Source organism: Salvelinus alpinus, chromosome 4 (assembly GCF_045679555.1).
Source record: "Salvelinus alpinus chromosome 4, SLU_Salpinus.1, whole genome shotgun sequence".
Taxonomy (NCBI): domain Eukaryota; kingdom Metazoa; phylum Chordata; class Actinopteri; order Salmoniformes; family Salmonidae; genus Salvelinus; species Salvelinus alpinus.
In genome coordinates, this window is record NC_092089.1 from 29,534,265 (window position 1) to 29,678,443 (window position 144,179).

The following is a 144,179-nucleotide window of genomic DNA, read 5'->3' on the forward strand; positions in this document are numbered from 1 at the left end:
ACGGTCACTAGTGTGGGCTGACGGTCACTAGTGTGGGTTGATGGTCACTAGTGTGGGTTGACGGTCACTAGTGTGGGTTGACGGTCGCTAGTGTGGGTTGATGGTCACTAGTGTGGGTTGACGGTCACTAGTGTGGGTTGACGGTCACTAGTGTGGGTTGACGGTCACTAGTGTGGGTTGATGGTCACTAGTGTGGGTTGACGGTCACTAGTGTGGGTTGATGGTCACTAGTGTGGGTTGACGGTAACTAGTGTGGGTTGATGGTCACTAGTGTGGGTTGACGGTCATTAGTGTGGGTTGACGGTCACTAGTGCGGGTTGACGTCACTAGTGTGGGTTGACGGTAACTAGTGTGGGTTGATGGTCACTAGTGTGGGTTGACGGTCATTAGTGTGGGTTGACGGTAACTAGTGTGGGTTGACGGTCACTAGTGTGGGTTGACGGTAACTAGTGTGGGTTGATGGTCACTAGTGTGGGTTGACGGTCATTAGTGTGGGTTGACGGTCACTAGTGCGGGTTGACGGTCACTAGTGCGGGTTGACGGTCACTAGTGTGGGTTGACGGTCATTAGTGTGGGTTGACGGTCACTAGTGCGGGTTGACGGTCACTAGTGCGGGTTGACGGTCACTAGTGTGGGTTGACGGTCATAAGTGTGGGTTGACGGTCACTAGTGCGGGTTGACGGTCATTAGTGTGGGTTGACGGTCACTAGTGTGGGTTGACGGTCATTAGTGTGGGTTGACGGTCACTAGTGCGGGTTGACGTCATTAGTGTGGGTTGACGGTCACTAGTGTGGGTTGACGGTCATTAGTGTGGGTTGACGGTCACTAGTGCGGGTTGACGGTCATTAGTGTGGGTTGACGGTCACTAGTGTGGGTTGACGGTCATTAGTGTGGGTTGACGGTCACTAGTGCGGGTTGACGTCATTAGTGTGGGTTGACGGTCACTAGTGTGGGTTGACGGTCATTAGTGTGGGTTGACGGTCACTAGTGCGGGTTGACGGTCATTAGTGTGGGTTGACGGTCACTAGTGCGGGTTGACGTCATTAGTGCGGGTTGACGGTCACTAGTGCGGGTTGACGGTCATTAGTGTGGGTTGACGGTCATTAGTGTGGGTTGACGGTCACTAGTGTGGGTTGATGGTCACTAGTGTGGGTTGACGGTCACTAGTGTGGGTTGATGGTCACTAGTGTGGGTTGACGGTAACTAGTGTGGGTTGACGGTCATTAGTGTGGGTTGACGGTCACTAGTGTGGGTTGATGGTCACTAGTGTGGGTTGACGGTCATTAGTGTGGGTTGACGGTCACTAGTGCGGGTTGACGGTCATTAGTGTGGGTTGACGGTCACTAGTGTGGGTTGACGGTCATTAGTGTGGGTTGACGGTCACTAGTGCGGGTTGACGTCATTAGTGTGGGTTGACGGTCACTAGTGTGGGTTGACGGTCATTAGTGTGGGTTGACGGTAACTAGTGTGGGTTGACGGTCACTAGTGTGGGTTGACGGTCACTAGTGTGGGTTGATGGTCACTAGTGTGGGTTGACGGTCACTAGTGTGGGTTGATGGTCACTAGTGTGGGTTGACGGTAACTAGTGTGGGTTGATGGTCACTAGTGTGGGTTGACGGTCATTAGTGTGGGTTGACGGTCACTAGTGCGGGTTGACGTCACTAGTGTGGGTTGACGGTAACTAGTGTGGGTTGATGGTCACTAGTGTGGGTTGACGGTCATTAGTGTGGGTTGACGGTAACTAGTGTGGGTTGACGGTCACTAGTGTGGGTTGACGGTCACTAGTGTGGGTTGATGGTCACTAGTGTGGGTTGACGGTCATTAGTGTGGGTTGACGGTCACTAGTGCGGGTTGACGGTCACTAGTGCGGGTTGACGGTCACTAGTGTGGGTTGACGGTCATTAGTGTGGGTTGACGGTCACTAGTGCGGGTTGACGGTCACTAGTGCGGGTTGACGGTCACTAGTGTGGGTTGACGGTCATTAGTGTGGGTTGACGGTCACTAGTGCGGGTTGACGGTCATTAGTGTGGGTTGACGGTCACTAGTGTGGGTTGACGGTCATTAGTGTGGGTTGACGGTCACTAGTGCGGGTTGACGTCATTAGTGTGGGTTGACGGTCACTAGTGTGGGTTGACGGTCATTAGTGTGGGTTGACGGTCACTAGTGCGGGTTGACGGTCATTAGTGTGGGTTGACGGTCACTAGTGTGGGTTGACGGTCATTAGTGTGGGTTGACGGTCACTAGTGCGGGTTGACGTCATTAGTGTGGGTTGACGGTCACTAGTGTGGGTTGACGGTCATTAGTGTGGGTTGACGGTCACTAGTGCGGGTTGACGGTCATTAGTGTGGGTTGACGGTCACTAGTGCGGGTTGACGTCATTAGTGCGGGTTGACGGTCACTAGTGTGGGTTGACGGTCATTAGTGTGGGTTGACGGTCACTAGTGCGGGTTGACGGTCACTAGTGCGGGTTGACGTCATTAGTGTGAGTTGATCAAATCAAATTGTATTGGTCACGTACACATATTTAGCAGATGTTTTTGCAGGTGTAGCGGAATGCTGTGTGGGTTGATGGTCATTAGACCTGATAATGAATGTTATGGATTATTCCCATATCAGTTGACAGTGATTGACGAAAGAATGGAGGTCCAAGTACAAGGACTGAGGACACGCTGATTATTCACTGTTGTATTGTATTGATGACGTTCTGAACACTGTGTGATTCTGTAGCAGCTGACAAGGTCGTTGCCTTTTTGTTTTGACTTCCTACAAGCCTCTCAGGCTGCTGTTTCCAGAACATTTGGTGCTGTCTGATTAAGATATAAAGGTTCTGTCTCCAAGAGGCCAGTTAGACATTTTCTCTGCTTCAATGCTGGGTGGTGTCTCCCTCTTGCAACGTGTAATTAACAGGGTTGATTTTTGATTGACTTCATCTACAACTGCTCTCCTTTTTGTTCACCTGGAAATGTTTATTACACAGGCAAAACGTGAATTAGGAGCAATTCCACTTCACACTGTAGTGACTGAGATGAGTTCCCCCTCACAATGTACAAAACCCTATTGCTCATTATTATCCTACATAACATAAAGGTGCATATTGTGAAGAGGGTGTATGTGGTATAAAGTTACACTGTTTACAACATTCCAGGCTATATTTGGGTATTTGTATTAGATCTCAGTGATGATACAGAAGAGGATGTCATTCATTCCAACCCAGCATGTCTCTGGGTTGGAAACTTCATGCTGTGTGATGCCCAGACTACACTACTAGACAGCCCAGTATTCTGACTGTCGTCTTGTTGTCTGTCCCATAGAGGAATATGTCATTAGGATATTATTTGCTAAGGATGGGAGTTATATACAGCTATTATGGAGCACAGATACAGAATCCGAGCTGACAAGGTAAAAATCTGTCATTCTGCCCTTGAACAAGGCAGTTAACCCAGTGTTCCTAGGCCGTCAATGTAAATAAGAATTTGTTCTTAACTGAATTGCCTAGTTAAATAAAGGTTAAATAAAAAATAAATAAACATTTGACAGGTAACTGCTGTTGTAAAATGGACTTTATCAAATACATTTGATTAATTGATTGTTTGAGCCATATATTTCTAAATACTCCGATGGCAGGTAATCAAACAAAAGTAGCAAATGGACCATCTTCTTTGGGGGGGTACCTGTACCTAAAGTCCTTGCTGGATTACGAGCGAAATCATCCATCGTCATATTGACCATCATATCATTGGTGGAAACCTATCCATCCTCTCATCCTTATCTGCCAATCAGAGTGCAGAATTCTTTCAGCATACTGTGGCGTATTCATTAAGGAAACCGTGTACCGTTAAAGAACCAAACAAAAGCAAACAGAGCAAAACGAGAGTTTCTATTGGACACATGAAGTTAGGTCTCTCCCCGTTTCGTTCTGCTTGCTTCCATAAAAGAAACGTTTTGCAACAGAATTGGCGTAATGAATACGCCCCTGATTACAAACACGGACATACTGTGTAGTTAGAACGACGTCAACGTTGAGTCGTTGATGCAGATGTCAACAATTTGCACGATAGCTGATTTGATATTCATAGCGAAATTACTCACAATTTAGACACATACCTAGCTATCTAGGTAGTGCATCACATATTCCGTTTTCCGATCTATGGAGTTTTTGCAGTTTCTATCATGGGCGTGCATCGTATTTACAGTCGGGATGTTCTCGACTGGACTGTAAGTTTGACAGCTTTCTGCTTTTCAGAGAAACTATCTGGCTAAGTAGCTAACGTTAGCTATATAACTGTTCTTTATTGCCAACATCGCAAACTTGGGCAGAGACCAAATTCAGTTCTAATTTGCTTGTTTGTATTGCATTAAACTGCGGAAACATAGCTAGCTAGGTGTTGGTTAGCTAGCTAGGTGTTGGTCCACCCTTATCTCACAGATATGAGTTAATCAAATATTTGCTTAGTTATTCGTTCAATGCCCGAGGCTTGTGTAAATAGAATACTCAGGACAGGTGATAATAAAATCATGTTTTAGTTCAGTTCCTTCCTTTTTCTTATGCTAGATTTGTGTGTGTGTGTGTGTGTGTGTGTGTGTGTGTGTGTGTGTGTGTGTGTGTGTGTGTGTGTGTGTGTGTGTGTGTGTGTGTGATCCTCTGTCAGGACGGACCTGAAGAAGATGAGAGCTTCCAAAAGTGCAGATAACGTCCAGTTCCTCCCCTTCCTCACCACATGCCTCAAGTAAGCTGTGTGTGTGGTGCCTAGGCAACGTGCCAGTGACCACTGATCAAACCCGGGTCATCTGCACAAGTCATACTGTGTTAGCCCACTGAGCTAATGTCTTGTCTGTCTCTATAGTAACCTGGGCTGGCTGTATTATGGGATACTGAAGACGGATGGGACTCTGGTCCTGGTTAACACCATAGGAGCCTGTCTACAGTCCCTCTACATCCTCTCCTACTGCCATTACACCAATGACAAGGTGAGCTGACCACCGTGTTTTATAGTCTCTCCTACTGCCACTACACTAATGACAAGGTGAGCTGACCACAGTGTTTTATAGTCTCTCCTACTGCCACTACACCAATGACAAGGTGAGCTGACCACAGTGTTTTATAGTCTCTCCTAATGCCACTACACCAATGACAAGGTGAGCTGACCACAGTGTTTTATAGTCTCTCCTACTGCCACTACACCAATGACAAGGTGAGCTGACCACAGTGTTTTATAGTCTCTCCTACTGCCATCACACCAATGACAAGGTTAGCTGACCACAGTGTTTTATAGTCTCTCCTAATGCCACTACACCAATGACAAGGTGAGCTGACCACAGTGTTTTATAGTCTCTCCTAATGCCACTACACCAATGACAAGGTGAGCTGACCACAGTGTTTTATAGTCTCTCCTACTGCCACTACACCAATGACAAGGTGAGCTGACCACAGTGTTTTATAGTCTCTCCTACTGCCACTACACCAATGACAAGGTGAGCTGACCACAGTGTTTTATAGTCTCTCCTAATGCCACTACACCAATGACAAGGTGAGCTGACCACAGTGTTTTATAGTCTCTCCTACTGCCACTACACCAATGACAAGGTGAGCTGACCACAGTGTTTTATAGTCTCTCCTACTGCCACTACACCAATGACAAGGTGAGCTGACCACAGTGTTTTATAGTCTTTCCTACTGCCACTACACCAATGACAAGGTGAGCTGACCACTGTGTTTTATAGTCTCTTCTACTGCCACTACACCAATGACAAGGTGAGCTGACCACAGTGTTTTATAGTCTCTCCTACTGCCATTACACCAATGACAAGGTGAGCTGACCACAGTGTTTTATAGTTACTTATCGCATAGATACGGCCAGACCTGAATCCCCCAGGAGTGCATTCGTTTGTCTTCGAGATGGTCTGGTAGATATCATAATGATGTTTTTCTGTAGATATTCCAGGTTTGTTTGCTTTAGTTCATTGTTTGTATTTTTCCGTTAGGGTTTGAAGTACACTTTTAGTATATCTGCCCACTGGTTCACTGCTTGAAGCCTAGTTTTAGGGTGTGTGCCAAAATGTTTAAAACTAGTAAACTTGTGTGTGTGTGTTCGTTCCAGAGGCGAGTGACCTCTCAGACGTTACTAGCAGGAGGAGTGGTCTGTGGAGGCTGGCTGTACTTCAGTGTTCTCCTGCCTCAGGGAGAGTCTCAGCTGGCCCAGCTAGGTCTCACCTGCAGCCTGTTCACTATCAGCATGTACCTGAGTCCACTCGCTGACCTGGTAAATATGCAAACCTTTTCTGACACAGTGTTTATACAATATGTCCACGCATTGGACACATTCTTCCACGCACTGGTGAAAACTTTTATACAACTTTAATACAACGTTCAGATAACATACACTCACTAGCCTGGCAAACAGACCTATTTTTCCAATGTTCTGATACCTACCACCCTGATACCCACTATACTCAGATTCCTCACATACTCTCATAAATATGTAAGGTAGACCAACAACAGGCCAATAAGATTCCATCTTCAGAACATGACCACCTCTAATCACTCTCTCTCCCCTTGCCCTTTGACTCCTCTCTTTCCCTCTGTTGCCTCTGTTCCTGTTTATTTCTCCGCCCGGGCTGCATGATATGGGCAAAAAGTCGAATTGTGCTTATTTTTTGGGGGGTGCAAATTAGAGGTCGACCGATTCATCGGAATGGCCGATTAATTAGGGCCGATTTCAAGTTTTCATAACAATCGGAAATCGGTAATTTTGGATGCCGATTTTGGCGATTAAAGAAAAAATATATATATATATATATTTTTATTTTTTACACCTTTATTTAACTAGGCAAGTCAGTTAAGAACACATTCTTATATTCAATGACGGCCTAGGAACGGTGGGTTAACTGCCTTATTCAGGGGAAGAACGACAGACTTTTACCTTGTCAGCTCAGCGATTCAATCTTGCAACCTTACGGTTAACTAGTCCAACGCTCTAACCACCTGCCTCACGAGGAGCACGCCTGTTACGCGAATGCAGTAAGAAGCCAAGGTAAGTTGCTAGCTAGCATTAAACTTATCTTATAAAAAACTATTAATCAATCAATCATAATCACTAGTTATATCTACACATGGTTGATGATACTACTAGTTTATCTAGCGTGTCTTGCGTTGCATATAATCGATGCAGTGCGCATTCGCGAAAAAGGACTGTCGTTGCTCCAACGTGTACCTAACCATAAACATCAATGCCTTTCTTAAAATCAATACACAAGTATATATTTTTAAACCTGCATATTTAGCTAAAAGAAATCCAGGTTAACAGGCAATATTAACCAGGTGAAATTGTGTCACTTCTCTTGCGTTCATTGCACGCAGAGTCAGAGTATATGCAACAGTTTGGGCCGCCTGGCTTATTGCGAACTAATTTGCCAGAATTTTACGTAATTATGTAACATTGAAGGTTGTGCAATGTAACAGGAATATTTAGACTTATGGATGCCACCCGTTAGATAAAATACGGAACGGTTCCGTACTTCACTGAAATAATAAACTTTTTGTTTTCGAGATGATAGTTTCCGGATTCGACCATATTAATGACCTAAGGCTCGTATTTCTGTTATTATGTTATAATTAAGTCTATGATTTGATAGAGCAGTCTGACTGAGCGATGGTAGACAGCAGCAGGCTCGTAAGCATTCATTCAAACAGCACTTTCGTGCGTTTTGCCAGCAGCTCTGCTGTTTATGACTTCAAGCCTATCAACTCTTGAGATTAGGCTGGTGTAACCGATGTGAAATGGCTAGCTAGTTAGCGCGGTGCGCGCTAATAGCGTTTCAAACATCATTCGCTCTGAGACTTGGAGTAGTTGTTCCCCTTGCTCTGCATGGGTAACGCTGCTTCGAGGGTGGCTGTTGTCGATGTGTTCCTGGTTCGAGCCCAGGTAGGAGCGAGGAGAGAGACGGAAGCTATACTGTTACACTGGCAATACTAAAGTGCCTATAAGAACATCCAATAGTCAAAGGTATATGAAATACAAATCGTATAGAGAGAAATAGTCCTATAATAACTACAACCTAAAACTTCTTACCTGGGAATATTGAAGACTCATGTTAAAAGGAACCACCAGCTTTCATATGTTCTCATGTTCTGAGCAAGGAACTTAAACGTTAGCTTTTTTACATGGCACATATTGCACTTTTACTTTCTTCTCCAACACTTTGTTTTTGCATTATTTAAACCAAATTGAACATGTTTCATAATTTATTTGAGGCTAAATTGATTTTATTGATGTAATATATTAAGTTAAAGTAAGTCTTCATTCAGTATTGTTGTAATTGTCATTATTACAAATAAATAAATAAAAATCGTCTGATTAATCGATATCGGCTTTTTTGGTCCTCCAATAAACGGTATCGGCGTTGAAAAATCATAATCGGCCGACCTCTAGTGCAAATATTGCGATATATACTGAACAAAAATCTAAACTCAATATGCAACAACTGAGTTACAGTTCATATAAGGAAATCAGCGAATTGAAATAAATTCATTAGGCCCTAATCTGGATTTCACATGACTGGGCAGGGGCTCAGCCATGGGTGGGCCTGGGAGGGAATAGGAAGTGTGCTGCTTGAGTGACGGGGCAGGGCTTGGTGTGTGGGAAGCAGCTGCAAGAAGGGAGAGGAAGAGAGACAAACTGAGTGAACTATAAAAACGGATGTTACACGTGGCGTTTCTAAATATTGCAATATGGATGTCTTCCTATATGGATATTGCACATGTCAATATTGCGATTTTGATGTGAATTGGATGAATTGTACAGCCCTGCCCTCCACCTTCCTGTTTGTCTCATTCTCCCTCTGTCTGTCTCCTCATATCATCCTGTGTCTATTTCCTGCCTTTCTCTCATCTTTTCTTCCTGTTGTTCAGGGTTTGTGTTTTATCCCTTCTACTCTTTCTGGATATGTTGGAACTGTGTCAATTCATCACCCCCTCTCCTCTCTCTCTCCCCCTCCTCTCCCTCTCTCCCCCTCTCCCTCTCTCCCTCTCTCTCTCTCTCTCTCCCCCTCTCCCTCTCTCTCTACCCCTTTCCCTCTCTCGCCCCTCTCCTCTCTCCTCTCTCGCCCCCTCTCGTCTCTGTCAGATGGAGATCGTGCGTACTGGTAGTGTGGAGCGTTTGTCCTTCTCTTTGACTGTAGCTACCTTCCTCACCTCAACATCCTGGACGCTCTATGGACTACAGCTGCAAGACTACTATATCATGGTGTGTGTGTGTATACAGTACATTCGGAAACTATTCAGACCCCTTGACTTTTTCCACGTTACAGCCTTATTTTGAAATGTATAAAATTATTTTTTCCCCTCATCAATCTACATAGAATACCCCATAATGACAAAGCAAAAACAAGTTTTATAGACATTTTTGCAACTGTATTAATTTATAAAAAATACACAACTAAAATATCACATTTACATAAGTATTCAGACCCTTTACTCTGTACTTTGGCAGCGATTACAGCCTCGGGTCTTCTTGGGTATAACACTACAAGCTTGGCACACCTGTATCTGAGGAGTTTCTCTCATTCTTCTCTGCAGATCAGCTCTGTCAGGTTGGATGGGGAATGTCGCTGCACAGCTATTTTCAGGTCTCTCCAGAGATGTTTGATCGGGTTCAAGTCTGGGCTCAGGCTGGGCCACTCAAGGACATTCAGTGACTTGTCCCGAAGCCACTTCTGCATTGTCTTGGCAGGGTTGTTGTCCTTAGAAGGTCCTGAGCGCTCTGGAGCAGATTTTTATCAAGGATCTCTCTGTACTTTGCTACGTTCATCTTTCCCTCGAACCTGACTAGTCTCCCAGTCCCTGCCGCTGAAAACATCCTCACAGCATGATGCTGCCACCACAATGTTTCACCATAGGGATGGTGCTAGGTTTCCACCAGACGTGACGCTTGGCATTCAGGCCAAATAGTTAAATCTTGGTTTCATCTGAGTAGAGAATCTTGTTTCTCATGGTCTGAGTCTTTAGGTGCATTTTGGCAAACTCCAAGCAGGCTGTCATGTGCCTTTTACTGAGGAGTGGCTTCCATCTGGCCACGATACCATAAAACCCTGATTTGGTGGAGTGCTGCAGAGATGGTTATCCTTCTGGAAGATTCTCCCATCTCCACAGAGGTACTCTGGAGCTATGTCAGAGTGTTCTTGGTCACCTCCCTGACCAAGGCTCTTCTCCCCCGATTGCTCAGTTTGGCCGGGTGGCCAACTCTAGGAAGAGTCTTGGTGGTTCCAAAATTCTTCCATTTAAGAATGATGGAGGCCACTGTGTTCTTGGGGACCTTCAATGCTGCATAAATGTTTTGGTACCCTTCCCAGATTTGTGCCTCGACACAATCCTGTCTCTGAGCTCTATGGACAATTCCTTCAACCCCATGGCTTGGTTTTTGCACTGACATGCACTGTCAACTGTGGGACCTTATATAGACAGGTGTGTGCCTTTCCAAATCATGTCCAATCAATTGAATTTACCACAGGTTGACAACAATCAAGTTGTAGAAACATCTCAAGGATGATCAATGGAAACAGGATGCACCTGAGCTTAATTTCTTTCTGTCTCATAGCAAAGGGTCTGAATACTTACGTAAGTAAGGTATTTGTTTTTTTGTTTTTTTAATCTAGTTCTTGCTTTGTCATTATGGGGTATTGTGTGTAGATTGAAGAGAAAAAAATGTATTTAATCAATTTTAGAATGAGGCTGTAAAGTAACAAAATGTGGAAAAAGTCAAGGGGTCTGAATAGACTGTATGTGAGACATGGTAGGGACTGTTAAATGATTGTAAATTACCTTTAGGGAAAGGGGGATACCTATTCAGTTGTACAACTGAAATGTGTCTTCCGCATTTAAGCCAACCCCTCTGAATCAGAGAGGTGCGGAGAACTGCCTTAATCGACATCCAGGTCTTCGGCGCCCGGGGAACAGGGGGTTAACTGCCTTGCTTAGGGGCAGAATGACAGATTTTTACCTTGTCAGCTCGGGGATTCGAACCAGCAACCTTTCAGTTACTGGCCCAACGCTCCTACCCGCCAGGCTTTAACCTCTGTGTGTTTGTTTGTGTGTTCCAGGTTCCAAACACGCCAGGCATTGTGACCAGTCTCATCCGGTTTTTCCTGTTCTGGAGATTTGCATCTGTCAATCAAGGCGTGCAATCCTATAAGCTCATCGAAATCTAAGTGGCTGGAGACTCGCACACCAATGGTTACAAGGGAGAGAGATAACAGGCTTCTTGACCCTATCATGGTCAGGCTGTCAATCACTGATATTGTTACTCATATTGTAAATGATTCATGATCACTCCTAACCACCAAGGGTTTAAGAAGACTTTCTCCTCTCAAGGCAGAAGCTGTCCCTAATCACAGATCTAGGATCAGAGTACCCTAGCAATGGGGGATGAATAAATATCTGACCCTGTATCAGTGGTTAGGGGCATCTTCCTCATCTTTCTCCCTCCACCACTTCCTTTTAGTGCCTTCTGTCCTAGTCTGGGACATCATTAGTGCCACCTGAGAACTCAACCATGTGCGGGACAGTCCTGCCCTGTCAATCACAGTAGTCTCTTTTACCCAGTGGGAGGTTTTTTGCTCAGCATCAATGCGCTGCTATTGGTTGAATCGCTCTAACTAACAGGGCAGGATGATCCCGCCTCTAGTGGGGTTTGAGACCCCCTCACCTTTATAGTTGACTTGTCTGTCCTCATCACTATGGTACCCTGTGAACTAGGGGTGAACAACTGTTCCTGGTAGCCACAGTATCTGCTGGGTTGTTATCCTTCTCTTTTAACTAGACTGATGTACAGTGCATTTGGAAAGTTTTCAGACCCCTTGAGTTTTTCCACATTTTGTTACGTTACAGCCTTACACTAAAATGTATTAAATTGTTTATTTTCCTCATCAATCTACACACAATACCCCAGAATGACAAAGCAAAGAGAGGTTTATTTTTTAATTTTTTTGTACATTTATAAAATTAAAATAAATGGAAATATCACATTTCAGGTATTCAGACCCTTTACTCAGTACTTTGTTGAAGCACCTTTGGCAGCGATTACAGCCTCGAGTCTTCTTGGGTAGGACGCTACAAGCTTGTCACACCTGTATTTGGGGAGTTTCTCCCATTCTTCTCTGCAGATCTTCTCAAACTCTGTCAGGTTGGATGGGAACGTTGCCGCACAGCTATCTCCCATCTCCACAGAGGTACTCTGGAGCTATGTCAGAGTGTTCTTGGTCACCTCCCTGACCAAGGCTCTTCTACTTCCGGCGCCGAAAAGAGATGGCCGCCTCGCTTCGTGTTCCTTGGAAAATATGCAGTATTTTGTTTTTTTACGTGTTATTTCTTACATCGGTACCCCGGGTAATCTTAGGTTTCATTACATACAGTCGGGAGGAACTACTGAATATACGATTAACGTCAACTCATCATCGTTCCTACCAGGAATATGACTTTCCCGAAACGGATCCAGTGTTTTGCCTTCCACCCAATACAATGGATCTGATCCCAGCCGGCGACCCTGTGCGACGCCGAAAAAGGGGAAAACGAGGCGGTCTCGTGGTCAGGCTTCGGAGACGGGCACATCGCGCTCCACTCCCTAGCATACTACTCGCCAATGTCCAGTCTCTTGACAATAAGGTTGATGAAATCCGAGCACGGGTAGCATTCCAGAGAGACATCAGGGATTGCAACGTGCTCTGCTTCACGGAAACATGGCTAACTCAAGGGACGCTAACGGAGTCGGTGCAGCCAGCTGGTTTCTTCATGCATCGCGCCGACAGAAACAAACATCTTTCCGGTAAGAAGAGGGGCGGGGGGGTATGCCTTATGATTAACGAGAAGTGGTGTGATCATCATAACAACACACAAGAACTCAAGTCGTTCTGTTCACCTGATCTAGAACTCCTCACAATCAAATGTCGACCGCATTATCTACCAAGGGAATTCTCGTCAATCATAATCACAGCCGTATACATTCCCCCCCAAGCAGACACATCGATGGCCCTGAACGAACTTTATCTGACTCTTTGTAAACTGGAAACCACACACCCTGAGGCTGCATTCATCGTAGCTGGGGATTTTAACAAGGCTAATCTAAAAACAAAACTCCCTAAATTCTATCAGCATATCGATTGTGCTACCAGGGCTGGAAAAACACTAGACCATTGTTATACTAATTTCCGCGACGCTTATAAGGCCCTCCCCCGCCCCCCTTTCGGAAAAGCTGACCACGACTCCATTTTGTTGATTCCACCCTACAAACAGAAACTCAAACAACAAGCTCCCGCGCTCAGGTCTGTTCAACGCTGGTCCGACCAATCTGAATCCACGCTTCAAGACTGCTTCGATCACGCGGATTGGAATATGTTCCGCATCGCGTCCAACAACAATATTGACGAATATGCTGATTCGGTGAGCGAGTTCATTAGGAAGTGCATTGACGATGTCGTACCCACAGCAACGATAAAAACATTCCCAAACCAGAAACCGTGGATTGACGGCAGCATTCGCGTGAAACTGAAAGCGCGAACCACTGCTTTTAACCAGGGCAAGGTGACCGGAAGCATGACCGAATACAAACAGTGTAGCTATTCTCTCCGCAAGGCAATCAAACAGGCTAAGTCTCAGTACAGAGACAAAATCGAGTCGCAATTCAACAGCTCAGACACAAGAGGTATGTGGCAGGGTCTACAGTCAATCACGGATTACAAAAAGAAAACCAGCCCCGTCGAGGACCAGGATGTCTTGCTCCCAGACAGGCTAAACAACTTTTTTGCCCGCTTTGAGGACAATACAGTGCCACTGACACGGCCCCCTACCAAAACCTGCGGGCTCTCCTTCACTGCAGCCGAGGTGAGTAAAACATTTAAACGTGTTAACCCTCGCAAGGCTGCAGGCCCAGACGGCATTCCCAGCCGCGTCCTCAGAGCATGCGCAGACCAGCTGGCTGGTGTGTTTACGGACATATTCAATCAATCCTTATCCCAGTCTGCTGTTCCCACATGCTTCAAGAGGGCCACCATTGTTCCTGTTCCCAAGAAAGCTAAGGTAACTGAGCTAAACGACTACCGCCCCGTAGCACTCACTTCCGTCATCATGAAGTGCTTTGAGAGACTAGTCAAGGACCATATCACCTCCACCCTACCGGACACCCTAGACCCACTCCAATTTGCTTACCGACCCAATAGGTCCACAGACGACGCAATCGCAACCACACTGCACACTGCCCTAACCCATCTGGACAAGAGGAATACCCATGTGAGAATGCTGTTCATCGATTACAGCTCAGCATTTAACACCATAGTACCCTCCAAACTCGTCATCAAGCTCGAGACCCTGGGTCTCGACCCCGCCCTGTGCAACTGGGTCCTGGACTTCCTGACGGGCCGCCCCCAGGTGGTGAGGGTAGGTAACAACATCTCCACCCCGCTGATCCTCAACACTGGGGCCCCACAAGGGTGCGTTCTGAGCCCTCTCCTGTACTCCCTGTTCACCCACGACTGCGTGGCCATGCACGCCTCCAACTCAATCATCAAGTTTGCGGATGACACTACAGTGGTAGGCTTGATTACCAACAACGACGAGACGGCCTACAGGGAGGAGGTGAGGGCCCTCGGAGTGTGGTGTCAGGAAAATAACCTCACACTCAACGTCAACAAAACAAAGGAGATGATTGTGGACTTCAGGAAACAGCAGAGGGAGCACCCCCCTATCCACATCGACGGGTCAGTAGTGGAGAAGGTGGAAAGTTTTAAGTTCCTCGGTGTACACATCACGGACAAACTGAATTGGTCCACCCACACAGACAGCGTTGTGAAGAAGGCGCAGCAGCGCCTCTTCAACCTCAGGAGGCTGAAGAAATTCGGCTTGTCACCAAAAGCACTCACAAACTTCTACAGATGCACAATCGAGAGCATCCTGTCGGGCTGTATCACCGCCTGGTACGGCAACTGCTCCGCCCACAACCGTAAGGCTCTCCAGAGGGTAGTGAGGTCTGCAGAACGCATCACCAGGGGCAAACTACCTGCCCTCCAGGACACCTACACCACCCGATGTCACAGGAAGGCCATAAAGATCATCAAGGACAACAACCACCCAAGCCACTGCCTGTTCACCCCGCTATCATCCAGAAGGCGAGGTCAGTACAGGTGCATCAAAGCAGGGACCGAGAGACTGAAAAACAGCTTCTATCTCAAGGCCATCAGACTGTTAAACAGCCACCACTAACATTTAGCGGCCGCTGCCAACATACTGACTCAACTCCAGCCACTTTAAAAATGGGAATTGATGGAAATTATGTAAAAATGTACCACTAGCCACTTTAAGCAATGCCACTTAATACAATGTTTACATACCCTACATTACCCATCTCATATGTATATACTGTACTCTATATCATCTACTGCATCTTGCCATCTTTATGCAATACATGTACCACTAGCCACTTTAAACTATGCCACTTTATGTTTACATACCCTACAGTACTCATCTCATACGTATATACCGTACTCTATACCATCTACTGCATCTGCCATGCCGTTCTGTACCACCACTCATTCATATATCTTTATGTACATATTCTTTATCCCTTTACACTTGTGTGTGTGTGTAAGGTAGTAGTGTGGAATTGTTAGGTTAGATTACTGTTGGTTATTACTGCATTGTCGGAACTAGAAGCACAAGCATTTCGCTACACTCGCATTAACATCTGCTAACCATGTGTATGTGACTAATAAAATTTGATTTGATTTGATTTGATTTGATTTTTAAGGTCTCTCCGGAGATGTTAGATCGGGTTCAAGTCCAGAGACTTCTCCCGAAGCCACTCCTGCATTGTCTTGGCTGTGTGCTTAGGGTCATTATCCTGTTGGAAGGTGAACCTTTGCCTCAGACTGAGAACCTGCACCAGAGCGCTCAGGACTTCATCAAGGATCTCTCTGTACTTTGCTCAGTTCATCTTACCCTCAATCCTGACTAGTCTCCCAGTCCCTGCCGCTGAAAAACATCCCCACAGCATGATGCTGCCACCACCATGCTTCACCGTAGGGATGGTGTCAGGTTTCATCCAGACATGATGCTTGGCATTCAGGCCAAAGAGTTCAGTCTTGGTTTTATCAGAACAGAGAATCTTGTTTCTCATGATCTGATAGTCCTTTGGGTGCCTTTTGGCAAACTCCAAGCGGGCTGTCATGTACCTTTTACTGAGGAGTGGCTTCCGTCTAGCTACTCTACCATAAAGGCCTGATAGGTGGAGTTCTGAAAAAAGGTTGTTCTTCTGGAAGGTTCTCCCATCTTCACAGAGGAACTCTGTCAGTGTTCTTGGTCACCTCCCTGACCAAGGCCCTTCTCTCCAGATTGCTCAGTTTGGCCGGGTGGCCAGCTCTAGGAAGAGTCTTGGTGGTTCCAAACTTCTTCAATTTAAGAATGATGGAGGTCACTGTGTTATTGGGGACCTTCAACACTACAGAAATGTTTTGGTACCCTTCCCCATATCTTTTCCTCGACACAATCCTGTCTCGGAGCTCTACGGACAATTCCTTCGACCTCATGGCTTGGTTTTTGCTCTGACATGCACTGTCAACTGTGGGACCTTATATAGACAGGTGTGTGCCTTTCCAAATCATGTCCAATCAATTGAATTTACCGTAGGTGGACTTCAGTCAAGTTGTAGAAACATCTCAAGAATGATCATTGGAAACAGGATGCACCTGAGCTCAATTTCGAGTCTCATCGCAAAGGGTCTGAATACTTATGTATATAAGGTATTTCTGTTTTTTTATAGATTTGCAAAAATGTATATAAACCTGTTTTCACTCTGACATCATGGGATATTGTGTAAGCTTGATGAGGATTTTTATTTAATTAATCCATTTTAGAATAAGGCTGATAATACTTTCTGAAAGCACTGAATACCTGGATAACCAGACGTCTACGGTCTAGACTCGCTAGTCAATCACTTATATGAATGGGTCAGTTAAGTACCACGGAGAGATGAAGCAGGACTGTGTGGTCCTAGTAGTACTAGTTGTAGCTGGGGTGTAGAGCCCTCAGTTGTACATCCCTACTAGGGTTGCAAAACTCCAGACATCCCGGTTGGCGGATTCACAGAATCTGAAGGGAATAAGAAGGAAATCTGGAGCCCTCCAACCAGGATTTCTGGAGAACCAGGGAATGTATTGAAAGTTCCTGTAATTTTGCAGCCCTTACCCTACTCTAACCCTAACCCTAACCCTTACCCTAACCCTAACCCTTACCCTAACCCTAACCCTAACCCTTACCCTATTCTAACCCTAACTCTAACCCTTACCCTACTCTAACCCTAACCCTAACCCTTACCCTACTCTAAGCAGACCTGACATGTACTCTACATAATCGGTACTTGGTCTCTAAATCCATGAACTGAGGGAAGACTATGAATTCCATTCTTATTGTGTTTCATACAATGTTTTTATTGGTTGTATTTGGGTCGTATGTCTTTGTGTGCAAAATGTTTTTTTGTTGTTTTTATTGGTTTACGTTTGTCCAAACTAAATATACTGTAAGTATATTGTCTGTGCTCTTTTTGTTGTTGTTGATGCATTGGATTGGGTATAGGGAATTCTACATATGCTATTTTAATGGGATATTATCACTCTGGAAATAAGGGAGTTGGGGCTTTGCTGGTTCTTCAGACTGATTGAATAAATGTTTTATACTGTCTAACATCCAGTGTTTTTCCTTGTGTGGAAAAGGAGTATCCACATAGGCCTACTGCTAACATGAATAGGTACAATTTGATTGGCTGAATATGCAGACATATTGAACGAGGTGAGAGCACTGCACTTGACCATGTGGAACACCAGTGGTGTATTCCTTAGTCAGTTGCAAAGCGTTTAGCAACAGAAACCATTTACTCTAAAAGTAAGTTTCTATTGGACAAATTCAGGTAGGTCCCTCCTCGTTTGCTTCCTAGAGTAAACGGTAAACAGTTTCGCAACGGAATCCGACTAATAAATACACCCCTGCTCTTGTAGTTATGTGGGGTTTGTTTGTGTTTTAGGGTTAATGAGGTTACCCTTAGGTTTGTTTGTGTGGAAAGCAGTGTGTGAGACCTTGCGTGATTGGGCGATACTGGGAATGAGTTTGTGTGAGTGAGACAAGGCAGTGTGATTGTTCTGCAATGAGAATGTGTTGATGTGTGTGCGCATGAGTAAGTGTGTTTTCCTAGCCAACACTGCCTGATTGGGCAGCTGTGGGAACGGCTGTGTTTTGGGTTTCTCAGCGTGTGTGTATGTGTGTGCCAGCTTCTCTTCCTGTACTCAAAAGATCCAGCCTCCCTACTGAGAACACACAGACACAACACCAAGAGAGTGGGAGTGGGGGGAAAAGAGGGGGGGGGGGGGGGGATGTGAGGAAAGAGGGAGGAATAGGGTCAAGGGAACAGCAGAGATTGACAGAGTGTAACAGAAGATGTAAGAGAGAATGGAAGGATCAAGGAAAGGGATAGAGAGACATAGCTATGCCACAGGGAGAGAGAGATAGCTATGCCACAGGGACAGAGACCTAGCTATGCCACAGGGAGAGAGACATAGCTATGCCACAGGGAGAGAGAGATAGCTATGCCACAGGGAGATAGCTATGCCACAGGGACAGAGACCTAGCTATGCCACAGGGAGAGAGACCTAGCTATGCCACAGGGAGAGAGACCTAGCTATGCCTCAGGGAGAGAGACATAGCTATGCCACATGGAGAGAGACCTACCTATGCCACAGGGAGAGTGACCTAGCTATGCCACAGGGGAAAGACATAGCTATGCCTCAGGGAGAGAGACATAGCTATGCCACAGGGAGAGAGAGATAGCTATGCCACAGGGACAGACACCTAGCTATGCCACAGGGAGAGAGACCTAGCTATGCCACAGGGGAAAGACATAGCTATGCCACAGGGAGAGAGACCTAGCTATGCCACAGGGAGAGAGACCTAGCTATAACACAGGGAGAGAGACCTAGCTATGCCACAGGGAGAGAGAGATATCTATGCCACAGGGTGAGAGACATTGCTATGCCACAGGGACAAAGATGTACCTATGCCACAGGGAGAGAGAGATAGCTATGCCACAGGGAGAGAGAGATATATATGCTACAGGGAGAGAGATAGCTATGCCACAGGGAGAGAGACCTAGCTATGCCACAGGGAGAGAGATAGCTATGCCACAGGGAGAGAGACCTAGCTATGCCACAGGGAGAGAGAGATAGCTATGCCACAGGGAGAGAGATAGCTATGCCACAGGGAGAGAGATAGCTATGCCACAGGGAGAGAGATAGCTATGCCACAGGGATAGAGACCTAGCTATGCCACAGGGAGAGAGAGATAGCTATGCCACAGGGAGAGAGACCTAGCTATGTCACAGGGAGAGAGACATAGCTATGCCACAGGGAGACAGACATAGCTTTGCCACAGGGAGAGAGACCTAGCTATGCCACAGGGAGAGAGATAGCTATGCCACAGGGAAAGAGACCTAGCTATGCCACAGGGAGAGAGAGATAGCTATGCCACAGGGAGAGAGAGATAGCTATGCCACAGGGAGAGAGATAGCTATGCCACAGGGAGAGAGACCTAGCTATGTCACAGGGAGAGAGACATAGCTATGCCACAGGGAGACAGACATAGCTTTGCCACAGGGAGAGAGATCTAGCTATGCCACAGGGAGAGAGATAGCTATGCCACAGGGAGAGAGACCTAGCTATGCCACAGGGAGAGAGAGATAGCTATGCCACAGGGAGAGAGAGATAGCTATGCCACAGGGAGAGAGAGATAGCTATGCCACAGGGAGAGAGATAGCTATGCCACAGGGAGAGAGACCTAGCTATGCCACAGGGAGAGAGAGACAGCTATGCCACAGGGAGAGAGACATAGCTATGCCACAGGGAGAGAGAGATAGCTATGCCACAGGGAGAGAGAGATAGCTATGCCACAGGGAGACAGACATAGCTTTGCCACAGGGAGTGAGAGGCAGCCTACAGGTGTGACTACTAGATGGTCTGGTTTTGATTCAACGGGAAATAGAAGAGGACATCTCAGTATAAACACTAGGGCTCTACTCTGGGAGGGAGGGAGGAAGAGATGAGGGATCTGAAGGCTTCTTGTGCGGAACAGTTTGTTCATATATTATGTCTTTCTTCCTTTTGGTCTTCGCTAAGGTTTTTTTGGGCTGTTTGCGCACACATTTTTTTCTCTCGGCAAACTGAAGATCTGGAGCCGAAGTCTGCACCCCTTCCTCATCATTGGTCAACAGTAGGGATTCTTCAACGATGTGTTGTCATTCAACGATAGACGACTCGTTTTTATGCACATTTCTTCACTTGAGAAATACTGCACCAAACATCTTAGTTAGATGTCAAAATGCTCAACTAAAGTGAAAAACTCACCAGAAGTGGGCGGGCAGAAAGGACGGGCAGAGCAGTGACTTTATTCTAGCAAGATAGTCCATGTCTCCGATCATCTTTGCTGATAGCAATGTTGTGTTTCCATAAGTGGATGAATTGGTCTAATGTAGCATGTATGGTAAAGCCTCAACCCTTAGCTATCTCTTCCAATTCAAATGAGCTAAAAAAAAGTGAATAATGACAAAATATGTGTTGTTTTGTGTGACTACAGCACCAGTGATAGAAGGCAGAAATAGAGACACGTTCTTATTGAGCGAGGCACTGGCTTCCGTTGGGTCATTATAATTCAAAACAATACATTCTAAAATAAATCACACACACGCCTCGCACGATCGCCTTTGGTGAGTTTAGGCCATTAGATCTCTGCAAAAACGTCTAAATTAATGACAGATTTCTTGAGTTATCTTCATTTAATTCTGACAATTTTGAGGGAGTGTATATTATTGTGGGTGTAGTGAAATGCTTGTGTTCCTAGCTCCAACAGTGAAGTAGTGTCTAACAATTCACTACAATACACACATCTGAAAGTAAAAGAATGGAATTAATAAATGTATAAATATTAGAATGAGTGGCACTGACTAAAATACAGTAGAATAGAATACAGTATATACATATGAGATGGGTAAAGCATTACTTTTAAGGGAGTATGACTAAAATACAGTAGAATAGAATACAGTATATACATATGAGATGGGTAAAGCATTACTTTTAAGGGAGTATGACTATAATACAGTAGAATAGAATACAGTATATACATATGAGATGAGCATTACTTTTAAGGGAGTATGACTAAAATACAGTAGAATAGAATACAGTATATACATATGAGATGAGTAAAGCATTACTTTTAGGGGAGTCTGACTAAAATACAGTAGAATAGAATACAGTATATACATATGAGATGAGTAAAGCATTACTTTTAAGGGAGTCTGACTAAAATACAGTAGAATAGAATACAGTATATACATATGAGATGAGTAAAGCATTACTTTTAGGTGAGTATGACTAAAATACAGTAGAATAGAATACAGTATATACATATGAGATGAGTAAAGCATTACTTTTAAGGGAGTCTGACTACAATACAGTAGAATATAATACAGTATATACATATGAGATGATTAAAGCATTACTTTTAAGGGAGTATGACTAAAATACAGTAGAATAGAATACAGTATATACATATGAGATGGGTAAAGCATTACTTTTAGGGGAGTATGACTAAAATACGGTAGAATAGAATACAGTATATACATATGAGATGAGTAAAGCATTACTTTTAGGGGAGTATGACTAAAATACAGTAGAATAGAATACAGTATATACATATGAGATGAGTAAAGCATTACTTTTAAGGGAGTATGACTAAAATACAGTAGAATAGAATACAGTATATACATATGAGATGAGTAAAGCATTACTTTTAAGGGAGTATGACTAAAATACGGTAGAATAGAATACAGTATATACATATGAGATGAGGAAAGCATTACTTTTAAGGGAGTATGACTAAAATACAGTAGAATAGAATACAGTATATACATATGAGATGAGTAAAGCATTACTTTTAAGGGAGTATGACTAAAATACAGTAGAATAGAATACAGTATATACATATGAGATGAGTAAAGCATTACTTTTAAGGGAGTATGACTAAAATACAGTAGAATAGAATACAGTATATACATATGAGATGAGTAAAGCATTACTTTTAGGTGAGTATGCGAGTGCACTTGTTTGGCTTGGTGCCTTTAGGGGGGAGGGTGTAAGGAAAGGGTGTAAGGAGCGCAGGGCGGTTCTCTCTGATAAATACAGAGAGATGAAGGGAATAGTTGAGGAGAGAAGGAGGGGCTGATTGGAGGGGTGTAGTCCCAATGTAAGGAGAGAGATGGGGACAATAGAAGGATCTACTGTATGGAGACACACAGACTAGACAAAGCTACAACAATGGGTTAATACACACCCATGTGATCATTGTGATTGTGTACGTGTCTTGGGGAGAGAGAGTTAGGGTATGGTTGTCTGGGGCGTACGGGCAAGAGGGGGACAAGATGTTGTGTGTGTTTAATCAGTGGAACAATGGCAGTCTGCTCACAAACAGGATCCCTCTGTTTCCTGAGTCTCTCTCTACTCTCCCTCTCTCTCTCTCTCTCTCTCTCTCTCACACAGACATGTACGCATGCACTCACAAACAACCACCCGAGCCACTGCCTGTTCACCCCACTACCATCCTGAAGGTGAAGTCAGTACAGGTGCATCAAAGCAGGGACCGAGAGACTGAAAAACAGCTTCTAGCTCGAGGCCATCAGACTGTTAAACAGCCATCACTAACTCAGAGAGGCTGCTGTCTACAATGAGACCCAATCACTGGCTACTTTAATAAATGGATCACTAGTCACTTTAATAATAATGTTTACATATCTTGTATTACTCATATCATATGTATATACTCTATTTTATACCATCTACTGCATCTTGCCTATGCCACTCTGTCGTTGCTTATCCATATATTTATATGTATATATTCTTATTCCTTTACTTAGATTTGTGTGAATAAGGTAATTGTTAGATTACTTGTTAGATATTGCTGCACTGTCGGAACTAGAAGCACAAGTATTTCGCAACACTTGCATTAACATCTGCTAACCATGTGTATGTGACCAATAACATCTGCTAACCATGTGTATGTGACCAATAACATCTGCTAACCATGTGTATGTGACCAATAACATTTGATTTGATTTGATGAAGCCTTCACTTCACTGGTAATGTGAAATTGAGATTGATTAATCTGAAGGATCAAATTATTCTCAGCAGAAACAGATTTAACAAGAACAGCAGGGGCTGAAGAGTGAAACATGGTGCAGACTCAGCATAAGCATAAGCAGACACACACACACACACACACACACACACACACACACACACACACACACACACACACACACACACACACACACACACACACACACACACACACACACACACACACACACACACACACACACACACACACACACACACACACACACACACACACACACACATACATTGACACAGTCAGCATGTGCACTCTCTACAATCAGTAAAAACACACCTGTCCCAGCTGTTGTTTTGAAGAGAGAAAGAGGGCGAAAGAAGGAGGGAGGAATGTGCTTCTCTCTCATTTTTTCCTGTCACCCCCTCCTCTCTGTTTCTCTCTCCTCACCCCCTCCTCTCTGTCTCTCTCTCCTCAACCCCCCTCTCTGTCTCTCTCTCCTCACCCCTCACCCCCTCCTCTCTGTTTCTCTCTCCTCACCCCCTCCTCTCTGTTTCTCTCTCCTCACCCCCCTCCTCTCTGTCTCTCTCTCCTCACCCCTCACCCCCTCCTCTCTGTTTCTCTCTCCTCACCCCCTCCTCTCTGTTTCTCTCTCCTCACCCCCCTCCTCTCTGTTTCTCTCTCCTCACCCCGTCCTCTCTGTTTCTCTCTCCTCACCCCCCTCCTCTCTGTTTCTCTCTCCTCACCCCCTCCTCTCTGTTTCTCTCTCCTCACCCCCTCCTCTCTGTTTCTCTCTCCTCACCCCCTCCTCTCTGTTTCTCTCTCCTCACCCCGTCCTCTCTGTTTCTCTCTCCTCACCCCCCTCCTCTCTGTTTCTCTCTCCTCACCCCCCTCCTCTCTGTTTCTCTCTCCTCACCCCCCTCCTCTCTGTTTCTCTCTCCTCACCCCCCTCCTCTCTGTTTCTCTCTCCTCACCCCCCTCCTCTCTCTCTCTCTCCTCACTCCCTCCTCTCTGTTTCTCTCTCCTCACCCCCTCCTCTCTGTTTCTCTCTCCTCACCCCCCTCCTCTCTGTTTCTCTCTCCTCACCCCCCTCCTCTCTGTTTCTCTCTCCTCACCCCCCTCCTCTCTGTTTCTCTCTCCTCACCCCCCTCCTCTCTCTCTCTCTCCTCACTCCCTCCTCTCTGTTTCTCTCTCCTCACCCCCTCCTCTCTGTTTCTCTCTCCTCACCCCCCTCCTCTCTGTTTCTCTCTCCTCACTCCCTCCTCTCTGTTTCTCTCTCCTCACCCCCTCCTCTCTGTTTCTCTCTCCTCACCCCCCTCCTCTCTCTCTCTCCTCAGTTTCCTTTTTTATGTTTTTACTTCTCAGATGTTAGTTGTGTCTCCCTCTTCCTTGTTGTTACCCCTGACTTTCCCTTATCTTGATCATCTCTGTGTGCGTGCATGTCTGTCTGTGTGTGTGTGCATATGTGTGTGCGTGTGTGCATGCGTGCCTGCCTGTCTGCATGCCTGCATGTGTTCCTGCAGGTAAAAGAGAGAGATAACAGAGGGGTGCTGTGATTGACTTATACAACACACACACACACACACACACACACACACACACACACAGAGATAAGAGCAGTGGTGGAAAAATATCCCAATTTCCATACTTGAGTAAAAGTAAAGATACTTTGAAAGAAAATTACTCAAGTAAAAGTGAAAGTCACTCAGTAAAAAGTGAAAGTCACCCAGTAAAATACATAAACATACAAGTCTAGAAGTATTTGGTTTTAAATGTACTGAAGTATCAAAAGTAAAAGTATAAATCGATGTTATTCTTTTTTTTTCATTTAGTGACAGCTAGGGGCACAGTTCAGTACTCAGACATAATTTACAAGCATTTGTGTTTAGTGAGTCTGCCAGATGAGAGGCAGTAGGGATGACCAGGGATGTTCTCTTGATGAGTGTGTGAAATAGACAATTTTCCTGTCCTGAAAAGCATTCAAAATGTAACGAGTGCCTTTGGGTGAATAGTAAACGTTTTGTTTTTATAACCCATTTGTTTGTGAGAAATATAAATGGGATCAAATGTGGTTTATATTGAACCTTTGGGCGAACTAGACTACCTAGACTTTTTCAATTCAAAATGATTAACTGGAATGAGTCAATAACACAGTATCTGACGTAGACTGTGAGAACTTGTTTAATTAGGCCTACAGTTGCATAGGGCAGGACTACACAATGCAAACCTGCATAAAGCAAGCTAAACCCAGTGTGTTTTATTGTCTGCTTTCTCTGTGTCTGTGTGTAGGAACCCCCCCTAGTCCTTCTTTAAAATATAATTCATATGAACAACTACACTGTTGGTGCAGTTTGACAGGGGTTTCATCCTCTACAAGGCCAGGAGTTTTTCCAGGAGTTTTTTAACACCATGTGACTATTAGAAAAACTCTGGTCCCATCATAGCCCATATTAAACAAATGAATCATGTCATACCATATAAGGTCTGGAGTTTCACCTGGTTAGGTTACCAGATCAGGAAAAACTACGGGCCCCAGAATGCATTTTTCACCACACTACTCTGGGACCTGAGGTGCCACCTCTGGATAGGAGATTGACAAGTCACACAGACTGAGAAACAGATAGTTAAAGCTGCACTATGTATATTTTTGGGCGACCCGACCAAATTCACATGCGTTATAGATCTGTCATTCTCATTGAAAGCAAGTCTAAGAAGCTGTAGATCTGTTCTATCTGCTCTATTTCTATGCTTCCCGTTCTTAAGTGTAGTATTTGCATCTTTAACTTTCAGTTTTGTACAGCAGCTTCAAACAGATGAAAATACAATATGTTTGGTTATTTATCTATATTTCACAGCGGTTTAGATGATACAATGATTCTCTACACTCCGAGTGCTTGTTTTGTCAATAACTGAAATGAGGTGAACTATCAGTATTTTAGCAACCAGGAAATGGTGGAGCGAGTTCTGCGTATTGTACCTTTAGTTAAATCATGTTGTTGTCGTAGATCACATTCAACCAATTATGATCCACTTGGTCTGTCTTCAACAGTACTGATGATTGTGTCTGTGGACATTTGGCAAATTTTGATTGATTACTCATTCTGGGTGGGAATCTGACTGATACCTAGTTTTTGATAGAGATTTTTGTGAGATTTCAGATTCTGTTAATGTATTTATAGGCTAATGTCTTCTCTTACAGTTTTTTACAGTCACTTTGGCACTAATTTCGGGACCTTGATGTCATTTTTCAAAACTCTAGACACAAAACTCACAACCAATGATCAAAATGCACATTTTTTAAAACTCTATTACCATTTCAAAAAGCAATTCACACATTACATCTGAGATGACTGTCTATTAATTTCATTACAATGATCTAACTATCAATTGATACAACTGCTCAAAATGATAAGTAACTGTTGCATTACTCTTAATGCATAGTTTGTATGGAAACTGACAAACAATATTCCATGTTTAGCTCATGAAAGTTTCATGATAATGAGATCCATTGACACCAATTACCGTGGAACATGAACCAATTGGACTACATTATCTATGGATGTAATATTTCAACAGCATTCTTTATCAGACACTGTTTCTATGGTCCCATGTACCACTTTTCCAGACCATGTTTTCAGATTTGACATTACTGTACACTCACCGGCCACTTTATTAGGTACACCTATCTAGTACTGGGTAGGACACCCTTTTGCCTCCACAACAGCCTGCATTATTCACAGTGTTTTACATTAAGAGATGCCCTTCTGCACACCACTGTTTTAAACAGCTGTAATTTGAGCATTTTTGGCCTTTCTGTCTTGAATGAGTCTGGACATTCTCCTCTGACCTCTCTCATTAACAAGGTGTTTTGCCCACAGAACTGCCGCTCACTGAATTTGTTTATCGCACCATTCTCTGTAAACTCTATAGACTGTAGTGCGTAAAAATCCCAGGAAGGCAGCTGTTTCTGAGGTGCTGGAATCACCATGTGTGGCATCAGCAATCATACCACGGTCAAAGTTGCTTAGATTACTCATCTTGCCTGTTCTAATGTTTGGTCGAACAAAATCTAAAGCTCTCTACTCTATATACTCTATATATTGAGTTGCAGGCAGCCACATGATTCGCTGTTCGAATGTAACCTTCCTTGATGAGCTAAATCAGGTCTGTAGAGCTGATGGCATGACCTATGTCATTGTGTGGGATAACGTCAGGTTCCACCATGCTCAAATGGTGCAAGCATGGTTTCAGGCCCATCCACAATTTACCACCCTGTACTTACCCCCATACTCTCCTTTCCTTAACCCGATTGAGGAATTTTTCTCCACATGGAGGTGGAAGGTATATGATAGGCGCCCTCACGAACAAGCCACCCTTCTCCAGGCCATGGATGACGCGTGCAATGACATCACGGCAGACCAGTGTCAGGCCTAGATTCGCCCGAAGATTCTTCCCAAGATGTTTGACTAATGAAAACATCCATTGTGATGTGGATGAGAACCTGTGGCCAAATCCACAAGACAGGGTTGAGGGAAATATAGAAGTACAGTAATCAATCCTTTGTTTAGCCTTTTACAGTAAGCCAGGTGAGGAACACTGCAGTTGACGTTTTACTGTAGTTTTTTACTTTTTTTGTAGCTAATTATTTTTGCTTTAATTCAAAGAAACCTATGTTGTGATTTTATTGAATTTCATCAATAAATGTCATATTTTGTTCAATGATTCCACTGTCTCTGTAGTATTCTCTCTACTAGTCCTTTTACAGTGATGTATTTACATGTAGTAGCATAATGAAACATTTATCACATATTTTGTACTACAATATTTAATGATTGTACGAACAACTACACAGTGAAACTATCGGTATCTTGTGTGTGGGTGATCTAAATGAATGTTCCTATGGTATTTCATGATAAATGAGTTATTTGAACCAATGATTCTGCAAGTGCAAGGTTTCTTTAAAGATATGAATGCACAATGCAATGTTTTGAACATTGGACAGCCTGTGTTACAAGTGATGACCGTTTTGAGTTTTGTGTCCAGAGTTTTGAAAAATGACCACAAGGTTCTGAAATTAGTGTCAAAGGGATTGTTAAAAACTGTAATTAGACAGCTAATAGTCTTGTCTTGTCCTCCCTCTGTTGTCTGTTGGTAGTGATGGACCAGGCTAGCTGTGCTCCCCTCTTTGCACATCAGATATTTAATAGGTCATTTAAAGCTGGGATGGACACCTGCCAGCCTATGACCTCAGGGAGAGGGGTAGGGGTCAGACCGTTGCTCCTGTAACAGTGGAGGTCAGACTTCACAGAGTCTAAAGAGGCAGACATGTTGTTTTTCTGCTGTCAGTGTCCAACTGTCTCGTCACACACACGCACACGCACACACTAAACACTACACACTACACACACGCACGCACGCACGCACGCACACGCTACACGCTACACACTACACACTACACACACACACACACACACACACACACACACACACACACACACACACACACACACACACACACACACACACACACACACACTCTGACCTTCACTTTTCTGACATTCCTGTTCCTCCTCTTGTCCATGTAAGTACATGTGCAGTTGCTGCAGGAGGGATTTATGGTCAACAATGCACAGACAGCAGCAGCCAGTGTGTTTCTTATCCCAGTTCAACCAGGGTTCTGTCACTTGAATGCCCCTCTCTTTCTGTTGACTTTCATCAGCATTCTTCACTCAGGTCAGACAGGTTACACAGCTGAAGGCCTCTCTGTCTCTCTCTCTCTCTCTATGTCTGTCTCTCTCTCTGTCTCTCTCTTTGTCTCTCTCTCTGTCTCTCTGTCTGTCTCTATCTCTCTCTGTCTCTATCTCTCTGTCTGTCTCTATCTTTCTCTCTCTGTCTCTCTGTCTGTCTGTCTCTCTGTCTGTCTCTATCTATCTCTCTCTCTCTCTCTGTCTGTCTGTCTGTCTGTCTGTCTGTCTGTCTGTCTGTCTGTCTGTCTGTCTGTCTGTCTGTCTGTCTGTCTGTCTGTCTGTCTGTCTGTCTGTCTGTCTGTCTGTCTGTCTGTCTGTCTGTCTGTCTCTCTCTCTCTCTCTCTCTCTCTCTCTCTCTCTCTCTCTCTCTCTCTCTCTCTCTCTCTCTCTCTCTCTCTCTCTCTCTCTCTCTCTCTCTCTCTCTCTCTCTCTCTCTCTCTCTCTCTCTCTCTCTCTCTCTCTCTCTCTCTCTCTCTCTCTCTCTCTCTCTATGTCTCTATGTCTTTCTCTCTCTGTCTCCATGTCTCTATGTCTTTCTCTCTCTCTCTCTCTCTCTCTCTCTCTCTCTCTCTCTCTCTATGTCTTTCTCTCTCTCTCAATTCAATTCAATTCAATTCAAGGGGCTTTATTGGCATGGGAAACATGTGTTAACATTGCCAAAGCAAGTGAGGTAGATATTATACAAAAGTGAAATAAACAATACAAATTAACAGTAAACATTACACATACAGAAGTTTCAAAACAATAAAGACATTACAAATGTTATATTATATATACACACTCTCTCTCTCTCTCTCTCTCTCTCTCTCTCTCTCTCTCTCTCTCTCTCTCTCTCTCTCTCTCTCTCTCTCTCTCTCTCTCTCTCTCTCTCTCTCTCTCTCTCTCTCTCTCTCTCTCTCTCTCTCTCTCTCTCTCTCTCTCTCTCTCTCTCTCTCTCTCTCTCTCTCTCTTACTGATATTGTACCTACACAGTATGCCTTCAGGGCTTTACGTCCCAGGTCTGACTGTCCTGTTTCACCTCTACTCCTCTCCTGTCCTCTCCTCTCCTCTAATGGTGTACAGGAATTCTGTGTGACAGACAGACACCTCCGTCTCTAGTGGCCAACAGAGAGAGGAGAGACATTGTGAAATGTAGTTAGTAAACTGACAGAGACCAGGAAACAGTGGAAACCTTGTAAACCACGGTGACTTGAATTAAACCACCACTTTATTGGCAGAACAAATCAGTGTGGATGTTCTTTCTGCTGATTCATATTTTATTACCCATCACCCCCCTGAAAGATAATGGATGTGTGATGATTATGATGATCATTAAACTGCAACATTTTGTTCAACAATAGATAGTAGATAGATTTCCTTCTAGAGCCAGTTCTACTATAGACTCCAGTAGCCTCTTCCCTCTCCGAGGCCTGGTCTGGTAAAGGAGTTATATACCGAATCCCACTGAATTCTCTTATCTGCTCAGACAAACAGGTGGTGGATTTAACAGCCAGGTCACCCGTGATACAAGTCAGTATTCAACGTCCATCCATGTCTGAGGACATTGGGAGATGACGTGGAAACTGGACACCAGGGGCAACAGTGAGCGCTGTTACCTTCAAATAGGTTTCAGTTTGCTAGACGTTGTGTAGCATCTGCCTCTATTTGAAAAGGTTGCAAGTTTGAATCCAGCGATAGAAAGTTATTTACAATTGTTGTTGTTTTAAGCCTATACCAAACCTTAAACCTTACCTTAACCATTCAGAGTTAATACCTTAACCATTCATTAATGCCTAACCTTAACCCTTACGTTAACCCTTACCTTAACCATTCAGAGTTAATACCTTAACCATTCATTAATGCCTAACCTTAACCCTTACGTTAACCCTTACCTTAACCATTCAGAGTTAATACCTTAACCATTCATTAATGCCTAACCTTAACCCTTACGTTAACCATTCAGAGTTAATACCGTAACCATTCATTAATGCCTAACCTTAACCCTTACGTTAACCATTCAGAGTTAATACCTTAACCATTCATTAATGCCTAACCTTAAACACTCTGAGTTAATACCTTAACTTAACCCTAACCTTAAACACTCTGAGTTAATGCCTTAACTTAACCCTAACCTTAAACACTCTGAGTTAATGCCTTAACTTAACCCTAACCTTAAACACTCTGAGTTAATACCTTAACTTAACCCTAACCTTAAACACTCTGAGTTAATGCCTTAACTTAACCCTAACCTTAAACACTCTGAGTTAATGCCTTAACTTAACCCTAACCTTAAACACTCTGAGTTAATACCTTAACTTAACCCTAACCTTAAACATTCTGAGTTAATACCTTAACTTAACCCTAACCTTAAACACTCTGAGTTAATACCTTAACTTAACCCTAACCTTAAACACTCTGAGTTAATGCCTTAACTTAACCCTAACCTTAAACACTCTGAGTTAATACCTTAACTTAACCCTAACCTTAAACATTCTGAGTTAATACCTTAACTTAACCCTAACCTTAAACACTCTGAGTTAATACCTTAACTTAACCCTAACCTTAAACACTCTGAGTTAATACCTTAACTTAACCCTAACCTTAAACACTCTGAGTTAATGCCTTAACTTAACCCTAACCTTAAACACTCTGAGTTAATGCCTTAACTTAACCCTAACCTTAAACACTCTGAGTTAATACCTTAACTTAACCCTAACCTTAAACACTCTGAGTTAATACCTTAACTTAACCCTAACCTTAAACACTCTGAGTTAATACCTTAACTTAACCCTAACCTTAAACACTCTGAGTTAATACCTTAACTTAACCCTAACCTTAAACACTCTGAGTTAATACCTTAACTTAACCCTAACCTTAAACACTCTGAGTTAATGCCTTAACTTAACCCTAACCTTAAACACTCTGAGTTAATGCCTTAACTTAACCCTAACCTTAAACACTCTGAGTTAATACCTTAACTTAACCCTAACCTTAAACATTCTGAGTTAATACCTTAACCCAACCCTAACCTTAAACACTCTGAGTTAATACCTTAACTTAACCCTAACCTTAAACACTCTGAGTTAATACCTTAACTTAACCCTAACCTTAAACACTCTGAGTTAATACCTTAACTTAACCCTAACCTTAAACACTCTGAGTTAATACCTTAACTTAACCCTAACCTTAAACACTCTGAGTTAATGCCTTAACTTAACCCTAACCTTAAACACTCTGAGTTAATGCCTTAACTTAACCCTAACCTTAAACACTCTGAGTTAATACCTTAACTTAACCCTAACCTTAAACACTCTGAGTTAATACCTTAACTTAACCCTAACCTTAAACACTCTGAGTTAATACCTTAACTTAACCCTAACCTTAAACACTCTGAGTTAATACCTTAACTTAACCCTAACCTTAAACACTCTGAGTTAATACCTTAACTTAACCCTAACCTTAAACACTCTGAGTTAATACCTTAACTTAACCCTAACCTTAAACACTCTGAGTTAATACCTTAACTTAACCCTAACCTTAAACACTCTGAGTTAATACCTTAACTTAACCCTAACCTTAAACACTCTGAGTTAATACCTTAACTTAACCCTAACCTTAAACACTCTGAGTTAATACCTTAACTTAACCCTAACCTTAAACACTCTGAGTTAATACCTTAACTTAACCCTAACCTTAAACACTCTGAGTTAATACCTTAACTTAACCCTAACCTTAAACACTCTGAGTTAATACCTTAACTTAACCCTAACCTTAAACACTCTGAGTTAATACCTTAACTTAACCCTAACCTTAAACACTCTGAGTTAATACCTTAACTTAACCCTAACCTTAAACACTCTGAGTTAATACCTTAACTTAACCCTAACCTTAAACACTCTGAGTTAATACCTTAACTTAACCCTAACCTTAAACACTCTGAGTTAATACCTTAACTTAACCCTAACCTTAAACACTCTGAGTTAATGCCTTAACTTAACCCTAACCTTAAACACTCTGAGTTAATGCCTTAACTTAACCCTAACCTTAAAAACTCTGAGTTAATGTCTAAACTTAACCTTAAACACATCGAAATTTGACATTTGGAAGAACTTCAACATTTGACCTTTGAGAAACATGGATGAACAACATATTCTGAGCTGCTGTGAGAGCTGACAGACACAGAGGATCTAAAGCAGTTGTTACTGCAGTGGGATAAATCAGGGTCACACAGAGGGTTTCTATGTAGTCTTAAACACATCTACTGTGAAACAAAAGTATATACCTCACACACATGGTTATGGGCTTAAAAAGAAGACCCTGTACCATGTCAGGTATAGAGTTCAAATGTATATAATTTTGAGTTTGCATCCCAATATTACACTTTATATACATCACAGAAGACTGAAATATAACAAAACTGTTTGACATAGAAACACCAGATTTTGTTAATTAATTATGAAATGATGAAAAATATGAATAACATTCCACCCATGAGGCCACTAGGTCATTTAACTGCAGGAAAGGGCTACGTCTTTGTGGAGAACAAATAATGTTTTTCTAGTCAGAGTAAGACACACACACACCCTGAGGAAGTGCTCCTGTCTGAAAATCTAGATCACCTCTCTCTCTGTGTCTGTGTGTGTGTGTGTGTGTGTGTGTGTGTGTGTGTGTGTGTGTGTGTGTGTGTGTGTGTGTGTGTGTGTGTGTGTGTGTGTGTGTGTGTGTGTGTGTGTGTGTGTGTGTGTGTGTGTGTGTGTGTGTGTGTGTGTGTGTGTGTGTGTGTGTTAGACATACAGATGTGCTGACGACAGAAAACAGGAGGCACAGCTGTTGAGGGAACTGTGGTGTTTTGCTTGGAATAGCATACTGATGCTATTGCACAGGGAGCTGGTGGCACCTTAATTGGGGAGGATGGGCTCATAGTTATGGCTGGAACGGAATCAGTGGTATGGTATCAAATACATCAAACACGTGGTTTCCTTGTTATGAGCCATCCTCCCCTCGCCAGCCTCCTAATATTCTGCACTGTAGGCACTTCAAGTAAGCCACTACTCATCTGTAAGTAATCCTACATGGATACAAGAGGCATATCTCATACTTCGTTGTTATATAATTAGTTATTCACTTGAAGTAAAGTGGGATGTGAGTTTAAATGACTACAAGCAGTAGACAGATTTATTCATCAGGAATGTGTGTATGTTTCAGGTTTTGTGATCTATGTTACATTTTCTATGTGTCAGATATTGTTAGGCCCATCATAAGCCCAGGATTAATATATATTTCCAGTGTTGTCTAGTGGCCGTCTTTGGTGATGAATTTGACCAGATCTGCAAACTCCATCATATCGAGCTTGTGATCTCCATTTCCATCATAAGCCACAATGAACTCCTCCAGCAGCTGTTCATTCAGCGCCTACAGAGAGAGAGAGAGAGAGAGAGAGAGAGAGAGAGAGAGAGAGACAGAGAGAGAGAGAGACAGAGAGAGACAGAGAGAGAGAGAGACAGAGAGAGACAGAGAGAGAGAGACAGAGAGAGAGACAGAGAGAGAGAGAGAGAGAGAGACAGAGAGAGAGAGAGAGACAGAGAGAGAGACAGAGAGAGAGAGAGAGAGAGAGAGAGAGAGAGAGAGAGAGAGAGAGAGAGAGAGAGAGAGAGAGAGAGAGAGAGAGAGAGAGAGAGAGAGAGAGAGAGAGAGAGAGAGAGATACAGAGAGACAGAGAGAGAGAGCGAGAGAGAGAGACTCAGTTTAGTATTCTGCCCTTTCAGCTCAGTACACACACACACACACACACACACACACACACACACACACACACACACACACACACACACACACACACACACACACACACACACACACACACACACACACACACACACACACACACACACACACACACACACACACAACACAAGCACAAGCGCACACACACACACCTGGACCTGGCTGAACTCATTGGAGAGGAGGCTGCGGAGCTGCTCGGTGGTGAGGGATTCTCCGTCTGAGCTGTAGCTGAGGAACAGAGCTCTCGTCATGGGCCTGCTGGAGCCCTGCGGAGTGGCTGGAGGGAGAGGGAGATAGAAGAGGGAAGGGGGTGAGACACTTATTGCTCTTAGGAATGTCCATCCTCCCATCCAGCAAAGACAAATACACGAGGAGAGAAAATTGTGTCAAATAAGGATACTATTTTGATTGCTCACTTTTGTCAGTTTGGGCCATGGAGACAAGACAAGAAAGAGCCAGCACTGTCCCCAAGTGGCGGAGAAACGTCATTGCAGTAACCTGCAGAAGGCAATAAAAGATATTCAAAATGGGTCTGAAGTTGGGCATGGTTGTCTATGAAACTTCATTGTTAGAAATGTGTGCAAAGATGGACATGAAAGCCCAAGATAGTTGATGAAAAGATAGACTGAGATCACACCACCCAATAACACTCAATCAGACTCACAGGTACCAACATACAACATACATGAGGACAATACAGTGCCACTGACACGGCCCGCTACCAAAACCTGCGGGCTCTCCTTCACTGCAGCCGAGGTGAGTAAAACATTTAAACGTGTTAACCCTCGCAAGGCTGCAGGCCCAGACGGCATTCCCAGCCGCGTCCTCAGAGCATGCGCAGACCAGCTGGCTGGTGTGTTTACGGACATATTCAATCAATCCTTATCCCAGTCTGCTGTTCCCACATGCTTCAAGAGGGCCACCATTGTTCCTGTTCCCAAGAAAGCTAAGGTAACTGAGCTAAACGACTACCGCCCCGTAGCACTCACTTCCGTCATCATGAAGTGCTTTGAGAGACTAGTCAAGGACCATATCACCTCCACCCTACCGGACACCCTAGACCCACTCCAATTTGCTTACCGACCTAATAGGTCCACAGACGACGCAATCGCAACCACACTGCACACTGCCCTAACCCATCTGGACAAGAGGAATACCTATGTGAGAATGCTGTTCATCGATTACAGCTCAGCATTTAACACCATAGTACCCTCCAAACTCGTCATCAAGCTCGAGACCCTGGGTCTCGACCCCGCCCTGTGCAACTGGGTCCTGGACTTCCTGACGGGCCGCCCCCAGGTGGTGAGGGTAGGTAACAACATCTCCACCCCGCTGATCCTCAACACTGGGGCCCCACAAGGGTGCGTTCTGAGCCCTCTCCTGTACTCCCTGTTCACCCACGACTGCGTGGCCATGCACGCCTCCAAATCAATCATCAAGTTTGCGGATGACAGTACAGTGGTAGGCTTGATTACCAACAACGACGAGACGGCCTACAGGGAGGAGGTGAGGGCCCTCGGAGTGTGGTGTCAGGAAAATAACCTCACACTCAACGTCAACAAAACAAAGGAGATGATTGTGGACTTCAGGAAACAGCAGAGGGAGCACCCCCCTATCCACATCGACGGGTCAGTAGTGGAGAAGGTGGAAAGTTTTAAGTTCCTCGGTGTACACATCACGGACAAACTGAATTGGTCCACCCACACAGACAGCGTCGTGAAGAAGGCGCAGCAGCGCCTCTTCAACCTCAGGAGGCTGAAGAAATTCGGCTTGTCACCAAAAGCACTCACAAACTTCTACAGATGCACAATCGAGAGCATCCTGTCGGGCTGTATCACCGCCTGGTACGGCAACTGCTCCGCCCACAACCGTAAGGCTCTCCAGAGGGTAGTGAGGTCTGCAGAACGCATCACCGGGGGCAAACTACCTGCCCTCCAGGACACCTACACCACCCGATGTCACAGGAAGGCCATAAAGATCATCAAGGACAACAACCACCCAAGCCACTGCCTGTTCACCCCGCTATCATCCAGAAGGCGAGGTCAGTACAGGTGCATCAAAGCAGGGACCGAGAGACTGAAAAACAGCTTCTATCTCAAGGCCATCAGACTGTTAAACAGCCACCACTAACATTTAGCGGCCGCTGCCAACATACTGACTCAACTCCAGCCACTTTAAAAATGGGAATTGATGGAAATTATGTAAAAATGTACCACTAGCCACTTTAAACTATGCCACTTTATGTTTACATACCCTACAGTACTCATCTCATATGTATATACCGTACTCTATACCATCTACTGCATCTTGCCTATGCCGTTCTGTACCATCACTCATTCATATATCTTTATGTACATATTCTTTATCCCTTTACACTTGTGTGTATAAGGTAGTAGTTGTGGAATTGTTAGGTTAGATTACTTGTTGTTATTACTGCATTGTCGGAACTAGAAGCAAAAGCATTTCGCTACACTCGCATTAACATCTGCTAACCATGTGTATGTGACTAATAAAATTTGATTTGATTTGATTTGATTTGATTTGATACCTAAAATATTTGTAAAACCTCACATAAGATATATAGCTCTTTGACAGAGAGAAATACTTTCGCTTGTTTCACTGTTCCTCTTTTTCCTCCTCTGTCTGTTTTACAGATTAAAACCTGTTCGGTCACTTCAAAGCAAAGTGTTAGTATTCACCTGGCTGGTGTTCACCTGGCTGGTATTCACCTGGCTGGTATTCACCTGGCTGGTGTTCACCTGGCTGGTATTCACCTGGCTGGTATTCACCTGGCTGGTGTTCACCTGGCTGGTATTCACCTGGCTGGTATTCACCTGGCTGGTGTTCACCTGGCTGGTATTCACCTGGCTGGTGTTCACCTGGCTGGTGTTCACCTGGACCTGGCTGGTATTCACCAGGCTGGTATTCACCTGACTGGTATTCACCTGGCTGGTGTTCACCTGGCCCTGGCTGGTGTTCACCTGGCTGGTGTTCACCTGGACCTGGCTGGTGTTCACCTGGCTGGTGTTCCCCTGGCTGGTATTCAGCTGGCTGGTATTCACCTGGCTGGTATTCACCTGGTTGGTGTTCACCTGGCTGGTATTCACCTGGCTGGTGTTCACCTGGCTGGTATTCACCTGGCTGGTGTTCACCTGGCTGGTATTCACCTGGCTGGTGTTCACCTGGCTGGTATTCACCTGGCTGGTATTCACCTGGCTGGTGTTCACCTGGCTGGTATTCACCTGGCTGGTATTCACCTGGCTGGTGTTCACCTGGCTGGTATTCACCTGGCTGGTATTCACCTGGCTGGTGTTCACCTGGACCTGGCTGGTGTTCACCTGGCTGGTGTTCCCCTGGCTGGTATCCAGCTGGCTGGTATTCACCTGGCTGGTATTCACCTGGCTGGTGTTCACCTGGCTGGTATTCACCTGGACCTTGCTGGTGTTCACCTGGACCTTGCTGGTGTTCACCTGGCTGGTGTTCACCTGGACCTGGCTGGTGTTCACTTGGACCTGGCTGGTGTTCACCTGGCTGGTGTTCACCTGGACCTTGCTGGTGTTCACCTGGCTGGTGTTCACCTGGACCTGGCTGATGTTCACCTGGCTGGTGTTCACCTGGACCTGGCTGGTGTTCACCTGGACCTGGCTGGTGTTCACCTGGCTGGTGTTCACCTGGACCTTGCTGGTGTTCACCTGGCTGGTGTTCACCTGGACCTGGCTGGTGTTCACCTGGACCTGGCTGGTGTTCACCTGGCTGGTGTTCACCTGGACCTTGCTGGTGTTTATGTTCCCCTGGCTGGTATCCAGCTGGCTGGTATTCACCTGGCTGGTATTCACCTGGCTGGTGTTCACCTGGCTGGTATTCACCTGGCTGGTGTTCACCTGGACCTTGCTGGTGTTCACCTGGACCTTGCTGGTGTTCACCTGGCTGGTGTTCACCTGGACCTGGCTGGTGTTCACTTGGACCTGGCTGGTGTTCACCTGGCTGGTGTTCACCTGGACCTTGCTGGTGTTCACCTGGCTGGTGTTCACCTGGACCTGGCTGGTGTTCACCTGGCTGGTGTTCACCTGGACCTGGCTGGTGTTCACCTGGACCTGGCTGGTGTTCACCTGGCTGGTGTTCACCTGGACCTTGCTGGTGTTCACCTGGCTGGTGTTCACCTGGACCTGGCTGGTGTTCACCTGGACCTGGCTGGTGTTCACCTGGCTGGTGTTCACCTGGACCTTGCTGGTGTTCACCTGGCTGGTGTTCACCTGGACCTGGCTGGTGTTCACCTGGCTGGTGTTCACCTGGACCTTGCTGGTGTTCACCTGGCTGGTGTTCACCTGGACCTGGGTGGTGTTCACCTGGACCTGGCTGGTGTTCACCTGGCTGGTGTTCACCTGGACCTTGCTGGTGTTCACCTGGCTGGTGTTCACCTGGACTTTGCTGGTGTTCACCTGGCTGGTGTTCACCTGGACCTTGCTGGTGTTCACCTGGCTGGTGTTCACCTGGACCTTGCTGGTGTTCACCTGGCTGGTGTTCACCTGGACCTGGCTGGTGTTCACCTGGCTGGTGTTCACCTGGCTGCCGCTGTGCTGATAAATTCCTATCACAAACCACCTCTTCCTCTTCCTCCTTCTCCTCCATTTAAATTATAATTCAATTCAACTTTAATTATCATCTCAGGGGCCATCAAGAAAGGCAATTTACACTTTAACTATTCACTAACCATGCAAACTGTATGCTTAAATAAACCTTTCTCTGTTAATGAGATAGTTTTTGTGATGTTTAATTCTTTTGAATAATAATCGCTCTGTCAGACTGAGTGATTATTATGGTGTTACTCAGTATTTATTATGATGTTACTCAGTGATTATTATGGTGTTACTCAGTGATTATTATGGTGTTACTCAGTGATTATTATGGTGTTACGCAGTGATTATTATGGTGTTACTCAGTATTTATTATGATGTTACTCAGTGATTATTATGGTGTTACTCAGTATTTATTATGATGTTACTCAGTGATTATTATGGTGTTAGTCAGTGATTATTATGGTGTTACTCAGTATTTATTATGATGTTACTCAGTGATTATTATGGTGTTACTCAGTGATTATTATGGTGTTACTCAGTGATTATTATGGTGTTACTCAGTATTTATTATGCTGTTACTCAGTGATTATTAGGGTGTTACTCAGTATTTATTATGATGTTACTCAGTATTTATTATGATGTTACTCAGTGATTATTAAGGTGTTACTCAGTATTTATTATGATGTTACTCAGTGATTATTATGGTGTTACTCAGTATTTATTATGATGTTACTCAGTGATTATTATGGTGTTACTCAGTGATTATTATGGTGTTACTCAGTGATTATTAGGATGTTACTCAGTGATTATTATGATGTTACTCAGTGATTATTATGATGTTACTCAGTATTTATTATGATGTTACTCAGTGATTATTAAGGTGTTACTCAGTATTTATTATGATGTTACTCAGTGATTATTATGATGTTACTCAGTGATTATTATGGTGTTACTCAGTGATTATTATGGTGTTACTCAGTGATTATTATGGTGTTACTCAGTGATTATTATGGTGTTACTCAGTGATTATTATGGTGTTACTCAGTGATTATTATGGTGTTACTCAGTGATTATTATGTTGTTACTCAGTGATTATTATGGTGTTACTCAGTGATTATTATGATGTTACTCAGTGATTATTATGGTGTTACTCAGTGATTATTATGGTGTTACTCAGTGATTATTATGGTGTTACTCAGTGATTATTATGTTGTTACTCAGTGATTATTATGGTGTTACTCAGTGATTATTATGGTGTTACTCAGTATTTATTATGATGTTACTCAGTGATTATTATGATGTTACTCAGTGATTATTATGGTGTTACTCAGTGATTATTATATTGTTACATGCTACAGTCAGGTGTGTCTTGAGCTATTCTGGTGGCTCATTATGAGACTGTGGAACAATGATTGTCAGAACAATGGCTGCCTGGGCGGATACACTGCCAATCCAGTTCTGGCAGTTTGGCGCTTGGCAGCATTTTCACACGCTGACATGCGCAAATAATACCACTCCTGTTTACCTGGCATTTAAACTGGGCAAAGCCAAGTGCTGAGAGCCATTCCCCACACATATTGTCCCATTAGTCTATCAAAATATGACAACTTTATAATATAGCCCATGCCAGGCCCATCTGGAACATTCTTATATGACAGACATACTATTGGCATTGTTTGGTCACAGGGAGAGAACACATGAAAACGGAAACAGATGTGTGAGATAGAGAGGAGAGGGAAAGAGAGAACACATGAAAACGGAGACAGATGTGTGAGATAGAGAGGAGAGGGAAAGAGAGAACACATGAAAACGGAGACAGATGTGTGAGATAGAGAGGAGAGGGAAAGAGAGAACACATGAAAACGGAAACAGATGTGTGAGATAGAGAGGAGAGGGAAAGAGAGAACACATGAAAACGGAGACAGATGTGTGAGATAGAGAGGAGAGGGAAAGAGAGAACACACATGCCCAGGTTCATGTATTTTCTCAGAGAAGGAGGAGATCAGGTGTAGCTAGCAGCAGGTGTCTCTTACCTGTATGAGGCTGGTCAGGTGGCGCAGTGGCTGTTCAGTGTGTGAGGACCGGAGGTTACCAGAGGGAGTGTGTGTGTTCTATTTAACTACCTGGATACTTCCTGCTCCTTCTCTGTTGCTTTGACAACAGCCACAGAGGCAAGGCTTTGTTTTAAACCCTCACTCCCTTCTCCCTCCCCTTCAAGTTAACTCCACCTTGTGGATCTAGGTGAACAGACTATGGGGATGACTGTACCTAGACCTCCAATAGGCTTAGTGGAGCTTCGATAATAATAATAGCTCCAGCAGCTAGCCCTTCGGTAACTATGGTGATATTTCTGACACATTGCTGCTTTATATTTACTTACCTTTGAGTCATTTAGCAGACGGTCTTATCCAGAGTGACTTACATGAGCAATTAGGGTTAAGTGCCTTGCTCAAGGGCAATCTATAGATTTTTCACCTAATTGGCTCGGGGATTCAAACCAGAGAGTAGAGGGGTTAGAGAGAATGACATCACTCTACAGGGTCACAGCGAAGGGGGAGAGAGCAGGGAGAGTGTTTCTGAACCGTTGACCACCCAGCCTGACATCTGGACTGAACTGAAGGAGCTGAGAGACATGGTGGTGGAACAGAGAGAGGAGCTGAGAGACATGGTGGTGGAACAGAGAGTGGAGCTGAGGAACATGGTGGAGGAACAGAGAGTGGAGCTGAGGAACATGGTGGAGGAACAGAGAGAGGAGCTGAGAGACATGGTGGAGGAACAGAGAGTGGAGCTGAGGAACATGGTGGTGGAACAGAGAGTGGAGCTGAGGAACATGGTGGTGGAACAGAGAGAGGAGCTGAGGAACATGGTGGTGGAACAGAGAGTGGAGCTGGGGAACATGGTGGAGGAACAGAGAGAGGAGCTGAGAGACATGGTGGAGGAACAGAGAGTGGAGCTGAGGAACATGGTGGTGGAACAGAGAGTGGAGCTGAGGAACATGGTGGTGGAACAGAGAGAGGAGCTGAGGAACATGGTGGTGGAACAGAGAGTGGAGCTGAGGAACATGGTGGTGGAACAGAGAGTGGAACTGAGGAACATGGTGGTGGAACAGAGAGTGGAGGTGAGGAACATGGTGGTGGAACAGAGAGAGGAGCTGAGGAACATGGTGGTGGAACAGAGAGTGGAGCTGAGGAACATGGTGGTGGAACAGAGAGTGGAGGTGAGGAACATGGTGGTGGAACAGAGAGAGGAGCTGAGGAACATGGTGGTGGAACAGAGAGTGGAGCTGAGGAACATGGTGGTGGAACAGAGAGTGGAGCTGAGGAACATGGTGGTGGAACAGAGAGTGGAGCTGAGGAACATGGTGGTGGAACAGAGAGAAGAGCTGAGAAACATGGTGGTGGAACAGAGAGTGGAGCTGAGGAACATGGTGGTGGAACAGAGAGTGGAGCTGAGGAACATGGTGGTGGAACAGAGAGTGGAGCTGACGAACATGGTGGTGGAACAGAGAGTGGAGGTGAGGAACATGGTGGTGGAACAGAGAGAAGAGCTGAGGAACATGGTGGTGGAACAGAGAGTGGAACTGAGGAACATTGTGGTGGAACAGAGAGTGGAGCTGAGGAACATGGTGGTGGAACAGAGAGAGGAGCTGAGGAACATGGTGGTGGAACAGAGAGTGGAGCTGAGGAACATGGTGGTGGAACAGAGAGCGGAGCTGAGGAACATGGTGGTGGAACAGAGAGTGGAGCTGAGGAACATGGTGGTGGAACAGAGAGTGGAGCTGAGGAACATGGTGGAGGAACAGAGAGAGGAGCTGAGAGACATGGTGGTGGAACAGAGAGTGGAGCTGAGAGACATGGTGGAGGTGGAGGAGCTGAAAGGAGAGGTGGAGGAGCTGAAAGGAGAGGTGGAGGAGCTGAAAGGAGAGCTGGAGGAGCTGAAAGGAGAGATGGAGGAGCTGAAAGGAGAGGTGGAGGAGCTGAAAGGAGAGGTGGAGGAGCAGAAAGGAGAGGTGGAGGAGCTGAAAGGAGAGGTGGAGGAGCTGAAAGGAGAGGTGGAGGAGCAGAAAGGAGAGGTGGAGGAGCTGAAAGGAGAGATGGAGGAGCTGAAAGGAGAGGTGGAGGAGCTGAAAGGAGAGGTGGAGGAGCTGAAAGGAGAGGTGGAGGAGCAGAAAGGATAGATGGAAGAGCTGATAGGAGAGGTGGAGGAGCAGAAAGGAGAGGTGGAGGAGCTGCAGAAGGAGAGAATGCAGCTAACATGAGGCAGCTTCCTTTCATTTGACTATTGTAGTCGGGAAGAGTGTGTTGAATTCATCATTAGTTTATTTGAGCTCTTGACATCAGATCAAGAGCTCTAGATATTATTCCCATAATTCTGTCCCAAGCAGCTGAACTGTCAGCCATGGGGACCAGAGTGACAGCCAGCGAGAGAGAGGTGGAGGAACTGAAAGGGGAAGTGGAGGGGCTGAAGAGAGAGAACACAGGTAAGACAAACACAGACTTTCAGAAACTCATTGTATCTAATGTGGTGTGGGAATATGTTCATTTTATGAATTTATCTTACTCAACATACAGTAACTTATTGAACTATGTTGTGCTCAGAGACAGACCAAAGCTGGCCTTCTCTGCTGGTTTGACGAACTCAAGAAAAGAAGGACCTTTCAATACTGAGACCCAACTGATCTACACCAAGGTCTTCAAACATCGGCAACACCTATAACCCACATACAGGTACTGCTGCTACGTATATGACATTAGTAACAGACACCTACAGCCCAGTGACAGGTACTGCTGCTACGTATATGACATTAGTAACAGACACCTACATCACTAACAGGTACTGCTGCTACGTATATGACATTAGTAACAGACACCTACAGTCCAGTGACAGGTACTGCTGCTACGTATATGACATTAGTAACAGACACCTACAGTCCAGTGACAGGTACTGCTACTACGTATATGACATTAGTAACAGACACCTACTGCCCAGTTACAGGTACTGCTGCTACGTATATGACATTAGTAACAGACACCTACAGTCCAGTGACAGGTACTGCTGCTACGTATATGACATTAGTAACAGACACCTACATCACTAACAGGTACTGCTGCTACGTATATGACATTAGTAACAGACACCTACAGCCCAGTGACAGGTACTGCTGCTACGTATATGACATTAGTAACAGACACCTACAGCCCAGTGACAGGTACTGCTGCTACGTATATGACATTAGTAACAGACACCTACAGTCCAGTGACAGGTACTGCTGCTACGTATATGACATTAGTTACAGACACCTACAGTCCAGGGACAGGTACTGCTGCTACGTATATGACATTAGTTACAGACACCTACAGTCCAGTGACAGGTACTGCTGCTACGTATATGACATTAGTAACAGACACCTACAGTCCAGTGACAGGTACTGCTACTACGTATATGACATTAGTAACAGACACCTACAGTCCAGTGACAGGTACTGCTGCTACGTATATGACATTAGTAACAGACACCTACATCACTAACAGGTACTGCTGCTACGTATATGACATTAGTAACAGACACCTACATCACTAACAGGTACGGCTGCTACGTATATGACATTAGTAACAGACACCTACAGTCCAGTGACAGGTACTGCTGCTACGTATATGACATTAGTAACAGACACCTACAGTCCAGTGACAGGTACTGCTGCTACGTATATGACATTAGTAACAGACACCTACAGTCCAGTGACAGGTACTGCTGCTACATATATGACATTAGTAACAGACACCTACAGTCCAGTGACAGGTACTGCTACTACGTATATGACATTAGTAACAGACACCTACAGTCCAGTGACAGGTACTGCTGCTACGTATATGACATTAGTAACAGACACCTACAGTCCAGTGACAGGTACTGCTGCTACGTATATGACATTAGTTACAGACACCTACAGCCCAGTGACAGGTACTGCTGCTACGTATATGACATTAGTAACAGACACCTACAGTCGAGTGACAGGTACTGCTGCTACGTATATGACATTAGTTACAGACACCTACAGCCCAGTGACAGGTACTGCTGCTACATATATGACATTAGTAACAGACACCTACAGCCCAGTGACAGGTACTGCTGCTACATATATGACATTAGTAACAGACACCTACAGCCCAGTGACAGGTACTGCTGCTACATATATGACATTAGTAACAGACACCTACAGTCCAGTGACAGGTACTGCTGCTACGTATATGACATTAGTAACAGACACCTACAGTCCAGTGACAGGTACTGCTGCTACGTATATGACATTAGTAACAGACACCTACAGCCCAGTGACAGGTACTGCTGCTACGTATATGACATTAGTAACAGACACCTACAGTCCAGGGACAGGTACTGCTACTACGTATATGACATTAGTAACAGACACCTACAGTCCAGTGACAGGTACTGCTGCTACGTATATGACATTAGTAACAGACACCTACAGCCCAGTGACAGGTACTGCTGCTACGTATATGACATTAGTAACAGACACCTACAGTCCAGGGACAGGTACTGCTACTACGTATATGACATTAGTTACAGACACCTACAGTCCAGTGACAGGTACTGCTGCTACGTATATGACATTAGTAACAGACACCTACATCACTAACAGGTACTGCTGCTACGTATATGACATTAGTTACAGACACCTACAGTCCAGTGACAGGTACTGCTGCTACATATATGACATTAGTTACAGACACCTACAGTCCAGTGACAGGTACTGCTACTACGTATATGACATTAGTAACAGACACCTACATCACTAACAGGTACTGCTGCTACATATATGACATTAGTAACAGACACCTACAGTCCAGTGACAGGTACTGCTGCTACGTATATGACATTAGTAACAGACACCTACAGCCCAGTGACAGGTACTGCTGCTACGTATATGACATTAGTAACAGACACCTACATCACTAACAGGTACTGCTGCTACGTATATGACATTAGTAACAGACACCTACAGTCCAGTGACAAGTACTGCTGCTACGTATATGACATTAGTAACAGACACGTACAGTCCAGGTACAGGTACTGCTGCTACGTATATGACATTAGTAACAGACACCTACAGTCCAGTGACAGGTACTGCTGCTACGTATATGACATTAGTAACAGACACCTACATCACTAACAGGTACTGCTGCTACGTATATGACATTAGTAACAGACACCTACAGTCCAGTGACAGGTACTGCTGCTACGTATATGACATTAGTAACAGACACCTACAGTCCAGTGACAGGTACTGCTGCTACGTATATGACATTAGTAACAGACACCTACAGTCCAGTGACAGGTACTGCTGCTACGTATATGACATTAGTAACAGACACCTACAGTCCAGTGACAGGTACTGCTGCTACGTATATGACATTAGTAACAGACACCTACAGTCCAGTGACAGGTACTGCTGCTACGTATATGACATTAGTAACAGACACCTACAGTCCAGTGACAGGTACTGCTACTACGTATATGACATTAGTAACAGACACCTACAGTCCAGTGACAGGTACTGCTACTACGTATATGACATTAGTAACAGACACCTACAGTCCAGTGACAGGTACTGCTGCTACGTATATGACATTAGTAACAGACACCTACAGTCCAGTGACAGGTACTGCTGCTACATATATGACATTAGTAACAGACACCTACAGTCCAGTGACAGGTACTGCTGCTACGTATATGACATTAGTTACAGACACCTACAGCCCAGTGACAGGTACTGCTGCTACGTATATGACATTAGTAACAGACACCTACAGTCCAGTGACAGGTACTGCTGCTACGTATATGACATTAGTTACAGACACCTACAGTCCAGTGACAGGTACTGCTGCTACGTATATGACATTAGTAACAGACACCTACAGCCCAGTGACAGGTACTGCTGCTACGTATATGACATTAGTAACAGACACCTACAGTCCAGTGACAGGTACTGCTGCTACGTATATGACATTAGTAACAGACACCTACAGCCCAGTGACAGGTACTGCTGCTACATATATGACATTAGTAACAGACACCTACAGTCCAGTGACAGGTACTGCTGCTACGTATATGACATTAGTAACAGACACCTACAGTCCAGTGACAGGTACTGCTGCTACGTATATGACATTAGTAACAGACACCTACAGCCCAGTGACAGGTACTGCTGCTACGTATATGACATTAGTTACAGACACCTACAGTCCAGTGACAGGTACTGCTGCTACATATATGACATTAGTTACAGACACCTACAGTCCAGTGACAGGTACTGCTACTACGTATATGACATTAGTAACAGACACCTACATCACTAACAGGTACTGCTGCTACATATATGACATTAGTAACAGACACCTACAGTCCAGTGACAGGTACTGCTGCTACGTATATGACATTAGTAACAGACACCTACAGCCCAGTGACAGGTACTGCTGCTACGTATATGACATTAGTAACAGACACCTACATCACTAACAGGTACTGCTGCTACGTATATGACATTAGTAACAGACACCTACAGTCCAGTGACAGGTACTGCTGCTACGTATATGACATTAGTAACAGACACGTACAGTCCAGGTACAGGTACTGCTGCTACGTATATGACATAAGTAACAGACACCTACAGTCCAGTGACAGGTACTGCTGCTACGTATATGACATTAGTAACAGACACCTACATCACTAACAGGTACTGCTGCTACGTATATGACATTAGTAACAGACACCTACAGTCCAGTGACAGGTACTGCTGCTACGTATATGACATTAGTAACAGACACCTACAGTCCAGTGACAGGTACTGCTGCTACGTATATGACATTAGTAACAGACACCTACAGTCCAGTGACAGGTACTGCTGCTACGTATATGACATTAGTAACAGACACCTACAGTCCAGTGACAGGTACTGCTGCTACGTATATGACATTAGTAACAGACACCTACAGTCCAGTGACAGGTACTGCTGCTACGTATATGACATTAGTAACAGACACCTACAGTCCAGTGACAGGTACTGCTACTACGTATATGACATTAGTAACAGACACCTACAGTCCAGTGACAGGTACTGCTACTACGTATATGACATTAGTAACAGACACCTACAGTCCAGTGACAGGTACTGCTGCTACGTATATGACATTAGTTACAGACACCTACAGTCCAGTGACAGGTACTGCTGCTACGTATATGACATTAGTAACAGACACCTACAGTCCAGTGACAAGTACTGCTACTACGTATATGACATTAGTTACAGACACCTACATCACTAACAGGTACTGCTGCTACGTATATGACATTAGTAACAGACACCTACAGTCCAGTGACAGGTACTGCTGCTACGTATATGACATTAGTAACAGACACCTACAGTCCAGTGACAGGTACTGCTACTACGTATATGACATTAGTAACAGACACCTACAGCCCAGTGACAGGTACTGCTGCTACGTATATGACATTAGTAACAGACACCTACAGTCCAGTGACAGGTACTGCTGCTACGTATATGACATTAGTAACAGACACCTACAGTCCAGTGACAGGTACTGCTGCTACGTATATGACATTAGGAACAGACACCTACAGTCCAGTGACAGGTACTGCTGCTACGTATATGACATTAGTAACAGACACCTACAGTCCAGTGACAGGTACTGCTGCTACGTATCTGACATTAGTAACAGACACCTACAGCCCAGTGACAGGTACTGCTGCTACGTATCTGACATTAGTAACAGACACCTACAGTCCAGTGACAGGTACTGCTGCTACGTATCTGACATTAGTAACAGACACCTACAGTCCAGTGACAGGTACTGCTGCTACGTATATGACATTAGTAACAGACACCTACAGTCCAGTGACAGGTACTGCTGCTACGTATATGACATTAGTTACAGACACCTACATCACTAACAGGTACGGCTGCTACGTATATGACATTAGTAACAGACACCTACAGTCCAGTGACAGGTACTGCTACTACATATATGACATTAGTAACAGACACCTACAGTCCAGTGACAGGTACTGCTACTACGTAAATGACATTAGTAACAGACACCTACAGTCCAGTGACAGGTACTGCTACTACGTATATGACATTAGTAACAGACACCTACAGCCCAGTGACAGGTACTGCTGCTACGTATATGACATTAGTAACAGACACCTACAGTCCAGTGACAGGTACTGCTGCTACGTATATGACATTAGTAACAGACACCTACAGTCCAGTGACAGGTACTGCTGCTACGTATATGACATTAGTAACAGACACCTACAGTCCAGGGACAGTTACTGCTGCTACGTATATGACATTAGTTACAGACACCTACAGTCCAGTGACAGGTACTGCTACTACGTATATGACATTAGTTACAGACACCTACAGCCCAGTGACAGGTACTGCTGCTACGTATATGACATTAGTAAGAGACACCTACAGTCCAGGGACAGGTACTGCTACTACGTATATGACATTAGTAACAGACACCTACAGTCCAGTGACAGGTACTGCTACTACGTATATGACATTAGTAACAGACACCTACTGCCCAGTTACAGGTACTGCTGCTACGTATATGACATTAGTAACAGACACCTACAGTCCAGTGACAGGTACTGCTGCTACGTATATGACATTAGTAACAGACACCTACATCACTAACAGGCTGCTCCAGTGTTCATGAGAGACCGTGTTGATCTCTCCCTGCAGATGTCTTCACAGTCCCATTGAGAGGAGTTCACTACTTCAGATTCTCTGGCATGGACGTCTGCACATCGGCATATATGGGTGTATCCTTATTTAAGAATAAGTAGCATGAAATATTGTCAAATCAGTAGAATAGCCAGGAAGGGCATCAGTATGTATCTAATGCAGTGACTCTGCAGGAGGGGGACTTCATCTACATGTACCTTCCCTCAGGCTATGGTCTCTATGAAGATTCAAATAAACGTTGCCCCTTCAGTGGCTTCCTGCTCTTCCCTATGTGAGGCCAGAGAGAACCAAAACAAAAGCTGTGATGAAATCAGACGCTGAATCAGAGTTCAAAGAGACATGAATTTTCTCATAACGACCCGTCCATTCAACGTGATGTAATAACTAATGACCAGTGTCTTCTGTTCTATGTTCTAAATTTGACTTCATTTTCCAGATGACGACAAAAGTATGCAGGGTTCTTGAATGGCCCAGTGAATCCTCTCCCTGGCTGGTCCTCAATACTGATATGTGCTAGTTCCTGAAATAGAACATCATCCACATAACACCTCAATGGAACTGTTGAATTGTTTATTCCTTTTTCTCATGACGTTTACAAACATTCTGCCAGCATGGCAAAGTCTAAATGAGGGAGATGCTACAGTCTAAAGTCATTCAAGTGCTGTAAGGTATAAGACAACTGTATTTTACAACCAGATCATTCAGGACAGACAGAACAGAAAGCATGGTTGTTACAGCCAGACCTCCGAGCAACAGATTGGACTGGACTGGACTCTCTCTAGATATATATCAGTGGAGGCTGCTGAGGGGAGGACGGCTCATAATAGCCACTGGAATGGAGTGGTATCAAACACATGAAACCATGTTCTTGATACCATTCCATTCACTCCATTCCAGTCATTATTATGAGCCGTTCTCCCCTCAGCAGGCTCTACTGATATATATACAGTACCAGTCAAAAGTCTGGACACACCTACTCATTCAAGGGTTTTTCTTTATTTTTACTATTTTTTACATTGTAGAATAATAGTGAAGATATCACAACTATGAAATAACACATATGGAATCATGTAGTAACCAAAAAAGTGTTAAACAAATCAAAATATATTTTATATTTGAGATTCTTCCAAGTAGCCACCCTTTGCCTTGATGGCAGCTTTGCACACTCTTGGCATTCTCTCAACCAGCATCATGAGGTAGTCACCTGGAATGCATTTCAATTAAGGTGTGCCTTGTTCAAAGTTAATTTGTGGAATTTATTTCCTTCTTAATGCGTTTGAGCCAATCAGTTGTATTGTGACAAGGTTGGTGGGGGTATACAGAAGATAGTCCTATTTGGTAAAAGACCAAGTCCATATTATGGCAAGAACAGCTCAAATAAGCAAAGAGAAACGACAGTCCATCATGACTTTAAGACATGGCTCTCATGAGGACCGCCACAGGAAAGGAAGACCCAGAGTTATCTCTGCTACAGAGGATAAGTTCATTAGAGTTAACTGCATCAACATCTCAACATCAACTGTTCAGAGGAGACTGTGTGAATCAGGCCTTCATGGTCGAATTGCTGCAAAGAAACCATTACTGAAGGACACCAATAATAAGAAGGGACTTGCTTGGGCTAAGAAACACGAGCAATGGACATTAGACTGGTGGAAATCTGTCCTTTGGTCTGATGAGTCAAAAAAAAAATGTTTTGGTTCCAACTGCAGTGTCTTTGTGAGAAGCAGAGTAGGTGAACGGATGATCTCTGCATGTGTTGGTCCCACCGTGAAGCATGGAAGAGGGGGTGTGATGGTGGGGGGGGTGCTTTGCTGGTGACACTGTCTATGATTTATTTAGAATTCAAGGCACACTTAACCAGCATGGCTACCACAGCATTCTGCAGCGATACACCATCCCATCTGGTTTAGTGGGACTATCATTTGTTTTTCAACAGGACAATGACCCAACACACCTCCAGGCTGTGAAAGGGCTATTTGATCAAGAATGTTGGACTGCTGCATCAGATGACCTGGCCTCCATAAATATATTTGTTTCACACTTCTTTGGTTACTACATGATTCCAAATGTGTTATTTCATAGATTTGATGTCTTCACTATTATTCTAGAATGTAGAAAATAGTAAAAATAAACTTTCGACACGTATATATATCTCCCTCTCACTCTCTCTCTCTCACACACGTACACACATGCATTCAAGTAAATACACACACTCTCACACACACACATTCAATATACTGTATGAATACTGACAGTCTGAGCCTCGACACTGTAAGATCTATCTTTTTACTAATAATCTGTTGAGTAAAAATGTATTATTGCCAGTCATAATAATCATAAAAGCTATGAATAAAAAGCTATAAAACAGTATAAATATTCAGCCAGCTCAGATGAGAATGATAAAATAAGTATTATAATTTTAATTCAGGTGAATACACACACATCCTAAATCTTCTCATTGACATCAACACATGATTTACGCAAAATCCTTTCTATCCATAATGTGTAAATCCCATTCACCTCTATTTTGTCTCAAAATATAGAATAGATATTTATACCCTCTTGATTTGTAATACTATTTTGAAGCTTATGAGAGAATCTTCCACAATGTGAGCATTTTGGTTTGGTTTCAAACAATAAGATCTATGTGAAGTGCAGGTAACATGATTCCTAACAGATAACGTCCCACTCATGAGTCATTTAACAGTAAAACGTCCCACTCATGAGTCATTTAACAGTAAACGTCCCACTCATGAGTCATTTAACAGTAAAACGTCCCACTCATGAGTCATTTAACAGTAAACGTCCCACTCATGAGTCATTTAACAGTAAAACGTCCCACTCATGAGTCATTTAACAGTAAACGTCCCACTCATGAGTCATTTAACAGTAAACGTCCCACTCATGAGTCATTTAACAGTAAAACGTCCCACTCATGAGTCATTTAACAGTAAACGTCCCACTCATGAATCATTTAACAGTTAACGTCCCACTCATGAATCATTTAACAGTTAACATCCCACTCATGAGTCCTTTAACAGTTAACGTCCCACTCATGAGTCATTTAACAGTTAACGCCCCACTCATGAGTCATTTAACAGTTAACGTCCCACTCATGAATCATTTAACAGTTAACGTCCCACTCATGAGTCCTTTAACAGTTAACGTCCCACTCATGAGTCATTTAACAGTTAACGTCCCACTCATGAATCATTTAACAGTTAACGTCCCACTCATGAATCATTTAACAGTTAACGTCCCACTCATGAGTCATTTAACAGTTAACGCCCCACTCATGAATCATTTAACAGTTAACGTCCCACTCATGAGTCATTTAACAGTAAACGGCCCACTCATGAGTCATTTAACAGTAAACGTCCCACTCATGAGTCATTTAACAGTTAACGTCCCACTCATGAGTCATTTTACAGTTAAAGTACCACTCATGAGTCATTTAACAGTAAACGTCCCACTCATGAGTCATTTTACAGTTAAAGTACCACTCATGAGTCATTTTACAGTTAAAGTACCACTCATGAATCATTTAACAGTTAACGTCCCACTCATGAGTCATTTTACAGTTAACGTCCCACTCATGAATCTTTTAACAGTTAACGTCCCACTCATGAGTCATTTAACAGTTAACATCCCACTCATGAGTCATTTAACAGTTAAAGTACCACTCATGAATCATTTAACAGTTAACGTCCCACTCATGAGTCATTTTACAGTTAACGTCCCACTCATGAATCTTTTAACAGTTAACGTCCCACTCATGAGTCATTTTACAGTTAAAGTACCACTCATGAATCATTTAACAGTTAACGTCCCACTCATGAGTCATTTAACAGTAAACGTCCCACTCATGAGTCATTTAACAGTTAACGTCCCACTCATGAGTCATTTAACAGTAAACGTCCCACTCATGAGTCATTTAACAGTTAACATCCCACTCATGAGTCATTTAACAGTTAAAGTACCACTCATGAATCATTTAACAGTTAACGTCCCACTCATGAGTCATTTAACGTCCCACTCATGAGTCATTTAACAGTAAACGTCCCACTCATGAGTCATTTAACAGTAAACGTCCCACTCATGAGTCATTTAACAGTAAACGTCCCACTCATGAGTCATTTAACAGTCAACGTCCCACTCATGAATAATTTAACAGTTAACGTCCCACTCATGAATCATTTAACAGTTAACGTCCCACTCATGAGTCATTTAACAGTAAACGTCCCACTCATGAGTCCTTTAACAGTTAACGTCCCACTCATGAGTCCTTTTCAGATGCAACACGGCAACAGTTGGAATCACACCAGAATACACATATCCTGATGTAACCTGCAGAACGCTTTACAATCCACTGGATTCCGGGACATTGACATTCTTCTATTCTGCATAATGTACATCATCAACAGTTGCAGACATTACAAATGAAACCTATACATAAAAAAGTAAACATCAAGTTGATAAAGGTTCTTTCCACATCATTCCACTCCATACTCCTTCAGTTACCTAAATTGGTGGCGCGTGATTGGATGGTGACCCTTCTATGCGGTGGCTCCTCTGTGCTCCGATTGGCCACCAGCTCCTGCAGCTGCAGTGCCCCTCCACCAATGAAACAAAAGGCTGGGCACACAGGGGCAGAGCAATCCACATGCCCCTCCCACAGGGTGCGCAGCGAGTGGGCGTCGTAGAACGTGACCCGCCCCTTCTCGAAGTCTAGACAAACCCCCAGGCGCGGGGGCAGGGGGGCAGTAGGGGGGCCATGGTTGTTCCCATGGGTACTGTGGGTACTGTGGTGTAAGTTTGCTGCCCCCTGGGGTAAGAGGACCTTGCCCATGCCCATGGTGAGGAAGCAGAAGGGAGGGGAGGAGTCTGGGGAATCCTCAGCCCCACTGTCATGGCCACTGTCTGGGTCATAGCTGGAGAGAGGGAAGGGGGAGGGGAGAGGAGGAGGGAAGGGGAGAGCGAAGGGGGAGGGGAGAAAGAGGGGAGGGAGAAGAGGGAGGACAGGGGGAGACTGAGTTTACTTAGTTAGTTTTAGTGTCATTGGAACCACTTCTTTACTACCCCATCCCTCTACCTCCCTCTGTCCCCCCTCCGTCTCCATCCCTACCTCTACCTCCCTCTGTCCCCCCTCCCTCTACCTCCCTCTGTCCCCCCTCTGTCTCCATCCCTCCCTCCCTCTACCTCCCTCTGTCCCCCTACCTCTAACTCCCTCTGTCCCCCCTCCCTCTACCTCCCTCTGTCCCCTCTCCGTCTCCATCCCTCCCTCTACCTCCCTCTGTCCCCCCTACCTCTACCTCCCTCTGTCCCCCCTACTTCTACCTCCCTCTGTCCCCCCTACCTCTACCTCCCTCTGTCCCCCCTCCCTCTACCTCCCTCTGTCCCCCCTCCATCTCCATCCCTCCCTCTACCTCCCTCTGTTGCCCCTCCTTCTACCTCCCTCTGTCCCCCCTCCCTCTGTCCCCCTCCCTCTACCTCCCTCTGTCCCCCACTCCCTCTACCTCCCTCTGTCCCCCCTCCCCCTCCCTCTCCATCCCTACCTCTATCTCCCTCTGTCCCCCCTCCCTCTACCTCCCTCTGTCCCCCCTCCCTCTCCATCCCTACCTCTACCTCCCTCTGTCCCCCCTACCTCTACCTCCCTCTGTCCCCCCTCCCTCTCCATCCCTACCTCTACCTCCCTCTGTCCCCCCTACCTCTACCTCCCTCTGTCCCCCCTTCCTCTGTCCCCCCTCCCTCTACCTCCCTCTGTCCCCCCTCCCTCTCCATCCCTACCTCCCTCTGTCCACCATACCTCTACCTCCCTCTGTCCCCCCTCCCTCTCCATCCCTACCTCTACATCCCTCTGTCCCCCCTACCTCTACCTCCCTCTGTCCCCCCTCCCTCTCCATCCTACCTCTACCTCTCTCTGTCCCCCCTACCTCTACATCCCTCTGCCCCCCCTCCCTCTCCATCCCTACCTCCCTCTGTCCACCATACCTCTACCTCCCTCTGTCCCCCCTCCCTTTCCATCCTACCTCTACCTCCCTCTGTCCCCCCTACCTCTACCTCCCTCTGTCCCCCCTCCCTCTCCATCCTACCTCTACCTCCCTCTGTCCCCCCTCCCTCTCCATCCTACCTCTACCTCTCTCTGTCCCCCCTACCTCTACCTCCCTCTGTCCCCCCTCCCTCTACATCCCTCTGTCCCCCCTCCCTCTACATGCCTACCTCTCCATCCCTCTGTCCCCCCTCCCTCTCCATCCCTCTGTCCCCCCTCCCTCTCCATCCTACCTCTACCTCCCTCTGTCCCCCCTACCTCTACCTCCCTCTGTCCCCCCTACCTCTACCTCCCTCTGTCCCCCCTACCTCTACCTCCCTCTGTCCCCCCTACCTCTACCTCCCTCTGTCCCCCCTACCTCTACCTCCCTCTGCCCACCCCCTCTGTCCCCCCTCCCTCTCCATCCCTCTCCATCCCTACCTCTACCTCCCTCTGTTGCCCCTCCTTCTCCATCCTACCTCTACCTCCCTCTGTCCACCCTACCTCTACCTCCCTCTGCCCCCCCTCTCCATCCCTACCTCTACCTCCCTCTGTCCCCCCTACCTCCCTCTACCTCCCTCTCCATCCTACCTCCTTCTGTCCCCCCTCCCTCTCCATCCTACCTCTACATCCCTCTGTCCTCCCTACCTCTACCTCCCTCTGTCCCCCCTACCTCTACCTCCCTCTGTCCCCCCTACCTCTACCTCCCTCTGCCCACCCCCTCTGTCCCCCCTCCCTCTCCATCCCTCTCCATCCCTACCTCTACCTCCCTCTGTTGCCCCTCCTTCTCCATCCCTACCTCTACCTCCCTCTGTCCACCCTACCTCTACCTCCCTCTGTCCCCCCTCCCTCTCCATCCCTACCTCTACCTCCCTCTGTCCCCCCTACCTCTACCTCCCTCTGTCCCCCCTTCCTCTGTCCCCCCTCCCTCTACCTCCCTCTGTCCCCCCTCCCTCTCCATCCCTACCTCCCTCTGTCCACCATACCTCTACCTCCCTCTGTCCCCCCTCCCTCTCCATCCCTACCTCTACATCCCTCTGTCCCCCCTACCTCTACCTCCCTCTGTCCCCCCTCCCTCTCCATCCTACCTCTACCTCTCTCTGTCCCCCCTACCTCTACATCCCTCTGTCCCCCCTCCCTCTCCATCCCTACCTCCCTCTGTCCACCATACCTCTACCTCCCTCTGTCCCCCCTCCCTTTCCATCCTACCTCTACCTCCCTCTGTCCCCCCTACCTCTACCTCCCTCTGTCCCCCCTCCCTCTCCATCCTACCTCTACCTCCCTCTGTCCCCCCTCCCTCTCCATCCTACCTCTACCTCTCTCTGTCCCCCCTACCTCTACCTCCCTCTGTCCCCCCTCCCTCTACATCCCTCTGTCCCCCCTCCCTCTACATGCCTACCTCTCCATCCCTCTGTCCCCCCTCCCTCTCCATCCCTCTGTCCCCCCTCCCTCTCCATCCTACCTCTACCTCCCTCTGTCCCCCCTACCTCTACCTCCCTCTGTCCCCCCTACCTCTACCTCCCTCTGTCCCCCCTACCTCTACCTCCCTCTGTCCCCCCTACCTCTACCTCCCTCTGTCCCCCCTACCTCTACCTCCCTCTGCCCACCCCCTCTGTCCCCCCTCCCTCTCCATCCCTCTCCATCCCTACCTCTACCTCCCTCTGTTGCCCCTCCTTCTCCATCCTACCTCTACCTCCCTCTGTCCACCCTACCTCTACCTCCCTCTGCCCCCCCTCTCCATCCCTACCTCTACCTCCCTCTGTCCCCCCTACCTCCCTCTACCTCCCTCTCCATCCTACCTCCTTCTGTCCCCCCTCCCTCTCCATCCTACCTCTACATCCCTCTGTCCTCCCTACCTCTACCTCCCTCTGTCCGCCCTCCCTCTCCATCCCTACCTCTACCTCCCTCTGTCCCCCCTCCCTCTACCTCCCTCTGTCCCCCCTACCTCCCTCTCCATCCTACCTCCTTCTGTCCCCCCTCCCTCTCCATCCTACCTCTACCTCCCTCTATCCCCCCTACCTCTACCTCCCTCTGTCCCCCCTCCCTCTACATCCCTACCTCTACCTCCCTCTGTACCCCCTCCCCCTCCATCCTACCTCTACCTCCCTCTGTCCCCCCTCCCTCTACATCCCTACCTCTACATCCCTCTGTCCCCCCTACCTCTACCTCCCTCTGTCCCCCCTCCCTCTCCATCCCTCTGTCCCCCTCCCTCTCCATCCTACCTCTCCATCCCTCTGTCCCCCTCCCTCTCCATCCTACCTCTACCTCCCTCTGTCCCCCTCCCTCTCCATCCTACCTCTCCATCCCTCTGTCCCCCTCCCTCTCCATCCTACCTCTACCTCCCTCTGTCCCCCCTCCCTCTACATCCCTACCTCTACATCCCTCTGTCCCCCCTACCTCTACCTCCCTCTGTCCCCCCTCCCTCTCCATCCCTTTGTCCCCCTCCCTCCCTCTCCATCCTACCTCTCCATCCCTCTGTCCCCCTCCCTCTCCATCCTACCTCTACCTCCCTCTGTCCCCCTCCCTCTCCATCCTACCTCTACCTCCCTCTGTCCCCCTCCCTCTCCATCCTACCTCTCCATCCCTCTGTCCCCCTCCCTCTCCATCCCTCTGTCCCCCTCCCTCTCCATCCTACCTCTACCTCCCTCTGTCCCCCTCCCTCCCTCTCCATCCTACCTCTACCTCCCTCTGTCCCCCTCCCTCTCCATCCTACCTCTATATCCCTCTGTCCCCCCTACCTCTATCTCCCTCTGTCCCCCCTCCCTCTCCATCCTACCTCTACCTCCCTCTATCCCCCCTACTTCTAAATCCCTCTGTCCTCCCTACCTCTACCTCCCTCTGTCCCCCCTCCCTCTACCTCCCTCTGTCACCCCTACCTCTACCTTCCTCTGTCCCCCCTCCCCTCATCCTACCTCTACCTCCCTCTGTCCACCCTACCTATACCTTCCTCTGTCCCCCCCCTCTCCATCCCTACCTCTACCTCCCTCTGTCCCCCCTCCCTCTCATCCTACCTCTACCTCCCTCTGTCCCCCCTCCCTCTACATCCCTCTGTCCCCCCTACCTCTACATCCCTCTGTCCCCCCTCCCTCCCTCTCCATCCCTACCTCTACCTCCCTCTGTCCCCCCTACCTCTACCTCCCTCTGTCCCCCCTCCCTCTGTCCCCCCTACCTCTACCTCCCTCTGTCCCCCTCCCTCTCCATCCTACCTCCTTCTGTCCACCCTACCTCTCCATCCCTACCTCCCTCTGTCCCCCCTCCCTCTCCATCCTACCTCTACCTCCCTCTGTCCCCCCTACCTCTACATCCCTCTGTCCCCCCTCCCTCTCCATCCCTCCCTCTACCTCCCTCTCTCCTCTCTCACCGGGGGCTGGTCATGTCCTGGGGAAGGTGGAACCACTCCTGGAGCTTGGCCTCCTGTCCAACTCCCACCTGAGGAACGCAGAGAGAAAAATGACAAATTAGATTGAGTAAATTACACACCCACCCACGCACGTATGCACACACACACACACACCCACGCACGCACGTATGCACACACACACACACACACCCACGCACGCACGTATGCACACACACACACACACACACACACACACACACACACACACACACACACGCACGTATGCACACACACACAATCTCTCTTTCTCACCTTGACCAGGTAGGAGCCGGGCTCCACCGAGCATGCCCAGTAGTGCCTTCCCTGGGTGATGGCCAGGTCGCCTATGAGGAGGTCAGAGGTCAGGTGACAGGAAGTGAGGGAGCGGTCGGCGGCCTGCAGAAGGGAGAGGCCAGGCACGCTGCGGGCATATGTCTGTCCTTTACCCAGCGCCAGTCGGTCAGCATGCAAACCCCAGCGAGAGTCCAGAGAGAAACACAACACTGACGGAGGAGGGAGAGGGGAGGAGGAGGAGAAGGAGAGGGGGAGGAGGAGGAGAGGAGGAGAGGGGGAGGAGAGGGAGATGGGGAGGAGGAGGGACAGTGAGAGGAGGAGGAGGAAGAAGAGGATGTAGAGATAGGGGAAGAGGATGTAGAGGAGAGGTAGGGGAAGAGGATGTAGAGCAGAGGTAGGGGAAGAGGATGTAGAGGAGAGGTAGGGGAAGAGGAGGGAGAAGAGGATGTAGAGATAGGGGAAGAGGATGTAGAGGAGAGGTAGGGGAAAAGGAGGGAGAAGAGGATGTAGAGATAGGGGAAGAGGATGAAGAGGAGAAGTAGGGGAAGAGGAGGGAGAAGAGGATGTAGAGGAGAGGTAGGGGAAGAGGATGTAGAGGAGAGGTAGGGGAAGAGGAGGGAGAAGAGGATGTAGGGGAAGAGGAGGGAGAAGGAGAGGGGGAGGAAGGGTTAGATATAGCATCAGGGAGAGGAGGGACAGTGAGAGGAAGAGGATGGGGAAAGAGAGGGGGAGGAAGGGGAAGGGTTAGATATAGCATCAGGGAGAGGAGGGACAGTGAGAGGAAGAGGAGGGAGAAGGAGAGGGGGAGGAAGGGGAAGGGGAAGGGTTAGATATAGCATCAGGGAGAGGAGGGACAGTGAGAGGAAGAGGAAGGGGAAGGGTTAGATATAGCATCAGGGAGAGGAGGGACAGTGAGAGGAAGAGGAGGGGGAAAGAGAGGGGGAGGAAGGGGAATGGTTAGATATAGCATCAGGGAGAGGAGGGACAGTGAGAGGAAGAGGAAGGAGAAAGAGAGGGGGAGGAAGGGGAAGGGTTAGATATAGCATCAGGGAGAGGAGGGACAGTGAGAGGAAGAGGAGGGGGAACGAGAGGGGGAGGAAGGGGAAGGGTTAGATATAGCATCAGGGAGAGGAGGGACAGTGAGAGGAAGAGGAGGGAGAAGGAGAGGGGGAGGAAGGGGAAGGGTTAGATATAGCATCAGGGAGAGGAGGGACAGTGAGAGGAAGAGGAGGGAGAAGGAGAGGGAGAGGAAGGGAAAGGGTTAGATATAGCATCAGGGAGAGGAGGGACAGTGAGAGGAAGAGGAGGGGGGAGGAGAGGGGGAGGAAGGGGAAGGGTTAGATATAGCATCAGGGAGAGGAGGGACAGTGAGAGGAAGAGGAGGGAGAAGGAGAGGGGGAGGAAGGGGAAGGGTTAGATATAGCATCAGGGAGAGGAGGGACAGTGAGAGGAAGAGGAGGGAGAAGGAGAGGGGGAGGAAGGGGAAGGGTTAGAAATAGCATCAGGGAGAGGAGGGACAGTGAGAGGAAGAGGAGGGAGAAGAGGATGTAGAGGAAGAGGAGGGAGAAGGAGAGGGGGAGGAAGGGGAAGGGTTAGATATAGCATCAGGGAGAGGAGGGAGAGTGAGAGGAAGAGGAGGGAGAAGAGGATGTAGAGGAAGAGGAGGGAGAAGGAGAGGGGGAGGAAGGGGAAGGGTTAGATATAGCATCAGGGAGGGGGGCAGTGAGAGGAAGAGGAGGGAGAAGGAGAGGGGGAGGAAGGGGAAAGGTTAGATATAGCATCAGGGAGAGGAGGGACAGTGAGAGGAAGAGGAGGGAGAAGGAGAGGGGGAGGAAGGGGAAGGGTTAGATATAGCATCAGGGAGAGGAGGGACAGTGAGAGGAAGAGGAGGGAGAAGGAGAGGGGGAGGAAGGGGAAGGGTTAGATATAGCATCATGGAGAGGAGGGACAGTGAGAGGAAGAGGAGGGAGAAGGAGAGGGGGAGGAAGGGGAAGGGTTAGATATAGCATCAGGGAGAGGAGGGACAGTGAGAGGAAGAGGAGGGAGAAGAGGATGTAGAGGAAGAGGAGGGAGAAGGAGAGGGGGAGGAAGGGGAAGGGTTAGATATAGCATCAGGGAGAGGAGGGAGAGTGAGAGGAAGAGGAGGGAGAAGAGGATGTAGAGGAAGAGGAGGGAGAAGGAGAGGGGGAGGAAGGGGAAGGGTTAGATATAGCATCAGGGAGAGGAGGGACAGTGAGAGAAAGAGGAGGTAGAAAGAGAGGGGGAGGAAGGGGAAGGGTTAGATATAGCATCAGGGAGAGGAGGGACAGTGAGAGGAAGAGGAGGGAGAAGGAGAGGGGGAGGAAGGGGAAGGGTTAGATATAGCATCAGGGAGAGGAGGGACAGTGAGAGGAATAGGAGGTAGAAAGAGAGGGGGAGGAAGGGGAAGGGTTAGATATAGCATCAGGGAGAGGAGGGACAGTGAGAGGAAGAGGAGGGAGAAGAGGATGTAGAGGAAGAGGAGGGAGAAGGAGAGGGGGAGGAAGGGGAAGGGTTAGATATAGCATCAGGGAGAGGAGGGACAGTGAGAGGAAGAGGAGGGAGAAGAGGATGTAGAGGAAGAGGAGGGAGAAGGAGAGGGGGAGGAAGGGGAAGGGTTAGATATAGCGTCAGGGAGAGGAGGGACAGTGAGAGGAAGAGGAGGTAGAAAGAGAGGGGGAGGAAGGGGAAGGGTTAGATATAGCATCAGGGAGAGGAGGGACAGTGAGAGGAAGAGGATGGAGAAGGAGAGGGGGAGGAAGGGGAAGGGTTAGATATAGCATCAGGGAGAGGAGGGACAGTGAGAGGAAGAGGAGGTAGAAAGAGAGGGGGAGGAAGGGGAAGGGTTAGATATAGCATCAGGGAGAGGAGGGACAGTGAGAGGAAGAGGAGGGAGAAGGAGAGGGGGAGGAAGGGGAAGGGTTAGATATAGCATCAGGGAGAGGAGGGACAGTGGAGAGGAGTGAGGAGTGGGAAGGGTAGAAGCATCAGGGAGAGGAGGGACAGTGAGAGGAAGAGGAGGGGAAGGGAGGGGGAGGAAGGGGAAGGGTTAGATATAGCATCAAGGAGAGGAGGGACAGTGAGAGGAAGAGGAGGTAGAAAGAGAGGGGGAGGAAGGGGATGGGTTAGATATAGCATCAGGGAGAGGAGGGACAGTGAGAGGAAGAGGAGGGAGAAGGAGAGGGGGAGGAAGGGGAAGGGTTAGATATAGCATCAGGGAGAGGAGAGACAGTGAGAGGAAGAGGAGGGAGAAAGAGAGGGGGAGGAAGGGGAAGGGTTAGATATAGCATCAGGGAGAGGAGGGACAGTGAGAGGAAGAGGAGGGGGAAGGAGAGGGGGAGGAAGGGGAAGGGTTAGATATAGCATCAGGGAGAGGAGGGACAGTGAGAGGAAGAGGAGGTAGAAAGAGAGGGGGAGGAAGGGGATGGGTTAGATATAGCATCAAGGAGAGGAGCAGAGGAGCAGAGCTGCTTACATCTACAGGAAACTGATGTATTCTGGAGGAATAAATACACCCCAGGAAAGAGAGGATAGGAAAGAGAGGGAACGAGGAGAGCAGGAAATAAGAGATAGAGAGAGAGGTCTAAAGAGGGAGAGAAACCTAGCCCAATACAGGTACGACTGCTGATCACTGATCCGTTTTTGAGAAATGAATCTCCTTTAGTAAGCCACATAAACACTTAATAACACAGGAGACTGGGGGAGTGTTTATACAGTATGGACAGTGTGAGGACAGAGAGGGAGAGATGTTGATAAAGAGAGAGAGAGAGGTAGGAGAAGGACAGAGAGTGGGATGGTAGGATTCTTCTGAGATTAATCAAGTACAAAGGTGAAAGAGAGGAAGGAGAGATAGGGAGATAAAGGGATGGAGGGATGGAGAGAGGATGGAGGGATGGAGAGAGGATGGAGGGATGGAGAGAGGATGGAGGGATGGAGAGAGGATGGAGGGATGTAAAGAGGATGGGGGATGGAGAGAGGATGGATGGATGGAGAGAGGATGGGGGATGGAGACGATGGACGGATGGAGAGGATGGGGGATGGAGAGGATGGACGGATGGAGGATGGGGGATGGAGAGGATGGACGGGTGGAGAGGATGGGGGATGGAGAGGATGGACGGATGGAGAGGATGGGGGATGGAGAGGATGGACGGATGGAGAGGATGGGGGATGGGAAGGATGGACGGATGGAGAGGATGGGGGATGGAGAGGATGGACGGATGGAGAGGATGGGGGATGGAGAGGATGGACAGATGGAGAGGATGGGGGGATGGAGAGAGGATGGAGGGATGTAAAGAGGATGGGGGATGGAGAGAGGATGGACGGGTGGAGAGGATGGACGGGTGGAGAGGATGGGGGATGGAGAGGATGGACGGGTGGAGAGGATGGACGGGTGGAGAGGATGGGGGATGGAGAGGATGGACGGGTGGAGAGGATGGGGGATGGAGAGGATGGACGGGTGGAGAGGATGGGGGATGGAGAGAGGATGGAGAGGATGGAGAGAGGATGGACGGGTGGAGAGGATGGGGGATGGAGAGGATGGGGGATGGAGAGAGGGCCGGGTGGAGAGGATGGATGGGTGGAGGGGAGGGACGGGTGGAGAGGATGGGGGATGGAGAGGATGGGGGATGGAGAGGATGGAGGATGGAGAGGATGGGGGATGGAGAGGATGGACGGGTGGAGAGGATGGGGGATGGAGAGAGGATGGATGGATGGAGAGGATGGGGGATGGAGAGGATGGGGGATGGAGAGAGGATGGATGGATGGAGAGGATGGGGGATGGAGAGAGGATGGAGGGATGGAGAGAGGATGGATGGATGGAGAGGATGGGGGATGGAGAGGATGGACGGGTGGAGAGGATGGGGGATGGAGAGGATGGACGGGTGGAGAGGATGGGGGATGGAGAGGATGGACGGGTGGAGAGGATGGGGGATGGAGAGGATGGACGGGTGGAGAGGATGGGGGATGGAGAGGATGGACGGGTGGAGAGGATGGACGGGTGGAGAGGATGGGGGATGGAGAGGATGGACGGGTGGAGAGGATGGGGGATGGAGAGGATGGGGGATGGAGAGGATGGGGGATGGAGAGGATGGACGGGTGGAGAGGATGGGGGATGGAGAGGATGGATGGGTGGAGAGGATGGATGGGTGGAGAGAGGGCCGGGGCGTGGAGCTGGGTTGCAGAACAGAGGGAGTGGGTTATGCAGAGAGAAGATGAGAAGATGAGGGAATTGAGAAGGTGAAGGGATGGATTGGGACAAAAGAGGTATTGACTTTGTTAAACAATTTCCCATCAATAATTGTATCATGAATTGCGTACGTACGTGTCTGTGAGTGTCTCACCTGGTGCGGGTGGTGTGTGCAGGTAAACCTCTTCGCTGTACTCTCCAAACCCCGCCTTATTGCTTCCTTTCACCCTTAACACGTACACACTGTCCATCTCCAGCCTGTCAATCACAGCACTAGTCCCGCCCACCTCCTCCAGGCGTTGCCACGCCACTGGAGCATTGGGACTTCTGACCTCTCCTCCCCAGCCTGCCTCGGTCAATCCCATTCGCCGCTGGAACTCGACAGAGAAGTGCCAGGCAGGGGCGGAGTCCTGGGGGAGTCGCCAGCACAGGAACAGCTGGTCATAGGCCAGCGTCCGCTGAGTGTCAATCACAGGAGCCAATGGGGCTGTAGCAGGGTCAAGGCAGAGAAGAAAAGGGAGTTATATTGGTGGATGGGATGAGTTAGCTTTCAGATCTAACCTCGTACACGCACCTCTTATGTCTTCCATGTTGCTGATGAGTTAGCTTTCAGATCTAACCTCGTACACGCACCTCTTATGTATTCCATGTTGCTGATGAGTTAGCTTTCAGATCTAACCTCGTACACGCACCTCTTATGTCTTCCATGTTGCTGATGAGTTAGCTTTCAGATCTAACCTCGTACACGCACCTCTTATGTATTCCATGTTGCTGATGAGTTTCACTTCTCTGGAGGCGTCCACGTGGAAGTGTCTGAAGGAGGGATCAGCCGAGAGAGAGAAACACTGCAGATTCTCTATCGCTTTCACCAGCCTGGAGAGAGAAAGAGAGAGTCAGAGACAGAGAAAAAGAGAGAGAAAGAGCGAGAGAGAAAATATAGAGGGGGACGGGGCTGGTAAGCGTTAAGCGTTGATATTGCACCTGTTATTTACCCGCGGTGTGTGTGTGCGCGTGCGCATGTATGTCTTGCATCTACCACCCGTACCTGTTGTGGGTGATTCGTGCGGCCTGTACGAAGCAGGGTTGGTCGGTCTCTTTGAGCAGCTCCTGTGTGTAGGCCATTAACCCGCCGTCCTCCTGCAGACCCCTCCTCTCAGACACCTGGGCCGACAGGGCCTCCCCCCTCCTCAGCCGGGCCCCCTCCAGGGCCAGGGTCAACGCTCCCTGTCGCTCAGCTAGAGACGCCCCCAGCTCCCTCACAGACTGGGACAACTGCTCCCTCGCCAACGCACTGTTCAACTGGAGAGAGGGAGTTGAGAGGGGTATAAGGGAGGGGGTAAAGGGAGAGAGACAGGGAGAGGGTGTGGGGGAGTTGGGAAGAAGGGAGGGGGTAAATGGAGAGAGACAGGGAGAGGGTGTGGGGGAGGTGGGAAGAAGGGAGGGGGTAGAGGGAGGGAAAGAAGAGCATGAAGGTTATACTGTGTTGGAGAGAAAGAGGCAATCGAAGGATAGAGGGAAGAAAGTAGTGGATTGGATGAAAGAGAGAGAAAGGATGGAGAGAGAGTTTACCTCCATATGTGTGATGGCACTCTCCAGCTGAGTTATCTGAGCCTTTACTGTGTCCTGATTGGCCAGAATGTAGTTGATCTCCTTGGTGATTTTGTCCTCAGGTGTTAAGAGAGACAGATGACAATATCAGCAAGCAAACATGTAGTTTCATGGTTTAACAGACAGACAGACAGACAGACAGACAGACAGACAGACAGACAGACAGACAGACAGGCAGACAGACAGACAGACAGACAGACAGACAGACAGACAGATACCTTTAGTGCCTGGCAGGCCTGTGCGATGGGCGCCACCTTGTGGCCGTGGTGGACTCTGCGGAGCTTACATAGAGGACACAGCAGTCTCTGGCAGGAGCGACAGTACCACAACAACCTCTCCTGCTCATGCTCCAGACACGTTAGGACCTAATAGGGGAGAACGGGGGAGAGGAGGAGAGGAGAGGGCAAGAGGGGAGGAGGGGGAGAGGAGGGGAGAGGAGGAGGAGAGAGGAGAGGGCAGGAGGGGAGAGGAGAGGGGAGGAGGGGGAGGGGAAAGGAGAGGGCAGGAGCGGGGAGGAGCGGAGGAGGGGAGGAGTGGAGAGGGGAGGAGGGGGAGAGGGCAGGAGCGAAGAGGAGGAGAGGGGAGGAGGGGGAGAGGAGGAGAGAGGGCAAGAGGGGGGAGGGGGAGAGGAGGGGAGAGGAGGAGGAGAGAGGAGGGGAAAGGAGAGGGCAGGAGCGGAGAGGAGGGGAGGAGGGGGAGAGGAGGGGAGAGGAGGGAAGAGGAGAGGGGAGGAGGGGAGAGGGTAGGAGCGGAGAGGAGGAAGACAGGTACAGTAGAGGTGTAGATACAGGGGTGGGTAGGGAGGAGAGAGGAAGAAGATATAAGGAGGAGGAAGAAAAGGAGGTCACCAGCCAAACTCAGAGAGAGTCACTGTGGAGGAAACGTGAAGGAGTGAGGTTACTGTAGAGGAAACAGGTGAAGGAGAGAGAGAGAGAGGTACTGTAGAGGAAACAGGTGAAGGAGAGAGAGAGAGGGGTACTGTAGAGGAAATAGGTGAAGGAGAGAGAGAGAGGTACTGTAGAGGAAACAGGTGAAGGAGAGAGAGAGAGGTACTGTAGAGGAAATAGGTGAAGGAAAGAGAGAGAGGTACTGTAGAGGAAATAGGTGAAGGAGAGAGAGAGAGGTACTGTAGAGGAAATAGGTGAAGGAGAGAGAGAGAGGTACTGTAGAGGAAACAGGTGAAGGAGAGAGAGAGAGGGGTACTGTAGAGGAAATAGGTGAAGGAGAGAGAGAGAGGTACTGTAGAGGAAATAGGTGAAGGAGAGAGAGAGAGGTACTGTAGAGGAAACAGGTGAAGGAGAGAGAGAGGTTACTGTAGAGGAAATAGGTGAAGGAGAGAGAGAGGTACTGTAGAGGAAATAGGTGAAGGAGCGAGAGAGAGGTACTGTAGAGGAAACAGGTGAAGGAGAGAGAGAGAGGTACTGTAGAGGAAATAGGTGAAGGAGAGAGAGCGAGGTACTGTGTGGGAAATAGGTGAAGGAGAGAGAGAGGTACTGTAGAGGAAACAGGTGAAGGAGAGAGAGAGAGGTACTGTAGAGGAAACAGGTGAAGGAGAGAGAGAGAGGTACTGTAGAGGAAACAGGTGAAGGAGAGAGAGGGGTTACTGTAGAGGAAACAGGTGAAGGAGAGAGAGAGAGAGAGAGAGAGAGAGAGAGAGAGAGAGAGAGGTACTGTAGAAGAAACAGGTGAAGGAGAGAGAGAGAGGTACTGTAGAGGAAATAGGTGAAGGAAAGAGAGAGAGGTACTGTAGAGGAAATAGGTGAAGGAGAGAGAGAGGGGTACTGTAGAGGAAATAGGTGAAGGAGAGAGAGAGAGGTACTGTAGAAGAAACAGGTGAAGGAGAGAGAGAGAGGTACTGTAGAGGAAATAGGTGAAGGAGAGAGAGAGAGAGGTACTGTAGAGGAAATAGGTGAAGGAGAGAGAGAGAGAGGTACTGTAGAGGAAATAGGTGAAGGAGAGAGAGGTACTGTAGAGGAAACAGGTGAAGGAGAGAGAGAGAGGGGTACTGTAGAGGAAATAGGTGAAGGAGAGAGAGAGAGGTACTGTAGAGGAAATAGGTGAAGGAGAGAGAGAGAGAGGTACTGTAGAGGAAATAGGTGAAGGAGAGAGAGCGAGGTACTGTAGAGGAAATAGGTGAAGGAGAGAGAGAGGTACTGTAGAGGAAACAGGTGAAGGAGAGAGAGAGAGGTACTGTAGAGGAAACAGGTGAAGGAGAGAGAGAGGTACTGTAGAGGAAACAGGTGAAGGAGAGAGAGGGGTTACTGTAGAGGAAACAGGTGAAGGAGAGAGAGAGAGAGGTACTGTAGAGGAAAAAGGTGAAGGAGAGAGAGAGAGAGGTACTGTAGAGGAAATAGGTGAAGGAGAGAGAGAGAGAGGTACTGTAGAGGAAATAGGTGAAGGAGAGAGAGAGAGGTACTGTAGAGGAAACAGGTGAAGGAGAGAGAGAGGTTACTGTAGAGGAAATAGGTGAAGGAGAGAGAGAGGTACTGTAGAGGAAATAGGTGAAGGAGCGAGAGAGAGGTACTGTAGAGGAAACAGGTGAAGGAGAGAGAGAGAGGTACTGTAGAGGAAATAGGTGAAGGAGAGAGAGCGAGGTACTGTGTGGGAAATAGGTGAAGGAGAGAGAGAGGTACTGTAGAGGAAACAGGTGAAGGAGAGAGAGAGAGGTACTGTAGAGGAAACAGGTGAAGGAGAGAGAGAGAGGTACTGTAGAGGAAACAGGTGAAGGAGAGAGAGGGGTTACTGTAGAGGAAACAGGTGAAGGAGAGAGAGAGAGAGAGAGAGAGAGAGAGAGAGAGAGAGAGAGAGAGAGAGAGAAAAAGAGAGAGAGAGAGAGAGAGGTATTGTACAGGACACAGGTGAAGGAGAGAGAGAGAGGTACTGTAGAGGAAACAGGTGAAGGAGAGAGAGAGAGGTACTGTAGAGGAAACAGGTGAAGGAGAGAGAGGGGTTACTGTAGAGGAAACAGGTGAAGGGAGAGAGAGAGAGAGAGAGAGAGAGAGAGAGAGAGAGAGAGAGAGAGAGAGAGAGAGAGAGAGAGAGAGAGAGAGAGAGAGAGAGAGAGAGAGAGAGAGGTATTGTACAGGACACAGGTGAAGGAGAGAGAGAGAGACTCTGTAGAGGAAATAGGTGAAGGAGAGAGAGAGAGGTACTGTAGAGGAAATAGGTGAAGGAGAGAGAGAGAGGTACTGTAGAGGAAACAAGTGAAGGAGAGAGAGAGAGGTACTGTAGAGGAAACAAGTGAAGGAGAGAGAGAGAGGTACTGTAGAGGAAATAGGTGAAGGAGAGAGAGAGAGGTACTGTAGAGGAAACAGGTGAAGGAGAGAGAGAGGGGTACTGTAGAGGAAATAGGTGAAGGAGAGAGAGAGGTACTGTAGAGGAAACAGGTGAAGGAGAGAGAGAGGGGTACTGTAGAGGAAATAGGTGAAGGAGAGAGAGAGGGGTACTGTAGAGGAAATAGGTGAAGGAGAGAGAGAGGTACTGTAGAGGAAACAGGTGAAGGAGAGAGAGAGAGGGGGACTGTAGAGGAAATAGGTGAAGGAGAGAGAGAGGGGGACTGTGGAGGAAATATGTGAAGGAGAGAGAGAGAGGTACTGTAGAGGAAACAGGTGAAGGAGAGAGAGAGGGGTACTGTGGAGGAAATAGGTGAAGGAGAGAGAGAGGGGTACTGTGGAGGAAATAGGTGAAGGAGAGAGAGAGAGAGAGAGAGAGAGAGAGAGAGAGAGAGAGAGAGAGAGAGAGAGAGAGAGAGAGAGAGAGAGGTATTGTACAGGACACAGGTGAAGGAGAGAGAGATGGACTGTAGAGGAAACAGGTGAAGGAGAGAGAGGGGCGGACTGTAGAGGAACAGGTGAAGGAGAGAGAGGTACTGTAGAGGAAACAGGTGAAGGAGAGAGAGAGAGGTACTGTAGAGGAAACAGGTGAAGGAGAGAGAGAGAGGTACTGTAGAGGAAATAGGTGAAGGAGAGAGAGAGAGGTACTGTAGAGGAAATAGGTGAAGGAGAGAGAGAGGTACTGTAGAGGAAACAGGTGAAGGAGAGAGAGAGAGGTACTGTAGAGGAAACAGGTGAAGGAGAGAGAGAGAGGTACTGTAGAGGAAATAGGTGAAGGAGAGAGAGAGAGGTACTGTAGAGGAAACAGGTGAAGGAGAGAGAGAGAGGTACTGTAGAGGAAACAGGTGAAGGAGAGAGAGAGAGGTTACTGTAGAGGAAATAGGTGAAGGAGAGAGAGAGGTACTGTAGAGGAAACAGGTGAAGGAGAGAGAGAGAGGTACTGTAGAGGAAATAGGTGAAGGAGAGAGAGAGGGGTACTGTAGAGGAAACAGGTGAAGGAGAGAGAGAGAGGTACTGTAGAGGAAATAGGTGAAGGAGAGAGAGAGAGGTACTGTAGAGGAAATAGGTGAAGGAGAGAGAGAGAGGTACTGTAGAGGAAATAGGTGAAGGAGAGAGAGAGAGGTACTGTAGAGGAAACAGGTGAAGGAGAGAGAGAGAGGTACTGTAGAGGAAATAGGTGCAGGAGAGAGAGAGAGGGGGACTGTAGAGGAAATAGGTGAAGGAGAGAGAGAGAGGTACTGTAGAGGAAACAGGTGAAGATAGAAAGAGAGAGAGAGAGGTACTGTAGATGAAACAGGTAATGAAGTAATAGAGATATGGATAGATACAGAGAAGAGGGAAATACAGGACAATACAGGACACCCCCCAAATACTACGTAAACACACACACACACACAAAACACACACATACCTTGGGTCTGAAGTTGTTGGTGGGCAGTATGTGTTCGTGCTGGGAGCGGAGCGTTCCCCAGGGGTGGTAGAGCTTGAAACACTCGTTGCAGAAGTTGGACCTGCAGTCAGCACAGCCCTTAGTGGCCTCCAAGGACTGAGGAGCCTTACAGAAGCCACACATTATAGCCACGCTGCCCAGGCTCACTGTGTGTCTGTACCTGGAGGCAGACAGGGGGAGGGGGAGAAACAGTGTAGAGGGTGGGGGTTGATACAAAAAGAGGAAGGTGAGAGAACACAGAGCAACATTAAGCCATAATGATGTCACTGTCCAAGATCACTGTGTAGAGAGAGAGAGAGAGAGAGAGAGAGAGAGAGAGAGAGAGAGAGAGAGAGAGAGAGAGAGAGAGAGAGAGAGACTGGACGTGTGTTAGGCAAAAGTTAGGAAGGGGGGAATGAGCTAAATGTGCTACTGTACGGTCTGTTCTGTTCTGTTCTGTTCTGTCATGTTCTGTCCTGTTCTGTTCTGTCCTGTCCTGTCCTGTTCTGTCCTGTCCTGTTCTGTCCTGTTCTGTTCTGTCCTGTCCTGTTCTGTCATGTTCTGTCCTGTTCTGTTCTGTCCTGTCCTGTCCTGTTCTGTCCTGCTCTGTTCTGTCCTGTTCTGCTCTGTTCTGTCCTGTTCTGCTCTGTTCTGTTCTGCTCTGTCCTGTTCTGCTCTGTCCTGTTCTCTCCTGTCCTGTTCTGTCCTGTTCTGTCCTGTTCTGTTCTGCTCTGTTCTGTTCTGTCCTGTTCTGTCCTGTTCTGTTCTGTTCTGTCCTGTTCTGTCCTGTTCTGTCCTGTTCTGTCCTGTTCTGCTCTGTTCTGTCCTGTTCTGCTCTGTTCTGTCCTGTTCTGCTGTTCTGTTCTGTTCTGTCCTGTCCTGTTCTGTTCTGTCCTGTCCTGTTCTGTCCTGTTCTGCTCTGTTCTGTCCTGTTCTGCTCTGTTCTGTCCTGTTCTGCTCTGTTCTGTTCTGTCCTGCTCTGTTCTGCTCTGTACTGTTCTGTTCTGTACTGTTCTGTCCTGTTCTGTCCTGTCCTGCTCTGTTCTGTCCTGCTCTGTCCTGTCCTGTCCTGTCCTGTTCTGTCCTGTTCTGCTCTGTTCTGTTCTGCTCTGTTCTGTCCTGTTCTGCTCTTTCCTGTTCTGTCCTGTTCTGCTCTGTCCTGTTCTGTCCTGTTCTGTCCTGTCCTGTTCTGTCCTGTTCTGTCCTGTCCTGTTCTGCTCTGTTCTGTTCTGCTCTGTCCTGTTCTGCTCTGTTCTGTTCTGCTCTGCTCTGTCCTGTTCTGTCCTGTTCTGTCCTGTTCTGTCCTGTTCTGTCCTATTCTGTCCTGTTCTGTCCTGTCCTGTTCTGTCCTGTTCTCTCCTGTTCTGTCCTGTTCTGCTCTGTTCTGTTCTGCTCTGTTCTATCCTGCTCTGTTCTGTCCTGTCCTGCTCTGTTCTGCTCTGCCTTCAGATGTATGTTTTTTTTTAAATGTTATCCAACTTCCTGACCTGGATCCTTCAGCTGTGTTCTGTGTTCCTGCAGACTGCACTGTTTCTACTTCCAGTGAGCTATGGACTCTCAACATGCCCAGTCACGCTTTACTGACAGAGACAACCCAGCCTCCAGGGGAGAGAGAGAGCAGCTGCAGCAGACTCCTCTCAAACTGCTGCTGCTGCGTCTCAAACAACAATGGACATTCTCCCTCCCCCTCTCTCTCTCTTTCATCCCAATTCTTTCCCCCTCTCTCTCTCTCTTTCATCCCAATTCTTTCCCCCTCTCTCTCTCTCTTTCATCCCAATTCTTTCCCCCTCTCTCTCTCTCTTTCATCCCAATTCTTTCCCCCTCTCTCTCTCTCTTTCATCCCAATTCTTTCCCCCTCTCTCTCTCTCTTTCATCCCAATTCTTTCCCCCTCTCTCTCTCTCTTTCATCCCAATTCTTTCCCCCTCTCTCTCTCTCTTTCATCCCAATTCTTTCCCACTCTCTCCCTATACCTCTCCCAAATCTCTCTTCCATCCCCTCTCTCTTCCCTTCTCTACGTGAATCTCAGTAGTCTACAAAGGCCTCCTCTCTTCCTCTCTTTCAGATCACTACTAATGAAGGAAAGGAAACAAGGAAAGGAGGCTATTTATGAGAATCACAATGTCTATGTGTTTGTCTCTTGAAGCGTTCAGAACCTCAACTTGTTGTTCAGAAAGTCCATTTGATGTTTGTGTGAATTATGAAGTCACCTCAGCTTCCCAGTTCCCACACACTCAGCTCGTTAGGCTCTGCTTCAGGAGAGGGGGGGTTCTCCCCGTACCAAAACCAATGATTTTCTGTCCCATTTATAAAGCACTATTGACTTTTCCTTCTTTCTGTGCTGATCTTTATTTCCTGCAGGATTGGTTCAGAACCTACATTCCTCTGTAAGTAAGTGAGCAACTCTCTCTACGTGTGTGTGTGTGTGTGTGTGTGTGTGTGTGTGTGTGTGTGTGTGTGTGTGTGTACCTCTCTACGATGCGTTCCAAGGTGAGATTCCTGAGGCAATCGGTCAGTCCTCTCTCCCCCAGCTCCACCTCCTTGTGACAGGACGGACAGGGGAACAGCATGGGGGCAGGAGACATGTCCTTACGACGACGCCCGGGGTACGTCCCAAAACCTGAGAGGTGGGGGAGGAGGGGGGAGGTTTGGAGAGGGAGAGAGGAGACAGTGTGAGACAGAAAGTAATCAGTATGAGTGTGATAGTTCCATCACAGTTTGATAGAACTAGAGACATACTTTTCTATCCCCTGACTGCACTGCACACTACATGCTGACACAGACAGAAACTACTGCTTCACACCTAGAACACCTGCTAGTTCAAACACACACACACACACACACTCTACTGCCCCTCAACTCTCTCTCTCAACATAAATAATAAATATATCATATGAACATTTCATGTCTTTGAAGTGTTGTGATGCATGAACCAGTCCTATACAATGCATCTACAAAACATGAACAACACCTGCTCATTCCCTGACATAGACTGACCAGGTGAATCCAGGTGAAAGCTATGATCCCTTATTGATGTCACTTGTTAAATCCACTTCAATCAGTGTAGATGAAGGGGAGGAGACCGGTTAAATAAGGATTGTAATCCTTGAGACAATTGAGACATGGATTGTGTGTGTGTGCCATCCAGAGGGTGAATGGACAAGACAAAATATTTAAGTGCCTTTGAACAGGGTATGGTAGTAGGAGCCAGGCGCACCAGTTTGTGTCAAGAACTGAAACGTTTCTGGGTTTTTACGCTGAACAGTTTCCTGTGTGTATCAAGAATGTTCCACCACCCAAAGGACATCCAGCCAACTTGACACAACTGTGGAAAGCATTGGAGTCAACAAGGGCCAGCATCCAAGTGAAATGCTTTCGACACCTTGAATTTAAGGCTGTTCTGAGGGCAAAAGGGGGTTCCTAATGTTTAGTATACGCTGTGTATATAGAGAGTTGAGCCATTGCAGTTGAAATTTCTGAGAGCACCTCTTTCTCCTACATACAGTTGAAGTTGGAAGTTTACATACACTTAGGTTGGAGTCATTAAAACTCGTTTTTCAACCACTCCACAAATGTCTTGTTAAATTAACAAACTATAGTTTTGGCAAGTCGGTTAGGACATCTACTTTGTGCATGACACAAGTAATTTGTTCAACAATTGTTTACAAGCAGATTATTTCACTTATAATTCACTGTATCACAATTCCAGTGGGTCAGAAGTTTACATACACTAAGTTGACTGTGCTTTTAAAAAGCTTGGAAAATTCCTGAAAATGATGTCATGGCTTTAGAAGCTTCTGATAGGCTAATTGACATAATTTGAGTTAATTGTAGGTGTACCTGTGGATGTATTTCAAGGCCTCCTTCAAACTCAGTGCCTCTTTGCTTGACATCATGGGAAAATCAAAAGAAATCAGCAAAGACCTCAGAAAACAAGTTGTAGACCTCCACAAGTCTGGTTCATCCTTGGGAGCAATTTCCAAATGCCTGAAGGTACCACGTTCATCTGAACAAACAATAGTACGCAAGTATAAACACCATGGGACCACGCAGCCGCCATACCGCTCAAGAAGGAGACACGTTCTGTCTCCTAGAGATGGATGTAATTTGGTGCGAAAAGTGCAAATCAATCTCAGAACAACAGCAATGACCCCAAGCATACTTCCAAAGTTGTGGCAAAATGGCTTAAGGACAACAAAGTCAAGGTATTGGAGTTGCCATCACAAAGCCCTGACCTCAATCCCATAGAAAATGTGTGGGAAGAACTGAAAAAGCGTGTGCGAGCAAGGAGGCCTACAAACCTGACTCAGTTACACCAGCTCGGTCAGGAGAGATGGGCCAACATTCACCCAACTTATTGTGGGAGCTTGTGGAAGGCTACCCAAAACGTTTGACCCAAGTTAAACAATTTAAAGGCAATGCTACCAAATACTAATTGAGTGTATGTAAACTTCTGACCCACTGGGAATGTGATGAAAGAAATAAAAGCTGAAATAAATAATTCTCTCTACTATTATTCTGACATTTCACATTCTTAAAATAAAGTGGTGATCCTAACTGACCTAAGACAGGGAATTTTTACTAGGATTAAATGTCAGGAATTGTGAAAAACTGAGTTTAGATGTATTTGGCTAAGGTGTATGTAAACTTCCGAAGTCAACTGTAGCGATTGCTAAGTAATAATTGACACTTCCAAATTGTGTTTTTTATTTCAGATAGTTTTCAAAACCAACGAAGACACACCAACACTGTACAGACTTGGATGCACATTATGCAGAATGGTAATCAATAAAAACTTATTTTAAATTCGCAGTTCTGTTTTGTTTGTTTACAGCGGGTCATTTCATAGGGAACTGTAGGAGGAGCTCTCGTATTGTTACATCATCAACATTTAGAAAATAAATACGCTAACATGGCAGATGTTCTAAAACCTGGCCGACCTGTTTGATATACAGTACCAGTCAGAAGTATAGACACGCCTACTCATTCAAGGGTTTTTCTTTATTTTTACTATTTTCTACAATGTAGAATAATAGTGAAGACATCAAAACTATGAAATAACACTATATATACTACACACTTATATATTTAATATTTGAGATTCTTCAAAGTAGCCACCCTTAGCCTTGATGACAGCTTTGCACACTCTTGGCATTCTCTCAACCAGTTTCATGAGGTAGTCACCTGGAATGCATTTCAATTAACAGGTGTGCTTTATTAAAAGTTAATGTGTGGAATTTATTTCCTTCTTAATGTGTTTGAGCCAATCAGTTGTGTTTTGACAAGGTAGAGGTGGTATTCATGCTTCCTTCTAGGCAGAGTTCCTCTGTCCAGTGTCTGTGCTCTTTTGCCCATCTTAATCTTTTATTTTTATTGGCCAGTCTGAGATATGGCTTTTTTTTGCAACTCCGCCTAGATGGCCAGCATCCCGGAGTCGCCTCTTCACTGTTGACGTTGAGACTGGTGTTTTGCGTGTACTATTTAATGAAGCTGCCAGTTGAGGACTTGTGAGGTGTCTGTTTCTCAAACTGGACACTCTAATGTACTTGTCATCTTGCTCAGTTGTGCACTCGTCAAGTCTATTCTCAGAACAAGAATAGACTTGACGAGTTTCAGAAGGTTCTTTGTTTCTGGACATTTTGAGCCTGTAATCGAACCCACAAATGCTGATTCTCCAGATACTCAACTAGTCTAAAGAAGGTCAGTTTTATTGTATATTTAATCAGGACAACAGTTTTTAGCTGTGCTAACATAATTGCAAAAGGGTTTTCTAATGATCAATTAGCCTTTTAAAAGGATAAACTTGGATTAGCTAACACAACGTGCTATTGAAACACAGGAGTGATGGTTGCCGATAATGGGCCTCTGTACGCCTATGTAGATATTCCATAAAAAATCTGCCGATTCCAGCTACAATAGTCATTTAAAACATTAACAATGTCTACACTCTATTTCTGATCAATTTGATGTTATTGTAATGGACAAAAAACGTGCTTTTCTTTCAAAAACAAGGACATTTCTAAGTGACCCCAAACTTTTGAATGGTAGTGTATATACAGTATATATATGGCTCTGGTATGAACCATCTTCATTGGCCAGTAAAACAAAGTCAGATGCTGATCTGATGATGATGTCACTCTCATCTGCAGGCACTGGCACACAAGTGAGATCGACATCAGCATTCACACACACGTTAACCCACCTGGTCTGAGGACGCGGTCCAGGCGGTCGGTGGTCTTGGGCGGGGGTCTGCGTGCCCCGCGCGGGGAGCGTGTGTTGGGGGAGGCAGCCGGGGAGTTGGGCTCTGGGGGGAGGTCTGGGGGAGGGTATCCTCTCTGGATTAACACCTCAGCAGCACACAGCAGACACACACTGTGCTGGCACGGCAGGATGATGGGCTGCTTCACCATCTCAGTACACACCGGGCAATGCAGCTCCCGCTCCATACTCTTCATGTTAGACTGGAGGACGAGAGAGGGAGGGGGGATAAGGGGTTGGAGATAGAAGAGAGACGGGGAGAGGAGTTAGAGGAGCAGGGAGGGGGGAAGCAAATAAAGGGTGAGTGAGCAGGGGAGAGGGTGTGAGGGGAAAGAGGGGGAAGTGAAAACAGGAGTGAGAATGAGGCAGAGGAATAACTTAACTGCTCTAAATAGAGGAGAGAGAGAGAGAACGAGATGAGAGAGAGGGAGAGAGAAACAGCATCTTACATTATTTAACCATTCCTGGTTTAGAATTTATGTTGGACACATGAAAGGAGAAAGCAGGTGTGTGTGTGTATAAATACCCAGGCCAGGGCTGACTAAGGCGCTACAGCCAGTCTCCTTAAATATGAGTCTAATCACTTCAGTCCAGCTGTCTGGCCAACAGCATGATGTAAACCCAGTATAGAGGAGTAATAGATCCTTCTATCTATAGCTTTGTTGTAGGACTAGTTGCTTCTAACCTTCCTCAGTTCAGTTAAGACAAGCCACCATGATGGTGAGAAGAGATTAATTTTATGGGAACAATTAATTACATTAAATTGGATTTCAACGCACAAAATAGGCTATATTACCGGGCAAGGCCTAGCCGACTTCACCTTCCCTAGGCCGGCTATGGACATTTCAATGGGATTCATGACAGGCCAAGGCTACTGGCTACCGGGAAAATAGCATTCACATCGACTAGGCTTCGATAAGAATGACTACACCTCTCTCTCTCCTCTATCAATGTTTTTTCTTTCCCTGGCTCGGCAGAATAGTCGGTGTCAGCGGGTCCTTTCTGCACCTATGTTGCGCGAGAGCCAGGACCACCGCCGCCGCGTGCTGGCGCTCCCTGAATACCGTTTCTATGGCGACAAACATCATCCGTTCCCTGCTCACCGTGTTGCGAGATAGCAAATCATATCATCGGACCCCTTGTTTTTGTCTGTGCACGCGGGGGTACGCATTCGACCGATAGGCTTCAAAAATATATATATTGGCTATCCATTTAATCCTCCTTTCACCCTTTACCTCATAGCTAGGTGTGTCAATAACCAGCCGAGAGTGACCAGCCGCTGGCGTCAAGCCAAAGTGTTGGAGCCAAATACCACCCATTTCTAATTTATAGCTCAGACTTATTGATGAATGTCTGGTTCAATTTTAGTCAATCTAATAACAAAAGCAGACCATTTCACATTGAAGAAAAATATAGCCTAAGAATAATGTATGAAGGATGATGAAATGTTGATACCAAAACGGATGTGAAGGCCTCTATATCTTATGTAGGCTAGCCTACGTGGCGTGCTGAAAACACAGTTTAACTAAAAACATTATGCAATATTAATAACATTATATATATATAGCTTAGCTGAGGCATTTCTCTCTGAACGGCGAGTTGAAATACAGGTAACCTTACCACATTTATGTTTGCTATAGCCTCGGTCTGGTGGCCTACAGAATAACAAAATAGGCTCCAGTCTCCACATCACATTTATGGTAAACAAATAGGTCTAATTAACCATCACCACACTTACGCTGATTTGAACGAGTGCGTCCATCATAGACGTAAACGCCTGTAGTTCTGCTTCAGCCATCCTTTAGGATCAAAACGCGGTGTTGATGTTGAATGTAGATGCGTCTGTCATGTTGATGTTGCGAATGTTGATGCGTCTGTCAAATTCACAATCGTAGCCTAGGCCTAGTAATATATTCAAATATGTTGTCCTAGGGTGAATAAAGAAAAATGTTAAAAGTTTGGTCAATCAACCATATGTAGCCTAGGTATAGGCTGTCGCACAATAGTCTGACCGGATGCATATGGTCTGGAGTGCGCAGCGTTGACTTCTGTCCCTTTCCACTGGGCTCGCGCTGATAAGGTAATGTTCAATAGTGGGGGATAGAGCGTGCGTGGTGATTTCTGCTGAGTGAAACAGGTTCAAATGCTCTCTCTCTCCCGCTATCTGTGTGTGTGTGCGTGTGCAGTGGCGGTTCTAGCTTGTATGGCTCCCTGGGCGACCCCCCCCCCTCCAAAAGCACCATTCTACACTAACTGTCATTTTTATTCTGACATTTGGAACAACACAAATAAATAAACATAACATTTAAAACTATACAAATATATACAAAAATAAGACACATAAATAACAAAAATAAGTTACAAAGACAAATAGAAACACATTTGGGTTGATTTGTCACTCGAGCATCAATACATTACCCATCCCCCAACACTGTCAACCAAGAGTCAAGACTAAACCAATTTACCTTGGTGGTGTGCAGACTGGTTTTATTTTATTCTTAACAATTTCGCGCACACCAGAAAAAAATGCAACAATATGTCTGTGATACTATATAGTATTCACAGTATTATGAATGAATTGTGGTTTATTTGGTAGCATTTCGTAGTGTGAATGATTTTACTAATTGCATTAGTACTGTACAAAGTTAGAGGTGCGCTATTTCATAGATTCCCCTGCTCCCCCTACCTCCGGCTTCCAGTGGGGAGACCTGAGGTCAACCTACCCCCGCCTCCCTCCCCATCTCATCTCATACTTCTGAGTGGGAGACCTTCGCTACACCCGAAATAACATCTGCTAAATATGTGTATGTGACCAATAACATTGGATTTTATTCTTGCCACTAGATGACGATGTGAGATTATAAAACGCTACTAAAATGACACGTTCACGAAGAAGCGTTCCTCATCCTCAACTCGTCTGTTTCCGTCCTAAATCGTTAACGGAACCCGATGTTCTTGAACGCACCCCAGATGTAAGTTGTTGTAGCAACGAGCTAAGCCATGCCTGCAGCTGAAGCGTCTGTTGTTTCTAGTCCTAGACACAATTGTTTCAATTAATGGTAAATAAATCATCAAATGTGGCTAGTTTTTGGCTTCAAATATTGACTAACGAGTTGAACAACGTCGTATGTCCTGTATTGGGTACATTAGCTAGCTAAGTTAGCACTATCAAGGTGAGTGTGCGGATAAATTAGCTTATACATTTGCAAATAGTAACGTTACTTAGTCTACACATTGTAAATAAAGTGCTGTTAATATTCATTTGTGTAGTCTTAACGTTAACGTTAGTAGTCTAGCTAACATTTACAGCCAATATTGTGTTGCATTGTAGCAGGCTCAAGTCAACACACGGATTTTGTTGTTTCTATTGGCAACATTAACGTTACTTGTCAACGTTTCCCTATTCCGCCTCTTTATTCTAGGTACCATAGTACCCATACAGGCACATCTTTGCTGGAGCAATGTCTGCAGTCAGCAGCCTGGTCCCGGCTCGATTCCTGACTCTCACTGCTCACCTCGTCATCGTCATCACCATTTTCTGGTCACGGGTATGTTCACGAGTTCTGAGTACTGGCAAGGTTCTGGACAAACCATATCCTCTGTGTGTGACATGTCTCATGTCTGTATCTGGCATCTAGAAGACACCAGTTGTTGTTCACGAGATCATCAACATGCTCGTCTATAATATATTGTGTCTCAACCGTGCTCAGAATCTAGTGATACTGTATAGATCTATCTCTGAAGTAATCATACTCATTGTCCCACAGGAGAACAATGTTGAAGCTTGCCTGCCTTTGGATTTCACACAGGACCAATACGACAAGGAGGACACCAAGTAAGCATCTTTCACCCAGGACAGGACTCCTAACCCTGCACACACACAGTCTATCCAAAAATAATTGCTATAGGTTTTGAGAAATCACTTGTCTCCCTCTATCTTTCTCTCCTCTATCTTTCTCTCCTCTCTATCTTTCTCTGTCTCTCTCTTCTAGGTTGGTGGTAGCGTTGTCAGTCACCATGGGTCTGTTTGCTATAGAGCTGGCTGGCTTCTTCTCTGGTGTGTCTATGTTCAACTGCACCCAGGGCCTCCTCTGTATCCTTTACATGTTCTCAAAACTCTTCCACAAAACCCTGTACATTACCAAAGTACACATAATGCATAGTACAGCAGTGGTCACCAGTCCTAGTCCTGGAGAACTACAGTTTGCTTTCGTTCTTGCCTAGTCCTAATTTTGCGTGGCCAGTCACATCAACAAGTAGGCTACTCAAGGTCTTGATGTTTTGTTGAGTAGCTGAGTGTTGGTGCTGGGCAAGAATGAAAGCCTGCACACAGTGTGACTCTCCAGGAGTAGTGAAGAACATGGGAGGGAATCGATAGATGTAAGCAATATGCAGGAAGTTATACCCTTCTTTCAGATCAGCAAGGAGACGTTAATATGGGCACAGATATAAGGTTGAGGAAGTAATCTTTTTATTGGTTTGGTTAAGATTCCCTGACTCAGGACTCCCTCCCCATACACCATCCATTCATCCATCTCTCCATCCACACACTAGCGACTGCAGCCCATGCCAGTGCCTCTGTGGCTCTACTGTTCTTTCTGTTTGAACAATGGGCATGTGAAATATACTGGTGGATCCTTGCTTTCTGCAGGTCAGTGTGTGTGTGTGTGTGTGTGTGTGTGTGTGTGTGTGTGTGTGTGTGTGTGTGTGTGTGTGTGTGTGTGTGTGTGTGTGTGTGTGTGTGTGTGTGTGTGTGTGTGTGTGTGTGTGTGTGTGTGTGTGTGTGTGTGTGTGTGATTCTCAGAGGTTTTGTTTCCCTGACTGACGTCTCCTCCAGCGTTGGCTGTCCACTGCAGTGCATCCGTCTCCCTGTCTTTCTTTGTCTTCCAGAGATGGGAGTGTTGGACATACTGGCTTATTTTTGCCTTCTGCAGGTTTGTGTGTGTGTGACAGACAGACAGACCGACAGACATCGTGTGTCTGTGTGTGACAGACAGACAGAGACATACATACATCGTGTGTGTGTGTGTGTGTCCTGGAGTTATTTGGGTCATTTTTGCCTCGTGCAGGTTGATGCTTTGCTTATAATGCTGCCATCATCTCTATCTCCTGTAGTGTTCTCCCTGCGTTTGTGGAGATCCTACTCTTCATCGCAGTGTTCGGACTGAAGAAGAAGCCACTATAACCGAGAGCAGTGTTTCACATCGATGTTCGGTCTGGAATGTAGTGTCCATCCTTCCCAGCACTTGTACACAGCTGTCCAAGTGTGTGACACATTGTGACTGTTCAACAGTGTCAAGGAGACATATCGGATGTAAGTGATGTTGGATGGTGATCGTAGTGACAAAGACAAAAGAGCTGGTTAAGATGTGGGTGGTCGTAGCTGCAGTATCCGATACGGTGACAGCATAGGTTCGAATCTGGCCTTCTGACTTTTGACACACACCCTTCTCTATCTATCCATCAATAGTAAGATTATTTTATTTATTTATTTTAAGCTATGGTCTGTGTTTCAGGATTCAATGGTTGTGTGGACTGTGGACGTTGTAGATGGAAACAGAGCTACTGTATGTACCAAGGCAGAGAGGACGATTTCTAAAAACTCCAGCGTAGTGATCCTAATTGCTACGCTGAATGTATAGACACAAGTAACCATCTTTCTCTTCACCATGCTAAATGGTCCTGTGTACCATAGGATTTTAGTACCACCTTTTTAAAACGTTAACCTAAATAATAATGTTTTATCAAGCTGTAGCTATCCCAGTTTGTTTTGTATTTCATTGTAGAGTAAACCATTCCTTCCTTTTAAGATGCTTTTGAAATTCATCTATAATGTGGTGATATCTGATGGTAGCTACACCCCTATATGTCAGTGTTATTCTTATTTTTTTACGATTAAAGTATTTTACCTGTGTAATCTAGTATTTATTTCATAAACACCCTTTGAAAAATGTGTCCAGTGGGTGTGTCAGTCTTGACCCACTTTTTGCGTTGCTAGAATCTGATTGGCACTTCACATTCGACTCCTACGTGTGCCACCTCTCACCGGTTCCGGGTAGCAGAAACGGAGCTTGGTCCTGGAGCTGCCTGTGTTTTGAAAGGATATCGAAACGCATGATCTTTTGTGTCAAAAACGTAATTATTGCTTAAATATTAAAACATGGGTAAGTTCTGCAAGGCTACTGTTTAATTTTGATCAATGTTTGTGCGTTGAAAATATGTATTGAGGGATGGCAAACGTAAAGGTATCTAGCTAACGATAGCTAGCTGTGTAACGGTAGGCTTGCCATTCATTGCTAACTTTGTTAGTTACGTAGCTATTTTGTGCAGAATACACTTGCCAACAATATATATATTTCTTCAGTTTAACGGTAGGTAGGCTGTGTTGTCAAAATGTATGATAAAGTTCTCTTGTAGCTACCTAGCTAGGTATTTTCATTATTCGAGAGAGGGTGTTTCCACACGGAATCTTTCAAGAGTGTACACTGACGTGGCGTAAAGATTGCTGTTAGGATGCAGTGAAATGTTTCGTATAGGCTAGTTATTTTATGTTTCTGTCACTCAAAGATTAAATATAAACCCAATTGTTGATATTATTATTCTGTTAGAATCTGGCATCTTCAGTCCAGCTGCAGCCCCTTAGATGATTGTTCTACTACTGTCACAAACTATGTGTAATCTGCCTCTCCCCTCCCTCCAGCGGTGAACACAGGCACATCCCTGGTTCTGTCCAGTCTGTTCTCTGTGTTGGTGTTTGCTGGGATGCAGATGTTCAGCAGACAGCTGGGCTCTACAGAGTTGCTCACCATCCTGGGAGGCTTCCTGGGCTCTGTCCTCTTCATCTGCTCCCTCACTGTATCCTCTTTACACCAAAACACACCACAACATAGCAGCACTGCATACAATGCAATCTAGGTAGACCTCCGATAGGCTTAGGGTTTTAAACTTGTCAGAGTAAGCTGTTTGTAAAGCCAGACAGCTAAAGTATTTTGTTTATGTTCTGTGCTCCCTTGAGTTCCCAAGTGATGGAAGCAGACAGTCAGTTGGTTGGTTCTATAGTCCACATGCAGCACTGTGAGTCATGGTGGCAGGATTTTTTATTTTTTTATTTCACCTTTATTTAACCAGGTAGGCTGGTTGAGAACAAGTTCTCATTTACAACTGCGACCTGGCCAAGGCTAAAGCAAAGCAGTTCGACACATACAACAACACAGAGTTACACATGGAATAAACAAACATACAGTAGGAAAAAAAATCTATATACAGTGTGTGCAAATGAGGTAAGATAAGGGAGGTAAGGCAATAAATAGGCCATGTGTGCGAAGGAATTACAACATAGAAATTAAACACTGGAGTGATGAATGTGCAAGTAGAGATACTGGGGTGCAAAGGAGCAAGACAAATAAATAAATACAGTAAAGGGATAAATAAATACAGTAAAGGGATACATAAATACAGTAAGGGGATAAATAAATACAGTAAGGATCACTGAACGTCTAAAGGTCTAATGAAGCCACCACATTAGGTGTCTCTTCTCTCCCACTGTGTGTTTCCCTCCTTAACCCTTTCTCCAATCAGGCCTTCAATAACCTGGAAAACCTCATCTTCGGCAAGGGATTCCAGGTCAAGATCTTCCCAGAGAGTAAGTCTGTCTTCACAACTACAGAGTGATGCACAGAATCTATTTCCTGTGTTTCACACACATTCACTGAGCCTCTTGTCATGTGTATGGGTGCATCTGAATAGTATAGCGGCTCAGCACGCACACAGTCCTGTTTTAATGGGTGTTCATTTCTCTCCTCTCCACCAGTCCTGGTGTGCCTGTGCCTCTCTCTGTTTGCCTCTGGGCTGGTGCACCGTGTGTGTGTCACCACATGGTAAGTATGAACTCACAGACTACTGACAAACCCAGGCGCACCAAACACAGAAACTCTCTTGACAACTGAACTCAGTGATGAAATGAAGGACTTATGGAATAGCAGAGAGCCTATCCAACTGACAATCTCTTGGAAAAAAATAGAAACTATTGGAACCAAGATTTAAAAAATAACTGATATTGACACAAGATGGAAGTAATGTTGGAACAAAACTAATGACATTACAGTTAACTAAAATGAATGCTTAATCCAGCATAAATGCATGTATTGAATTTATTATACAAGAGACAAAATTCACAAATTCTACAGGACAACAGCAGAGATGTCTAAAGCGTAAAACTACTAATGACTCAATAATTCATGACCTTCTGGAAATGTTATAAAATCCAAAAGTTATGGGTGGAGTTGGAAAGATGGCTCAGAAGTATTACAATGTAAATTAGCTTTTAATTAGTCTGTCTGCATATTTAAAGACATGGCATATGAGGGTGCAGTGAGATACCCAATGGGTAGGACAACACTTTTCTCATCAATCATTTAAAAAAAACATATACTTCAACTGGAAATCAACCAATCATCTGTCGTTCACGCAATGGAACGGTCAAATGCTTTAGGATCTAAGAATTGAAAGTGCGCGGGTGACGGAGAAACAAATGTGTGCTGTTTGAGGCCATGTGCAGAAAGTGATAAGGGGGTGAGGGCTGGTGGGTCTGGGCAGGAGTGATGTAGTTGATGTTTGTATGATGTCGTCGTTTGTTTGTGTATGTTTTGTATTGTTGATCAAATAAAATCTTATAGGAAAAAATAATAGTAATGATGATGATAACAGTACTACTATTATCAATGAATTTGAGGTGAAGTTTTTTTTTTTTCAAACCATATTGTGCTGTTGCTGTGCTGACTGTTTTATTTTGTTCTCTCTCCAGTCTGATATTCTCTCTGTTCGCCCTCTACTACATCAACAAAGTGTCTGCTGCTCTGTACCAGGCAGCCGTTCCCACGGTAATGCCAGCCAAGGCTCCCAGCAAGGGCAAGAAAAAGAACTAAGTCACTAATTAGATCAAACTTTCATACCGTCATCCAATCAGCATCCACTACAACGGCTAACCAGGCAAGGGAGAAATGGTGCAGGTTAGCCAATGACAGCATACCCCAGTTTCCTTTTTGTAGGTCGTGCCAACCAGCGTTCTTACATATTTTCCTTGATTTCTTAACTCTATGATCACTGATCTCCAAGGACTGGACATCTCTCAGCACTATAGATAGCCAGAGACCTACCCAGCCCATCCATACACTGTTCTCAGCAGTATAGATAGCCCGAGACCTACCCAGCCCATCCATAAACTGTTCTCAGCAGGATAGATAGCCCGAGACCTACCCAGCCCATGCATACACTGTTCTCAGCACTATAGATAGCCCGAGACCTACCCAGCCCATCCATACACTGTTCTCAGCACTATAGATAGCCCGAGACCTACCCAGCCCATCCATACACTGTTCTCAGCAGTCATGAGGCCTTGGGTGAACAAAGGAAGCAGTTTGGGATCTAGCCAGAGTCATGTCTCTACATTCCCTACATCATCCCCATGTACTGAGCACTTGTTTCAAACTGCTTGTCTACAGATCCATATTTTTGATTGACGTCCTTTTTGTTTTGGTATGAAAACTTTGTTGTTAATGAATTTGTAATTAAAACCCATTGAAAATAGTGTCTGTCTCTAGATTTTTCTTGGTTTAAGCTACTTGAAACAGACAAGTCCAGGTAAGCACTGCCGCTTCAGTGCTGCTATGGGAAAAGTTCCCCTTATAGATGCTCCAGGTACACACACATCTGACTTCCCTTTTACAGAGCAGCCATGTATTAAGATGCTTTAGCTCAAAGTTGTAGCACACCAGTGTACACAATGGAGTTTTGATGAAAGGAATATTATTTGAAAGTACAAACAACTTAGTTTTTGGAAATGGGTCTGCTGAAGATCTGATGATCAAGGTGGAATGTAGGACAAAAAATCATATTGAACTCTGACCGAACCGTTCTACTCCTAACAAGATTTACCCAGATATACAGTGGGGAGAACAAGTATTTGATACACTGCCGATTTTGCAGGTTTTCTTACTTACAAAGCATGTAGAGGTCTGTAATTTTTATCATAGGTACACTTCAACTGTGAGAGACGGAATCTAAAACAAAAATCCAGAAAATCACATTGTATGATTTTTAAGTAATTAATTAGCATTTTATTGCATGACATAAGTATTTGATCACCTACCAACCAGTAAGAATTCCGGGCTCTCACAGACCTGTTAGTTTTTCTTTAAGAAGCCCTCCTGTTCTCCACTCATTACCTGTATTAACTGCACCTGTTTGAACTCGTTACCTGTATAAAAGACACCTGTCCACACACTCAATCAAACAGACTCCAATCTCTCCACAATGGCCAAGACCAGAGAGCTGTGTAAGGACATCAGGGCTAAAATTGTAGACCTGCACAAGGCTTACTGGTTGGTAGGTGATCTAAACTCCACTCGCCGTGTTTGGAGGAAGAAGAAGGATGAGTACAACCCCAAGAACACCATCCCAACCATGAAGCATGGAGGTAGAAACATCATTCTTTGGGGATGCTTTTCTGCAAAGGGGACAGGACGACTGCACCGTATCGAGGGGAGGATGGATGGGGCCATGTATCGCGAGATCTTGGCCAACAACCTCCTTCCCTCAGTAAGAGCATTGAAGATGGGTCGTGGCTGGGTCTTACAGCATGACAACGACCCGAAACACACAGCCAGGGCAACTAAGGAGTGGCTCCGTAAGAAGCATCTCAAGGTCCTGGAGTGGCCTAGCCAGTCTCCAGACTTGAACCCAATAGAAAATCTTTGGAGGGAGCTGAAAGTCCGTATTGCCCAGCGACAGCCCTGAAACCTGAAGGATCTGGAGAAGGTCTGTATGGAGGAGTGGGCCAAAATCCCTGCTGCAGTGTGTGCAAACCTGGTCAAGAACTACAGGAAACGTATGATCTCTGTAATTGCGAACAAAGGTTTCTGTACCAAATATTAAGTTCTGCTTTTCTGATGTATCAAATACATATGTCATGCAATAAAATGCAAATTAATTACTTAAAAATCATACAATGTGATTTTCTGGATTTTTGTTTTAGATTCCATCTCTCACAGTTGAAGTGTACCTATGATAAAAATGACAGACCTCTACATGCTTTGTAAGTAGGAAAATCGGCAAAATCGGCAGTGTATCAAATACTTGTTCTCCCCACTGTATATATACAGTCCCAGTCAAAGGTCTGGACACACCTACTCATTCCAGTAGGTGTATTTTCTACATTGTAGAATAATAGTGATGACATCAAAACTATGAAATAACACATGGAATCATGTAATAACCAAAAAAGTGTTAAACAAATCAGAATATATTTGAGATTATTCAAAGTAGCCACCCTTTGCCTTGATGACAGCTTTGCACACTCTTTTTGGTTACTACATGATTCCATATGTGTTATTTCATAGTTTTGATGTCTACACTATTATTTTACAATGTAGAAAATAGTAAAAATAAAGGAAACCCCTGGAATGAGTAGGTGTCCAAACTTTAGACTGGTACTGTATATCCCGGAAGACAAAACCAAGCCTACTCTCAAATGTGAACTGTCACTAGAAAACTAGCAGACCCACCCCTCCTACCACAGACACATGGAGAGAACCAGCAGACCCATCCCTCCTACCACAGACACACGGAGATAACCAGCAGACCCACCCCTCCTACCACAGACACATGGAGAGATCCATAGAAAACTAGCAGACCCACCCCTCCTACCACAGACACATGGAGAGATCCATAGAAAACTAGCAGACCCATCCCTCCTACCACAGACACATGGAGAGATCCATAGAAAACTAGCAGACCCACACCTCCTACCACAGACACATGGAGAGATCCATAGAAAACCAGCAGACCCACACCTCCTACCACAGACACAAGGAGAGATCCATAGAAAACTAGCAGACCCACCCCTCCTACCACAGACACATGGAGAGATCCATAGAAAACTAGCAGACCCATCCCTCCTACCACAGACACACGGAGAGATCCATAGAAAACTAGCAGACCCACCCCTCCTACCACAGACACATGGAGAGATCCATAGAAAACTAACAGACCCACACCTCCTACCACAGACACATGGAGAGATCCATAGAAAACTAGCAGACCCACCCCTCCTACCACAGACACATGGAGAGATCCATAGAAAACTAGCAGACCCATCCCTCCTACCACAGACACATGGAGAGATCCATAGAAAACTAGCAGACCCACCCCTCCTACCACAGACACATGGAGAGATCCATAGAAAACTAGCAGACCCACCCCTCCTACCACAGACACATGGAGAGATCCATAGAAAACTAGCAGACCCACCCCTCCTACCACAGACACATGGAGAGATCCATAAAAAACTAGCAGACCCACCCCTCCTACCACAGACACATGGAGAGATCCATAGAAAACTAGCAGACCCATCCCTCCTACCACAGACACATGGAGAGATCCATAGAAAACTAGCAGACCCACCCCTCCTACCACAGACACATGAAGAGATCCAGAGAGAACCAGCAGACCCACCCCTCCTACCACAGACACATGGAGAGATCCATAGAAAACTAGCAGACCCACCCCTCCTACCACAGACACATGAAGAGATCCAGAGAGAACCAGCAGACCCACCCCTCCTACCACAGACACATGGAGAGATCCATAGAAAACTAGCAGACCCACCCCTCCTACCACAGACACATGAAGAGATCCAGAGAGAACCAGCAGACCCACACCTCCTACCACAGACACATGGAGAGATCCACAGACAACCTGCTGATGTGCCCTTGAACAAGGCCCTAATTTGCTCCAGGGGTGACGTACTACTATGGCGGCCCTGTAAAACAACACATTTCACAAATTTTCTCCTTCTCTCTTTCTTTCTCTCGGAGGACCTGGGCCCTAGGACCATGCGTCGGGACTGCCGCCCGTGGTGACTCCTTGCTGTCCCCAGTCCGCCTGGCCTTGCTGCTATTCCAGTTTCAGCAGTTCTGCCTGCGGTTATGGAACCGCCACCTGTCCCAGACCTGTTGTTTTTCAACTCTTGATGATCGGCTATGAAAAGCCAACTGAAAATTATTCATGATTATTATTTGACCATGCTTGTCACTTATGAACATTTTTGAACATCTTGGCATAGTTCTGTTATAATCTCCACCCGGCACAGCCAGAAGAGGACTGGCCACCCCTCATAGCCTGGTTCCTCTCTAGGTTTCTTCCTAGGTTTTGGCCTTTCTAGGGAGTTTTTCCTAGCCACCGTGCTTCTACACCTGCATTACTAGCTGTTTGGGGTTTTAGGCTGGGTGTCTGTACAGCACTTCGAGATATTAGCTGATGTACGAAGGGCTATATAAAATAAAATTGATTGATTGATTGATTGATTCACTGCACCTAACTGGTGTATGTGACAATAAAACATATTGTTTATGTGCAGAATGAAAGAAAGTAGAAGAGTCAAATAATATACAGTGAAGTCGGAAGTTTACATACACCTTAGCCAAATACATTTAAACACAGTTTTTCACAATTCCTGACATTTAATCCAATTAAAAATGCAATGTCTTAGGTCAGTTAGGATCACCACTTTATTTTGAGAATGTGAAATGTCAGAATAATAGTAGAGAGAATGATTTATTTCAGATTTTATTTCCTTCATCACATTCCCAGTGGGTCAGAAGTTTACATACACTCAATTAGTATTTGGTAGCATTGCCTTTAAATTGTTTAACTTGGGTCAAACATTTCGGGTAGCCTTCCAAAAGCTTCCCACAATAAGTTGGGTGAATTTTGGCCCATTCCTCCTGACAGAGCTGGTGTAACTGAGTCAGGATGTAGGCCTCCTTACTCACACACGCTTATCAAGTTCTGCCCAAAAATTCTCGATGGGATTGAGGTCAGGGCTTTGTGATGGCCACTCCAATACCTTGACTTTGTTGTCCTTAAGCCATTTTGCCACAACTTTATACAGTGGGGCAAAAAAGTATTTAGTCAGCCACCAATTGTGCAAGTTCTCCCACTTAAAAAGACGAGAGAGGTCTGTAATTTTCATCAGAGGTACACTTCAACTATGACAGACAAAATGAGAAAAAAAAATCCAGAAAATCACATTGTAGGATTTTTAATGAATTTATTTGCAAATTATGGTGGAAAATAAGTATTTGGTCACCTACAAACAAGCAAGATTTCTGGCTCTCAGACCTGTAACTTCTTCTTTAAGAGGCTCCTCTGTCCTCCACTCGTTACCTGTATTAATGGCACCTGTTTGAACTTGTTATCAGTATAAAAGACACCTGTCCACAACCTCAAACAGTCACACTCCAAACTCCACTATGACCAAGACCAAAGAGCTGTCAAAGGACACCAGAAACAAAATTGTAGACCTGCACCAGGCTGGGAAGACTGAATCTGAAATAGGTAAGCAGCTTGGTTTGAAGAAATCAACTGTGGGAGCAATTATTAGGAAATGGAAGACATATAAGACCACTGATAATCTCCCTCGATCTGGGGCTCCACGCAAGATCTCACCCCGTGGGGTCAAAATGATCACAAGAACGGTGAGCAAAAATCCCAGAACCACACGGGGGGACCTAGTGAATGACCTGCAGAGAGCTGGGACCAAAGTAACAAAGCCTACCATCAGTAACACACTACGCCGCCAGGGACTCAAATCCTGCAGTGCCAGACGTGTCCCCCTGGTTAAGCCAGTACATGTCCAGGCCCGTCTGAAGTTTGCTAGAGAGCATTTGGATGATCCAGAAGAAGATTGGGAGAATGTCATATGGTCAGATGAAACCAAAATAGAACTTTTTGGTAAAAACTCAACTCGAGGACAAAGAATGCTGAGTTGCATCCAAAGAACACCATACCTACTGTGAAGCATGGGGGTGGAAACATCATGCTTTGGGGCTGTTTTTCTGCAAAGGGACCAGGACGACTGATCCGTGTAAAGGACAGAATGAATGGGGCCATGTATCGTGAGATTTTGAGTGAAAACCTCCTTCCATCAGCAAGGGCATTGAAGATGAAATGTGGCTGGGTCTTTCAGCATGACAATGATCCCAAACACACCGCCCGGGCAACGAAGGAGTGGCTTCGTAAGAAGCATTTCAAGGTCCTGGAGTGGCCTAGCCAGTCTCCAGATCTCAACCCCATAGAAAATCTTTGGAGGGAGTTGAAAGTCCGTGTTGCCCAGCAACAGCCCCTAAACATCACTGCTCTAGAGGAGATCTGCATGGAGGAATGGGCCAAAATACCAGCAACAGTGTGTGAAAACCTTGTGAAGACTTACAGAAAACGTTTGACCTCTGTCATTGCCAACAAAGGGTATATAACAAAGTATTGAGATAAACTTTTGTTATTGACCAAATACTTATTTTCCACCATAATTTGCAAATAAATTCATAAAAAATCCTACAATGTGATTTTCTGGAATTTTTTCTCTCATTTTGTCTGTCATAGTTGAAGTGTACCTATGATGAAAATTACAGGCCTCTCTCATCTTTTTAAGTGGGAGAACTTGCACAATTGGTGGCTGACTAAATACTTTTTTGCCCCACTGTAAGTATGTTTGGGGTCATTGTCCATTTGGAAGACCCATTTGCGACCAAGCTTTAACTTCCTGACTGATGTCTTGAGCTGTTGCTTCAATATATCCACATCATTTTCCTTCCTCATGATGCTAACTATTTTGTGAAGTGCACCAGTCCCTCCCGCAGCAAAGCACCCCCACAACATGATGCTGCCACCCCCGTGCTTCACGGTTGGGATGTTCTTCGGCTTGCAAGCCTCCCCCTTTTTCCTCCAGACATAACGATGGTCATTATGGCCAAACAGTTCTATTTTTGTTTCATCAGACCAGAGGACATTTCTAAAAAAGTACGATCTTTGTCCCCATGTGCTGTTGTAACCTGTAGTCTGGCTTTTTTATAGCGGTTTTGGAGCAGTGGCGTCTTCCTTGCTGAGCGGCCTTTCAGGTTATGTCGATATAGGACTCGTTTTACTGTGGATGTAGATACTTTTGTACCTGTTTCCTCCAGCATCTTCACAAGGTCCTTTGCTGTTGTTCTGGGTTTGATTTGCACTTTTCGCACCAAAGTACGTTCATCTCTAGGAGATAGAACGCGTCTCCTTCCTGAGCGGTATGACGGCTGCGTGGTCCCATGGCGTTTATACTTGCGTACTATTGTTTGTACAGATGAACGTGGTACCTTCAGGCATTTGGAAATTTCTCCCAAGGATGAACCAGACTTGTGGAGGTCTACAATTTGTTTTCTTTTGATTTTCCCATGATGTCAAGCAAAGGGGCACTGAGTTTGAAGGTAGGCCTTGAAATACATCCACAGGTACACCTCCAATTGACTCAAATTATGTCAATTATGTCAAAGCTTCTAAAGCCATGACATAATTTTCTGAAATTTTACAAGCTGTTTAAAGGCACAGTCAACTTAGTGTATGTAAACCTCTGACCCACTGGAATTGTGATACAGTGAATTATAAGTGAAATAATCTGTCTGTAAACAATTGTTGGAAAAACTACTGGTGTCATGCACAAAGTAGATGTCCTAACCGACTTGCCAAAACTATAGTTTGTTAACAAGACATTTGTGGAGTGGTTGAAAAACGAGTTTTAATGACTCCAACCTAAGTGTATGTAAACGTCCGACTTTAACTGTATGTATATAGAAAGAGGTTAATTATACTATGTAACACAAGACCCAAAAGAGGGAGAGTTGATTCTCATGACTATCAGTGACTGGCTGTGCTTTTCTGATGCTGGGGAAGCAAAAGGACATCAGCTTGGAATATCCATCACATATGTGTCAGAAGAACACATGCTTTGACTATTACTTCTTCTTCTGGTCAGGAGGACTACTGTATACTGTATTAAACTGATGATGCCAAACACCAATATACAGCCAACTCCTGATAAGTGTGCATCAAAGGAGGTTGGTGGCACCTTAATTGGGGAGGACGGGCTCGTGATAATGGCTGGAGCGGAATCGATGAAATCGTATCAAACACATGGTTTCCATGTGTTTAATGCCATTGGCACCATTCCGGCCATTATTATGAGCCGTCCTTCCACCAGCAGCCTCCTGTGGTGTGCATAGGGCATTGCAGTTTACCAATTATAATTTTGGAGTTTGTGATGCTTTTTATTTGTATCTGCTTGTGCCAGTTAAATGCACGCATTCATGACAGTCTCAAAGCCAATGACGCTCCAACTGATCTAAATGTGTTCTCTCTCTGGGGACAGTAAAATTACATTTTATTCAAACTTCATCCCAACCTCTACATCCATAGAACTATTCTTACAAACATACTAGTGTGCACTCTTGTCACCCCTCTCTCCATCTGTGTTATTTCATCATGTTTAAGTTGAGATAACTGAAAGATGACATCAAGCCTTATCTCAAATTCCCTCTCCCCTTCCTTGCTCTCTCTCAGCAGCTCTGGTCTCATAGACTAGATGTAACATAGAAAATGTGAATCCGAGACAATCAATTTAGTATGATATGTTACGTTTGGTATGGTTACATAAGGCAGATGGTTACTTAAAGGTTATGAGTTTGACAACTCATAGACAACTTTAGCACTTGAGCTAATTAGCAACTATTCATCTAAACTCAGCAAAAAAAGAAACGTCCCTTTTTCAGGACCCTGTCTTTCAAAGATCATTTGTAAAAATCAGAATAACTTCACAAATCTTCATTGTAAAGGGTTTAAACACTGTTTCCGAGGCTTGTTCAATGACCCATAAACAATTAATGAACATGCACCTGTGGAACAGTCGTTAAGACACTAACAGCTTACAGACAGTAGGCAATTAAGGTCACATTTATGAAAACTTAGGACACTAAAGAGGCCTTTCTACTGACTCTGAAAAACACCAAAAGAAAGATGCCCAGGGTCCCTGCTCATCTGCGTGAACGTGCCTTAGGCATGCTGCAAGGAGGCATGAGGATTGCAGATGGGGCCAGGGCAATAAATTGCAATGTCCGTACTGTGAGATGCCTAAGACAGCACTACAGGGAGACAGGACGGACAGCTGATTGTCCTCACAGTGGCAGACCACGTGTAACAACACCTGCACAGGATCGGTACATCCAAACATCACACCTGCGGGACAGGTACAGGATGGCAACAACAACTGCCCGAGTTACACCAGGAACGCACAATCCCTCCATCAGTGCTCAGACTGTCCGCAATAGGCTGAGGGAGGCTGGACTGAGGGCTTGTAGGCCAGTTGTAAGGCAGGTCCTCACCAGACATCAACAGCAACAACGTCGCCTATGGGCACAAACCCACCGTCGCTGGACCAGACAGGACTGGCAAAAAGGGCTCTTCACTGACGAGTGACGGTTTTGTCTCATCAGGGGTGATGGTCGGACTCGCGTTTATCGTCAACGGAATGAGCATTACACAGAGGCCTGTACTATGGAGCAGGATCGATTTGGAGGTGGAGAGTCCGTCATGTTTTGGGGCGGTGTGTCACAGCATCATCGGACTGAGCTTGTTGTCATTGCAGGCAATCTCAATGCTGTGCGTTACAGGGAAGACATCCTCCTCCCTCATGTGGTACACTTCTTGCAGGCACATCCTGACATGACCCTCCAGCATGACAATGCCACCAGCCATACTGCTCGTTTTGTGCATGATTTACTGCAAGACAGGAATGTCAGTGTTCTGCCATGGCCAGCGAAGAGCCCGGATCTCAATCCCATTGAGCACGTCTAGGACTTGTTGGATCAGAAGGTGAGGGCTAGGGCCATTTCCCCCAGCAATGTCCGGGAACTTGCAGGTGCCTTGGTGGAAGGGTGGGGTAACATCTCACAGTAAGAACTGGCAAATCTGGTGCAGTCCATGAGGAGGAGATGCACTGCAGTACTTAATGCAGCTGGTGGCCACACCAGATTCTGTCTGTTACTTTTGATTTTGACCCCCCCCCCCTTTGTTAACCTTTAACCCAACTCCTAAACGTAACCCTAACCCCTAGCCCAGCTAATGTTAACCAGTTAGCTAATGTTAGCCACCTAGCCACCTAGCTAGAATTCATAAAATATCATGTTTTGCAAATTTGAAACATGAATCAAATCAACATTTATTGGATGCATACACATACACTGAACAAAAATATAAACACAACATGTAAATTCCCAGAAATGTTCCATACGCACAAAAAGGTTATTTCTCTCAAATTTTGTGCACAAATTTGTTTACATCCCTGTTACTGAGCATTTCTCCTTTGCCAAGATAATCCATCCACCTGACAGGTGTGGCATATTAAGAAGCTGATTAAACAGCATGATCATTATACAGGTGCACCTTGTGCTGGAGACAATAAAAGGCCACTTTAAAATGTGCAATTTTGTCACACAACACAAGGCAACAGATGTCTCAAGCGTTGAGGGAGTGTGCAATTGGCATGCTGGATGCAGGAATGTCCACCAGAGCTGTTGCCAGATAATTGAATGTTTATTTCTCTACCATAAGCTGCCTCCAACATCGTTACATCATCTCTCTCCCCTCCTCAGTGTGTCAATATCTGCAGCCATGCCGTCTGAGTTGGAGAGTTCCATGGAGTCCCTGATCATGGTGTTCCATCGCTATGCTGAAAAGGACGGTGACTGTAACACACTGAGCAAGAAGGAGCTCAGAGCTGATGCAGACAGAACTGGCCAGCTTCCTGAAGGTAACACTGACATCCCTCTCTCTCTTTTATGTCCCTCTGTTTTTATCTCACTTACCTCTACACTTTCTCTCTGTCGCTCATCTCACGCTCTTTCCCTCTCATTCTGATTTCTCTCTCACTTTATTTAGAGTATCCATAGTCAATCTAACCACCCCTCTCCTCCCATCTCTCTCCCCTCCTCCCATCTCTCTCCCCTCCTCCCATCTCTCTCTCTTCCTCATTCTCTTCATCTCCTCCATCTCTCAGTCCCAGAAGGACCCAGCCGCCATAGACACGATCATGAAGGATCTGGACCAGAATGGTGATGGGAAGGTGAACTTTGAGGAGTTTGTCTCTCTGGTGGTGGGCCTCTCCATCGCCTGTGAACAGATCTACCAGCTCCACACCCAGAAGGCTTCTGCCAAGAAGTGAAGGAGGACAGGACAAGGAGAAGCAGAGATTAATGCTTTTCTATAGGTCAAATAAGTCATTTTATAAATGTCTTACTGTTGTGAATAAACAGTGGCTTTCCCACTCTCTCTGTTTGTCACATTTGTCTGATGTGTGTCTGTCTGTCTTGTATTTGGCCTGTAATTTGTCGTGGTAATTTCCTGTATTACTCAATAAAGAGAGCCAACCACACACAAGTCAGAGTTATATTATAAATTCCATCTTTAATAATATATAAGCTTCACCATAGCCCTTTTTGACTCTCAGATCAATTCAGTGTCTATAAATGAATTATCTGAGTGCTTACAAAATAATTCTTAGTTTCATTTACAGCCACGATACACCCCTCTCAACTTACAAAGAACCTTTTACTTGAAAGAGGAGTATCCCATAGCTTGATAACATTAGCTATAAATTATCGTTCAGTTTGGTCTCCTAAGACGAGGTTTCAATCTCATGCTTGGTACCACAACATTACCTCATCCAATGGCATATATCAATTGTCAAGTCTAGGCACTCCCATCTAAAATACACCCCCTCCTGGATAAGCTCAGAAAAGACAGTGCGCCTCTTAGGTCATATAATAGGTCAAGATAAGGGCAACCTCAGAGGGGACATACAATGGTTCCAGACACTGCCATACTCTTTCCCCCAATGAGAAAAGTAGGGAGTGACTGGCGTACAGACATTGTATGAGATTACTAACTGGTTCCCCAATAATAACGCCATCCCTTCACATGGTTTAGGAATAGTTAGACACATTCCCATAAGAAAACAATGTTCCATTCTGTACTCCTCCCCTTCTGATATTCTACATAGCACCACATGGTTTAACAGATACATTGACATATGAAGACAAGCCTGACCTCTCCCCTCTCTGGGCCCCAAGTGACTAAGCCCTAGCTCAGAAGGGAACATGCAACTGCCAACCCTATTGTCCAAAGGGAACCATTGGAACCATTAATAACAAGTATCTCACAAGCATATGATGAAAATAACATCTTATCTATCTATGTTACCTAACTAATTATGATTCAGCCACGACAAATGTGTCCTGTAAGTGTAAGACAGAATAGACAGTACCAGTCACTTCTTCCTAGTTCAGTATTGACACAACTTCTTAGTAAACCTTAGAACAAAGCCTTTCTAGTTCCTGTGCTAAAACTACTATAACTACAAACTGATTAAATCAATGTTGTTTCAATGTAATTTGTTAACCTATTGTGATGTGGAGAATACATTGGATTTGCAAAAAGTTCTTGAGGGTGACATTCCAACCACAGGATTATGTCATTATGTTAACCAATTTTCAACATAGAAAAACCTTATATAAATATGTTGAATGTATTACTTTGAATCAATGTCAGCTCTTCAACATTATATCAACTATAAGAAAATACACTAGGATGGGCAGCACATCCTGGATGGAGAGTTATTAATTATCTACAGCTATCGCTTTGGGCACCCATTCAGGGTTCTAACCAAGCCCTGCTGAGTTTGTCACTGACTATTACCAATGTGCTATCTTGAGCATGATTGTTGAGAAATCTCCACTAAATAGATTCACTGTTGCTATGTAAGTCATTCCAAGGGGTAGATTTAACAGAGCAAATTAAATGTAACCATACTTTATCAATGATGCTATTTGCTTATATAGAATTGGGAAGTTATCAACAGCTGTTGTTTAAATTCAGCCCAGGATTCTGCTAAAAATAGACAAATATAGGCCTAGGGTTTTAAAATGGAATCTACAAGTTAATAATAAATATGTTTGATTCACGTCTCCATGTTAACCAAAAATCCAAGTTAAAGAATAGGACTAAATCAAATCAAACTGTATTTAAAACACATTTCAAGTTTGATTTGATTTAGTCCTATTTAAATGGAGACGTGAATCCAACATATCAATTATTAATTTGAAGATCAACTGTAATTGAAGCCAGATTCATTGGCACAGATGGAACTATCCAAGCAGAAGATGCATCTCCCTCAAATGTTGAGATTTTGTTGCGTTGACAACCAAACACAATTCAATATCACTTTTGCAATACAGTAAATAGCCTAAAGTTAAGGCTTTCTTACAAAATAATGTATATAACTGCAATGTAACAGTATTTATTAAACTTGAGTAACATACACATCCATGTCCACATTTTGAGTTTACAGTAACAATAAATGTCTTATGTAATCATAGAGAGCATGCATGTTCAAGAGCACGCAAAGATCGCCAGAGTGTGGCGATCTTCACAATTGCTATAATAATCTGAGCAGAATCTCGAATGGCATTGATAACTTGCACCATGTACTTTAATGTAATCTCAACTGAGTTGGTTGTGCTGTTAGGTTAGGCACAGTGATAACACATTAAATTCTTGTATAAATAAACAAAATATCTGACATTGTATTCCCATTTGAATTTTGCTGTGCTTTTAAATGGTTGAAAGCGTAATGATAACTGTAACGGCTTTCTTCTGTGGACGAAGGAGAGGACCAAAGCGCAGCGTGGTAATTGTCCATAATGTTTCATTAAAGACAATAAACGTGAACACTACAAAATACAAAACAACACATGTGAAAAACCGAAACAGTTCTGTCTGGTGCAGACACACGAAGACTGAAGACAACTACACAAAACCCAACACAAAACAGGCTACCTAAATATGGTTCCCAATCAGAGACAATGACTAACACATGCCTCTGATTGAGAACCATATCAGGCCAAACACAGAAACGGGAAAACTAGACACACAACATAGAATGCCCACTGAAGGGCAGCTCCGGACTGAAAGGCAGCTCTGGACTGAAAGGCGGCTCCGGACTGAAGGGCGGCTCCGGACTGAAGGGCGGCTCCGGACTGAAGGGCGTTTCATGACTGAAGGGCGGCTCATGACTGAAGGGCGGCTTTGGCAGCTCCTGACTGGCGGGTGGCTCTGGCGGCTCCTGACTGGCGGACGGCTCTGGCGGCTCCTGACTGGCGGGCGGCTCTGGCGGCTCCTGACTGGCGGACGGCTCTGGCGGCTCCTGACTGGCGGGCGGCTCTGGCGGCTCCTGACTGGCGGACGGCTCTGGCGGCTCCTGACTGGCGGCCGGCTTTGGCGGCTTTTGACTGGCGGGCGGCTTTGGCGGCTCCTGACTGGCGGGCGGCTCTGGCGGCTCCTGACTGGCGGGCGGCTCTGGCGGCTCCTGACTGGCGGGCGGCTCTGGCGGCTCCTGACTGGCGGACGGCTCTGGCGGCTCCTGACTGGCGGGCGGCTCTGGCGGCTCCTGACTGGCGGACGGCTCTGGCGGCTCCTAACTGGCGGACGGCTCTGGCGGCTCCTGACTGGCGGACGGCTCTGGCGGCTCCTGACTGGCGGGCGGCTCTGGCGGCTCCTGACTGGCGGGCGGCTCTGGCGGCTCCTGACTGGCGGGCGGCTCTGGCGGCTCCTGACTGGCGGGCGGCTCTGGCGGCTCCTGACTGGCGGGCGGCTCTGGCGGCTCCTGACTGGCGGGCGGCTTTGGCGGCTCCTGACTGGCGGGCGGCTCTGGCAGCTCCTGACTGGCGGGTGGCTCTGGCGGCTCCTGACTGGCGGGCGGCTCTGGCGGCTCCTGACTGGCGGGCGGCTCTAGCGGCTCAGGACAGACGGGCGGCTCAGATGGCGCTGGACAGACGGGCAGCTCAGATGGCGCTGGGCAGACGGGCGTTTCAGATGGCGCTGGGCAGACGGGCGGCTCAGGCGGCGCTGGGCAGACGGGCGGCTCAGACGGCGCTGGGCAGACGGGCAGCTCAGACGGCGCTGGGCAGACGGGCAGCTCTGACGGCGCTGGGCAGACGGGCAGTGCAGGCGGCGCTGGGCAGACGGGCAGCTCAGGCGGCACTGGGCAGACGGGCAGCTCAGGCGGCACTGGGCAGACGGGCAGCTCAGGCGGCGCTGGGCAGATGGGCAGCTCAGTCGGTGCTGGGCAGATGGGCAGCTCAGGCGGTGCTGGGCAGACGGCAGACTCTGGCCTGCTGAGGCGCACAGTAGGCATGGTGCGTGGTGCCGGAACTGGTGGTACCGGGCTGGGAACACGCACCACTGGGAGAGTGCGGGGAGCAGGAACAGGGCGTACAGGGCTCTGGAGACGCACAGGAGGCTTGGTACGTGGTGCCAGAACTGGTGGTACCGGACTGGGGACACGCACCACTGGGCGAGTGTGGGGAAGAGGAACATGACCCACAGGGCTCTGGAGGCTCAGGAAGCCTGGTGCGTGGTGTTGGCACTGGTGGTACTGGGCTGGTGCGAGGGGCTGCCACAGGCGGACTGGTGCGTGGAGAAGGCACCGGATAGACCAGACCGTGGAGGCGCACTACAGGTCTCGAGCACCGAGCCTGCCCAACCCTACCTGGCTGAATACTCCCCGTGGCCATACCAGTGCGGCGAGGTGGAATCAGCCGCACTGGGCTATGTACACGTATGGGAGACACCATACGTAGGGCTGGTGCCATGTACCCCGGCCCAAGGAGACGCACTGGTGACCAGATGCGTAGAGCCGGTTTCATGGCACCTGGCTCGATGCCCACCCTAGCCCGGCCGATACGAGGTGCTGGAATGTACCGAACCGGGCTATGCACACGCACCGGGGACACCGTGCGCATCTCTGCATAACACGGTGCCTGCCCGGTCGCTCTCTCTCCACGGTAAGCACGGGGAGTTGGCTCAGGTCTCCTACCTGGCTTAACACCACTCCCCGTGTGCCCCCCCCCCCAATACATTTTTGGGGCTGCCTCTCTGGCTTCCAGCCGCGCTTATGTGCAGCCTCCTCATACCACCGCCTCTCCGCTTTCGCTGCCTCCAGCTCAGCTTTGGGATACTCACCAGCCTGTTTCCATGGTCCCTTGCAGTCCAGTATTTCCTCCCAAGTCCAGGAGTCTTGTGTTTTCGGCCACTGCTGTTGCTGCCCGTTACCACGCTGCTTGGTCCTATTGTGGTGGGTGGTTCTGTAACGCTCTCTTCTGTGGACGAAGGAGAGGACCAAAGCGCAGCGTGGTAATTGTATATAATGTTTAATTAAAGACAATAAACGTGAACACTACAAAATACAAAACAACAAATGTGAAAAACCGAAACAGTTCTGTCTGGTGCAGACACACGAAGACTGAAGACAACCACCCACAAAACCCAACACAAAACAGGCTACCTAAATATGGTTCCCAATCAGAGACAGTGACTAACACCTGCCTCTGATTGAGAACCATATCAGGCCAAACACAGAAACGGGAAAACTAGACACACAACATAGAATGCCCACTCAGCTCACGTCCTGACCAACACTAAAACAAAGAAAACACAAAAGAACTATGGTCAGAACGTGACAGATAACACATTTAGCTGACAACCAAAAATCAAATAGATTTTCCAAATTAATTTGGTTGTGATATTAATGGTTGAAAGCATAGTGATAACAGTGCAGTTATGCCCCCTGTAAGGCAATCAATCAGGCAAAACGGCAGTACCGAGACAAAGTGCAGTCGCAATTCAACGGCTCAGACACTAGACGTATGTGGCAGGGACTCCAGATAATCCCGGATTACAAATGAAAAACCAGCCACGTCGCGGACACTGACGTCTTGCTCCCAGACAAGCTAAACACCTTATTCACCTTCTTTGAGGATAACACAGTGTCACCATTGTTCCTGTAGCCAAGAAAGCAAATGTAATTGAACTAAATATCAGGATATCAGAACAGCGATCACTCATCTTGGATTAGACAAAGATTTTTTCTTCAACAAGCAGGATGCACAGAATGTACTTTGAACACCCGACAAGGCCATCATCCCCGTCATTGGCAAGAGAAAGAGCCGCAGGTACAGAGTACACAGAGGTGCCTCGTAAGGATCCGCAGACGGCGAGTGGGAAAGCTGCCGTTACCGTCAGTATTACTTGCTAACGTACAATCATTGGAAAATAAATTAGACGAGGTACGATCATGAAAATCCTACCAATGGGACATCAAAAACTGTAACATCTTGTGTTTCAAGGAATCGTGCATGAATGATGACATGGATATTCAGCTAGCGGGATATACGCTGCACCGGCTAGATAGAACAGCTCACTCCAGAAAGATGAGGTGGGGCGGCCTGAGCATATTTGTAAACAACAGCTGGTGCACGAAATCTAAGGAAGTCTCTAGATTTTGCTCGCCTGAAGTAGAGTATTTTATGATAAGTTGTAGACCACACTATTTGCCAAGAGAGTTTTCATCAATACTTTTCGTGACTGTTTATTTACCACCACAGACAGATGCTGGCACTAAGACCTCACTCAGTCAGCTGTATAAGGAAATAATAAGCAAACAGGAAACCGCTCACCCAGATGCAGCGTTCCTAATGACCGGGGACTTTAATGCAGGGAAATTTCTATCAACATGTTAAATGCGCAACCAGAGGGGAACAAAATTCTAGATCACCTTTACTCCACACACAGAGACGCGTACAAAGCTCTCCCTCGCCCTCCATTTGGTAAATCTGACCACAATTCTATCCTCCTGATTCCTGCTTACAGGCAAAAATTAAAGCAGGAAGCACCAGTGACTAGGTCTATAAAAAAAAGTGGTCAGATGAAGCAGATGCTAAACTACAGGACTGTTTTGCTAGCACAGACTGGAATATGTTCTGGGATTCTTCCGATGGCAATGAGGAGTACACCACGTCAGTCACTGGCATTATCAATAAGTGCATCGAGGACGTCATCCCCACAGTGACTGTTGTCAGGATTCACCTAGCGGTCATGATTTGGGGCAGTACAAATGTTTGATGTATGTTTTATTAATAGAAGGGGAGGGGTTGTAAGACCCCTCCCTCCTTACATTTATAGGGTTTTAGACTACGGATTAACAATATATATTCATTGTAGAAGTTTAGTACTGTTCTACAGTTGTATTTTAGTTTTCTCTCTCTCTCTCTCTGCCTCATTATAAAGAGGCCCCTGTTAGAAATGTGTGACTTAGACAGAACTCTGCAGGGGAGTGAAGGACATAAGACTAGGCAAACATTCCACAATAAATCAACTTTGGGGGAAGGGGACATTTACTGCTAAGTGTTTAGCTAACAATAAAGGCCCTGTTTCTACAGCTTTGTAGGCACGGTTTTGGTCCCAGGAGTAGAGGATGATGATGTAAGCAGTGACATCACCAGGGCGCGACTTAGGGTTTAATAAAACAACTGGAGACCTTTTGTTTGATGCAGAACTTACTCAGAAACATGCGTGCTATGTTCCTGTTTGTCAAGTTCTGTCTGCAATTGCAATAATAAAGGTTTTTGAATGATTTAATTAAAGTTATTGTAATAATGCTAATTTCACCAATGAACCAATGATTGACAAAGAAGGACGTAAGGATCAAACCCTAACATTGTATATAAACTCAGCAAAAAAAGAAACGTCCTCTCACTGTCAACTGCATTTATTTTCAGCAAACTTAACATGTGTAAATATTTGTATGAACATAACAAAATTCAACAACTGAGACATAAACTGAACAAGTTCCACAGACATGTGACTAACAAATGGAATAATGTGTTCCTGAAAAAAGGTAGGGGGGGGTCAAAATCAAAAGTAACAGTCAGTATCTGGTGTGGCCACCAGCTGCATTAAGTACTGCAGTGCATCTCCTCCTCATGGACTGCACCAGATTTGCCAGTTCTTGCTGTGAGATGTTACCCCACTCTTCCACCAAGGCACCTGCAAGTTCCCGGACATTTCTGGGGGGGATGGCCCTAGCCCTCACCCTCCAATCCAACAAGTCCTAGACGTGCTCAATGGGATTGAGATCCGGGCTCTTCGCTGGCAATTGCAAAACACTGACATTCCTGTCTTGCAGGAAATCATGCACAGAACAAGCAGTATGGCTGGTGGCATTGTCATACTGGAGGGTCATGTCAGGATGAGCCTTCAAGAAGGGTACCACATGAGGGAGGAGGATGTCTTCCCTGTAACGCACAGCGTTGAGATTGCCTGCAATGACAACAAGCTCAGTCCGATGATGCGGTGACACACCGCCCCAGACCATAATGAACCCTCCACCTCCAAATCGATCCTGCTCCAGAGAACAGGCCTCGGTGTAATGCTCATTCTTTCGACAATAAACACGAATCCGACCATCACCCCTTCACCGTGACTCGTCAGTGAAGAGCACTTTTTGCCAGTCCTGTCTGGTCCAGCAACGGTGGGTTTGTGTTCATAGGCGACGTTGTTGCCGTTGATGTCTGGTGAGGACCTGCCTTACAACAGGCCTACAAACCCTCAGTCCAGCCTCCTTCAGCCTATTGCGGACAGTCTGAGCACTGATGGAGGGATTGCGCGTTCCTGGTGTAACTCAGGCAGTTGTTGTTGCCATCCTGTACCTGTCCCACAGGTGTGATGTTTGGATGTACCGATCCTGTGCAGGTGTTGTTACATGTGGTCTGCCACTGCGAGGATGATCAGCTGTCCGTCCTCTCACCCTGTAGCGCTGTCTTAGGCGTGTCACAGTACAGACATTGCAATTTATTGCCCTGGCCACATCTTCGGTCCTCATGCTTCCTTGCAGCATGCCTAAAGTACATTCACGCAGATGAGCAGGGAACCTGGGCATATTTCTTTTGGTGTTTTTCAGAGTCAGTAAAAAGGCCTTAGTGTCCTAAGGTTTCATAACTGTGACTTTAATTGCCTACCGTCTGTTTGCTGTTAGTCTATTAACAACCGTTCCACATGTGCATGTTCATTAATTGTTTATGGTTCATTGAACAAGCACGGGAAACAGTGTTTAAACCATTTACAATGAAGATCTGTGAAGTTATTTGGGTTTTTACAAATTATCTTTGAAAGACAGGGTCCTGAAAAAGGGACGTTTCTTTTTATGCTGAGTTTACATATCCCAACCAGAAGCCATGGATTACAGGCAACATTCGCACCGAGCTAAAGGGCTGCCACATACAAGGTGCGGGACTCTAACCCAGAAGCTTATAAGAAATCCTGCTATGCCCTCCAACGAACTATTAAACAGGCAAAGCGCCAACACAGGGCTAAGATTGAATCGTACTACACCGGCTCCGACGCTTGTCTTATGTGGCAGGGCTTGCAAACTATAACAGACTACAAAGGGAAGCACAGCTGTGAGCTGCCCAGTGACACGAGCCTACCAGACGAGCTAAATCACCTCTATGCTCGCTTCGAGGAAAGCAACACAGAGGCACGCATGAGAGCATTAGCTGTTCCGGACGACTGTGTGATCACGCTCTCCGTAGCCGACGTGAGTAAGACCTTTAAACAGGTCAACATTCACAAGGCCGCAGGGCCAGACAGATTACCAGGACGTGTGCTCCGGGCATGTGCTGACCAACGGGCAGGTGTCTTCACTGATATTTTCAACATGTCCCTGATTGAATCTGTAATACCAAGCAGACCACCATAGTCCTGTGCCCAAGAACACCAAGGCAACCTGCCTAAATGACAACAGACCCCGTAGCACTCACGTTCGTAGCCATGAAGTGCTTTGAAAGGCTGGTAATGGCTCACATTAACACCATTATCCCAGAAACCCTAGACACACTCCAATTTGCATACCGCCCAAACAGATCCACAGATGATGCAATCTCTATTGCACTCCACACTACCCTTTCCCACCTGGACAAAAGGAACACCTACGTGAGAATGCTATTCATTGACTACAGCTCAGCGTTCAACACCATAGTACCATCAAAGCTCATCACTATGCTAAGGATCCTGGGACTAAACACCTCCCTCTGCAACTGGATCCTGGTCTTCCTGACGGGCCGCCTCCAGGTGGTGAGGGTAGGTAGCAACACATCCGCCACGCTGATCCTCAACACTGGAGCCCCACAGGGGTGCGTGCTCAGACCACTCCTGTACTCCCGGTTCACTCACGACTGCATGGCCAGGCACGACTCCAACACCATCATTTAGTTTGCAGGCGACACAACAGTGATAGGCCTTGTCACCGACAAAGACGAGACAGCCTATAGGGAGGAGATCAGAGACCTGGCCGAGTGATTCCGGAATAACAACCTATCCCTCAACGTAATCAAGACAAAGGAGATGATTGTGGACTACAGGAAAAGGAGAACCGAGCACGCCCCCATTCTCATCAACGGGGCTGTAGTGGAGCAGGTTGAGAGCTTCAAGTTCCTTGGTGTCCACATCACCAACAAACTAGAATGGTCAAAACACACCAAGACAGTAGTGAAGAGGGCACGACAAAGCCTATTCCCCCTCAGGAACTAAAAAGATTTGGCATGGGTCGTCAGATCCTCTAAAGGTTCTACAGCTGCAACATCGAGAGCATCCTGACTGGTTGCATCACTGCCTGGTACGGCAACAGCTCGGCCTCCGACCGCAAGGCACTTCAGAGGGTAGTGCGTACGGCCCAGTACATCACTGGGGCTATGCTGCCTGCCATCCAGGACCTCTACACCAGGCGGTGTCAGAGGAAGGCCCTAAAAATGGTCAAAGACCCCAGCCACCGCAGTCATAGACTGTTCTCTCTACTACCGCATGGCAAGCGGTACCGGAGCGCCAAGTATAGGACCAAAAGGCTTCTCAACAGCTTTTACCCCCAAGCCATAAGACTCCCGAACAGGAAATCAAATGGCTACCTGGACTATTGGCATTGTTCCGCCTGCCAACCCCTCTTTTACGCTGCTGCTACTCTCTGTTTATCATATATGCATAGTCACTTTAACTATACCTACATGGACATACTACCTTAATTAGCCTGACTAACCGGTGCCTGCATATAACCTCGTTACTGTATATAGCCTCGTTACTGTTATAAATCCTCATTACTGTATATAGCCTCACTACTGTTATTTTTCACTGTCTTTTACTGTTGTTTTTATTTCTTTACTTATCTATTGTTCACCTTATACCTATTTTTTACTTAAAAACTGCACTGTTAGTTAGGGCCTGTAAGTAAGCATTTCACTGTAAGCTGTTGTATTCGGCGCACGTGACAAATAAACTATGATTTGATTTGTTCATTGACTACAGCTCAGCCTTCAACACCATGGTACCCTCATCCTACTCCTCCTCTGTTCCTCGGGTGATGTGGAGGTTAACCCAGGCCCTGCGTTAACCCAGGTTAACCCAGGCCCCAGGCGCTCTCATTTGATGACTTCTGTAACCGTAATTGCCTTGGTTTCATGCATGTTAACATTAGAGGCCTCCTCCATAAGTTTGTTTTACTCACTGCTTTTGCACACTCCGCCAACCCTGATGTCCTTGCCGTGTCTGAATCCTGGCTTAGAAAGGTCACCAAAAATTCTGAGATTCCTATCCCCAACTACAACATTTTCTGTCAAGATAGAACTCCCAAAGGGGGAGGAGTTGCAATCTACTGCAGAGATAGCCTGCAAAGTTCTGTCATACTTTCCAGGTCTATGTACTAACAGTTTGAGCTTCTAATTTTAAAAATGAATCTCTCCGGAAATATGTCTCTCACTGTTGCCGCCTGTTATAGACCCCCATCAGCTCCCAGCTGTGCCCTGGACACCATATGTGAATTGATTACCCCCCGTCTATCTTCAGAGTTCGTTCTGTTAGGTGGCCTAAACTGGGATATGCTTAAACACCCCGGCAGTCCTACAATCTAAGCTAGATGTCCTCAATCTCACACAAATGATCAAGAAACCCACCAGGTTCAACCCTAAATCCGTAAACATGGGCACCCTCATAGATATTATCCTGACCAACTTGCCCTCCAAATACACCTCTGCTGTTTTCAATCAGGATCTCAGCGATCACTGCCTCATTGCCTGCATCCGCTATGGGTCCGGGGTCGAACGACCACCCTTCATCACTGTCAAACGCTCCCTTAAACACATCAGCGAGCAGGCCATTCTAATCGACCTTGCCCGGGTATCCTGGAAGGATATTGACCTCATCCCGTCAGTAGAGGATGGTTGTTCTTTAAAAGTAATTTCCTTACCATCTTAAATAAGCATGCCCCTTTCAAAAATGTAGAACTAAGAACAAATATATCCCTTGGTTCACCCCAGACCTGACTGCCCTCGACCAGCACAAAAACTTCCTGTGGTGGACTGCACTAGCATCGAATAGTCCCCGCGATATGCAACTTTTCAGGGAAGTCAGGAACCAATACACACAGTCAGTTAGGAAAGCAAAGGCTAGCTTTTTCAACAGAAATTTGCATCCTGTAGCTCTAACTCCAAAAAGTTTTGGGACACTGTAAAGTCTATGGAGAATAAGAGCACCTCCTCCCAGCTGCCCACTGCACTGAGGCTAGGAAACACTGTCACCACCGATAAATCCACGATAATCGAGAATTTCAATAAGCATTTCTCTACGGCTGGCCATGCTTTCCTCCTGGCTACCCCAACCCTGGCCAACAGCTTTGCACCCCCCGTAGCTACTTGCCCAAGCCTCCCCAGCTTCTCCTTCACCCAAATCCAGATAGCAGATGTTCTGAAAGAGCTGCAAAACCTGGACCCGTACAAATCAGTTAGGCTAGACAATCTGGACCCTCTCTTTCTAAAATTATCCCCTGCCATTGTTGCAACCCCTATTACCAGTCTGTTCAACCTCTCTTTCGTATCGTCCGAGAACCCTAAAGATTGGAAAGCTGCCGTGGTCATCCCCCTCTTCAAAGGGGGTGACACTCTAGACCCAAACTGTTACAGACCTATATCCATCCTACCCTGCTAATTAATTACTTAAAAATCATACAATGTGATTTTCTGGATTTTTGTTTTAGATTCCGTCTCTCACAGTTGAAGTGTACCTATGATAAAAATGACAGACCTCTACATGCTTTGTAAGTAGGAAAACCTGCAAAATCGGCAGTGTATCAAATACTTGTTCTCCCCACTGTATATCTCCCTCACTAACTTTAAACATCAGCTATCTGAGCAGCTAACCGATCGCTGCAGCTGTACATAGTCATTCTGTAAATAGCCCACCCAATCTACCTACCTCATCCCCATACTGTTTTTATTTACTTTTTTGCTATTTTGTACACCAGTATTTCTACTTGCACATCATTCTGCACATCTATCAAATCAAATCAAATGTATTTATATAGCCCTTCGTACATCAGCTGATATCTCAAAGTGCTGTACAGAAACCCAGCCTAAAACCCCAAACAGCAAGCAATGCAGGTGTAGAAGCACAGGTGTAGAAGCATCTATCACTCCAGTGTTCATTTCCTAAATTGTAATTACTTCGCTACTATGGCCTATTTATTGCTTTACCTCCTCACGCCATTTGCACACACTGTATATAGACTTTTTTTTCTTTCCATTGTGTTATTGACTGTACGTTTGTTTATTCCATGTGTAACTCTGTGTTGTTGTTTGTGTCACACTGCTTTGCTTTATCTTGGCCAGGTCGCAGTTGTGTAACGGTTCTCGTCCTCTTCGTCTGAGGAGTAGCAAGGATCGGACCAATACGCAGCATGGTAAGTGTCCATTTTAATTTATTAAAACTGAACACTGAAAAATACAAAATAACAAAGTGAATAATACCGAAAACCGAAACAGTCCTGAAATGTGAAACAAACACTACAACAGGAAACAATCACCCACAACACACAATGACAAACAGGCTACCTAAATATGGCTCCCAATCAGAGACAACGACTGACACCTGCCTCTGATTGAGAACCATACCATACCAACACATAGAAATCTAACAACAGAACAAAACATAGAAAAACAACATAGAATGCCCACCCCAACTCACGCCCTGACCAAACTAAAATAAAGACATAAAAAAGGAACTAAGGTCAGAACGTGACAAGTTGTAAATAAGAACTTGTTCTCAACTGGCCTACCTGGTTAAATAAAGGTGAAATAAAATAAATAATTTTAAAAATCCTGTCGGGCTGTATCTCAGTCTGGTACGGCAACTGGACCGCCTGCAACCGCAGCGCTCTCTAGAGGGTAATGAGGTCTGCCCAACGCATCACCGGGGGCACAATGCCTGCCCTCCAGGACAGCTACAGCACCCGATGTCACAGGAAGGCCAAAAAGATCATTAAGGACAACAACCACCTGAGCCACGGCCTGTTCATCCCGCTACCATCCAGAAGACGAGGTCAATACAGGTGCATCAAAGCTGTGACCGAGAAACTGAAACTTAGTCACTGAACTTAGTCACTGTCACTAGCCGGCTACCACCCGGTTACTCAACCCTGCACCTTAGAGGCTGCTGCCCTATGTACATGGAATCACTGGTCACTTTAATAATGGAACACTAGTCACTTTTTAATAATGTTTACATACGGTTTTACTCATTTCATATGTATTCTAGTCAATTCCACTCCGACATTGCTCATCGTAATATTTCTTTCTTTCTTAATTCCATTATTTTACTTTGAGATTTGTGTGTATTGTTGTGAATTGAAAAATACTACTACATTGTTGGAGCTAGGACCACAAGCATTTCGCTACACCCGCAATAACATCTGCTAAATATGTGTATGTGACCTATACAATTTTATTTTGATTTGATTTGAAACTTTTGGCTGTCTTTTTTAGTGGGTGAAAATAGGTTGTAATCTTATTAATCAACATATCAACCAAATATTACCCAATTCTCCACGTTGAAATGATGTGGTGGTAAACACTTACAAACTTAAACAAACTCATCAGGGAATACTTAACATGACATATTGAATGTCACACATAACCTAATCTCTCATGGACAGATCTATGTAAACATAACTGGTACTGTAGAATCTGTATGAGGCTGAACGGGAAGCGTAGGATAACGAGCACCAGTAGTTCTGCTTTAGGGGGTTTTTCCTCACTGGTTATTTGGACAAATCACGATTTCACAGGTGTCAGCATCTTTCGAATTTCGAAGGGGAGGGAGTAGTCTGCCCATAACTTGTAAAAAGAGAGGTTGGAGCTCCTCGTTCCGGTACTCCTCCTCGTTCTAGTACAATTACCTGGGTGAACAATTACCTGTGTTGACCAAGATTACACATATCCCTTTGTTGCCTGTAATATTAACTCATGATACACAAACAGTCACAGTTAACTGTGTGATACACAGTCTGTCTGTCTGTCTGTCTGTCTGTCTGTCTGTCTGTCTGTCTGTCTGTCTGTCTGTCTGTCTGTCTGTCTGTCTGTCTGTCTGTCTGTCTGTCTGTCTGTCTGTCTGTCTGTCTGTCTGTCTGTCTGCAGCTCTGTGGTTTACGATGACATAGTCAATGTGTTGATTGTGGAGATGAAAATATCCAAAACTCACCACTAGATGTCATGAGAACTCTTAAAGTACTGCTTGTCCTCCATCTCTCCTCCCTTCCTCCCTCAATGATCAAATCAAGTTTATTTTATATAGCCCTTCGTACATCAGCTAATATCTCGAAGTGCTGTACAGAAACCCAGCCTAAAACCCCAAACAGCAAGCAATGCAGGTGTAGAAGCACGGTGGCTAGGAAAAACTCCCTAGAAAGGCCAAAACCTAGGAAGAAACCTAGAGAGGAATGGAATGATGATATCGCTATGCCACAGTTTCTGTTTGTTTGTTCATTTGGGCTATGAGAGTCTATTACGAATCCGTCTGACAGTATTTTTGACAGTAATGAAATCTGAAGACAGAATAGTTTGAAGTGACTAAAATGCATCAGAAAGGTATTGGGAAGTTCCAAAGATCATTAGGCAATAATGTTGCATGATTTTCTGTGTAGAAAAGAACATAATTGATTATCTTTTCCCCTCAGTCTGATTTATTGCTGGTCTTGCCAACTTGGTGCTAACGACTTGTGGACATGGTAAAGGGAAATAGTACATACCTACATGCAGGGTTGGGTAGGTTACTTTCTAAATGTAATATGTTACAGTTACAAGTTACCTGTCCAAAATTGTAATCGACAACTTTTGGATTACCCAAATTCATTAACGTAATCTGATTGCATTCCATTTAGATTACTTTCCCCTTAAGAGGCATTAGAAGAAGATAACATTTATGTTACCAATTGAACATCTAATTCAGGATAAATCAATGTTAAAGTTTACATAGCTGTCCAAATATGGATTTTACATTTTACTTTATGGGTTGGACTTGGAAATATGGAAGTGTAGATTTGCCAATTGTTTTACCTGGGCATGACCCCATAACTAAGGACTTATTAGCCAGCCCTACTCCGTTGTTTATGATTTTGTTGTCAATGAGGACTGATTGGGCTCATTGATTCAAGTTGAAAAATAAATGCTGCACTCATGGAATGGCATGCTTTGCCAAGAGTGTGCAAAGCTTTCATCAAGGCAGAGGGTGGCTACTTTGAAGAATCTAAAATTTAAAAATTTAAAATGTTTTGTTTCACACTTTTTTGGTTACTACATGATTCCTTGTGTGTTATTTCATAGTTCTGATGTCTTCACTATTATTCTACAGTAAATAGTAAAAATAAAGAAAAACACTTGAATGAGTAGGTGTGTCCAAACCTTTGACTGGTACTGTATATATGATTTATATAGCAACTACAGATTGTCCCTTTAAGTCTATCAAACGTGTGCAAGTTTGAGCATGTGTCCATTAGGCCTATGGATTAGTTTTTTTATGAGCATCAATTAGATTGAGCAATAAAAGTCCCATTTGTATTCCATAGGCTTGGATCTGCACTATGCAGCTGTTGAAAGAGCGCATTTTTCACTGGCTGTCCACTGGTTTCAAAAACAATGATTGATAGGCAGTTTAATTAAACTTCTTGAATTCAACCATTGTTGGGTTCAAATATACATATAGATTTGTGAACAGCCATCCACAACAACCACAATCCGTAAGGCGCAAATAGCTAAATGAGAGAGCAGCAGTGTAATTCACATCAATGCGCTATGTAGATATCAATAGTAAGTGATATCCGTATCGCTGTAAACTACATCGCGGCAGTCGGTCTTACCTCCAAGCGTTTATTCAAGTTGGATAATCTTTGGATGCCGATAGCAGCTTGGACTGTACCCTACAAAAGCCTATTCCTGCTCTTTTCCCGCAATACATCAAACACATTTGGTGTGTCATCATAGTGATGTCTGACTTCTGGTCAGACTTGCTCAGGTGGAACAAACTTAAACTTGCGCCTTTTGTCAATGCTGATTTGAAAGGCGAACATCCTTTCTGAATTTAAAAGTAATCCTCGAAGTAATCATCTAGTTTTTCAAAAGTATCTGTAATCTGATTACAATATTTTAGCTGGTAATGTAACAGATTACAGTTACCTTTTTTTGTAATCACTTACATGTAACGGATTACATGTAATCTGTTATTCCCCAACTTGCCAACGTGTTCCTGAGAGTCTTATCTTTCAGTGATGGCGTCACAATACTTTGTAGCTTAAACCATTCAAAAGATAGAGCCACACTTGAAGGAAGATGTAACCCGGTTCTATGAACCAAGCGCACATTTTCAAATCAGGTGACCCCACATGGGGTAGTGACCCCTAGTTTGGGAAGCACTGCACCATGGGCTCTATTTTGGGATGACTTTGAGCCAGTGCAGTTGTCAAACACATGCTTGGTCATTTCGACTTGTTAAAGCAAGCACTCCTCTATTTTCTAACGCTAGGATTGGTAATTGACCTGTCTCATATGAGCTCGCTTGCAGTGAGGTGGGAGGGCTGGCAAAATCAGAGGTGTGTCCTTAAAAACTTTGCAGTACTAACATGGTTGGTTATGGTACGGATTTTGACAGCGGTAGCGCAGCCTATCCAGCTGTGACGCACAGTGCCTATATGCGCATTGGAACAAGAGAGATGTGTTTTTCGTGCCCGTAAACCTCGTATTTAGAAAAAAAATAACTAATGTTTTTTTGCCATTTCGTTTCATTTGGTTAAAAAAACAAGATTAGTCTCAATGAAGCCGTTTTCTTTTGTCCTGCCCAATGCATTCCCAAAGTAGTCAAGACTATCGATAAAGGGCTTGGCTAATGAGACCTCTTTGAAATAAATCTTAATCACCAAAGCTTTATTAAAATATCAAGTTTGGGAGCAGAAAAACAATGAGTGGACATCCATATTTATCTATGTATTGTACATTATTTAATCTATGTATTGTACATTATTTAATCTATGTATTGTACATTATTTAATCTATGTATTGTAAATTATTTAATCTATGTATTGTACATTATTTAATCTATGTATTGTACATTATTTAATCTATGTATTGTAAATTATTTAATCTATGTATTGTACATTATTTAATCTATGTATTGTACATTATTTAATCTATGTATTGTACATTATTTAATCTATGTATTGTACATTATTTTATATATGTATTGTACATTATTTAATCTATGTATTGTACATTATTTAATCTATGTATTGTACATTATTTTATATATGTATTGTACATTATTTTTTCTATGTATTGTACATTATTTTATATATGTATTGTACATTATTTAATCTATGTATTGTACATTATTTAATCTATGTATTGTACATTATTTTATATGTATTGTACATTATTTTAGTCAGCTCCTGTTGTCATTTTGGATGTGCATAAAACTCCTGGTAGTGAAATCGGAAAACCCAGAAGAATTTGGGTTGTAAAAAAAATATCTAAAATGTTTTGCCATTGCATTATTGATACAAATGATCATGGGATTGGGGTAGAAGAGAGAAAAAAACATAGGATATTTATATATGGTCCCCATTCTGCATGTAGAGCTCTCAGCTCTGTTTATATATGGTCCCCATTCTGTATGGAGAGCTCTCAGCTCTGTTTATATATGGTCCCCATTCTGTATGGAGAGCTCTCAGCTCTGTTTATATATGGTCCCCATTCTGCATGTAGAGCTCTCAGCTCTGTTTATATATGGTCCCCATTCTGTATGGAGAGCTCTCAGCTCTGTTTATATATGGTCCTCATTCTGTATGGAGAGCTCTCAGCTCTGTTAATATATGGTCCCCATTCTGTATGGAGAGCTCTCAGCTCTGTTTATATATGGTCCCCATTCTGTATGGAGAGCTCTCAGCTCTGTTTATATATGGTCCCCATTCTGCATGTAGAGCTCTCAGCTCTGTTTATATATGGTCCCCATTCTGTATGGAGAGCTCTCAGCTCTGTTTATATATGGTCCCCATTCTGTATGTAGAGCTCTCAGCTCTGTTTATATATGGTCCCCATTCTGTATGGAGAGCTCTCAGCTCTGTTTATATATGGTCCCCATTCTGTATGGAGAGCTCTCAGCTCTGTTTATATATAGTCCCCATTCTGTATGGAGAGCTCTCAGCTCTGTTTATATATGGTCCCCATTCTGTATGTAGAGCTCTCAGCTCTGTTAATATATGGTCCCCATTCTGTATGGAAAGCTCTCAATTCTGTTTATATATGGTCCCCATTCCTTATGGAGAGGTCTTAGCTGTTATGTAAGCGGTGCGCTCATGATATGCTCCTATCTAATAGAGAGTCAGTCCTGAGAGTGGGATCAAACATAGTCTGTCCCACGGTCGGGTAAACAAGCAAGTCCATAGTCAACAAAGCCTGCAGGAGTCATGAGGCAAATAGCATAAAGGAAAGGCTGTGCTCGGTGGTTCTCCTCCTCCTTCTAGTAATCGATCAGCTGAACAATTACCTGTGTTAACCAAGATTACACATATCCCTTTGTTGCCTGTAATATTAACTTGTGATACACAAACCTTTACTAAAAATCATTTCAGACACTGTCTGTCTGTCTGTCTGTCTGTCTGTCTGTCTGTCTGTCTGTCTGTCTGTCTGTCTGTCTGTCTGTCTGTCTGCACCTCTGTGGTTCACGATGACATCATCAATGTGTTGATTGTGGGGATGAAAATAATCCAAACCTCACCACTAGATGTCATGAGAACTCTTTAAAAAAAATGTTACCCCCTTTTCTCCCAAATTTTCGTGGTATCCAATTACTATCTTGTCTCATCGCTACAACTCCCGTACGGGCTCGGGAGAGACGAAGGTCGAAAGCCATGCGTCCTCCGAAACACAACCCAACCAAGCCGCACTGCTTCTTAACACAGCGCGCCTCCAACCCGGAAGCCAGCCGCACCAATGTGTCGGAGGAAACACCGTGCACCTGGCTGCCTTGGTTAGCGCGCACTGCGCCCGGCCCGCCACAGGAGTCGCTGGAGCGCGATGAGACAAGGATATCCCTACCGGCCAAACCCTCCCTAACCCAGACGACACTAGGCCAATTGTGCGTCGCCCCACGGACCTCCCGGTCGCGGCCGGCTGCGACAGAGCCTGGGCGCGAACCCAGAGTCTTTGGTGGCGCAGCTAGCGCTGCGATGCAGTGCGCCACCCGGGAGGCCGTCATGAGAACTCTTAAAGTACTGCTTGTCCTCCATCTCTCCTCCCTTCCTCCCTCAATGATGAAATCGCTATGCACAGTTTCTGTTTGTTTGTTCATGTGGACTATGACAGTCTATTACGAATCAGTCTGACAGGATTTTTGACAGTATTTAAATCTGAAGACAGTATGACATGCATCAGAAAGGTTTTAGGAAGTTCAGAAGATCATCAGGCAATAATGTACCTACTAGTTCCTGAGAGTCTTATCTTTCATTGATTGGATCCCAATACTTTGCAGCATAAACCATTGAAAAGATAGAGCCACATCTGAAGGAAGAAAACAGAAACAGCTGTTTATTACAACAGCATCTAGCGGAAATCTCTTGAGATGCCCCATCTAGTTTTCAATGTCTGTTGAAAAATTGTGCCAGTGTTTGGCTAGGATCTGCTAACAGCTGGGCGACATAGATAAGGCTTTTAAAATTTCACTTTAAAAGTAACATTTGTCCATAAAAATAAAATGGACAGATTTAATAATTGAATTCAACAACGGAAAAAAATGTTTGCTTTGACTTTTACTTACAAGTCTGTTTTCTTTTGACAAAATATATTATTTTGTCAAAGAATATATTCAGCTTGGCCCAAGATGGCTCCCCTCAGTTGTCCACATTGTGAAGGAGAAGAGTTGATCTTGGCCTTTGGGTGTGGCGAGACCCTGAAGCCTGCACATGGCCATAACTACATTACTTCTTTTACCACTACATCACTGATATTAGTAAAGAATCATGAGTAATATTCTAATAATTCATGCGAATGTGATAATTCGATCATCTGTGTGCTCCATTGATGTCTGTTTGTTTGGAGCTTGATTAGTAATGCCTAGGAATAGACATGTGAACGCTATGTAATTTGAGAAAAGAGATGCCTATGAAAAGATGTTATGATTTTATGCAATTCATCATTACAGCTGACTGAACAGCAGCTAATGCTACTTGTCAGTGTGAATCATTTCTCATATTTCCCCCAATTGTATAACATTACAATTGTATAGCTAATAGACTATGTGTTTGTAGATGGACTGAGGTGAGTGTGCTATTCCAGCCCAGCCACGGTGAGAGGTGTATGGGGAGAGAGGTGATCCAGCCGTTTGCCATAGAAACACCAGCTTTTCTGTGTTTTAGTTTATATTTATTTATTGTGAATTATGAATTATTATTAACTAATTAATAATAAATAAATACAAATTAACACACAGAAAATCTGGTGTTTCTATGGCAAACGGTGTTGTTATATTTCAGTCTTCTGTGATGTATATAAAGTGTAATATTGGGATGCACACTCAAAATTGAGTACATTTGAACTCTATATCTGATATGGTACAGGTGTCTTTTTTTTTTTACCTCTACGGGATCGGTGTCCCTATACCGAGACGGTTGTTGCTAACGTGCGCTAATATGTATGCAGCACAAGACCCAGAAGAGGGAGAGATTCTCATGACTATATGTGACTGGCTGTGCTTTTCTGATGCTGGGGAGAAAAAGGACAGCAGCTTGGAATATCCATCACATATGTGTCAGAAGAACACATGCTTTGCCTTTTACTTACACCCAGGTTTCTTCTTCTGGTCAGGAGGACTATTGTGTTCTGTATTAAACTGATGGTGCCAAACACCAATATACAGCCAACTCCTGATAAGTGTGCATAATGCATTGCAGTTTACCCATCTTCATTTTGGAGATTGAACAATCTTTTGGTGATTGTGTTGCTTTTTATCTGTATCTGTTTGTGCCAGTTAAATGCACGCCTTCATGACCGTCTCAAAGCCAATGCTAGGCCAACATTAGGAGTTGAGTCCGGAGTGGCTGATGTGACTTTTCCTGTTTTTCTGCATGTTTCAGCCTGCAAGAGAGAGTCATGCTAAAGGAATGCAGAGCAAGGACCACCACAAGATACAGCAAGCACAGACTAACACAACCCATATGAATGCACTCTGTTACCTTGACAACAGGGACACACCCTATCTACCCCCCCACCCCCACACACACACACACACGCCCGCACACACACACAAAACACACATACACACTGTCACTGATCTCCTGGTGATTTGAACCCACCCAATGTCATCATCGATCATTTAGTCAATGCTCGTTCGAATATAATACACACACAGGTGGTTATTGATGGTTGTCGTGGTTAATGGTTATTGTCATGCCAGCCTCTTCCACAGTAGCTCCTATACTGTTCTCTGTATGCTGTTGCCAAGCCAACTGTGTTATAGAATAGATACTGATCTGCTTGACTCAGTTCCAAAACACACAGGGAGTGGTAGGCTACTGTGGGCTGAGGTAGAGGCTAAGATAATACTGTAACAATGAGATAGAGGTGGTGGACAGAGGGGGAGAGGTGAGCCACAAAGGGAACAGTAGTAGTGAATCTCTAACTGATCTAAATGTGTTCTCTCTCTGGGGAGTATTAAGATGTAACTGAATAAAATGGCATTTCATTCCAGAAACATCATCCCACCCTCTTCATCCATAAAACTATTTTTCCAAACATGCTAGTGTGTACTCTTGTCACCCCTCTCTCTGTCTGTGTTCAGCATCATTGGTATAGATTTGTGTGAATGAGATCCGTGTGTTAATGCGATAAGAAAAACATTCCAGGTGATCAATGTCTATTTTATCACGTTGAATTCGAATATTAGAGGACTCAAAGACATCATGTCTAAACTCTAACCCCCTCCCTCCCTCCCTCCCTCACTATACACACACTCATAATCAGATGGGCGTTGCCTGTTCTTTATACATTCCTGAACAAACTGTCTCACAGCTCGTGCGCAGTAGATTCAGCATCAGTGGTATATATTCAGCAGTACGCTACTTCCCCTGTTCTGTTAGCTGCTCTCTGTTCGGTAAGTAACCCTTTTTCACTTATTCTACTATTACTATTGGTGTCTTTGGTTTAACAGAGTAGGTTATCTAGTGTAATAAACAGGTCTCACACAACTGTAACAACTGTTTCCAAGTGTGACTAGCTACTGATCTGTCTCGTCCGGAAAAGTTGTAGGCTATAATGTTCATTAGTCTGCACTTGATTTGATTCAAAAATCTGTTATTCTATGGTTTGTTATGCAGGATGACGGGAAATTCTATTTACTGATTAAGACATAATGTAGTCTATCTATAGGAAAACCTTTGAACATTGAAGCAATGTTTTTGTTTTAGAACTCTATTAGACCTACAAACATATTTCTCAGCCGGTTCAAGTCATTTTATAGGCATTATTACTCACCAATTATAATCAGCCTGATTTCTTTACACGGAACTGTTGCAAAACACTTTCCTCTCCTGTCACACCCCTCTCCATCCCCAAATCCCCACACTTTCACACTTATGATGATGTGTCACATGGTCAAGCTATGACAGAGGTTAAAGGAAAGTCTACACAGCAAGAGAGGTTGGATGTTACCAAAGAAAGGGGGAGGCACCAAAAGAAAGAGGAGGGGTCTGAGGTAGAGGGAATGTGTAAAGGAGTGGAAGATGACAGCTTAAATGCCACTAAGTAACAGACTGTGCTTACAGAGACAAAGAAAGCCAACTCCCATCCTCCCTAAATGTGCATTGTTAATTAGTTTTCTGCAAAGGGATAGTTCACCATTAGTCAACATATTAGTGATATCAAGACACTCACTGTACAATCACCACCTTCCGGAGACACCTGAAACCCCACCTCTTTAAGGAATACCTAGGATAGGATAAAGTAATCCTTCTAACCCCCCCCCCCCCCCTTAGAGTTAGATGCACTATTGTAAAGTGGTTGTTCCACTGGACATCATAAGGTGAATGCACCAACTTGTAAGTCGCTCTGGATAAGAGCGTCTGCTAAATGGCTTAAATGTAAATGTAAATGTACTGAGTATGTATCTGCTACTGTAACTTACACCTCCTCCCTCTCTCCCCTCCCCTCTCATCTCCCCCTCCCTCTCTCCCCTCCCATCTCCCCGCTCCCTGTCTCCCCTCCCATCTCCCCGCTCCCTGTCTCCCCCTCCCATCTCCCCCCCCTCTCTCCCCAACCATCTCCCCCTTCTCTCTCTCCCCTCCCATCTCCCCGCTCCCTCTCTCCCCTCCTCAGTGTATCCTTCTCTCTGCAGCCATGCCGTCTCAGTTGGAGAGTTCCATGGAGTCCCTGATCACGGTGTTCCATCGCTATGCCGACAAGGACGGTGACTGTAACACACTGAGCAAGAAGGAGCTGAAAGAACTGATGCAGACAGAACTGGCCAGCTTCCTGAAGGTAACACAGACATCCATCTCTCTCTCTCTCTTTTATGTCCCTCTCTTTTTCTCTCACTTACCTCTACACTTTCCCTGTATTTCTTGTCTTACCCCATTTCACTCTCGTTCAGATTTTTCTCTGTCACTTTATTAGAATAAAAAGCATCCAAAGTTAATCTAACCTCCTCTTCCTTCCTTCCATCTCTCGTTTTTTTTATTTTTTACATTTCACTTTTATTTAACTAGGCAAATTAATTAAGAACAAATTCTTATTTGCAATGACGGCCTACACCGGCCAAACCTGGACGACACTGGGCCAATTGTGCGCCGCCCTACAGCCTGGAATCAAACCAGTGTGTCTGTAGTGACGCCTCAAGCACTGAGATGCAGTGCCTTAGACCGCTGCGCCACTCGGGATTTCATACACTCACTCATTCACTCACTCACTCACTCACTCACTCACTCACTCAATCACTTACTCTCTTCATCTCCTCCATCTTTCCTTCCCTCTCAGTCCCAGAAGGACCCAGCCGCCATAGACAAGATCATGAAGGATCTGGACCAGAATGGTGATGGGAAGGTGAGCTTTGAGGAGTTTGTCTCTCTGGTGGTGGGCCTCTCCATCGCCTGTGAACAGATCTACCAGCTCCACACCCAGAAGGTTGCTGCCAAGAAGTGAAGGAGGACAGGACAGGAGAAAGAGAAGCAGAGATGGCTGTTTTTATATATGTCATTTTTATAAATAAGTCTTACTGTTGTGAATAAACACTGGCTTTCCCAAACTGTATCTCTGTTTGTCACATTTGTTGTATTTGGCCTGTAATTTGTCCCATACGTGTAAGACAGTATAGACAGTGCCAGTCACGATCCATCCATCCTCAGTTCTCTCCTATCACAGCCATTAAACTCTTTAACTGTTTTAAAGTCACCACTGGCCTCATGGTGAAATCCCTGAGCAGTTTCTTCCTCTCCGGCAACTGAGTTAGGAAGGACACTTGTATCTTTATAGTGACTGGGTGTATTAATACACCACCCAAAGTGTAATTAATAACTTCACCCTGCTCAAAGGGCTATTCAATGGCTGCTTTTTATTTTTTACCCATCTACCACTCAGTGACATCTTTGCAAGGCATTGGAAAACCTCTTTGTAGTTGAATGTGTGTTTGAAATTCATTGCTCGACTGAGGGACCTTATATATAATTGTATTTTTTTTTTTACAATATAATTATTGGCATATTTTTTACAATTTAACAATCATCAGCAAAATATGACAATCAGACAATGCCCCATTATTCCCCCATCCTTACAGATAATTGTATGTGTGGAGTACAGAGATGAGGTAGTCATTCACAAATCATGTTAAACACTATTATTGCACACAGATTCCATGCAACTTATTATGAATTGTTAAGCACATTTTGACTTCTGAACGTATTTAGGCTTGACTTAACAAAGGAGTTAAATACTTACTGACTCAAGACACTTCAGCTTTTCATTTTTAATTCATTTGTCAACATTTCTATGAATAATCATTCCACTTTGTCATTATGGGGTATTGTGTGTAGGCCAGTGACACAACTTCTAAATTTAATACATTTTAACGCTGTAACACAACAACATTCGGAAAGGAGGCACTTAAACACCCAAACCAAAAGAGAATGGGTTTCAAACGGGTACTGAAAGACACCCATGAAAGACACTGAAAGTTGGCAAAGCAAATAAAACAGGGTCCTAAAAGACACCCACAAAGGATGCCCACTAGATTTGTCTTAGAAAAGACCAACTTAAGGAAAAACCCTGATCTGTTTCACCTGCCTTTGTGCTTGTCTCCACCCCCCTCCAGGTGTCGCCCATCTTTCCCGTTACCTTTGAGAAACATACTGTTCCTGACATCTAGCTGGAAAAGGAATTAGGCAGCTGAATCTAAATGACCAGTTGAGGAGGAATCAGGTGGTGTTGGCAAGTCAAGTACAGTTTGGAGACCAAATACCTGATGACTCAACACTCAAGAACACAGGATCTTTCCCTAGAAGTTGGACCGCATCATCCTGGACTGTAGTAGTGTGAGAATAGGGACTCTTTGCAGAATGGTGACCAAGCTGGTCATTGTAAGTACTCCTACTTATTTCCTCATGTTTTCTGGAATTTCTTAACTGTGTTTTCAGGAGGACCTTGGAATTTTAGAAAAGTTACTGGAATTTAGCCAACCTAACAGTATGTGACGTTCTAGTGCTTTATTACCAGAGTCCTGAGGTGGATGCTCTGGAGAAGGTGAGACTGCGGAGCTGATTAGCTGTGAGTGGTGCAGCTTGAGGAAGCTGCCCGATCTCTTCTTCCAGCCCAGCCCAGAGGAATGTGTGCGGCTCCGCACCTAGTTCAAAATGACCCACCACGAGGGAGGTACGAGGCCTGCAGACGCTCTACATACAGCTGTCAGTCAAACTGAACAACCCATACCAGTTGCTAACATCAGTAGTCTGTACATAGATGGATGAATGTTTGTTGTTCACAAAACTTATCAACATTGACTCTCTGTTTGGATTATCCTTTCTATGTCATATATTTTTGCTAAATAAACCAAGTCTGTTACCTCACGTTCAACAAAATGTCAACAAGTTCCCCACCAAACTGTCATTTGATGAAGCTGCCAGGAGATTAGTCAACTATAACAAAGCAACAAAAGAAAAGGTGAGCGCTCTCTCCATGGAAGATTAGCATCTTAGAGCCTTTTGAGACTAGCTAACAAAATATGTTGCGCCTGTTGCCTTTCTTCGAAATCAGATTTTCAACTAACAATTTATTTTAAACAATCCCTTCACCAAGATATTTTGGTTGCATCACTTTCATGTAGGTAACAACAACTACACTAAAACTACCAACACATCGGCTCCAACGGTGCAGAGGCGCATGGCCACACGGCAGCAGACCATCACGTTCTTTGATTATGACGGAGACGATGATATGGCCAAGCTCCAACCCATCTTCACTGGACCAATCGTAAAGTACCAGGTTTATCTATCTCCTAGTCCTGGGTCATGTTCATTAGGCACCAAACAGAAAAAAACGACTGAAATAGGTAGGGATTATCTGAAATTGTCCAATAAGAAACGCTCGTTTTCATTTTCTGTTGCAAAGCATTTTGCTTCGGTGTGCCCTAATGAATACAAACAACCCTGTCATAAGTAGAATTCTAATGTGTTTGTGTTTGTTCCGGATGGTAATCAATGGATGGTTGTGTTGTAGGTTGATGGTGTACCCTCCTCATCCGGCCAAGGGGGGCATATCGGTGACTAACAAATAACGCTATTACTTAATTAATAATCAAGAATAGAAAGTTTGAAAAGGTGTTCCCCGGTCATCGCATACGATAGTCTCATTTCTGAGTGTGCGTATCTGATTCAACGTATTTTTGTTCTTGTCACTGACAGTCATGTAGTAGACCTTTTCTCTATTGTACTGTGCTGCAACTGCAGTGTGATTCTTTTACCAGCAAGAAAAAACCAACATGCAGTTTCCAGGATGTATATTATTACAGCTCATCCCACAGCCTTTTCAAATGATTGGACAATAGTTAAATATTCCTACAATATGTCTCTCTAATATGGACCATCCCCATGTATGTCAGTAAGCTACATTGCTTAATTTAGGACTGACCCCATTGGGTTTGGGGTGCACTTCCTTCTCTACTTAAATGTTGTTTGCTTGTCCATGTGTCCAGATTCAGATTGATATACCTCAACTGACATCCTATTAAATCATATTATTAGCATATTGTCTCTGTCATGTCTCGGTTCAGCTGTAAAACTAAACTGTTCAAAAAAGCCTTTTCTGTTTCATAGGTATAGCAGTGTTATTATCACTGGCTCAGTCCCACGTAGTGGGCCCTGTGTTTCAACCGTCTTAGGTTAGGAGTGATGATTTAAGGATCAGTTTTGCCTTTTTAGATCACAATGAATTAAATTACATGGACAGTGGGACCTGATCCTAGCAGTGGCGGTTCTAGACCATTTCAACTGGAGGGGCCAAGCTGGGGCCAGTTGTGCTGTTAGAGGGGCCAGTTAAAGTAGATGTTATTGTTGTCATGTCGTTTTCTTCACTGCATTGCAGGCATTAGCAGGCAAAATACCATGTTCCGCATTGCCACTGTCTAATAACGGATGTAAAAAAAGAACGATAGCAAAAATAAGTTATGTAGAAATTATTTCATTCTCCACATTTAGGGGGGCCACAAGGGGGTCCAAAATTGTTTTCACAGGGGCACCCCCCCCCCCCCCCCCCCCAGAACCGCTAGTGGATCCTAGATCAGCACTATTAATCTGAGATGCCTTATATATTCAACCCCAGAGCCCTCTGGCTATAACAACTGTATTTGGCCATATTATCATTATTCATTCATCCTGCAGGATTGTAGTCACAGCAGGCCTGTTCTGATAAACCATCTTCCAAAAAGGCCTGTAATGAGAACAACGAAGAGTAGTTGGAAAAATTCCCATCCTCTTTTGTGGATGTGAGGGTATTCAGTACTGTCTATTGTCCACTAGAGGGTGAGAAAGCTTCAGCAATCAATTCAGCAATCACTGCTTCCCTTCCATTCAAGGGTTTTTCTTATTTGGGCAAAAGTACATCCTCTCTCCTCTGTAATTTCCTCTGTGTCCCGGAAACCGATAAGTAGTCGAGGAGTATGTCAATTAATTAGTAAGCAAGCAGAAGATGGTCCTCCCCTCCTTGATAGCCTCCTTTTGCGAGGAAACACAAGGGGATCCTACCACAGAATAGTTTGATATCTGCCACATCCCCTTTGAATCGACTGTTTCCATCCACGTTCCTTCTCCTCGCCCCCTCTCCTCGATTTAGGACTGAGGAATTAGGAAAACCAATTGAGAAAAGGCCCTTGACAAAATAGATTGTGTCCTTCCTTCTTGTGTCCAGGCTTCTTGAGACGGAGTAATAACATCTGACATGGTTGGTTCAGGTGTATAAGCTATATGTGTATAAGCTATATGGGTGGATCCCTGCTTACACCTATTTGTGCTAACTTGGATCTAACACCTTGTTATCAAAGATTATTTCAAAGAAGGGAGGAAGGAAGGATGCTATTTGAAGAGGACCTCATTTTCTTATCTTTTGTAGGCTGATCAACGGTAGCCATAGGCTGTATCTTGCTTATTGAGAACGTGCCACACACATTTGACAATTTACGGGAGCCTGTAGTATTTTTTCATTTGAGGAGAATTGCGATGCATAAAGACATGTAGGCCTACTTATTGAAGCCAATTACAACAGTGTTATTACTCGTACCTGTAGCCTATGTTATTTAAGAAACTGTAGTATCAATTGGAGTTGATGACAATGCAGCGACCTTCAATAACCTACAGAACTTGAGGAAACCGCATGCTGCATTAAGCCATGAAACGTGTTAATTTGCCAGTCAGTGACTTAGCCCCCGTCACACCTCCAACTTATTAATTCACCAAATAACCCAGCCCTTTCGTGCCACAGCCAGCTATTGCGCTCATAATTCCTGCTGTGAAAATGGCAAAAATATTTCTGACACCCCAGATCTGTAGTGCTACTGCCAGCGCTAAGATTTACCATTGAGTTGGGTTGGTTAACATAGAGCCCTCTGCGTCATTACGCGCAAACATATTCATCTTTTGTAACTGTTCATTAAGTACTGTACTTTATTCTTCCCACAAGGGTCAATTGTGCAGCCAGCAATGCAATTAAATTAAACAAAAATGTCTAAATTGAAGTAAAAACTTGTAGACCACAGTTTGTAGAGAGCAGACCTGGGTCCAACTACATGTGGATTTGGTATTAAAAATGTTTCTGTGTATTTTAGGATTTTCATGAAGCCAAGATCAATGATATAAAGAATGATGGAAAAAAACTTTGGAGTAATGTAAATGAAATGATGGGCAGAAGGACAAATTCAACTCCATCTTTCTTTGAATCAGATGGCTTATTCATCACAAAACCATTTGATGTTACCAATTATTTTAATGATTATTTCATTGGCAACGTGGGCAAACTTAGGCAGGGAATGCCAACAACGAAAAGTTATCAATTCTATTCATGCATAAAAAAGCTAATAATGAAAGAAAAGCGTTGCAAGTTTGAATTTTGTAAAGTTAGTGTGGGAGAGGTGGAAAAATTATTGTTATCGATCATTAATGACAAACCTCCTGGCATTGACAACTTAGATGGAAAGCTACTGAGGATGGTGGCTGACTCTATAGCCACTCCTATCTGTCATATTTTTAATCTGAGCCTAGAGGAAAGTCTTTGTACTCAGGCCTGGAGGGAAGCCAAAGTCATTCCGCTACCCAAGAGTGGTAAAGCGGCCTTTACTGGTTCTAACAGCAGACCTATAAGCTTGCTGCCAGCTCTTAGCAAACTGTTGGAAAAAATAGTGTTTGACCAAATACAATGCTATTTCTCTGTAAACAAATTAACAACAGACTTTCAGCATGCTTATAGAGAAGGGCACTCAACATGTACTGCACTGACACAAATGACTGATGATTGGTTGAAATAAATAGATAATAAGAAGATTATGGGAGCTGTATTGTTAGATTTCAGTGCAGCCTTTGATATTATTGACCATAACCTGTTGTTGAAAACTTAAATGCTATGTCTTTTCAACATCTGCTATAATGTGGGTTCTGATCTATCTAATAGAACTCAAAGGGTTTTCTTTAATGGAAGCGTCTCTAATGTCAAACATGTAAAGTGTGGTGTACCGCAGGGCAGCTCTCTAGCCCCTTTACTCTTTTCTATTTTTACCAATGACCTGCCACTGGCATTAAACAAAGCATGTGTGTGATGATTCAACCATATGTGCATCAGTAATCACAGCTAATAAAGTCATTGAAACCCTTAACAAAGAGTTGCAGTCTGTTTTGAATTGGTGGCCGGTAATAAATTGTTCCTGAACATCTCTAAAACTAAGAGCATTGTATTTGGTACAAATCATTACTTAAGTGCTAGACCTCAGCTGAATCTCGTAATGAATTGTGTGGCTGCTGAACAAGTTGAGGCGACTAAATTACTTGGCGATACCTTAGATTCTAAACTGTCATGGTCAAAAAATATAGATTCAATGGGTGTAAAGATGGCCAGAGGTCTAGCTGTAATAAAGAGATCCTCTGCAAGGAAAGACCTAGTTAAGTTGCACTAGTAGTAGTACTAGTAGTAGTACCTACTAGAGCAGGCATACTAATAGTAGTGCTGCTAGAGCAGGCATACTACTAGTAGTATTACTAGAGCAGGCATACTAATAGTAGTATTACTAGAGCAGGCATACTAATAGTATTATTACTAGAGCAGGCATACTACTAGTAGTATTACTAGAGCAGGCATACTACTAGTAGTATTACTAGAGCAGGCATACTACTAGTAGTATTACTAGAGCAGGCATACTACTAGTAGTACTACTAGAGCAGGCATACTAATAGTAGTATTACTAGAGCAGGCATACTACTAGTAGTACTACTAGAGCAGGCATACTAATAGTAGTATTACTAGAGCAGGCATACTACTAGTAGTATTACTAGAGCAGGCATACTACTAGTAGTATTACTAGAGTAGGCATACTACTAGTAGTATTACTAGAGCAGGCATACTACTAGTAGTATTACTAGAGCAGGCATACTAATAGTAGTATTACTAGAGCAGGCATACTACTAGTAGTATTACTAGAGCAGGCATACTAATAGTAGTACTACTAGAGCAGGCATACTAATAGTAGCACTACTAGAGCAGGCATACTACTAGTAGTATTACTAGAGCAGGCATACTACTAGTAGTATTACTAGAGCAGGCATACTAATAGTAGTATTACTAGAGCAGGCATACTACTAGTAGTATTACTAGAGCAGGCATACTAATAGTAGTACTACTAGAGCAGGCATACTAATAGCAGACTTACTAGAGCAGGCATACTAATAGCAGACTTACTAGAGCAGGCATACTAATAGCAGAATTACTAGAGCAGGCATACTAATAGTAGTACTACTAGAGCAGGCATACTAATAGCAGACCTACTAGAGCAGGCATACTAATAGCAGACTTACTAGAGCAGGCATACTAATAGTAGTATTACTAGAGCAGGCATACTAATAGCAGACCTACTAGTGCAGGCATACTAATAGTAGTACTACTAGAGCAGGCATACTAATAGCAGACCCACTAGAGCAGGCAAACTAATAGTAGTACTACTAGAGCAGGCATACTACTAGTAGCATTACTAGAGCAGGCATACTACTAGTAGTATTTCTAGAGCAGGCATACTAATAGTAGTATTACTAGAGCAGGCATACTAATAGTAGTACTACTAGAGCAGGCATACTAATAGTAGCACTACTAGAGCAGGCATACTACTAGAAGTATTACTAGACCCGGCATACTAATAGTAGAATTACTAGAGCAGGCATACTATTAGTAGTATTACTAGAGCAGGCATACTAATAGTAGTATTACTAGAGCAGGCATACTAATAGCAGACCTACTAGAGCAGGCATACTAATAGCAGCCTTACTAGAGCAGGCATACTAATAGTAGTGCTGCTAGAGCAGGCATACTAATAGTAGTATTACTAGAGCAGGCATACTATTAGCAGACCTACTAGTGCAGGCATACTAATAGCAGTACTACTAGAGCAGGCATACTACTACTAGTATTACTAGAGCAGGCATACTAATAGTAGTATTACTAGAGCAGGCATACTAATAGCAGACCTACTAGTGCAGGCATATTAATAGCAGTACTACTAGAGCAGGCATACTAATAGCAGACCCACTAGAGCAGGCAAACTAATAGTAGTACTGCTAGAGCAGGCATAATAATAGTAGTACTACTAGAGCAGGCATACTAATAGCAGACCTACTAGAGCTGGCATACTAATAGTACTGCTGCTAGTGCAGGCATACTACTAGTAGTATTACTAGAGCAGGCATACTAATAGTAGTATTACTAGAGCAGGCATACTACTAGTAGTATTACTAGAGCAGGCATACTAATAGTAGTATTACTAGAGCAGGCATACTAATAGTAGTACTACTAGAGCAGGCATACTAATAGTAGCACTACTAGAGCAGGCATACTAATAGTAGTACTACTAGAGCAGGCATACTAATAGTAGTATTACTAGAGCAGGCATACTACTAGTAGTATTACTAGAGCAGGCATACTAATAGTAGTACTACTAGAGCAGGCATACTACTAGTAGTATTACTAGAGCAGGCATACTACTAGTAGTATTACTAGAGCAGGCATACTAATAGTAGTATTACTAGAGCAGGCATACTAATAGTAGTATTACTAGAGCAGGCATACTAATAGTAGTGCTGCTAGAGCAGGCATACTACTAGTAGTATTACTAGAGCAGGCATACTAATAGTAGTATTACTAGAGCAGGCATACTAATAGCAGACTTACTAGAGCAGGCATACTAATAGCAGACTTACTAGAGCAGGCATACTAATAGTAGTACTACTAGAGCAGGCATACTAATAGCAGACCTACTAGAGCAGGCATACTAATAGCAGACTTACTAGAGCAGGCATACTAATAGTAGTATTACTAGAGCAGGCATACTAATAGCAGACCTCCTAGTGCAGGCATACTAATAGTAGTACTACTAGAGCAGGCATACTAATAGCAGACCCACTAGAGCAGGCAAACTAATAGTAGTACTACTAGAGCAGGCATACTACTAGTAGCATTACTAGAGCAGGCATACTACTAGTAGTATTACTAGAGCAGGCATACTAATAGTAGCACTACTAGAGCAGGCATACTACTAGAAGTATTACTAGACCCGGCATACTAATAGTAGTATTACTAGAGCAGGCATACTACTAGTAGTATTACTAGAGCAGGCATACTAATAGTAGTATTACTAGAGCAGGCATACTAATAGTAGTACTACTAGAGCAGGCATACTAATAGTAGTACTACTAGAGCAGGCATACTAATAGTAGTACTACTAGAGCAGGCATACTAATAGTAGCACTACTAGAGCAGGCATACTACTAGAAGTATTACTAGACCCGGCATACTAATAGTAGTATTACTAGAGCAGGCATACTATTAGTAGTATTACTAGAGCAGGCATACTAATAGTAGTATTACTAGAGCAGGCATACTAATAGCAGACCTACTAGAGCAGGCATACTAATAGCAGACTTACTAGAGCAGGCATACTAATAGTAGTGCTGCTAGAGCAGGCATACTACTACTAGTATTACTAGAGCAGGCATACTAATAGCAGTACTACTAGAGCAGGCATACTAATAGCAGACCCACTAGAGCAGGCAAACTAATAGTAGTACTGCTAGAGCAGGCATAATAATAGTAGTACTACTAGAGCAGGCATACTAATAGCAGACCTACTACAGCTGGCATACTAATAGTACTGCTGCTAGTGCAGGCATACTACTAGTAGTATTACTAGAGCAGGCATACTACTAGTAGTATTACTAGAGCAGGCATACTAATAGTAGTATTACTAGAGCAGGCATACTAATAGTAGTATTACTAGAGCAGGCATACTACTAGTAGTATTACTAGAGCAGGCATACTAAAAGTAGTATTACTAGAGCAGGCATACTAATAGTAGTATTACTAGAGCGGGCATACTAATAGTAGTACCACTAGAGCAGGCATACTAATAGCAGATGCACTAGAGCAGGCAAACTAATAGTAGTACTGCTAGAGCAGGTATAATAATAGTAGTACTACTAGAGCAGGCATACTAATAGTAGTATTACTAGAGCAGGCATACTAATAGTAGTATTACTAGAGCAGGCATACTACTACTAGTATTTACTAGAGCAGGCATACTAATAGTAGTATTTCTAGAGCAGGCATACTAATAGCAGACCTACTAGTGCAGGCATACTAATAGTAGTACTACTAGAGCAGGCATTCTACTAGTAGTATTACTAGAGCAGGCATACTACTAGTAGTATTTCTAGAGCAGGCATACTAATAGTAGTATTACTAGAGCAGGCATACTAATAGTAGTACTACTAGAGCAGGCATACTAATAGTAGCACTACTAGAGCAGGCATACTACTAGAAGTATTACTAGACCCGGCATACTAATAGTAGTATTACTAGAGCAGGCATACTATTAGTAGTATTACTAGAGCAGGCATACTAATAGTAGTATTACTAGAGCAGGCATACTAATAGTAGTTACTAGAGCAGGCATACTAATAGTAGTGCTGCTAGAGCAGGCATACTACTACTAGTATTACTAGAGCAGGCATACTAATAGTAGTATTACTAGAGCAGGCATACTAATAGTAGTATTACTAGAGCAGGCATACTAATAGCAGACCTACTAGTGCAGGCATACTAATAGCAGTACTACTAGAGCAGGCATACTAATAGCAGACCCACTAGAGCAGGCAAACTAATAGTAGTACTGCTAGAGCAGGCATAATAATAGTAGTACTACTAGAGCAGGCATACTAATAGTAGTATTACTAGAGCAGGCATACTACTAGTAGTATTACTAGAGCAGGCATACTACTAGTAGTATTACTAGAGCAGGCATACTACTAGTAGTATTTCTAGAGCAGGCATACTAATAGTAGTATTACTAGAGCAGGCATACTAATAGTAGTACTACTAGAGCAGGCATACTACTAGTAGTATTACTAGAGCAGGCATACTAATAGTAGTATTACTAGAGCAGGCATACTACTAGTAGTATTACTAGAGCAGGCATACTAATAGTAGTATTACTAGAGCAGGCATACTAATAGCAGACCTACTAGAGCAGGCATACTAATAGCAGACTTACTAGAGCAGGCATACTAATAGTAGTGCTGCTAGAGCAGGCATACTACTACTAGTATTACTAGAGCAGGCATACTAATAGCAGTATTACTAGAGCAGGCATGCTAATAGCAGACCTAATAGTGCAGGCATACTAATAGTAGTACTACTAGAGCAGGCATACTAATAGTAGTACTACTAGAGAAGGCATAATAATAGTAGTACTACTAGAGCAGGAATACTAATAGTAGTTCTACTAGAACAGGCATACTAATAGTAGTACTACTAGAGCAGGCATACTAATAGTAGTACTGCTAGAGCAGGCATAATAATAGTAGTACTACTAGAGCAGGAATACTAATAGTAGTTCTACTAGAACAGGCATACTAATAGTAGTACTACTAGAGCAGGCATACTAATAGTAGTACTACTAGAGCAGACATACTAATAGTAGTACTACTAGAGCAGGCATACTAATAGTAGTACTACTAGAACATGCATACTAATAGTAGTACTACTAGAGCAGGCATATTAATAGTAGTACTACTAGAAAAGGCATATTAAAAGTAGTACTGCTAGAGCAGGCATAGTAATAGTTGTACTGCTAGAGCAGGCATACTAACAGTAGTACTACTAGAACAGGCATACTAATAGTAGTACTACTAGAACAGGCATATTAATAGTAGTACTGCTAGAGCAGGCATACTAATAGTAGTACTACTAGAACAGGCATACTAATAGTAGTACTACTACAGCAGGCATACTAATAGTAGTACTGCTAGAACAGGCATAGTAATAGTAGTACTGCTAGAGCAGACATACTAATAGTAGTACTACAAGAGCAGGCATACTAATAGTAGTACTACTAGAACAGGCATAGTAATAGTAGTACTGCTAGAGCAGGCATACTAATAGCAGACCTACTAGAGCAGGCGTACTAATAGCAGACCTGCTAGGGCAGGCATACTAATAGTAGTACTACTAGAGCAGGCATACTAAAAGTAGTACTGCTAGAGCAGGCATACTAATAGTAGTACTACTAGAGCAGGCAGACTAATAGTAGTACTACTAGAGCAGGCATACTAATAGTAGACCTACTAGAGCAGGCATACTAATAGTAGTACTACTAGAGCAGGTATACTAATAGCGGACCCACTAGAGCAGGCATATTAATAGTAGTACTACTAGAGCAGGCATACTAATAGTAGTACTACTAGAGCAGGCATATTAATAGTAGTACTGCTAGAGCAGGCATACTAATAGTAGTGCTGCTAGAGCAGGCATACTACTACTAGTATTATTAGAGCAGGCATACTAATAGTAGTATTACTAGAGCAGGCATACTAATAGTAGTACTACTAGAGCAGGCATACTAATAGTTGTTCTACTTGAACAGACATACTAATAGTAGTACTACTAGAGCAGGCATACTAATAGTAGTACTACTAGAACAGGCATACTAATAGTAGTGCTGCTAGAGCAGGCATACTACTACTAGTATTATTAGAGCAGGCATACTAATAGTAATACTACTAGAGCAGGCATACTAATAGTAGTGCTGCAAGAGCATGCATACTACTCTAGTATTATAGGAGCAGGCATACTACTACTAGTATTATAGGAGCAGGCATACTAATAGTAGTATTACTAGAGCAGGCACACTAATAGTAGTACTACTATAACAGGCATACTAATAGTAGTACTACTAGAGCAGGCATACTAATAGTAGTACAACTAGAGCAGGCATACTAATAGTAGTACAACTAGAACAGGCACCCTAATAGTAGTACTACTAGAGCAGGCTTACTAATATCAGTACTACTAGAGCAGGCATACTAATATTAGTATTACTAGAACAGGCATACTAATAGTAGTACTACTAGAGCAGGCTTACTAATATCAGTACTACTAGAGCAGGCATACTAATAGTAGTATTACTAGAGCAGGCTTACTAATATCAGTACTACTAGAGCAGGCATACTAATAGTAGTATTACTAGAGCAGGCTTACTAATATCAGTACTACTAGAGCAGGCATACTAATAGTAGTATTACTAGAGCAGGCATAATAATAGTAGTGCTGCTAGAGCAGGCATACTACTACTAGTATTACTAGGACAGGCATACTAATAGTAGTATTTCTAGAGCAGGCATACTAATAGTAGTACAACTAGAACAGGCATACTAATAGTAGTACTACTAGAGCAGGCATACTAATAGCAGTACTACTAGAGCAGGCATACTAATATTAGTATTACTAGAACAGACATACTAATCGTAGTACTACTAGAGCAGGCATACTACTAGTAGTATTACTAGAGCAGGCATACTAATAGTATTACTACTAGAGCAGGCATACTAATAGTAGTGCTGCTAGAGCCGGCATACTACTACTAGTATTACTAGAACAGGCATACTAATAGTAGTACTACTAAAGCAGGCATACTAATAGCAGACCTACTAGAGCAGTCATACTAATAGTAGTACTACTAGAGCAGGCATACTAATAGTAGTACTGCTACAGCAGGCATACTAATAGTAGTACTACTAGAACAGGAATACTAATAGTAGTACTACCAGAGCAGGCATACTAATAGCAGACCCACTAGAGCAGGCATACTAATAGCAGACTTACTAGAGCAGGCATACTAATAGTAGTGCTGCTAGAACAGGCATACTACTACTAGTATTACTAGAGCAGGCATTCTAATAGCAGTATTACTAGAGCAGGCATGCTAATAGCAGACCTACTAGTGCAGGCATACTAATAGTAGTACTACTAGAGCAGGCATACTAATAGCAGACCCACTAGAGCAGGCAAACTAATAGTAGTACTGCTAGAGCAGGCATAATAATAGTAGTACTACTAGAGCAGGAATACTAATAGTAGTTCTACTAGAACAAGCATACTAATAGTAGTACTACTAGAGCAGGCATACTAATAGTAGTACTACTAGAGCAGACATACTAATAGTAATACTACTAGAGCAGACATACTAATAGTAGTACTACTAGAACAGGCATACTAATAGTAGTACTACTAGAGCAGGCATATTAAAAGTAGTACTGCTAGAGCAGGCATAGTAATAGTAGTACTGCTAGAACAGGCATACTAATAGTAGTACTACTAGAACAGGCATATTAATGGTAGTACTGCTAGAACAGGCATACTAACAGTAGTACTACTAGAGCAGGCATACTAATAATAGTACTACCAGAGCAGACATACTAATAGTAGTACTACTAGAACAGGCATACCAATAGTAGTACTACTAGAGCAGGCATACTAATAGCAGACCTACTAGAGCAGGCATACTAATAGTAGTACTATTAGAGCAGGAATACTAATAGTAGTACTGCTAGAGCAGGCATACTAATAGTAGTACTACTAGAACAGGCATACTAATAGTAGTACTACTACAGCAGGCATACTAATAGTAGTACTGCTAGAACAGGCATAGTAATAGTAGTACTGCTAGAGCAGAAATACTAATAGTAGTACTACTAGAGCAGGCATACTAATAGTAGTACTACTAGAACAGGCATAGTAATAGTAGTACTGCTAGAGCAGGCATACTAATAGCAGACCTACTAGAGCAGGCGTACTAATAGCAGACCTGCTAGGGCAGGCATACTAATAGTAGTACTACTAGAGCAGGCATACTAATAGTAGTACTGCTAGAGCAGGCATACTAATAGTAGTACTACTAGAGCAGGCATACTAATAGTAGTACTACTAGAGCAGGCATACTAATAGTAGACCTACTAGAGCAGGCATACTAATAGTAGTACTACTAGAGCAGGTATGCTAATAGCAGACCCACTAGAGCAGGCATATTAATAGTAGTACTGCTAGAGCAGGCATACTAATAGTAGTATTACTAGAGCAGGCATACTAATAGTAGTACTACTAGAGCAGGCATACTAATAGTAGTTCTACTAGAACAGACATACTAATAGTAGTACTACTAGAGCAGGCATACTAATAGTAGTACTACTAGAGCAGGCATACTAATAGTAGTACTACTAGAACAGGCATACTAATAGTAGTGCTGCTAGAGCAGGCATACTACTACTAGTATTATTAGAGCAGGCATACTAATAGTAATACTACTAGAGCAGGCATACTAATAGTAGTATTATTAGAGCAGGCATACTAATAGTAGTATTATTAGAGCAGGCATACTAATAGTAGTGCTGCAAGAGCAGGCATACTACTACTAGTATTATAGGAGCAGGCATACTACTACTAGTATTATAGGAGCAGGCATACTAATAGTAGTATTACTAGAGCAGGCATACTAATAGTAGTACTACTATAACAGGCATACTAATAGTAGTACTACTAGAGCAGGCATACTAATAGTAGTACAACTAGAACAGGCATACTAATAGTAGTACTACTAGAGCAGGCTTACTAATAGCAGTACTACTAGAGCAGGCATACTAATATTAGTATTACTAGAACAGGCATACTAATAGTAGTACTACTAGAGCAGGCATACTAATAGTAGTATTACTAGAACAGGCATACTAATAGTAGTACTACTAGAGCAGGCATACTAATAGTAGTATTACTAGAGCAGGCATACTACTAGTAGTGCTGCTAGAGCAGGCATACTAATAGTAGTATTACTAGAACAGGCATACTAATAGTAGTACTACTAGAGCAGGCATACTAATAGTAGTACTACTAGAGCAGGCATACTAATAGTAGTACTACTAGAGCAGGCATACTAATAGTAGTACTACTAGAGCAGGCATACTAATAGTAGTACTACTAGAACAGGCATACTAATGGTATTACTACTAGAGCAGTCATACTAATAGTAGTACTACTAGAGCAGGCATACTAATAGTAGTACTGCTAGAGCAGGCATACTAATAGTAGTACTACTAGAGCAGGCATACTAATAGTAGTACTACTAGAGCAGGCATACTAATAGTAGTACTACTAGAGCAGGCATACTAATAGTAGTGCTGCTAGAGCAGGCATACTAATAGTAGTACTACTAGAGCAGGCATACTAATAGTTGTACTACTAGAGCAGGCATACTAATAGTAGTGCTGCTAGAGCAGGCATAATACTACTAGTATTATTAGAGCAGGCATACTAATAGTAATACTACTAGAGCAGGCATACTAATAGTAGTATTATTAGAGCAGGCATACTAATAGTAGTGCTGCTAGGGCAGGCATACTACTACTAGTATTATAGGAGCAGGCATACTACTACTAGTATTATAGGAGCAGGCATACTAATAGTAGTATTACTAGAGCAGGCATACTAATAGTAGTACTACTATAACAGGCATACTAATAGTAGTACTACTAGAACAGGCATACTAATAGCAGTACTACTAGAGCAGGCATACTAATATTAGTATTACTAGAACAGGCATACTAATAGTAGTACTACTAGAGCAGGCATACTAATAGTAGTATTACTAGAGCAGGCATACTAATAGTAGTACTGCTAGAGCAGGCATACTAATAGTAGTACTGCTAGAGCAGGCATACTAATAGTAGTACTGCTAGAGCAGGCATACTAATAGTAGTACTACTAGAACAGGCATACTAATAGTAGTACTGCTAGAACAGGCATAGTAATAGTAGTACTGCTAGAGCAGACATACTAATAGTAGTACTACTAGAGCAGGCATACTAATAGTAGTACTACTAGAACAGGCATAGTAATAGTAGTACTGCTAGAATAGGCATACTAATAGCAGACCTACTAGAGCAGGCGTACTAATAACAGACCTGCTAGAGCAGGCATACTAATAGCAGACCTACTAGTGCAGTCATACTAATAGTAGTACTACTAGAGCAGGCAAACTAATAGTAGTACTGCTAGAGCAGGCATAATAATAGTAGTACTACTAGAGCAGGAATACTAATAGTAGTTGTACTAGAACAGGCATACTAATAGCAGACCCACTGGAGCAGGCAAACTAATAGTAGTACTGCTAAAGCAGGCATACTAATAGTAGTATTACTAGAGCAGGAATACTAATAGTAGTTGTACTAGAACAGGCATACTAATAGTAGTACTACTAGAGCAGGCATACTAATAGTAGTACTACTAGAGCAGACATACTAATAGTAGTACTACTAGAGCAGGCATACTAATAGTAGTATTATTAGAGCAGGCATACTAATAGTAGTGCTGCTAGGGCAGGCATACTACTACTAGTATTATAGGAGCAGGCATACTACTACTAGTATTATAGGAGCAGGCATAGTAATAGTAGTATTACTAGAGCAGGCATACAAATAGTAGTACTACTATAACAGGCATACTAATAGTAGTACTACTAGAGCAGGCATACTAATAGTAGTACAACTAGAACAGGCATACTAATAGTAGTACTACTAGAGCAGGCATACTAATAGCAGTACTACTAGAGCAGGCATACTAATATTAGTATTACTAGAACAGGCATACTAATAGTAGTACTACTAGAGCAGGCATACTAATAGTAGTATTACTAGAGCAGGCATACTATTAGTAGTACTACTAGAGCAGGCATACTAATAGTAGTATTACTAGACCCGGCATACTAATAGTAGTGCTGCTAGAGCAGGCATACTACTACTAGTATTACTAGAGCAGGCATACTAAAGGTAGTATTTCTAGAGCAGGCATACTAATAGTAGTACTGCTAGAGCAGGCATACTAATAGTAGTACTACTAGAGCAGGCATACTAATAGTAGTACTACTAGAGCAGGCATACTAATAGTAGACCTACTAGAGCAGGCATACTAATAGTAGTACTACTAGAGCAGGTATACTAATAGCAGACCCACTAGAGCAGGCATATTAATAGTAGTACTGCTAGAGCAGGCATACTAATAGTAGTATTACTAGAGCAGGCATACTAATAGTAGTACTACTAGAGCAGACATACTAATAGTAGTTCTACTAGAACAGACATACTAATAGTAGTACTACTAGAGCAGGCATACTAATAGTATTATTACTAGAGCAGGCATGCTAATAGTAGTACTACTATAACAGGCATACTAATAGTAGTACTACTAGAGCAGGCATACTAATAGTAGTACAACTAGAACAGGCATACTAATAGTAGTACTACTAGAGCAGGCTTACTAATAGCAGTACTACTAGAGCAGGCATACTGATATTAGTATTACTAGAACAGGCATACTAATAGTAGTACTACTAGAACAGGCATACTAATAGTAGTATTACTAGAGCAGGCATACTAATAGTAGTGCTGCTAGTGCAGGCATACTACTACTAGTATTACTAGGACAGGCATACTAATAGTAGTATTTCTAGAGCAGGCATACTAATAGTAGTACAACTAGAACAGGCATACTAATAGTAGTACTACTAGAGCAGGCATACTAATAGCAGTACTACTAGAGCAGGCATACGAATATTAGTATTACTAGAACAGGCATACTAATAGTAGTACTACTAGAGCAGGCATACTAATAGTAGTATTACTAGAGCAGGCATACTAATAGTATTACTACTAGAGCAGGCATACTAATAGTAGTGCTGCTAGAGCAGGCATACTACTACTAGAACAGGCAAACTAATAGTAGTACTACTAGAGCAGGCATACTAATAGTAGTACTACTATAACAGGCATACTAATAGTAGTACTACTAGAGCAGGCATACTAATAGTAGTACTACTAGAACAGGCACACTAATAGTATTACTACTAGAGCAGGCATACTAATAGCAGACCTACTAGAGCAGTCATACTAATAGTAGTACTACTAGAGCAGGCATACTAATAGTAGTACTGCTAGAGCAGGCATACTAATAGTAGTACTACTAGAGCAGGCATACTAATAGTAGTACTACTAGAGCAGGCGTACTAATAGTTGTACTACTAGAGTAGGCATACTAATAGTTGTACTACTAAAGCAGGCATACTAATAGTAGTACTGCTAGAGCAGGCATACTAATAGTAGTACTGCTAGAGCAGGCATACTAATAGTAGTATTACTAGAGCAGGCATACTAATAGCAGTACTACTAGAGCAGGCATACTAATAGTAGCACTACTAGAGCAGGCATACTACTAGTAGTATTACTAGAGCAGGCATACTAATAGTAGTATTACTAGAGCAGGCATACTACTAGTAGTATTACCAGAGCAGGCATACTAATAGTAGTATTACTAGAGCAGGCATACTAATAGTAGTACTACTAGAGCAGGCATACTAATAGCAGACCTACTAGAGCAGGCATACTAATAGCAGACCTACTAGAGCAGGCATACTAATAGCAGACCTACTAGAGCAGGCATACTAATAGCAGACTTACTAGAGCAGGCATACTAATAGTAGTGCTGCTAGAGCAGGCATACTACTACTAGTATTACTAGAGCAGGCATACTAATAGTAGTAGTACTAGAGCAGGCATACTAATAGTAGTGCTGCTAGAGCAGGCATAATACTACTAGTATTATTAGAGCAGGCATACTAATAGTAATTCTACTAGAACAGGCATACTAATAGTAGTATTATTAGAGCAGGCATACTAATAGTAGTGCTGCTAGGGCAGGCATACTACTACTAGTATTATAGGAGCAGGCATACTACTACTAGTATTATAGGAGCAGGCATACTAATAGTAGTATTACTAGAGCAGGCATACTAATAGTAGTACTACTATAACAGGCATACTAATAGTAGTACTACTAGAGCAGGCATACTAATAGTAGTACTACTAGAGCAGGCATACTAATAGTAGTACAACTAGAACAGGCATACTAATAGTAGTACTACTAGAGCAGGCATACTAATATTAGTACTGCTAGAACAGGCATAGTAATAGTAGTACTGCTAGAGCAGACATACTAATAGTAATACTACTAGAGCAGGCATACTAATAGTAGTACTACTAGAACAGGTATAGTAATAGTAGTACTGCTAGAATAGGCATACTAATAGCAGACCTACTAGAGCAGGCGTACTAATAGCAGACCTGCTAGAGCAGGCATACTAATAGCAGACCTACTAGTGCAGTCATACTAATAGTAGTACTACTAGAGCAGGCATACTAATAGCAGACCTACTAGTGCAGTCATACTAATAGTAGTACTACTAGAGCAGGCATAATAATAGTAGTACTACTAGAGCAGGAATCCTAATAGTAGTTGTACTAGAACAGGCATACTAATAGTAGTACTACTAGAGCAGGCATACTAATAGTAGTACTACTAGAGCAGACATACTAATAGTAGTACTACTAGAGCAGGCATACTAATAGTAGTATTATTAGAGCAGGCATACTAATAGTAGTGCTGCTAGAGCAGGCATACTACTACTAGTATTATAGGAGCAGGCATACTACTACTAGTATTATAGGAGCAGGCATACTAATAGTAGTATTATAGGAGCAGGCATACTAATAGTAGTATTACAGGAGCAGGCATACTAATAGTAGTATTACTAGAGCAGGCATACTAATAGTAGTACTACTATAACAGGCATACTAATAGTAGTACTACTAGAGCAGGCATACTAATAGTAGTACAACTAGAACAGGCATACTAATAGTAGTACTACTAGAGCAGGCATACTAATAGCAGTACTACTAGAGCAGGCATACTAATATTAGTATTACTAGAACAGGCATGCTAATAGTAGTACTACTAGAGCAGGCATACTAATAGTAGTATTACTAGAGCAGGCATACTAATAGTAGTACTACTTGAGCAGGCATACTAATAGTAGTGCTGCTAGAGCAGGCATACTACTACTAGTATTACTAGAACAGGCATACTAATAGTAGTACTACTAGAGCAGGCATACTAATAGTAGTACTACTAGAGCAGGCATACTAATAGTAGTACTACTAGATCAGGCATACTAGTAATACTACTAGAGCAGGCATAATAATAGTAGTACTGCTAGAGCAGGCATACAAGTAATACTACCACAGCAGGCATACTAATAGTAGTACTACTAGAGCAGGCATACTAATAGTAGTACTACTAGAGCAGGCATACTAATAGTAGTACTGCTAGAGCAGGCATACTAGTAATACTACTAGAGCAAGCATAGTAATAGTAGTACTGCTAGAGCAGGCATACCAATAGTAGTACTACTAGAGGAGGCATACTAATAATACTACTAGAGCAGGCATACTAGTAATACTACTAGA

The 144,179-nt window shown here is 44.6% G+C and overlaps 7 protein-coding genes and 1 pseudogene across 14 annotated transcripts; 5 read left to right on the forward strand and 3 right to left on the reverse strand.

Moving 5' to 3' along the window:
• Nucleotides 1-3,953: 3,953 nt before the first annotated feature.
• On the forward strand, nucleotides 3,954-12,018 carry slc50a1 (solute carrier family 50 member 1). Its single transcript, XM_071396501.1, has 6 exons — nucleotides 3,954-4,215; nucleotides 4,650-4,727; nucleotides 4,845-4,968; nucleotides 6,099-6,260; nucleotides 9,123-9,242; nucleotides 11,095-12,018. Exons 1-6 carry the CDS (start codon nucleotides 4,148-4,150, stop codon nucleotides 11,200-11,202), a joined length of 660 nt encoding a protein of 219 aa, XP_071252602.1. The 5' UTR covers nucleotides 3,954-4,147; the 3' UTR covers nucleotides 11,203-12,018.
• A 25,264-nt stretch (nucleotides 12,019-37,282) lies between these two features.
• LOC139573253 (uncharacterized) lies at nucleotides 37,283-38,279 on the reverse strand (the record flags this gene model as incomplete). The annotated part of the gene is made up of 1 exon (XM_071396502.1): nucleotides 37,283-38,279. A coding segment is annotated over one exon (894 nt), but the record flags the coding sequence as incomplete, so codon positions are not given.
• Nucleotides 38,280-38,357: 78 nt separating this feature from the next.
• Nucleotides 38,358-41,678, reverse strand: LOC139572556 (uncharacterized; the record flags this gene model as incomplete). The annotated part of the gene is made up of 2 exons (XM_071395268.1): nucleotides 41,668-41,678; nucleotides 38,358-39,333 (listed from the first exon to the last, which is right to left on the reverse strand). Coding segments are annotated over exons 1-2 (987 nt in total), but the record flags the coding sequence as incomplete, so codon positions are not given.
• An 8,960-nt stretch (nucleotides 41,679-50,638) lies between these two features.
• On the reverse strand, nucleotides 50,639-79,800 carry trim46a (tripartite motif containing 46a). The gene is made up of 12 exons (XM_071396503.1): nucleotides 79,350-79,800; nucleotides 77,556-77,814; nucleotides 73,823-73,973; nucleotides 71,338-71,536; nucleotides 66,813-66,959; nucleotides 66,556-66,651; nucleotides 66,032-66,285; nucleotides 65,738-65,859; nucleotides 65,141-65,473; nucleotides 59,763-59,992; nucleotides 59,472-59,539; nucleotides 50,639-55,013 (listed from the first exon to the last, which is right to left on the reverse strand). The coding sequence occupies exons 1-12, from the start codon at nucleotides 79,407-79,409 to the stop codon at nucleotides 54,596-54,598; spliced, it is 2,337 nt and encodes a 778-aa protein (XP_071252604.1). The 5' UTR covers nucleotides 79,410-79,800; the 3' UTR covers nucleotides 50,639-54,595.
• A 671-nt stretch (nucleotides 79,801-80,471) lies between these two features.
• On the forward strand, nucleotides 80,472-83,525 carry tmem107l (transmembrane protein 107 like). 8 transcript variants are annotated; one of them, XM_071396505.1, is made up of 7 exons: nucleotides 80,472-80,583; nucleotides 81,034-81,159; nucleotides 81,379-81,446; nucleotides 81,604-81,704; nucleotides 82,166-82,262; nucleotides 82,502-82,545; nucleotides 82,727-82,919. In XM_071396505.1, the coding sequence occupies exons 2-7, from the start codon at nucleotides 81,073-81,075 to the stop codon at nucleotides 82,777-82,779; spliced, it is 450 nt and encodes a 149-aa protein (XP_071252606.1). In that variant the 5' UTR covers nucleotides 80,472-80,583; nucleotides 81,034-81,072; the 3' UTR covers nucleotides 82,780-82,919. The 8 variants fall into 8 exon arrangements, with proteins under 8 accessions (XP_071252606.1, XP_071252612.1, XP_071252611.1 ...); XM_071396504.1 differs by having other exon boundaries at nucleotides 80,580-80,784; nucleotides 82,727-83,525; XM_071396506.1 differs by having other exon boundaries at nucleotides 80,582-80,670.
• A 45-nt stretch (nucleotides 83,526-83,570) lies between these two features.
• krtcap2 (keratinocyte associated protein 2) lies at nucleotides 83,571-87,197 on the forward strand. Its single transcript, XM_071396513.1, has 5 exons — nucleotides 83,571-83,775; nucleotides 84,312-84,466; nucleotides 85,190-85,253; nucleotides 85,422-85,488; nucleotides 86,415-87,197. The coding sequence occupies exons 1-5, from the start codon at nucleotides 83,772-83,774 to the stop codon at nucleotides 86,533-86,535; spliced, it is 411 nt and encodes a 136-aa protein (XP_071252614.1). The 5' UTR covers nucleotides 83,571-83,771; the 3' UTR covers nucleotides 86,536-87,197.
• A 9,917-nt stretch (nucleotides 87,198-97,114) lies between these two features.
• Nucleotides 97,115-97,812, forward strand: LOC139572289 (protein S100-A1-like; annotated as a pseudogene).
• A 22,895-nt stretch (nucleotides 97,813-120,707) lies between these two features.
• LOC139572290 (protein S100-A1-like) lies at nucleotides 120,708-123,021 on the forward strand. Its single transcript, XM_071394950.1, has 3 exons — nucleotides 120,708-120,871; nucleotides 122,092-122,253; nucleotides 122,749-123,021. The coding sequence occupies exons 2-3, from the start codon at nucleotides 122,113-122,115 to the stop codon at nucleotides 122,911-122,913; spliced, it is 306 nt and encodes a 101-aa protein (XP_071251051.1). The 5' UTR covers nucleotides 120,708-120,871; nucleotides 122,092-122,112; the 3' UTR covers nucleotides 122,914-123,021.
• Nucleotides 123,022-144,179: the final 21,158 nt, after the last annotated feature.

Excerpts from the sequence above, each read along its gene's own strand:
- krtcap2 (XM_071396513.1), top strand. Across the intron at positions 84,467-85,189 it reads TCTTCATCTGCTCCCTCACT|GCCTTCAATAACCTGGAAAA; the intron begins GTATCCTCTTTA and ends TTCTCCAATCAG. Across the intron at positions 85,489-86,414 it reads CGTGTGTGTGTCACCACATG|TCTGATATTCTCTCTGTTCG; the intron begins GTAAGTATGAAC and ends TTCTCTCTCCAG.
- trim46a (XM_071396503.1), bottom strand. The coding sequence starts at position 79,409 with ATGGCTGAAGCAGAACTACAGGCGTTTACGTCTATGATGGACGCACTC. Across the intron at positions 71,537-73,822 it reads TTGGAACGCATCGTAGAGAG|GTACAGACACACAGTGAGCC; the intron begins GTACACACACAC and ends GTCTGCCTCCAG. Across the intron at positions 55,014-59,471 it reads CAGGACATGACCAGCCCCCG|CTATGACCCAGACAGTGGCC; the intron begins GTGAGAGAGGAG and ends CCCTCTCTCCAG.
- tmem107l (XM_071396505.1), top strand. The coding sequence starts at position 81,073 with ATGTCTGCAGTCAGCAGCCTGGTCCCGGCTCGATTCCTGACTCTCACT. Across the intron at positions 81,160-81,378 it reads TCACCATTTTCTGGTCACGG|GAGAACAATGTTGAAGCTTG; the intron begins GTATGTTCACGA and ends ATTGTCCCACAG. Across the intron at positions 82,263-82,501 it reads TGGATCCTTGCTTTCTGCAG|AGATGGGAGTGTTGGACATA; the intron begins GTCAGTGTGTGT and ends TTTGTCTTCCAG.
- LOC139572290 (XM_071394950.1), top strand. The coding sequence starts at position 122,113 with ATGCCGTCTCAGTTGGAGAGTTCCATGGAGTCCCTGATCACGGTGTTC. Across the intron at positions 122,254-122,748 it reads AACTGGCCAGCTTCCTGAAG|TCCCAGAAGGACCCAGCCGC; the intron begins GTAACACAGACA and ends CTTCCCTCTCAG.
- slc50a1 (XM_071396501.1), top strand. The coding sequence starts at position 4,148 with ATGGAGTTTTTGCAGTTTCTATCATGGGCGTGCATCGTATTTACAGTC. Across the intron at positions 4,728-4,844 it reads TTCCTCACCACATGCCTCAA|TAACCTGGGCTGGCTGTATT; the intron begins GTAAGCTGTGTG and ends CTGTCTCTATAG. Across the intron at positions 9,243-11,094 it reads TGCAAGACTACTATATCATG|GTTCCAAACACGCCAGGCAT; the intron begins GTGTGTGTGTGT and ends TGTGTGTTCCAG.